Source organism: Apteryx mantelli, chromosome 18, assembly GCF_036417845.1.
Source record: "Apteryx mantelli isolate bAptMan1 chromosome 18, bAptMan1.hap1, whole genome shotgun sequence".
Taxonomy (NCBI): domain Eukaryota; kingdom Metazoa; phylum Chordata; class Aves; order Apterygiformes; family Apterygidae; genus Apteryx; species Apteryx mantelli.
Window position 1 is genome coordinate 1,011,686 of NC_089995.1, and position 140,383 is coordinate 1,152,068.

General features: G+C 50.3%; 2 protein-coding genes across 6 annotated transcripts; both read left to right on the top strand.

Moving 5' to 3' along the window:
• The first annotated feature begins 11,864 nt into the window (after positions 1-11,864).
• On the top strand, positions 11,865-106,421 carry EPB41L1 (erythrocyte membrane protein band 4.1 like 1). Of its 5 annotated transcripts, none has more exons than XM_067307919.1 (22): positions 11,888-11,944; positions 22,476-22,525; positions 67,876-68,083; positions 69,655-69,819; positions 73,317-73,421; positions 73,513-73,555; positions 74,937-75,012; positions 75,456-75,674; positions 75,808-75,895; positions 76,356-76,508; positions 77,306-77,403; positions 78,064-78,239; positions 78,905-79,053; positions 82,237-82,428; positions 94,209-94,607; positions 96,270-96,356; positions 96,896-96,976; positions 97,244-97,306; positions 98,681-98,776; positions 100,174-100,254; positions 101,340-101,456; positions 103,172-106,421. In XM_067307919.1, the coding sequence occupies exons 3-22, from the start codon at positions 67,895-67,897 to the stop codon at positions 103,178-103,180; spliced, it is 2,586 nt and encodes an 861-aa protein (XP_067164020.1). In that variant the 5' UTR covers positions 11,888-11,944; positions 22,476-22,525; positions 67,876-67,894; the 3' UTR covers positions 103,181-106,421. The 5 variants fall into 5 exon arrangements, with proteins under 5 accessions (XP_067164023.1, XP_067164020.1, XP_067164021.1 ...); XM_067307920.1 differs by having other exon boundaries at positions 67,881-68,083; XM_067307921.1 differs by having other exon boundaries at positions 11,930-11,993.
• A 1,172-nt stretch (positions 106,422-107,593) lies between these two features.
• Positions 107,594-115,365, top strand: AAR2 (AAR2 splicing factor). The gene is made up of 3 exons (XM_013961539.2): positions 107,594-108,469; positions 110,671-110,900; positions 113,984-115,365. Exons 1-3 carry the CDS (start codon positions 107,713-107,715, stop codon positions 114,149-114,151), a joined length of 1,155 nt encoding a protein of 384 aa, XP_013816993.1. The 5' UTR covers positions 107,594-107,712; the 3' UTR covers positions 114,152-115,365.
• Positions 115,366-140,383: the final 25,018 nt, after the last annotated feature.

The following is a 140,383-nucleotide window of genomic DNA, read 5'->3' on the forward strand; positions in this document are numbered from 1 at the left end:
TGATCCAGACAAGTGCTGAGTACCTGCATCTGTCCCTCAAACCAGCTAACTGGAGCATGCACCAAGTCCAGGGACGCCATGACTGCTGCTAGAACTGGCGGTTGCCAGCCCCTCACCAAGGGCATTTGGAGAAGGACCAGGGAGCAAGAAAGGCCTCTCCTGCACCTCCTTGCCCTGCCTGCACACACCTCTGCCTTCCCTCCCCCATGCCAAGGCTGAACGCAGTAGCATCAGCCCTTTTGCTCCTTCCAAAAGTGTGCTTTGGAAGGGGAGCCTCTGATGGTGTGAAGCCTCCTTGGCTCCAGTCCTTCCACAACACCTCTCTACCTTCCTTCCAGCCCTGGGAATTAGCTTTCCAAAGCACATCTCTGCCATCTGCTCTGATGTGCTGCTGGTGATGGGAATCCCCAGGCTGAGGCCAAGGGCTCCACTCAGGAAGCAGAGCTTTGCTCTAGCTCAGCAGGTGCAGCAAATGCTGAGGAGACTTGGCTGCAGTAGTCTTGGCTCTATGCACGGCAGGGATGTGAGGGGCTGAAAAAGATTGCAGCTGCTGCGGGATGCTCTGGCTTGGGATCCACAGTCCAGGCTACGCAGAGCTGGCACATGGAACAAGCTGCCCCCACGAGTCTGTTCCCTCCTCCCGACTTTTGATCCTGTTATCCAGCTTCAGTCAAAGTTGGCAGAGAGCTGGAGGTCTCAGTAGGATGAAATTCATAGAAATGTCCTGAAAAGAGGGTAGAGGAGAGAGTATGTGAGCGATCCCTCTGCAGGAAAGGTGGTGGCATGTGCTCAAGGCTTATTAGACACCAGTAAATCCACTTGGGAACAGCCCCGTACACCCAAATCCTGTGCTGATAGCATGTCCTCTGCCACTGCTGATGACTGACATGGGAAAACAGTGGGATGTGGGAGCTGCAGGTCCTGGGGACTGGGAGGAGAAACCATTCAAGAGTTGTGAGGGTACAGTGGGGAACCAAGCCTCAGCCCTGACCCTACGCATGAAAAAGTTCCTGTGTCCCTCACAGGCTCAGGAGAGCCAGGAAGCACAGGCCTGGGGTAGACAGACTTGCAATGAGCTTGTGACCAATGAAGTACCCTTCTAACAGGCTCGGAAAGTTCGTTGTTGTGGCTACAAGCATGGGACTTGATCTTGCGTGGCTGTGAGAGGCTCCTGCCGAGTGCTGAATGCCCTTGGCAGGGGTTGGCTGTGCACCGCCCTTTTTTTTCCCAAATATAATTGGTAACCTCATGCATAATGAGAAATAACAAGGTTGGGATCTTGTTTTGTGCAATGACACCTGGGCCAAGGAAATTGGCTGTGCCTTTGTGACTGTCTGTGACTGCCTTTGCAGTCCTTTTGTGGTGTGCACAGGGATGAGCCCTTGCAGCCCTGCAGCCCCACGGGGAGGCTGCCTGGTGCAAGCCTGTCCCATGCTTCCTGTGCCCTTGGTGGCCTGGCGGAGGGAAGCTCACACCAGGAGTTGCTGTGGCGGGTGATAAGAGTCCAGGGAGGCAGAAATGCAGGACAAAACAGGATTTGTTTCCTCAGACCTGGTTTCTCTCATTGCCTCAGCTGTGTGCAGGCTCTGGTCCAGTCCTCATGCCCTCCTGCACTCAGTGGCATTGATGGGTACAGCCACAAGCCTATCACTGGGGCTTTAGCTGCTAATCCTCCAGTGGAAGAGTCGACTGTAATCTAGCAATATTTTCTCAGGCTTTTCTTATTAATTTCTCCCAAATTGCCAGATGCTACTGACCAGCATGCCCAGTGGTGAGGGACTGTCCTCTCCATGTATTTCCCAGCCATTTGGTGTGGGGAGGTGGGGTGAAATGCACCACAGTGGGTAGCTTTCAGGCCAACTGGGTTATGCTGGGTCTCAGTTCAGAGAAGCCCCCCTGGCTGGCTCTTCCCTGGCAATCAGAGAGGTTGGACCATCGGGGAGCCTGCCCTGTGTGGCAGAAGAGGACGAGTATGAGACAGAAGCAGGGGCTTCCCTGTTTAGTGAGTCTGCAGAGGGCCCTGGCTTCTGACACTATGCCACCTCCTAAAATAGCATCAGTGGCCCAACTTTCTCCCTGAGTCTCCATGGAAATTCATGGTCTCCTTCCAATATGGGAAAGCAGAGCTGGGCTGTGAAAATCAGGAGAAGAAGGCCCCAGGAATAAGAAGACAGTATCTTTTTTAGGGGAGAGGAAGAGACAATTAGCTTGTTGGTAGGGAGTCCTGTTGCCTGGGCAGGACACTCACCCCTGTGGAATGGGCTGGGGCTTTCCTGCTGCCCATGGGCACCGGTGGCAGCCAGGACAGCAGGAAAGCTGGCTGTGGGGAGTGCTGCAAGGGTCCAGGCAGGTCTGCAGAGGGGGATGCAGGAGCCCTCCCTTGCTTTGGAGAATCTCTCTCCTGCACACCCACTCCTCTGGGTTTCCTCTGATTTGTGGTGGGCCAAACCAGACTGCAGTCTGTGCAGAGACTGCTTTTCTCACCCCGCCTGGGACAGAGGCATTGCACCTTCCTCGGCTGTGTTTGTGCCTGATTCCTCCTGTGCTGATCTTTTTCCAGCTGTCCATGGCCTCTTGTGTGCTCTCCACCTTTCAAGGCCTGCTCCAACACCCATGGACCACTTCTCTACCACTACTGTGCATCACCTGAGGTGCTTCTCCCCACCATCGGTATCAGAGATGGGCTAGTGCTCAGTGCCTTATGCTTTTTACTGTCATTGCTGACAGGCTTTTAGTGCTGCCAGCACAAACCCTCTGAGCTGCCTGTATCTGCCAAATGGAGAGCAGTGTGAAAGAAGGCCCCAGCTGCGGGGCAGAGAGAGCCGGGGCACTGGGCTTGCTGGCTGCTGGCCCCAACCAGAGAGCCAGGCAAGTGGGCTTGGTCAGCTGGCTTGGCCTGGGGCTGCCCAGAGCGTGAAGTGGCAGGGGGAGACACCCTAACTGATGGTCCTTCTTCCATAGCAAGGCATGAGCCCAGCCTGCTGAGCAGCCTGTCTGAGGGCAAGGGCAGGATCTGCCAGGCCACCCAGTACCAGCGAGCCAAGTGTCCTTGTCCAGGGAGAGTGGCCTGACCTCTAGGACCAACAGTCTAAACATACATCATCCGCATATATGACGATACATATATCCCATGTGTACAGCAGAAGGCACAGGGGGTCCAGGGCTCTGTGCAGGTGGTGCTGACCACACAGCTGCAGCAACAAGGTCTCTCTCTATCCTCTGGCCCTTTACTCAGTGTGAAACAAGCATATGGGCTCTGATTTTTGCCTCTTCAGGAGCATGTGTGTGCACGTGCAGAGTCACCCCCCTCCCCAAGGACAGTGATGTGTTGAGGAGAGACTGTCTGCTGCCAGTCCCACTGGAGAGAAGGCAAAACACAGTGACAGGCAGATCTTCCAGAGTCCCCAAAAGTCATCATGGAGGAGCTAGCATCACCTAAGGGGAAAGAACATATCTGGGCATCTTCTCTGTTCCCCATGCATGTTTGCTCCTGCCCATCTTCCTGCTGCCTGTGACCAGGACCTGGCAGCATCCGCCCTGCCCACCATATGCTCTGCACTCCAGGTCCAGGATGAGGAGTGGGTGGTACTTTGTGGAGATACTGCTGGAGCAGCCAGGATGGGAGTAGATTAATTTGAAATAAATACTCTCCTTTTCCCCAAAAGAAACTTGGGCTCTATCTAATCTAATCCTATCTATGTAATCTCACTCTGCTGTGGCAAACTTCACAGTACAAGGGCTGTAAGCAGCTTAGTGCCCCTCTTGGAAAACAGGATGAATCTTGAGTCTTCTCCTTGGGGATCGAGCAAGCAGAAAGCCCAGGAGCCCTGCTGAAGTGCTTGCTGGTGAGAGGTTTCCCTTGCCAACAGGCTTCTGGATGCTGATGCAGACTGCATCGCTGTTCTCCTCAAAGACCTCCACAGTGCTCTACACAGGGTTCCCCAGTGCCTACCACCCTGTTGATGACTAGCAGTGTGATTGTGGCTATTGGGAAAATGTGGGAAATCTGTCCCTCTTTATTCAGGGATGATTGGAGCCCTCCCACTACGCTTTGAGCATTGAGCTCAAACTTTTGAGTTGCCAATCAACGCAAAGTCTCTAGGTGAATTTATGGCCTGTACACTGGGATCTCTGGAGGCAGATGGGAACTATTCGAATCCTGCACCCAAGCCCATCAGCCAGCACCCAGACCTCAGCCCAGATTGTTTAGGACCAAATGTGGCTTCAGCAGAGGTTTTGAAAGCTGCTCAGCCCTTCCCATGTGATGATGTCAGGACTAGAGTCCTTCCTGACTGTCCCTGGCAAGTTTTTGCAGCATAGCTCTCACGATAATGCTGGTCAGCCTGGGTTGCTTAATGTCATTGCATCCAGGGAACAAGTTTTCATGAATTCCTTCATTCAGAGACATCAGAAGACATCCCAGGAAGATACTGTCCATAACCATGGGGTATGCTAATTGCCTTGAAGGTAGTGGAGGGAAGCCTCTGCTCCTTGTGACCCACATCCCTACAAAAACTTACCTGTTCCTCTGCAGCACCAGGGAAGCCCACCTGTTAGCTAACTTCAGCCCAAGTCTGGAGCAGACACTCATAGGCACCTTTGGTAAAGAAAGCGTCATTCTCTCTATGGCCATCCCCAAGCCATTCTGTATGAAACCTGAGTCCCAAATGTTTCTTAAAATCACAATAGTTTCTGACATTATATGTGAAGTTCAAAGAGGTTCAGAAGATGGCTGCAAGTCCAGTTAGGGGCAGAAAAACCTGTCCGGCAGTGGGAGATCAAAGAACTTCAGCCTGGCGGGTATCTCCAGGAGAAAGGCCAGGGTTGCTAGTGGGGGCTGTAGGAACTGGCATGGAGGGAGAGGCTTGTGCATAACAGAGCGGTTTTTAATCAGACACATGTGCAGCAAGATTGAGTGGCTGGAAGTGGAAGGTACTCAAATCATGGCTGAGATGCTGTTCAAACAGGTGAGGTCAGATAGCCAGGTAATTATAATAGTCCCATCTGACTTGGTGCCTTTTCTGTCTGTACAGGTCCATAGATCATTCTTGACTCTGTGAATTCTCTTGATTTGTTTCCCAACTTTTCAGACTTTAGGCTTCATATTTTCCATTTTTTTCTGTACCCAGAAATGTTAGAAGCTGAGATTTTCACATGATCACCTGGCTCTGAGAGTTGGGACTTTGGCAGCTATGACTGGTAATCTGAGATCCAGAAGAGATGGCTTTTTGTTTTTTGCTGTCCCCTTTATGTCTGTGATTCTTAATAGAAAAATTCATACAGTCTCAAAATGTTTGCAGATAAGTAATAGCTTGGGAAGCATGAGATATTAAGCAGCATGAAGTCAATTTCTTGAGCAGAAATAGCATTTTCTGCTGGTCCAATCGCCTGAGTCAGCACTCCTGCTGCAATACAGTAATTAATATTGCACCCTCCTCTGTCGCTCCCCAAAGCAGAGCAATTTAGGACAGAGTCAAATTCAGTGTTAAGGAGCATCCATCTAACTAGGGCAGCCAAGGAATATGGGAGCTATTTGAGAGCAACGAGATGCTTCTTTAGGATAGGTGTTGGTGGGGGGGGTGGTACTGTCACATTAATCTAATCTTTTCTACTTCAGGCTGTGAGATTTTAGCAGCATAGTGACTGGGTTAAGGGAGCAAACGCAAATATGTCCACTCCCCAGTTTATGCCTTGTTCTTCATCTTTGCCTGCTTTCTCTCTCTTTGGTGCCAAGTGTTTCTGCTAGGTGGGTCTCAGCTGTCCCTCTCTGTGGGGCAGGCTGGTGTCAGACTGATTTCATTCAATCCCTGCCACTCTCAAGCTGGCAGTTAATCGATCTGTCAGAGCCTTTCCTTTAATCAGAGCATGTCAGACCCATGCCAGGGCTCCCCTCATGAGAACTGATACTTTCCTGGCAGCCTCAGGGCAAAATGACTCAGGATATCCCATGCCCACCGTGCACTGAGTGGGGTCTAGGGCAGAGCCACAGACTTGCTAGGTTCCTAAACAGGACGAGACTGATGCTCTCCAGGGTCTCCAGGCTCAGGATCACATCCAGCTGCTCCATGCAAAAAGCCTAACTAATGAAGGAGAGAAACCTGCAGCTCTCTCACCTGCATAGGGCAGGACATGCACAGAGGGCAGGGGCTGCGGCTGAGAGCAGGACCTGCCTGGTCCTTCCTTGTTGCCCTCACAATTCATAGGAAAGAAGTAATAGGCATGGTTTGCTCTGGTTGCCAATGTTGTTGCTGTCTTTGCTGGTGGCTCCTGACCCCATCACTGACTCACTGGGGGACTTCATATCCCCCTGTGGTCTGCTGAGATGCCTGTAGAGCAAATGCTTTCCTTTGTAACTTTGTATTCCCTTTGAGCTCTGCTCCACGCTCATCCTGCTCTGCGTCTCAGTTTGCCTGCCTGTAAAGTGGGCAGATATTCCTTCCTCCCTGTGTCCCAGAGATACTGCAGTTCTTTCCAGTACTGCCCCTGCAAGGTGTCAAGGTGAGATGTGTTGTAACCATTATACAGATCATACATTTCTTCCAGTTAATTAAGAAGATGCATTTCCTGCCCCTTTTATTCTCCATGGTGGGCATAACCTAGTGACAAACTTTGCATCAAGATAGGCAGGCATAGACAGCATTTTGGTACTTAGTCCTGTTACATGGGAAGCAGAAGATGAAGACTGTGGGAAGCCTGCTCAGCTTCCCAAGACTTCAGGGCTCCAAAACACATAGGGACAATGAGGGCTTGATCAAGTGTCTCTGATGACACCTCAATCCCAGGGACATCTTTGAGCTTTGGGTCCCACTCAAACAGCCTGGAGGAAATGGCACAGTTTAGGGCAGTGCATGGGCACCAAGAGCTGGAAATGTTTTCTTGGGTGTAAACATTTGCCTGGAGCTCATGGAGGTGAAGCAGCTCCGAGCTGACCAATGTCTTCACATCACCCAAAAAGCATGAAATGCAGAAAGCACCCAGGAGCGCAACACAGGGAGCTGTGCCCCTCCTCATGCAGGGCTGACTATTTCTGCTAGCCCTTCTCAGCCCTGGGCCACCTGGCTCCAGGAGCCAACTGTCCTGTGCCTCACCAAGAATGCACTTTCACCAAGGATGAGGGAGATGAGTAGTGCCTCACTGCTCCCAACTGGCAGCTGGCCCCCAGAGCTGTACAAAAGGCCTTTTCATGCCCTGCATAAACAAGTGAGAGGCATGAAGGGTTGTTATCGCAGAGCATCAACACTAGCAGCAGCTCAGGCAGGGATTCCCAAAATAACCTCCTCCCCAAAACATACAGACACACAGTTTGGAAGGCTGGGCTCAGTTTCCCCAGCCCAGCTTGGGCCCAGATGAAGGGCTCTCTGCACACCTCTCTTTCTGCGCTGTTGAGTTTGATGGAATGAAGGCTTTGGGTGTACTTAGCTCCTTTGCTGGCCTATGAAACCTGGCAGCTGTCTCAAACACAAGGTTTTACCCCTGTCCCTTGCAGTGCCTCCTGACAGGAAGGGCAGCGCTCACAGTGCACAAACATGCATGCATGTGAGGGTGCGGGGGGGGGGGGGGGAGGTGGATGCACATGCGTGTGTGTTCACCTTGTGTTGAAAATCAGGAAGAACAAAAACACAGTTGAACTTTTGTGGCATCATTGTATTTGGCAGGTCTGATGAATATTTTGCAATAATTATTAATAACCAGCAATGTGCTTCCCTAACAGTGGTATTCTGAGGGCTAATTAATAAAGTTTGTTCTGTGCTTGGAAGGTGCTAAGTGCTAGCACTTATTTCTAACAAGGAAATTAGTGTGATAAGATGGGAGGTTAATAAAAGATGGTGCAGCTAGGGAAAGGACCTGTTATCTTCTATTTCTGCTAAACAAGGACTCAGATTCATGCTCAGGCACTCTATACACTTGATGAGAAAAGGGAAATGTCTGGTAAGGAATGTATCAGGAAAACAAGAACAGGATTGGGATGCACAATTTTACTCCCTACTGCATACTGGTAAAAAGTAGGGGTAATTCCACAGGACTGCATTTGCTTTGGGAAGGGGAAAATTAACCTGAGGGAATGAAGGGAAATGGGGAGGGTGGAAGAGCCAGAGCAGCTAGGGTGCTGTACTGAGGAGAAGCCATTCTCTGCAGCAGGCTCTTCCTTGGAGCAGGTTTCCGTGCAAAAGTAGAGTTGAGAGTTACTACTGAACAATGTGCTAACCCTCTTTGCTTTCTACTCCATAAGGTCAGACCAGACTCATTGCAAAGTTAAATTGTAAGGGGAAAACTTGCTAGAATACAAAGAACATGGAGGACCTCAAGGAGATCCGTTAAGAGCCCAGTGACCAAACCTGTCTCATCATTGAAACATCAAACATCTGCAAGCCCTTGCAATTTCTGCCAGTCCTTGTTTATTTGTATTCACATTTGTCTTTTCTGATGTTGTTCCAAGATGATTCTGCTCAAGTGGGAATTTGGCTAGGAGATCCTCACTTTGATTGCAAAAGCATAACCTGACTCCCAAGAGAGGGGTCTAGCAGGGTCTCTGATGGAGCTGCTGGCCAGCAGTGAACACAGCCTGCAGTCTCCTGGTGGCCAGCCCCAGCCCCAGCTGGCCACGCCGGCAAAGTCCTCCATTCACACCACCGTTGCAGGAGGCTTAAAGACTTCCCTTGTGCACAGCTGGGTAATAAAGGCCTCCAGTATCCCAAGTGCAGATGGAGAGGCAGTTCCATCTGGCTGCGTAATAGCCATTCAGTATTTAATAAAAACTCTGTTCTGATGAAAAGCTAACTCTTCTCAAAACGCATTTGATTTATCTGAAGAAATAACTTTTTAAGCAAAGGGATGAAAGCTGAAAACACAGAAAACTGAACAAATGTCAGTTGCTTTGAATTTCTGTTTTTTCAGTTAAGCCTCACCAAAACCTCATAAAGTTTTCATTTCCTCACTGTTTTCTGGGGGAATTAAAAGGTCTTACTTTCCTGTCCCACCACCCCATCTGTAATGTGTGGCCTGCCACACATGTACTGAGCAGGTCGGTTCCTAGCTATCTCCACCACTCCAACGATGTCAGCAGGAATCTGCCGTGACAGAGTGATCAATAGCTCATTAGAGATTATTTTGTAAATTAAGCTCTTTTCCTTGTTTCAGTGGAAAGAGAATTGCATGGCCATGTGTGTGTACAGAATTCATTTTCCATGTCTTCAGAATTGTTGAAGAGTTTCAATTTTTAGCTTCCTGATAAATGGAAGATGATCCAGGCTGGACCATTTGCACCAAAGCGAGAAGGGGAGTGAAGGAATCATCAGAGATATTTGTTCTACCCATTCCAACATTCTGGCTCTTTGGCTTGGCAGGAGGAATGCACACTGGGGTGCTTACTAGGGAACTATATAGAAGATATCCATGCTCATAACTAGGCTAATGGGGTCACCCACTGACTAATTTGACAACCCAAATTCACTTTTAACAGCTAGATTTCCTAAGTTTTCTGCTGAATAGATGAGGTTCCATTACTTTTCCATTGGACAATCTGAAAGATTAAAACAGACAGTAATAGTTCTCAGGACTATGCGTACACAGCTACAACAGAGCATGTTTTTAGCAACAATAAGGTGCAACTTCTTTCCTGTAAAAGTTCTCTATAAATTCAGCAAAGTGTGACATGTAAATGACTTCACTTGCTACCACACAGCAGCCATTCCTGGGGTGAGGTATAGCACCTATATAACAGCGCATAGTAACACTGCACAGCAGTGGAGGGCCAGAGGTGAAAACCATGTCTGCAAGGGGAATCTGAGAAGCCAGTTGAAATGTCTTTTATTTGTAAATGAATGCCCTCCCTCAAGCTTGGCTCTGATGCAAGGATTTTTTTTTTTTCCACAAGGTTTCTGCTATTTACCCAACTTTCCAGCTGGGCTTCACTGAGGCACAAAGAGGCAGGACTTGCCTGAGTTTGTACAGTGAATCAACAGTTCAGCAGGGGATTAGAGCCCACAATCCTTTCAGCACTGCTGCCTTGGCTCTGACCACTGGACCATGCAGCCTCATTTTGTTCCTGGTACTCTCTGCTGGTATGTGGTTTGTCAGGAAAAGCCTCGATGTGGCTAATAAAGGAGACATTTTCTAAAGCAGTAGAATAAGCCTGCTTCGTTCCAGCGTGCACTGGTGGCTGTAGTAGAGGGGTCAGAATTTTGAGCACGTGGCTCTTCCCTGCATTAGTTGAAACAATAGATTTCCAAAAGCTTGGCAGTGAAGAAGTGCTGCAGAGTGGTGTCATAGCTCCTATCCATTCAAAGGTAGCGTGCCCATGTGCAGACCTCCAGACAACCTGCTGCTGTTGGCCAAGGGACCACTCCAACACTTATGCTATGACTCTGGGGTGAAGGTAGCTACGCTGCTGTGGTGACCCACCATGACAAGCTATCGAGGCCTGAGGCCAGCCGTGATTTGCGGAGAAATGGACAGCAAAGGCAGTCATGTCAGGCCTTCCCTGTTCCCCTCTTTGCTATGAAGGATCCCAAGGCCTTTCCCCTCTGCTGCCCTGGCAGAGAAATGCTGCAGCTGGCCACCTTCTTCTTTGCCCTGAACGCCCACTGGCTGTACAGGCTCTGCCCCACTCCAGCTGTTTTGGTGACTTGCCCTTTCAGGCGTCCCTAGTAGACCTGCACTTTTTTATTTTAACTTCAAAGGATTAATACAGTGACTAGTGGCAGATACACAACTAGATAACAGAACAAAGCAAAAGCCATGTAAGGAAATCCGGGAGTCTAACGCTCTCTGCTTGAAGCCCTATGTAATCCAGCTAGAACTGAGTGCAGCAAGTGCGTATCAGCCTTTGATAACAAATCAGGACCAGCCACAGGCTCTGGGAACAAGGAAACCAGATCCAGTGGTAACATGTGCGTGACACATCACTTCTGTCCTTCTCTCCTTGGCATCTGCTTGGTAAAGAGAGCCGAGTCTGCAGTGTGCTTTTAATGTTGTGCTGTATTTTTCCTCCTGTTTGTGACTATCTCCCTGAGTTCCCCAAAAGGTTCGCTGATGGCCTATAGCATGCCGCAGATGGAAACTGGTGTCCTATGCATGCATGTGGCAGAGGCAACTGCCCCTCCCCCCCTTTTTATCTGCATCTCCTGGAGGGAGCTATCTATCCTGACACCCTCAAAATATAAAAGTCAAATTTCATGTACTGAGGTCACCTGGGACCTGGCTTACAGGCGCCCCGTGGCAGTTGCTGTACAAACACTGCACCAAAGTCGCTGCAAAACCTGGAAGACGTAGCGCATGGGGGGCCCACTCCAGCCAGGCAAGACCATGCAAGTTCTGGGAGAATTGTCCACATTACCTGGAAGTGACAAAATCTTCCCCAAACTTCCTCCCCAAATGAAGCTAAGTTGCTTTCTTGATGAAAAAAACCTCAGTCAGGGCCTGCAATTCTCTGCGGGGGACATGGCAGGAACAACAGGGTGCTCCAGAGAGGCTCAGAAGGGATGAGGGGCCTGCAGGAGGCTGGGCCGGGTGCAGCCGTACAGTCCGGGCAGGACGAAGGGGAGCACGCAGCCCCGCTGCGGGACCCTACCCGGGGCGCACCCTGGATCTCCCGGAAAACCGCCCCGCGACTCCCCGCCCTCCCGGGCCCGGGTGGAGGCTCTGTGCGGCGAGGCGGAGCCCCCGAGCCCGGGCGCGCCCGAGCGGGCGGCGCGGGGCCCAGCGCAGCGGAGGGGAGGGGAGGGGCCGGGGCCTGGGCCGCGGGCGGGGCGGGGCGGATGGGCGGCAACGCCGCGCCGCTCCCCCTCCGCAGCGCCACTCTGGCCCGCTCCGCCCTGCGCTGCGCTGCGCTCCCGCCGCGCGGCGGGCGGGCAGGCGGGCAGGCAGGCAGGCGGCAGGGCGGGCGGCGGCGGCGGCTGCTGCGGCGTGGCGCTGCGCCCGGGAGGACGCCGCGGAGCGGGCCGAGGTGAGCGCCCGCGCGGACCGGGGGGCGCGGACAGCCCCGGCCGCTCCAGGTAGGCTGCCGGCGGACCGGGGCCGGGAGCCGCCCGGGCGCGGCGTGGCGGAGCAGGTAGCGTAGCCTGCGGCTCATGGGGGCCGTTGGAGCCCCGCCTCGCCGGGAGACGGCGCAGCCCTGCGGAGCCGAGCCGTGCCGCGCCGCGGCCACTCCCCGCTCGCCGGGGCGGCTGCGGGCTTTTCCCTGCGCCTGCTTCCCGCCGCAGGGAAGGCGACTGCGGCTCTTGCAGCCCGGCCTCCCTTTCTCGGTTGCGGTGCGCCGAGGGCGTGTTGGAGGTCGGGGCGGGGAGCGGCGCAGACAGCGCAGCCCGCACCTTGTCTTGCCTCCCGGCCCGCCGGGAGCGGGGTCTGCGCGGAGAGGGGCGACGACCCGCTCCCCCCTAGCCCCTCTGCCCCGCCAGTGGTGCGGGATACCGAGCTCGGGCGCCACCCGTGGGGTGGGCACCCTGCGCTCCCCGCCCGAAGCGGAGCGAAAAGAGGGTGCGGGGAGACGTCGGCTCGTGTCAGATCCTGGCCTTGCAGCGGGACGAGCCAGCCCCGGGGATCCTTAGCCCGACACTGCTGGCTTGCTGTAATAGTGCTTAACCGTGGGGCCGTAATTTCAGGGAGACGATTTACATTAGAGGGAGAACGTGCAGGGAGCCAGGAACAACTTGGAATGAGTCCTTGCATATTTCTGTGGTTATTTTTGGAGTATCATCATATGGCAGGAGGTGGGCTCTGGAGGTATCCTTGAGCTCAGCATTTTCTACCCAGGCTGGTTACCCGGGAGATTGTAATAGGGGGCCTGCACGGCCCTTTTCTCTCTTCTCTCTCTGTGATTTCTGTAGAAAACATACTATTTCTATTGCTGTTTCCACTGTGGTATTGTTTCCCTCTTGCATACCCAGCCATTCTTTCAGTCTCTTACATTATGAACCCTTCTGTGGACAAACAATGGTCTGGGTATGTGCAGCAGAGTATTTGCGATGTGTTCCAGGAGCAGATGATGGAAAAGCTCTGTTTGCTTTGCCAATAGACGGTGTGAGGTGACTCCTGATCAGACCCCTCTTCTCTGCCAGACTGAAATGCTGTGAAAGGTGTGGCTTTTTCAGCATCCTTACAGAGATGGGTCCATGCATCAGCCTTGTTCCTGAACTTAAATGGTGCTTTCCCTCCAGCTTTCTCCTGCTAGACTTGCCCGAGGTGGTCTTTGCTTCCAAACTCCAAACTGCTTGAGATGGGGAAAACATGTTACCACGGTCTGCTCCTTAGGGCTGGCTTTCAGGCATCTGCCTCTGTTGCAACCCACTGTAGGACTCTGTACCTGTCAGATCCCATTGACTCCAACTGCCCAGGCTGCGGGTGTGACTTGTACTGTGGCTGGGCAGGCTGGGGAGCTGTTCTGGTGGCCTTCAGTAGCATGTCTGCCTTCAATCAAGTTTAGTAGCATAAGCTGAGGGAAGCTGGGTTTGGGCGATGAACCTGGCAAGAAGGGAATTTCTCTTTAATTGTATTTTTTGGCTTCAGTCTGGCTTGGCTAGAGTGGAGCCTGTTTGTGTAGTTCTCACAGGGTGCTCAGAGCCATGCTCTCCACGAGATCCGCAGGCTTTGCAGGCTCTGCTGAACACTGTGTTCAGCCCTGGCAGGAGACACAAGGCATGTTCTGCAAGCTCTGTGCCAGATCTTGATTATTGCAGCCTGTGACAGGTCTACAGCTATCGTTTCTGTCCTAAAGTGTTCTCTTCTCATGCAGGGGCATGTGGGACTCGCTCTGTGTTTGGTGTCAAAGGATCAGTGCATACCCTGGCTTTGATGCGAGCTGCCTGTGGGTGATGAATGCTGTCTCCCCTCCATGAGGCTGCTTATCTTTGTGTCTATCTTGTCTTATCTTATCTTACCTTTTTCTGCTTCCCTTTGCTGCTGGAGCCACTGATGGGAAGAGAGTACTTATGTCTTTTCACTTTATAATCATTGGGTTTTGTTTATTGCTTTAGCAGCAACCTCACATGGTAATGGGGTCGTTAAATCAGACATTGCTGTGAATAACAGAGCCCTGAGTGGGATCCTTAGTGCCAGGAGTGTCTCAGGAAGGTTGGATACTGGTCTGGGTTAGCTACAGAGTATGCGTGTTTGTGCTGACAGTAGGCTGTCTTTGGCTGAAGGTGATGTGCTTTTTCCGCATGGCTTTGGTTGCATGCTGATGTTGTAGCTAGAACTGGCTAGAATTTTAATTTTTATTGATTTTGAGAAATCGTCATTTTCCAAAACTCTCAAAAATTTTCTGTTTTGGACGAAGCTTCTAAGAAAGGTTTCCAAAGTCCAGTGTTGCATTTATGGTCAAAAAACTTGTGTGTGGGAGAGATGCTGTGTTTCCGGCATGTGAGAGGTGAAGGTTTCAGTACCTTTCCTGTCTAGGGCAGGAAAGGAGCTTGGTGGGTTCCCGTTTCCCAGGCTGCTGCTGTGATCACCGCCATTACAACAACCTTGTGAGGTGTCTCCTGGCATGTGATTGGTGGGCAGCCAAGTGGGGTGGAGGGATGAGCTGAAAAAGGCCTTGGTGTCATTGCAATGTAGAATGGGGAAATTTTTAAAAATCAGTATTCCTTTCCCAAGAGATTAAGTTCCATTTAAGCTTTGGGTGATGACCCTTGGTCCTGGTGAGGAAATAAAGCTCTTTTTTGATTTACAGAATAGCCTTTCATGCCTTCTGTTTAAAGGACTGATCAGCTAGTCCTCTGAATAACTGAAGTGCCACTCTTTGTATTGCCTGCACTCCACCTTGCTATAGCGTTGTTGAACAGTTTTGCATAATTAGAGGAGGTTGTCAGAAATGGACAGTCCAGTCAGGTGCCTGACTAATTTTCTCTCTCAAATTTTTCCCTCAGATAATGAACATTTCCAAATTAGGAAGTCATGGAGAATGGCCTGCTGGTAAAAGTGCAGGGAGTGGGGCTTGTCCTTTCCCAGATTTGCTCGTGTTTCCTGCCTTGTCTCACAGAGATCACTTGATTGTCCTTTGCCTTAATTTTATTTAAGTATAAAATGGTGGCATTTCCCTGCTGCCTTTGGCATACTGATATGCTGCCTGAATGACAGCTGGGATACTGATGGTGAAGCGTGTGAGGAGATGGGGTGAGGATGGGCTTAAGCTTTGTGGCAGATCAGTGTGGACATTTGTACGGCCTGTGTTTAGCTATATAGTAGACTTTCATGCAGTGCCTGTCACTTGGAGGTTTGAGCCTATTCTGAAGTCTGAAGCTTTGTTTTGAGCGTAGACGTAAAAGAAGAAACAGAAAACAACGGAGATTCTCGAGCCCTATTGCAGGAAGCTCCTGCGCAGGAAGACTTATGCAGTTATAAATACGTGACTCTAATACAACATTTAAAAATGTGCTTCCACTGAGGCTGTGATAGTGATGGTTGTGTGGCTTTTTGTTCTCATTAGAGCAGTCAGATGGCTCTGAGTCAGCAGGTTTTGATTCATCAGGGCTGTGGTGATAGCGTCGGGGAGATCTGTGAGATTCTGCAGGTAAAGGGAGAAATCTGACTGGAGTGCTGGGTGGGAAAGGCTGGGTGACTCATTCTGGCCTGGGTTCTGTGCTGTTCTTTTTGTATTGTCGTGTCGGGGTTCAAGCCTGGATTCCTGGCCCACGCTCACTGTTGGCTCATGCTCCAACTTGAGCCTGGAAGAAGTTGTATTTAGCTGTGTGAGCTGGAGGGTTGTCTCTCTTGGGAGCTCCCTTTCCAGCAGTATGGATTCACCTGCCTTGGGCCGGTTGGCTCTATAAAGTTGAGCCCAGCTCCTGACAACAGGGAGTTTGCCAAGTGGACCAGACTTTCTCATGCACATCACCTTGTCTGGATTACAGGAGATGGGAAAGATGATGGGTGCAGGCTGTCTTTGGTGGGGATGTGTTCCAGTATTCCTTTGTGGCCCATGATTCATCTCTCTTGTCAGCAGCCATGCCAAGAGCTTTTGGGCTGAGTTTTACACTTGGACTGGAAGCCAGAGTTGCTGTCCTTGTGCTAGAGAGGGAAATATGGGACCCTTTGTGGAAAGGGTCACTCATTCTAGAGCCTAGGGTGTGTGATTTGGTACAACTGCTTCATGGCTACTTGTCTCAGTAGTCAGCTGAGGGTCCTCTGAATTGCTAAGAATTAGCAATTATATAGCCTTGCATATAGTGAGTATGTGAGAGTGCACATGTGCATACACGTGCATATTCCCGGATTTGCTGCCTGGGGGTAGCAGACAGACCCTTAAAATCAGAAAGATAATGCTCTGGAAGATGAATTTGCTTTTGTCTTCTGCTGATGGTCTGTCTTTCCGCCTACAAAGGGCAGTACTGGCTACCCTGGGGGCTCAGCAGTGCCCTAGACTGGATCTGCATGGTGCAGGAGCCACTATCCCTGGGAGGAGCCAGGTCTGAGTGAATGGCAATTCAGGTCTCCTGTGGTCAGCCAGGGTGGAGAGCAGACTGTGGGGCACAGAGGAGACCAGGCTGACCCTATTGTGCTCAAAACAAGACAAATGAGGCTGAAGCTGCAGATCTGCGTTTCCCAGCAGGTCAGCAGTTTTACTCAAGTATTTGGTCTCTTTGTGGAGATGAAATGTGGTGTCAGTTTAATATCTGATCCGTTCCCCTTTCAGAAGCCAGGCTTCTGCCCACTGGCTGTAATCAGACCCTATGGTGATCTAGCTGGGCTTTGCTGTCCCATATGGCTCCTGTTTCCCAGTCTGGTCCCCAAGACTGATGCTCCTTTGCAAGGTATTGAAAATAAGGTCAAAATTGGGATCAGATGCTGAAGTAGTGTAAAATGAGTCCTGGATTAGAGCTGATACTGAATGAGGCTTTTACGAAACAACATTTTTGCCAGATTCCACCCACCCGACTCCTTTCTCTCTCTGTTCCTACTAACCCACTGCCTCAGCCCTGTTTGCTGACTAGCAGCAGAGCAGAGATGTGTGCTGGTATCCTTCACTGCGTATCAGATGGAGAGAAAAACACAGGGTGGAGTCATCTCTCTTGCTGCACAAAGAAAATGTTGAGGTATCTTTTCTGCCTTTGGTGGATTTTTAGGTGACTGGGAAGAGATTAAAGAGGATCTTAACACATTCACAGCCCCTTCCCACCTCATTTTGCTGTGAGTCTGTTGCTGTCATGGTATCTTTCAGAAGATATTTTTAGCTTGCTTTTTTTTTTAAGCTTTTTTTTTTTGGTATCAGGCTTTTGAAAGGAAACATGTTTCTATGGGAGAAGAGGATGAGCCATTTCACAAGATACTTTGTTATGGGCAGAAGGACCAGGAATCCAACTGTGCATGACACATCCCTTTTGTAATCACTGAGTCTTGTTTGGTGCAGTTCTTGCCAGCAGAAAGACTTCCTGGCTCTGCCAGGGGCAGCCAGGTATGCGCACCAGAAGGCTGCTGCTGGAAGGGAAATGTGGGAGTCAGGACAGGGAGGGCAGTAGGGTTGGGGAGGATGGACTGGCCAGTTGCATCCTCCTCTTGTCCAGCTACTTGAGGTCATGATCTGGGTGGACATGCATCAAGGGTTGCAGTGCTGAGAGAGGTCCTGCAGACTTTTCTCCCCTAATGGTCCAGTTGGGGAAGAAGTACCAGATGAATGATAGAAGCAATTAAACGTTCTAATTAGATGTGCTATTGATCTCGTGCAGTTTCTGCTGGCAGGAGTTTCTGCCAAGCACTGGATAGCATGGCACCTGACAAAGCTCTGGATCTCTTCTTTTCCTTGGAAGTGGAAACTTGCCGATGACCACAGAGAGATGGCAAAGGTCTTAAAGTGGGAGAGCAGTGTTATGTTAACGTTGAAAGGATGATCATACAGCTAGGTCTGCTGCTTGCTATGGAAGGGTGGAATTTTGAAAAAGAATACAAAAACCAACATTGAAACCGAACTTTGGGATGGGAAACTTCCAGCCTGCATTTTCAGTGGTGTTGTCTTCTAGGGCAGATTTTTTGAAAATCCTGATAAATGAAGTTCTGGCAAAGACGACTGGCCAGAACAACAGAAAACATTCTTTGAGCTCTGCTCTGGCTCGGGGTGTACTCATGCCTGCAGGTTCCCTCTGCAAATTCATTGAGGCTTTTATCCTGGACACCAAAATGAGCTTTCTGATAGTATGGCGTGAGTGCATCCCTGCTAGTGACCTTGGTGTTGTGTATAATATATCTGTTTCAGCTGTTTTCTGGGTGGTTTTTTAGGAAAATGCAGCTAGCTGTAGGATGACTATGTCTGCATTTCAGCTGGTTTGTGGCAGGCATAGTTGGAAAGACTAAAGGAATTACAAGTGGAGAAAATGCAGTTGCCCATGCTGTGTTTTTGTTGGGATGAGGCAACTTCCACCATAGCTCTTTTTGCACCGTTGCAAGAGCTTTGCACGTCAGTCCTACCTCCTGTATGCCTGTTGTTGGCTGCAGCAGCCCCGCATATGCAGACAGCTTCCCATGTTAACCTCAGGGGCTGGACTGCCTGTGATGTTGCGGTCCATGGTGATGTCCAGCGCTGTCTGGGCTGCTCCTTCTCACCTCACCAGAGCTGATGTGATCGCAGCATGGGGTGGAGCTGTGCACAGCTGGACGTCTCCCTAGCCTTGCTTAATGCTCGACCAAGCTGCCCTGGGGCTGCCACGCTGCTCTGTGCCGTTTGTGTTTCTGCTCTAGCGGACAGGCAAGGGGGACAGTGTGAATCCCTGTTTCCTTCCTTGCCCTTTGTTAAACTGATCAGCATCTTTGCAATGTGCTGGCCTAGATTTCAGCTAGCTGGGCTCAACATACAGCTTCCTCCTAAGCCCAGTGAATGGCTGAGCCTGCCAGTGTTGCTGACTAGGATCTGCCCATTTGTCTGGCTGCTTCAGTCTTCTGGCTGCAGTTGGGTATCCCAGCGACTGCTTTGACAGCCAACACACATGCTTGCCCTTTGCAGGGTTGGGCTGGCTGTTTGCTATGGGGTTGTGACAGTGTGGGTCACTGTAGGATATTTTCAAGCCCAGAGCAATCATCTCGGCTGAGATGGCGTGCACACCAACACAGTGCTAGGGAGAGATGTATGGCAGGAGATCTTGATGCAATCTAGCCCAGATTTTTGCTAGCAGGAGTGTTACAGGGAGCTGCTTGTTTGCAAAGGAAGCTTTCAGGCTTGGGGAAGGGTCTTGCTCCCAGGTGTCCATATTCTCAGAACACTTCATTGATATGATATTAATTGATGCAGTAGCTCAGATCTCAAAGGTCTCCCTGCTCAGAGACTGTTGAAATGCAGCCAGCCTTGGTAAAAACTGCTTCACACAGCAGCAGAAGACAGGAAGGAAGATCTGTGTCTAAAGGAGAGTGCAACGGCTTTGTTTGACAGCATGTAGATACCAGTGCTGTTAAATAGGCAAGCTGGGAGTGTTTGGTGCCACCACCCTGCCTTCAGTGACTACTGAAGTGCTTCTTCAAAGGCTGGACAGAACGCAGCCCTGGCAAGCCCTGGATCCTGGTGCTGCCAACACGATTCCCCTTTTCCTGGGTCTGAACAAAAGCCTGATGCTCCCACAGCTGGCTGTGCGTCTGCCTTCTATCTTTTTTGCAGGCGCCCACAAAAATCACTGAGCTTGGTAGAGCAGTAGCAGGGCCATGGAGGCTTGTCTCCATGCTGCGTGGATGGAGAGAGCAGCTGGGGAGAGAGTCCCACAGACCTCTGTAGGTTTGTGCGACCTTGTCTTGGTGAGAGCAGGAGTTGCTGGTGTTTGAGTCCGCTCCCAAAATCAGCTTGGCCTGTTGGGGCATCTGTGTGTCCTTCCTGCTGGGAAAAGGCTGAGCTGTTCTCCTCGTGGAGCCTTCTCTCAGGACTATAGTTTGGCTCGTTAGCCTCTGGGCAGCTGCATTTGTGTGAAAAGAAGAGGCAGATGAAGGGGAAAGAGAGGACCCCAGTGGGAGCTGGGATCAGTAATGCGTTGGCACGTATGTAACAACATGTGAGAGTAGCCTCATGCTCCTGACACCAGGTGCCTGTGCTGCCAGTCATGGTCTGCATGCATCCCTTGACTGCCGTGCACTCCCTGTGTTGGAGCAGGGAACACTTTCTGTGCTTAGCTGTGTGCTTATAGGAGTGTCGGAGGAAATACTGTTTTCAGATTTGAAAGAATAACTGGAGCCCTGGGTTTAAATCCCATTCAGGGCTCTAGTGCAAAGGCATTTAGGCTCCTGGGCTGGCCTCCATTGGCCTCGTGATGCCTGCTGTTAGTGGTGTGAACAGGTAGAGAACTGGAGTTGCAGGTACAGCCAGTGCTGTTGTCAGCTGGGCTGTTACTGTGCTAACAGTACTGTCTTTGGGAGTCCAGGTAAAACTGTGGTGTTTGACTTTGCACTGTGGACTGGCCACAAGTGTCTTGATCTTCAGGGTGGCTGAACACCAGAACAGACTGCCCAGAGAGGTTGTGGAGTCTCCATCCAAACCCAACTGGACACAGTCCTGGACAACCTGCTCCAGCTGAGCAAGGGAGGTTTGACCCAGATGATCTCCAGAGGTATCTTCCAACCTCATCTATTCTGTGATTCATTTGGACACAAAAAATTAAGAGGGAGGTGTGCTTGGGTTTTGGCATCTGAGCTGGGTGTTGCTCAACGCTCGGAGCGTACTGCAGCCGATTGTGCACTGTCAACTGTGGCATTCAGTGAGTGCTGTAGGGTGCCTGCTGGCTGGGACCGAGCCAAGCTCACTGAGATCCCTGACTACCCAGACTTGTTTGGATATTGGGTCTTGGCTTCAGGGATGCCTCATGTTGTGTCTCAGCCCTGCTCCAGAATACAGCTAGACAGCAAAGCAAGTAAAACTGGTCTACAAAGTGGCTACAAAAGAATCCATCCCCAGTGGATATGGATATACTGGAGCGTTTTCCAACTCCAGCATGTAATGAGGTTCTTGCAGAAGCTCTCTGACCATACTCAGATTGCACTTTTCATGGTGGGACAGTGGCAGACAGTTTGGGAAGGGGCACGGCACACCAGGGTGGGAGTGTATCTCCCTCCTCTTTCAGCTGTAGCTCTCATGCAGATCATTCAGGGGTGAAATTTCTCCCTACTCAAAGGTGAGTTTGTTTCCCTGCAGGTACTTCCCTCCTGACCTTAATGTATCAGGTTTTCTGCCAGACAGGAGAGCAGATGATCCTGTCCTCATTCAGAAGGGCAAGGTCCAGAGTCAAATGCAGTAGCTGGCCCAGTTGCTGGGCTGCTGGAGATCCACAGAAGTAAGGCTTGAGAAAATGACACAGGAAGATGCATAGTGTTGCTGTACTGTTTGGGGACTCTGTCCCAGTGGAAATGAGGCAGCTTTTGTGCACTGAGCAAGTTCTTGAGAAAGTTGCTGTGGATGTGTGTCATTCCTGAGGAGCCAAAGCCTGCTCTTAGCATTTCCATGTAGGGCAAGCTGTGTTGTACTAAGTACAGCTGATGAGAGAAATGATGGAGAGAAATGATTTCACTGAATCACTATGAAATGTGGAGTGAGTATGGTCTAGGACCTTGAGGCTGGGTGCTCTGAGGGACTTTCATTTAGCATCAGTGCTTTGCATAGGCAGATCATCCTGCCTGCTTTGCATTTGTGCTTAGCAGTGGAGGCAGCCACAGACTTTGCCTGTGGGCATGTTAAAGGTACATTTGAAAATTAACCCTTGTTGTTAAAGCAGGACCTATCCTAGCTGCTCTGTAGGACATTGCTTCTTCCTTCATTTAACTGTAATGAATATTGGGTTTCAGCTCTTCCTTGGGTCTGATAGACTCTCCTTTATTTTTTTTTGTCCGCCTATTTGATGTAGTTGTAATCTAAAAAGTTGGCTCTGAAACTGCTTTGGCAGAATTCAATTTGCTGGGCATTTCCTATTAAAACTGCTCATTTTACCAATGATATGCCAAACCTGCCAGTCTATTTTTGGCTGGGTAAGGCAGGCTGGTTCCTTGTGGCTCATGCATGCATCATTACCCAGCATAAAAATCCTGCAGACCAGATGTTGCCCTCGGCAACACTGGCCTGGGCTATCATTTTCGGAGAGGTCTTGCAGGTGAAGCGGAGGGACAGAAGACAATGGCATTGCACAGATGGTCCTGAAATTAGAACTTGGGTAGCAACTGGCTATGCAAGCCAAGAAAGTATCCGTTTCGCTTCTTGGAGGTGTGTTGGTTCTGCAGCGCTGCCTGTAGTAAATATTTGCTTTTATCACTCAAATTAGCAGAGCTAGCTCTAAACACATGCGGCGAGCAGACCTGCTGATTTAGAAGGTGCTGTTTTCACATCAGTCTCTTTGAGAGCAAAGCTGCATATAAAGTAATCTGTAGCTTAAATTCTCTAGTGAGCAGATTGGTATGGAATCTAAATGCAGTGTTCGAGCAGTTAGGGCACCATCTTGTGATGAAATGCTTGGCTAATGCCCTTCTGTGTGCCTGTAATCATTCCTAGGAGGATTTTTTTTTTTTTAACACATCTGATTTTTTCTTTGCAGGTTCTGAATTGTGCCTGAACAGAGTACTGAGAGCAGCCCCTGGAAGCAGCGTGAGTTTATCCTGAAAGCCTTTCCTCTCCTTTCCAGATCCATCGTGAGGCTGAATGATTTTTTTGTAGTGCACAAGGGCTGCACTGACTGGTGGCAGGAGATTGGAAGTAGTGTTGCAATATGAGAGAGACTTGTGCAGTGAACTGTTCTTTACCAGCAACCCCCTGTTAGGCCTGGAAATCTGGCCTGCTAACTGCTGAAGTGCAAGACTGCTGGGATTGGGCTTTTTATGTCGTGTGTGTGTGTGTTGAGGTTTTTCGTATTTAGTTAGGAGTTAAGCAACAGCCCCTTTGCCAACAGAAAGGCTCCTACCAGCTGTCTGTGTCTTTGTATGCTGACAAAGCTGTTCTTGGGACATTGCACTTAACGCGCTAACTTTCAGCTTTTTTTTTTTTTTTTTGTGCAAGGAATTTTGAGGAGGGCGGTATATTTGCAAACCAGCAAAATGTGACATTGTATTTTGTGAAATGGCAATTTGAGTTTAGGGTGTACGTTCCACAGCTTCAGAACGGGGCTGGGCAAGGTTGGCATAAGACTTACTGCAGAAAAGCTGATACCACCTGGCAGCTCAGAATAGAAGATAGGAAAGGAAAGCAATAGATTTGAGATGTAAAATTAAATTGTTGCAATGCCTGGAAGTATCTAGAGCCTCTTGGCCTGGGCCTTCACAAAGAAGTCTCTGAGTCCTTGGTGTACCCCACTGGCTGGGTGGCTTTACTCTGCTCCAGTACCTTGGTGCACAGTGAATTTGTACTGTGCAAAGACTCTCGTGCAGTCCTTGTGAACTCAGTTGTGAACTTTCTCCCATGCCTCCTGTGGGCGGTGTGGTGCAGGGATAGAGCATTACCTGGGAGGAAGAAATCTAGGTTCTGCTCTAGGTCTCTGACCTGCAAGCTGACCTTGGAAGGGGGGTCAGCAAAGCAGCAGGACTACCTCAGTTTCTAGCTCCAAAATGAGAATAAGGTACCATTGTCTGTAAAACAGGGACATCTGTTGCAAATTGAAAGCATTTTGCTGAAGACACGCTGGATATGGCTGCTGCTGCCGCCGTTTGCTGCTTTGCGATGATCTGCAACATCCCAAGTGATGTGTGGTGCCCGTATGGGGCTGAGCCTCCTAGAGTGTTCATTCCTAGCCTGTGGTGTTCCCTTATTCCTCTGTCTGCTCAGGGAACAGACATTAAATTCCAGCCTTTGGACAGTGTGTGCTGTGTCAGATGGTGGTTTGTGGCTCTCCCATGGCACCTCTGTTCTTTCTTATAGCTCTCTTGTGTGTCTTGCTGCGCCCCACTATCCTATTCTGGGCTCTCGCCTAGATGACAAAAGTGCATTGCTGCCTAGCATGCTGTGGTGGTGTGCACCAAGTGGGGCTTGCTGAATCTGCTGCTTCCTGCTCCTCAAGCCCGGGACTGAATTCTACCCTCGTGATGCAGTACTGTCAGCGAAGGCAGGCTGTGCTCCAAATGCAGGTGGAGGATCCGTGTCTTTGAAGAGAGCTGTAAATGGGCTGCTGCAGATGTGCTCCTCAGGGCTAGAGATATTTCTGACTCTGAATGGGGCAGCTTGTTAATTTTTATGAGCAGTTTCTCACCAGTACTTCCAAAACACCATCCCTTGAGGAAGGCTCTTTACAGGTCCAACAAAATGCCAGCCTGGTCTGCAGCTCTGCCACATCCAGGGATGTGTTCTGTCTGCAGCAGGTCTGAAAAAGGAGGAGGAGGGCTTGAGTGGAGATAATAAAGGAAAAGGCCAGTGTTTCTTTTCTGGTCCCTTTTCTGTATGCCAGCGAGAAGTTCGGATGCTGGGAGGGCAGTTTTGGAATTAGGGGGAGGCAGAGGTGTAGTCCCAGATCCAGTGCTGACTTGTGTGTGACCCTGCATCCCTGTGTGCTGCTGTGGGGTGCTCCATTGTGCTGTGTATGAGGGGTGTGTTTCTCCCCAGTGCAGTGTACAAGGGCTGCTGCGGTTACCTTGCAGAGCTGACTCCCCCTTCCTAGGTATGAGTATCTTTTTTCCTTCCTCCCTTTGGAGGCCAGTGTCCTTTCCCCTTCCCGAGCATCTTGCACCTGTTCTGCATGGGATCCTTTCTTTTCCTGTATATTTGTGGCTCTCCTTGACAAATCCCAGAGAGCCCTGCAGTCTCCTCTTCCCTGTCTCATTGCGTATCTGAGCAGGGCTGTGCTTTGGGAGGGCCAGGAGGAAGCTGTCCTAGGTGGAAGGATAGTAAAAATCAGATAGAAGGAGGTGAAGCTTTGATCATCTCTTTTGGCTGATGAAGAGAGAAGCTGAAAGATGCTCATCTGTAACCCTTTGGTACCCAGGAGATGGATGGATGTGATGGGGCTGCATTCCCCAGCTTATTGCCCTGCAGGAATGGAAGAGATTTCTTGCATCTCTGGTGGGAGCCCGGTCCTGCCCGTTAGGGGGTGAAGAAGGGTGGCTTTGCCAGTCCCCAGAGCACTCGCCAGCCACAGGCCGTCTCTGAAGGAGTGAAGCTGCTGCCAGGAGAGCAGCCCTTCCTTGCCTCTGCTGATCCCTATGGTATCCCTGGCTCTCTGCCAGCTCGGGAAGCTGCCTGCCATTCTGGAGGCAGCACGTGGGTCCCAGTAGTGACCCTCAGGGCTGGGGGAGCCTTATCCCAGCCAGGGCCTGGGATCTTGCCTCCTCCCTGCTCTGCAGGGCTGTATTAGCAAGGAGGGTTGCCCCCCATTGGGGCTGCTGAAGGGGGTCAAGTCCCATGGGTGAGGTCTGCTAGGGAGGTGAAGAGTAGGGCGGGGGGATGGATGAAGAGCACAAAAAAGCCACCTCTGCTTCTCCTCTGTGCTTGGTGCTGCACCTTAGTGATGTTAGTGAGCCTTGCAGTGACTGCGGAGCTGGTGGTCAGGCCTTGGTACCTGATGATCCTCTTGCTTTTGCGGATGACCTCAGTGTCCCCAAATGCAGCAGAAGATTGGTGGCCCAGGTCTGGGTGTGTTTGGTTTCTTGTTTCTCTTTTTTGCTAGTGTCTCAGTAACAAGACTTCCCTGCTCAAGGCACAGACACACAAGTGACTTGGAGAAAACACGTGCACATTAGAGCAGAACTAATTTGACACTGTCTGCTTGAGGCAACTCTGAGAAGACTTACCGAGCCATGTAGCATCAGCTGCTGGGGTAAGCACAGAGCCCAGGGGCATGAACAGAGCCCAAGGGCAGGTAGAGAGCCTTTCTGTCCCATGTCACCAGTGTAGGACAGGTAGCCTGGGCCAGCTGCGAATTTGTGCTGAGGGAAATATCCCAATGCTTCTGTAAGGACTGGTGATACTCCTATCTTGACATGTTTATCATCCTGTGGATGAGCCTCTTATCTCTCTGGTTCGTTCTGCAGCTCCCTCACAGCTGATATAGTATCCTATGTCATGAATGTCACATAGGGCTTGCTATTGAATATTGGCAGGCAGAGGTGAAGGAAAAGGGCTAAGTCTCCTTGGTAGAGTTTCCTCAGTGGAGATGGTCGTTCTCCTAGGAAGTGGTGCATAAGACATGATTTTAACCTTGGAAGAAATGGCACTTTTTATCCACTGCTTTGGACCCTGAACAGGATTATTTTGGGGCTGCAGATAAGCAGACTCTTGCTATACAGCATTTTCTGGCCAGCCTGCCCAAGAGCTTGGGACTTCCTTGAAAAGGAAAGAAAAGATGGCAGAAGGCCGGGTTGAACATGTGCCTGAGCTGGGCTCCCTTTATTGGCTCCTCTGGCTGTAGGTATTCTCTTCACCTATAGCTTGGTCACCTTTCCTCTTCCACCACTCTACTTATAGGTTGGACTTGTAGTTTCTAGGATGTCTTGTCCTATGTCCTTCTTGCACATAAGGCATCTGATCTCCACTGGCTGCTACATCCCAATGCAAGACAGCTAACCCCATGGTACATACTTTCCGTGCTTGCTTTTACATGTGAGCAATTCTGTAGTTGCCACAGAGGCAGCAGGTGACTTGGAAGTGGGGAGAGGAGCTGCTGTCTGCAGTCACCACCCAGAGGAAGAGCATTCCTTGATGATGCATGGTCCAGACAGTTTGCAACACTCCTTCCTGCTTCTGACGTGTGGCTGAGATGTCTTGCTTGTCTGGTGCTCCTCAATGAGTCAGCTACCCTCTCTACTGTCATGTTGCATATCTGCTGTGGGTTGAGTTAACAGTTTTTGCTTTTCCTTCTTAATGCACTAGTTCTGCTCTTAGAAAGTGGTCAGGAATACTGTAATAGGCTTTGTTTCAGTCGGCCTCCCTCTGCTAGAGCTAAGCTTTTAGCATCAGGAACCTTCTGTCTTGTTCATGTGACATCTACTGTGTATGTGTGCTGCTGTTAAGCAGCCCTGATCTCCACTCTAATGCCTTCCCTCTGTGACCTGTAGAGCAGGAGGGAAGTGGGAGCACCAAGGCCTGTGAGATGGGGCATGGGGGCCAGCCAGGCAAGGCCAGCTCTGCACCCAGGCTCTCAAGGACACAAGGGAGCTCCATCCCCAAAGCAGAGCTCCCAGCACTGCTAGAACCTGGCACTGAGAAAATTTAGCCCCAGTAACTCTGCTTGCAGCAGTTTCTAATGGCAGTGAAGCACCGATGAACAGAGTAGCTGCTGAGGTTACTCCCCAGCGCCTCAGGCAGGATTAGCTCCTTACCGTAAGAATTGGCCCAGAACATTGCACTAATCATCTCTTTCACACCCTCACTCTGTTTTACAGATCAGTTGAGAAGATGAAGCAGCTCTTGCCTCCCAGCTATTATTGCACTTCCTCATGCAGCAGTGGGAGCCTGGCTTGGAGCTGGCTGGCACAGGGAGCACTGCTGACCACCTTATCCTGGGATGGCCTGCAGGAAGCCCAGGGAGCAGCCCTGCTCCTTCTACGGGAGCTGGTGGCATCACAGATATTTGCTCAGAGATGGCAATCCTTCCTGGACCACTGGGTGTGGGCCTCAATGCTCTGCCTGCTCCTCACAGCCAGATGAGGGCCGCTGGTGCACTTCCCTCTTGTTTTGGGGCTCATGCTCACTGTGGTATGAGCCTTGGTCAATGAAGCTTGCTCTCTGCAATCTGAGCTGCTTTGGCCTCATCTGAGCAAATTGGTTTGTGGTGTGTGGCAATGCATGCCCTGACGGTTGATGAGAACTCTGCCAGCTCCCTCAGACTGAGCTTGGGAGAGGATGGCTTGTGGCCAAATGTCCTGCTTGCTTTGACTGATACTTCTAACCTCTTCTGTATCATGTTGGTTAGTGGCCAGACTTACCACATGTTATGTTATAGCTGGGATGCACATCTGTCTCTGGCCCTCTCTCCAGCTGGCTGTTTTAGGCTTAACTGCCTGAGATCAGTACTGGGGCTGTAATCTTGCCCTACCTTTGGGAGTGCTTTTGGTGCTGTCTGTTCAAGTGGCAGGAGTTGCTGCCTTCCTTTGAAGGTGACGCTCTGCTGCTCTGACGGCTGTGCGCTTACCTCTGAAGTGTTTGGCAGATCTTGGTGTAGCTGAGAGTAAGGCACCGTCTCAGCCACGGATTTTGGCCAAAGATGTGAAGGGCTGGGACAGGCTCCTGCCCTGCCCAACTGGTGATCCCACAGAGACTGAATTGAAAGGAAGACCTGTCCATCCTCAGGTCCCTCTGGAGCAGTGTCTGCCATCTGGGACTAGAGTTTCAGCAGCTCCCAAGGGATGGAAAGCTGTAGGCAATGTTTGAGCAGGTGTAGTCTGGGATGCAGATCTGCAGAACTTGCTCCCAGGAGCGGATGTTGAGCCTGAACCAAGTGCAAGAGACCACCCTGGCCTCACTAAGGGGATGCTCTGGGGCATGGTCTTACAACAGACCTTACAGTAGGCAAGTGCTGATGGTGGCAATTCTCTGGACTTCCTCCAGCCCAGCTCCTCCCACAGCCCTTGCTCCTCTCTCCTTTGTTCTGGGCCAGAGGCTTTTGATTTTCCTTTCTTGCCTTTTGTCCCTGTTGTCGAAGAGGTTAATGGTGTGTTTGGGCCATTTCCCATCTTTGGCAGATAAAAGAGCCAGCTGCTAAAAGCTCCTCAGCGCGAGGCCAACAGGCTCTGGGGGGACTGCTGTGCTCATTGCCATGTGCTGGACTTATCTGCATCCTGCTGACAAGCCAAGCTAGACAGTGCAGGCCGGGGACGGTGCCTTTTACCTGCCTCCTGCTATCTCTCCCCAGTGCCAGCCCATCGGATGCACCTCCTGCAACAGGTGAGTGCCTTTTCTGACTCTACGTATGGTTGCTTCCCAGCCTGCTGCGAGAGAGGGTCCTCAGCATAGCTGTTACTTTCTCTATTGCAGTGTTGCTTGGGGACCCCTAGAAAGGGCCAGTTCTCTGTTGAGCCATGTGCTGCCCTGGAACTCAGGACTTGGTTCATAACTTTGCTCACCTGCAAATAAGGCAGGACACTTGGGTATGACAATGGGGAAAAACCATCTGGCAGGGATCTGGAAGGAGCTCTGCGCTGTGATGAGGAGTAGTTGGAACAGGGAAGTGTCTTCACAGACAGGAAATGAGGTGGGAGCAGGAGGTCGGATCTCTTGCAAATGCTGTGTCATGTGAGGGACACTTGTCTTGCTCCCATGTGCCTGTAATGGCTCAAAGGCTGCTTTGAGGGAGCCGATGCTGCGCTCCTATGCGTCCGGGACAGCGTTCATAGCTCCACGTGCTTCTGCTTCATAGACCCCACCGTCCTCCTGCCAAATCCCAAACAGTGCCCGGGAAATCTCATCAGCCCTGGTTGACAGGGGTGAGTGTGAACGTTACATACTTCCCAGAGTGGAGATGTGACAAGTCTTTTTCCTCACTGCAGAATTATATTTGAATCATAAATTTCAGATGAAAAGGGCAGGAGGGCCAGGGAAGGGAAAAGGCTGCTGTAATCCTATTATGGATTCACCATGGCTGCTTCTGCACAAGACCACTTGGCTGCAAATAATAAAGTACCGTTATCGGTGTTGCCAAGGTAACGGGAGTGTTCAGCCCAGTAGGGAGATGTTGCTGGCATTGCAGCCCTGCTTTTTATGAATTTGAGTCCCACCCCTTTGCTGTTGCCAGTGTGACTGCCCAAATGGTTGTTTCTAGAGATCGCTTCCAGAGGACGAGTTGGGCTGTAGTGGTGTTCATGTCTAGAAACTTCCATCAGAACATCCCAAAGTGCCTGTGGCTGTGTTGGTGTTGGAAACCCTGTGAGGGTGGCTCTGCCTGTGTGGGCTGAGGCTTGGGCTTTTGGGGGCATGGCCACCTTGGTGCCTGGGATGGACACCCCAAACCTGGGGGGGTCTGGGGAGAGACACTCATGGCAGACCAAATGAATGTAAGTGCTTCAGGAAAGCTGATCCAGGAGCCCACACTCCAAAGCTGTCTCCAAACAATTTTCTTGTGTTGGCCTCAAGGGCATCTCTCCTGCCTGGAGAATTTGGCATTGGCAGGTGGTGAGAGGCTTGCTTTGGGTGACGTGTCGGAAGGGAGGTCTTTCTTCTGCTCCTCAGCTTTTTCATTTGGTAAATGAGACATGCAACACCCTTTTTCTGCGAAATGTAGGCTTGTGACTTCTCCTCTCCTGGAAGGCAACCATCACAGGGCTGCCTTCAGTTGAGGAGTGACTATGGAGCCAACCAGCTGTGACACGTGGTTTCATGGTCTCCGTATGTCTTTTCATGTAAACCAGGAGGGGGATATAGCTTGTTAATCTCCCCTCAGGGCACTGCCCATGCCTGTGTAGATGCATAGCTGTCACACATGTCCTACACCTCTTCTAGGCAAGACCATTGTGTCTCCCTGATGTGTACTGAGCTCTGGGTCAGTCTTCAGTAGAGGCTGCCTGTGCTTCTCCTCAGAGCACATCTGTCTCGTGCCTGAAAGAGATTGATGTCCTGTCTGATGTGGCTGAAGGTTCACTGGTGAGGAGTGGTACTCATCAGTGATGGCTGTCATTTATAAGAGGCATCTCTGGCTTGTTCCTCTTGTGCTGTGAGTCTTGTGCCTTAGAGAGACTGCTGGAGCACCTTGCTCGTGGTTGATGGAGCATGATAGATCTTCCTGTGTGCTGTGTGGGGGTGAAGGCTGGTGCTCTGCCATGTGCTCAGCCCCACTGCATGGGCTCAGGCTGCTCGGTAGCCCAGACAGTTGTCTGCAGGGCAAGGCTGGGTAGCATGGGACGGAGATGTTGGGCTGTGGTATACCTGGCAGAGGTTTCTTGATTAAGCGATTTACTCAGGTGAGTGAAAACTCATACAGGAGCATTTGCAGGGTTAACTTGTGTTGTCCTGGCTGAGGCTGGCCTCTGATTTAGCTGAGAGGGCAGGGACTGCACCAGTCTGTGCCTAAGTCCACTTGGCACAAACCACACTTCAGCTGCTTGGTGTAGTCTGAGAGAGGTGGTGCTCCTGCTAGAGGGAGGCTGTGCTTGGGTTGCAAGAACTGTCATCTGTGACTGGGCTGTCTGAGGGCCCCAGGGTGAGGATGAGAGCTGTCTTTGAGTTTTGCAGACCTTAACCACAGATCTTAAGCTGAGTTTAGAAAATGTTTTTCTGCCAAGTCAGAGAAACAACTCTTCCTGGCTCCTCTCTTGACTAGCAGCTTTTGCATAGTGTAAACTTTAGCCTTTTTGTTGATTGCTCCAGTGGTAAAACATGAAATTCTCCCTTTGTTTGTGCCTCGGGCTTCTGGGCTATACTCCCTGCTCTACAAGTGTCTCAACCATGACACCAGGCTCTGGCTTTGGTCATGAGCAGAGTTCCTAGTCCCTGAGTTCAGGTCACTCCACAAGAAAGTCCTGTGCTTGGATGTGGGATTTTTGTGCCCTGCTGCTTGGTCTGATGTGCCTGTGCTATTTCATGGGACTTCTCTGTGTCCCATCTAAGTCTGACAGGAGAGAATACTGATAATCCCTTCACAGAGGACTCTGCCCTCTTTGCGGTTTGGGTCTCTGCCCTTTGGTGTGGTGGGAAGGAGAGGTTTAATTCACTACTTTTTTTTTTTTTTTTTTTTTTTTTTTTTTTTTTTTTTAAGAATTCTCTAGCCCTTCCTTCTGTTGTCATTTAATTGTCCAAGTTCCCTGAATTCCTGTCACTTGCCCTGGGGGAGAATTTGAGACACACCAAAAGAGATTGCTAGATTAACTTCTGCAGGTACTAAGCATATGTCCTTTGGGAGCTGGAGGAATAAACAGTGAAGAAAAACAACCACTAAGGATTGTTGAAGAGGTAAAGTGGAAAAGTTGGATGAAAGTGAGGGAAACCTTAAAATATTTGCTTACCAGAAAAGATCTCCCTCATCCCTGGGAGGCCCACTGGCATGATGGGTGCCTGCAGGGAAAGGCTCTCTCCAGATTAAGACCTGCCTGGATGCTGTATGGGAGAAAGCAAGGCTGGAGTAGTTCTGCAGTGGGTTCTCAGGGCCTCTCCCCCATTTCGGTCTTGGCATGGGTTTCTAGATCTGTTTATCAGGATTGTATCTGTGCATAATATAAATGACTCTGCTTTCCATTCTCATTCCACCTCCCAGGGCGTTTCGACTCCTTGCTCTGAAAGATGAGTGCTCATCTATTTGAGTGTGAGCTTTCTGTCTGTGACTCTAATTCCCCTCCCTCTGCAATGGGGGAATAATCACTTTAGTCTGACTTGAAAAGGGTTGTTCCTGATGCCCATTTCTGAAAGTGTGGCTAGCATCTGTGTGTGTGGAAGATGGAGGAGAGGCATCAGGAATGAAGAGAATTAACTGGCTGGCTTCTTACTTAGGGGTCTACAAATGCATCCTGGGGATGAGTGTTCACCGGGTCTCAGCAGTGCAGGTGGAGGATCTGCACCCACCCAGCTGCAAGCCATTAGTGAAGCACTGGGTCCTGGGTTGAGTGTTGGCAAGAACTGACTGGCAACACTTGAAACCTGCCTGAGCATTGGCCTTCATTTAAAAATAAAATAAAATAATTTAAACTTTATGTTTGGGAATAATTCAAAGCAAGTGGAATGAAATCCAGGTGGTGGTGTTGGCTGAAGTCTTGAGACAACTTCAAACCAGCACTTGGAGAGGTGTCAGCGTTTCAGTCTCTAGCAGAAGCCGCCTGCTTTGCTTAATGGTTGCCTAGCTGCATGGGGGAGGCATGGTGTGGGCGACTCCAGCATTAGCTAATGAGCCTGCTGTGGCTCCTGATTGGTACCCAGGCCCCACTGGTGCCTTTGACCAGTCCTTTGTGCTTTTTATTAAACCTACATTCAAAGAAAAATGCTTTTTTTGAGCAGGCTACAGTAATTATTTTGTTGCACAAAGCATCTTCTTCCCACACCTTTAAAAAAAAAAAAAAAGCAACAACAACAGAACTGAGATATTCTACTCTGCTTCAGTGTGAAAGCTTTATTTTTTGATTAGCCCTGGTGAGCAAGCAGGATGTGGTAAGATGGGTTATGTGGATGGGTTCTCTTTCCAGAGACTTTCCTGCAGACCAGCTTGAGCTCCTTTAGCCCAAGGGGCCTTTGTCCCTTGTCCTGCAACATGCACTGCCTAGCTGCAATGTTGAGAATAAGATAGTATTGCAGGTTTAAAACCAGTGTTCTCTGAAGCTCCTAATACTGTTTAACAAGCCTCTAGGACAATGTATGTGCAATCTCACTGATATCTCACAGCACTGATGATTAATCAGATTTTTAGGTGCCAAGTCAATGAAAAAGCTTGCTTTGCTCTCAAACTTTGAGCACCCTGTTTCCATGACAGGCTGGGTCTCTGCTGTAGACACCAGTGTTGGTGATGGTTTAAGGAAACCCAGAAGGTTTAATTTCCAGCCTTTATTTTCCATGATTAACTTAGCAATTTGCTTCTCCTCTTTCCCACCAGCTAATCAGTCTTTGCTCAGAAATGGGCTGAACAGCAGCATAAATTGTAGGCACCACCAAAAAGATGTTTACAAGAGCAATTTTATTCCTTGAACTCCAGTTCTTGCCTGTTTAACTTATTGATTTGCTGCTTTTCTTACTGTGAACTTGCAGCATTTTCTTCCCCACAAAGGAATTTTGAGCCGTTTGGAGGAATTTCCCCAAGACATTGATCTGTATCAGTTAGGAAGTAACAGTGCTGAGATGTATGTTTTTCCTTGCAAGCAGAGCAGTCTTGTTCTCCTGCCCAAGAGGCTCAGACCCTTGGGGGATGGCATGCTTGGCTGAGAGTTGGGTGCGCAGAGGGAAGGGGAGGCAGGTGCTATCTAGGAGGCAGGCTCTTTCCCTTGGGTGGATGCTTCTGAATTTGTGAGGATTTGCTAATGCAAAAAGCCTGGCTGTCGGCCCAGTGATTTGTAGCTTGGGGACTTGGGAGAAGGGAGCTGAGTTGTAAAGGATAATCTTGGCCAGACTGCAGGAGTGAGCTCAGCCATGTCAGTGTCCCTGCAAAAGCAGGTTGTGCGGTGTTGAGGGAGATGCCAGTACCTGCTCTGCTAGGCTGGCTGCTTGAGATGGGTGGCCTCAGCTGGGGCAGTTTCGATTTGTCCCTTTCCTTTCCCCATCCAGCATTTATCAGCTTCTGGCAGCAGCTGGGCTTGGAGTGGGAGGTCTGTCTTGTCCAAATCCTTGCTCCCTTTCCAGTTGGTCTTGGGTGCCAAGGCAAGGCTTGGGGCTAGTAACGTGGGAGGCCAGCGTTCCCCTGTGGGTAAGACCCTGGTTGTGGGACACAGGGAGGCCAGGAGAGGAGGTGACAGCTGAAGTGCGTCTGTCTGCAAAGCTGGGTCCTCTTGGTGCCGGTACTACAGTGGAGAGAGGGGCAGTTGCGTGGAGGCGAGGAGCACAAGGCACTGAGGAGTGCAGGCTTCGGGCTTCACCTCCGCTGCTGAGCCGTGCTGGCGGAGCCTGTGTTCTGTATAGGGCCCTGCCATGAGGCCATGCCGGGGCTCAGGTGTCTCTTGTGGGATGCTGGTTGCTAAGCAACTGGCAAAGGTAGAGCTTGCTGGGCTGCCGAGATGCCCTGCACTGTGTCTGTCTGCGTAGAGATTCATCCATATCCTCCCAGCGTGGGGGCAGCGGGAGGTGCTGCTGCCCCACCGGCTGCCCCTGGTGGTCCATGCGGCAACCCTGGGCATCATTGACAAGGCATTTGGGGCTTTTCTGCCCAGAATCACTGATGCCCTCACCATGTGGAGGAAAGTTGTCTTGAGGCTCTGGCATCCCTTTTGTATGGGGCTTCCACCTCAGTGCCACTGCCCTACCTGGTTCTTCCTCCTGCGTCTCCCAGTGCTGGTGGCTCAGATGCAGCCCCTTGGCCAGGGTAGGGGCTGCGGCTGCAGGACAAACTGGCTGTGAAGTGTTGGGAGAGGGGTATGAGCTCTTTTTCCCTGTGTGAGACAGTGACAGGTTGTGCAAATGAAGTGTGGGAGCCTTTGGTCCCTCTTAGGTTGTCGCTACGTGGAAAGAGGGATGGGCAGGCCCTGGTGAAGATCCAAAGGTTTTGGATGACCTGAGAGCTTCAGTGGCAATGCTGATCAGGTGCTGGTACTCCTGGGTTCGCCTGCAGGGCAATTGCAAGCATACCTGGGGAAGTTATTGCTTTGTGTCCATTTTCTTCATAATCTGCTCCCAAACCCAGGTGTTTGTAAGGCACTTTGAGAGTCTTCTCTTAGAAGCAAAAAATACCTTGGATTAAATGATATCCTACAGTGAGGAAAACTGCTGTGTCTAGAGCTGTTCTGGGGCTGGATGAAGGGGAAGTTGCTCTGGATTGTGGCTTAAACTGTTCAGTGTGATGCATCTGCAGGGGTGCTTTGCCAGTGCGCCGTCATGACGAAGGATTTTTTTGTGCTCAATGTTAAGCAAACTGCTTTCTCCCCTTCCCTCTGCCGTAATATTCCTGAAGTTCCTGCCAGTGCTTCTTGCTGGGTTATGTGCATGGAGCTTTGGAAGCGTTGAAGGCCCTGGCTGCACCCTTGAACCATAAAACGCCTGTCTCCCTTCTCCTGCTGTCTTCTCTGAACTCTGCTGACAGTGAAAACATACTTTTTAAAAAGTATGTGTTTGCTTGGAAGAGGCACATTCCTGGCTTTACAGGGCTGCCTGACATGCCAGAGGAGGTGAACTGTGCAATGTTTCTCTTTGTGAGAAGTCTTAATAAACCTTCCCGCCCCACGTGCTTTTTCCTAGAGCAGAGGGCAGGATGCAGGCAACCAGCAGAGGAAAATCCTGTGGAAGGGTTGCTGATGGCTAAAGAACAGGCTTGTGGGGAGGAGAGCCCTGGTCCCCTTCCAGGCTGTGGTGTGGACAGGTCTCAGCCCCTCTGCATCAGCGCTGAATTTCCAGTGCTTCTCGGAGAGAGAAGGTAGGTATTGCCGCTAACATGGCTGCATGGTTTCTGGTGCATGGGCTGTCAGGTTTGCTGCTGGCTGTAGTCTCTGCAGGGCTCTGCTTTGCCAGGATCTGCCCATGCCGTGTCCTCCCCTCAGTCCCAAGTGGCTGGCCTTCAACGCAGTGTGGATGGACCAGGTTGGGGGTGAGCATCAGGGTCCCCATAAAGGACTTGACGTTGCTTGGTGTGGGGCTGCTGGGCTGCCCTAGGCCCTGTGGCATAGGCTGTTGTGCCCTTGCCCATCCTTGGAAATGGGTGCAGGATGTCGGGCAGGATGGGTGCTGCGTTGCAGCTGCTTTCTGACCTGGACTCCTAAAAGCAGTGTCTGTGCAGCATTAATGCCTGTCTGAACCAGTCTACATGTGTTGTACTGATGTGTTGGAGGGTACAGCTGCATATGGGGTCTCTGCATTCTAGCGTAGCTATACTGGCATGAAGGTGCTGCGCACTGTTGTGGCTGGCCCTGTGCAGGAGGGGGGACAGCAACGGAGAGCTGATTGCTGTGAGAGCTGCCCTCACTGGCAAGCGAGCCCTGGGCTGCTTTAATGCTGTTGGGATGGTGCAGCCTGGCTGCGAGTCTCTGCTGTTCTGGAGGCATTGACTCACCATGCGTGGAGACAGGGAGGCCACCTCCCTCAGCCTGCCCACATCAGCCTGCCGAGATGCTTCAATGCCTTGAGACACTTTGGCGTGGGAGGCCACCATGGCCAGCGAGAGCAGGGATGTCTCTCCTGGGAGTGGCAGCCAAGGGAGGAGGGTGCCTGTGCCTCTGCCTTGGAGCAGGGGATGTTTCTCAGCAGCCTGGTGACAGGTAGGCATTTTTGCTTGTGATGAGGAGCTGCTGTCATTGGGGGGAGGGGAATTGAAGCGTAAAGGATTCTGGTTGAAATTCAAGTGCTCTGGAATAGTAATCAGCCTTTTGGTGGAGGCAGTTTGGCACCTCTGAAGACCGTGGGACCGCCCAGCTGCTGCCCAGGCCTTACCTGGGACTTTGCGCTGGCAGGCTTCCGAGCGCTTTCCAAAGGGGATTGATTGACCTTTTTTTTGGATGGGGAAACAGGGTCAAAATCAAGGGATCCACAGATGTGGATGAAAACAGATAAATCCCAGGGGTAGTAAGCAGGCTTTCCTTGATCTTCAGAGAACATAATGTTCTGAGGTTTGGGCTGCATCACTGCTCAGTGATTTCACAGGGTGCTGAGCATCTCATGCTCAGGCTTTCTGGTCCCAGCCTGGCACAGACTGCACCCCTTTGCCAAGAGGTCAGCAGCTCTGTAAAATTCATGGGCTTTGGTACAATTACAGTTTATCAAACCAAGTAGCACAACCAGGTAGAGGCTGACTACCGCACTTGGTAGATATGGGGCACAGGGAGAGGGCTCTCTGTGCACCCATGATGCCGTGCAATCTGTGATTGGGGAATGCAGTTGCATTCAGTGCTCTGGCCACCCTTTGTTGGAAGGAAGCCTTTTATTTTCCAAAGCTGCATGAAAAACATGAAAGCAAAGGGAGTTTCGCAGTGACAGAAAGCCAGCTGGAGCAGTGTATCGAGCAACAGGGTGGACAAAAAGACGCAGGAGCTTGCTTTGCCCTCTGCCTTTGAGATGCTTTAGTTAATAGGCCTGGGGGAGACAGTCCTGTCCTGGGAAGTCCCCAATGTGGACCACCAAGAGCAGAGAGAGAAGCACACTGAGATGAAATATGGCTAAGGCATCACAGGTTGAAATCTGTGCCTGCTTTTTTCTCTCTCTGTTAGATGTCTTGGCTGCTCTTTAACCTGGAGAACTGTGTGGTGTTTTTGCGCAGTTGAATCATGCTCTCTCCTGACCTACCAGTTGAGGGATCTTCATTTACATGCTAATGAAGTTGTGTGGAAGGGTATTTCTTGACTTCCCTAGCTGTCCACCAGGAAGGGTCACAGCAATTTATTCCTGAACTTATTTATTCAGCTGGGAGGTGTCACCTCAAAGGGTAGGAGGCGGGTGGCTAAAGCCCTGTTTAAAATGTCCCTAAATGCCCAGGTCTTGAACAATGACTGTTTGCTGTCATGTCTGGTGAGAGCTGGACAGTGGGGAGGAGAAAATGCCGCTTTGGTATACTGACAAGCTTGAAAGAGGAGCAGGCTGTAATCCAGTCCTAATAGCTGGGACATGAAAATGCGGGTCCACAGTGCCTCCTTATTGAGACATCCAAATTAGTGGCTGAGCCTTTCCATAGCGCTGAGCACATGACAGAGGTCACATTCCTCTTTCCTGTTTTCTGTGGTGTCAAAAGGGCTGCTTGTTTTTCAAAGCAAGACAGAATTTGACAAACAATGTAGGAGAAGCCACAGAACTGGCTAGGTGAGTGCTGTCAAATGCACAAAGGGAGCAAACTGAAAGATGTTTTTTAGTCTCTTTTGTTTGGCTCTTTCACCTGACTGCTCCAAGGTCAGCTCCAGTAGCCAAACCAGAGCAGAGTGTTTTCAAACTGAAAGAGTATTTGAGTTGCCATTGGTCCTTAAACTTAAGGCTGGCTTGTGGGATATTCCTACCCTCTCTGCATGAACCCAGTGACTTCTTAACTTTGCATTTTTTGCCCTAGCTTTCTCATGAGCAATTTTTGACCTATGTCCTGCGTGGCATGATGCCACCGACTTTGGAGCCACAGGGGAGCTGAGACAGGCTTTTTGATTTGAACGTGACAAAATAAATATGGAGTGTTTTAATAATACTGGGGCTGTGGGCTGTCATTATGGGAGGGAGTTCTCTGCCCATCTCAACAGAGATGCCACAGGAAGAATAGTACAGTTTGTGGGGAGAAGGCACTTTTCTGTCTGTCAGACATGTTGCAAAAGCACAGCTTCATGCTCCAGAGTCAGACATCTACAAACTGCCTGGCTCACATGTGATGAGTAAGCAGATGTCCAGCCTCTTGGCAACTGCTGACATAATATAAATACATAATTGCCCAAACGCAAATGCAACATGTGTCAATTAAGTCTGATCTCATTTCATCAAAGCGGCCTTGCCAACTCCATTCAGAAAGGTTAGAAAGCCTCTGGTTCTGGAGCAGGCTGGCCTCTTCCAGTGCTGGGCTGCGTGAAGGGTACTGTGGGCAGCTTAAACAAAGTGGATCTCGAAGCTTGTGGTCTCTGTAGTGGCTGTGCCCTACCTTGATTTAAGACCCACTAGGAGAGCAGCAACTTGCTTGTGGCTGTCCTCGGGAAGGAACCATTCCAGACAGCTTTGGTGGGGCTGTTCTGTCCTCCATCACTAACCAGTCTTTGGGATAGACCTGTATCATCTCTCCTGGATGGATGCGAGCTGACATGTCCCTGCAGTTTCACTGGGAGCATCCTCTTGTGCTTAGTTGGTAATGGTCTCCTCCCTGGCCAAGCTCATTCCTCAGTGCTCCTCCCTACCTGAAGGCAGGAGCTGTGGCAGGGCCAGTCCTGTTGATGCTTTGCTCCTGTGTGATGGGCCAACCTTGGTTTGATTAACACAGAAAAAGGCAGCAGAGTTCAGTCTGGGCAGTGCAAGGTTTGCTCACAGGCTGGTGGAAAAGATGGCTGAGGTGAAGAGGGAATACACATACTATCCTTCATGTTTCTAGGGTGATCTGCTCTTGTTCAGGTCATCTTGTTGGATGACAGGATGATCAGGTCTGATATCTCCTTTCCAAATGTGCCTAGCAAGTGGGTGGGAGGAAGCAGGCTTGGAGGTGATGGGGAAAGAGTGGGTTACAGGCAATGTGGCTGTGACAATGAATGTGTGTGCAGTGACATGGATGGATGTGTGGTGCAAGGCCTATGGGTGGTGGATGGGGGGATGATGACTCTGAGCATTTCATGGTTCTAGTGAAGCCTGGATAAGGTGGATTGTAGTGGCAGGGGGTGAATGACTGATAAATCTGCTCCCAGATCCCCAGTGCCCTGCTTCTTCTGTGGTAACTGACTTCTGCTTGTGCAGGGTGGTTATAGGGTGTGGTAGCTGTGGTCTCAGATTCTAGTCCTGTTCTGCCTATTTGTGCACATTTAAGTGGCTGCCAGGCAGAGGAATAAGGTCATTAGGAATTGGAGAACACCAGAGTGTAAGGCAAAGGGGGAGCTGCTTTACTGTAAATGGAGAACATCTGGAGAGATTGTGGTTGTCTGGAGAAAGACTCAGGTGCCAACACATACATTTGTGTGACTGTTCCAAGGAACAGGCAGAAGATAGCAGGAGGTGAGGAGAGGGCATAAATATGCAGAGGACTTGAGGCAAGTGTGCATGCGTGAGTGGTCTTAGATACCAACTAGTATTGCTGCGCTACAGCTCTAGTTACGCATCAGAAGGTAAATTTCGGTGCTGCAATAGCAAAGCCTTGCTAGTCAGTGATGACAGGTGAACCCCCAGGGATCCATCCAGCTAATGGCAGCAGTGCACGTGGACTAGACCTTCACTGCATGGACAAGTCCCTGATGACAGGAGGAGCAACCTAATGCTGCCCGGTGTGGAGACAGCAGCATTCTATGCCTAACTGCCCACAGCTATGTTCAGCTGTTTTCTGTTCCTTCAGCATTGAGCAGAGAGGAGCATCTCCCAGCATTGGTTCTGGAGCCCTGGTTGGACCACAGTGTCTTCCTGAATAGCTGTCTTTGTTGTGGGGCTAGGTTTAGTGGCCCTGTAGACCTGCCTTGTCTTTTAGGGTCTCCAGATCACCTTTGGAAGCATCACAAGCTGGAACAGTGATGGGACCTGAGCAGGCACGTTCCTTTTGGGGTGGACACAGATCCTGCAGGTTGAACAGTGTCTGCAGGGAGTTACTGCCATGGGGCTGAGTGAGGTACTGGGGATGTTGCCTTCCATGTCTGCATAGAGCTGTATGTCCATCAGCTCTGCCTTTGGCACTAGGGCACTGCTCTGTGGGCCTGCTCCCAGAAGAGAGATTACTGTGGCCTGGAAAAGGTGGGGAGTTGTGAAAAGGAGGGAAAAACTCTTCCCTGGCTTCCAGGGAACAGGACAAGCAGTCACAGCCTTAAACTGCAGAGGAGGAGATTTGAGTGAGACACTGGGGAATACCTCTCTAATGTTAAGAGGATGAAATCCTGGAGCAGGCTGCTGTGTGAAGGAGAAGAATTTCCACTGTAGGAGTGAAGGAACCTATTAAGGGCTTGTCAGGTCTGCATAGATGGAGCTAGTCCTTGTGTTGGGCCAGGTGGGATTAAATGACTTCTTGAAGCATCTCTGTGCTGCAGTGTTTGAGTTGCTGGTGAATGGATGCAGTGACCTCCTTGGGGCTTGCAGAGGGAGGCAGTGAGGGGTAAAGGGACAAAATGAGGGCTATCAAGAGCCAAGTGTGCAGGAGGAATTGGGAACGATGGCTTTCACATCAGTGGCATTTGTAGCCTCACCTCTGTGAGTCAGCATTTTGGATGCTGGTGATTCACAGCAAGAATGCAAGACAGCCAAGGGCTGGTTCAGGACTGAAATTAATGGTCTGGAATGAGGGCAGCTCAAGAGGAGAGGGACAAGCTGTTTTCTCTCATCTTATCAGCATTTTCCAAGCATGGCTGTGAGGTGTGCGAGCACCAAGCTGGAGTGAAGGGAGCTTGGAAGAGATGTGCTCTGCCTGCAAAGTGAGCTCCAACACTCAGCCTCCCCCTCCTGATTATGCAGCTGGAATGAGTAGGAGCAATTAGTGCTGCTGGGTGCAGGCTTTGGTACCATGGCACCTTGGTGAAGTGGCAGCTGCTCTGAAGTTCAGCCATTGCTGTCCTAACTTGGGACCTGAAAAAAGCCTGGGGTTTGGTTGCTTGCTCAGCCAGACCTCCTGATGCTTTGCTTCAGGCTCATGCACCTCTTGCCCTTCCTGTTCCCCAGCAGTGAGAATGAGATAATTTCCCTCCTTTGTGGGTTTCTGTGATGAGAGACTTATCTGTGATCCCTAAAAACCATGGTGTTCAGCTCCTTGCTGAGTAAATGCGTTTCTGGAATTCAAGTTAAAAGTGGAGATTCAGCAGCAGCAGTTGTTTGCTGGGAGCTGTGGCTATATAGTTGCTGCCCCCATTTTCAGGTAGTGAGAATGGTTGTAATGGCCAAGAAGAGTTTGGAGGCTGAATGGAGATGAGGCTGGAGATGAGGTTTTTTTTTTTTATGATTTTTACTTGCCACTTGCTCAAATGGGGTGAAGAAGAAGGACATCGATCCCTATTTTTAGGCAACAACTTTTACAAGAAACAATTTCTTGTGGTAGGAATTTCTCAGGCTTGTCTGCAGCATGAAGGTGAACTTTGAGCATATCTGGAAACTGCTGTAAATCCATTGAGCTATTCTGAACTTACTAAAGTATGAGGGACAAGTGTGATTTTTATGCTTCAGGAAAATTATTCAGGCATTTCTTCTGCATCCTTTCTGGACTCAGCCTCAAACTGAGTTTGAATTTGTCAGAATTGCCATAGATGTAATTCTCTCGGAGGCTTGGATGCTTGCCCTGTCCTCCAAACAGACAGTAGCTCAGTTTGGCTACTGATGTTTCCAAGTGATAGATATGCAGCAGCCTCTGTCCTGGTGACATGGTGGGAGCCAAACTAGGGCACTGCAAAATTTGTTCTGAGAGTGCCCATGTTGAAGAGCAAACATTTCTTGGCTGGTGCCGAGATGTGCACCCTCGGCAAAGCAGACGCCAAGACCTGTGACGCTGGTGGGGGGCACTGGACAAGTGTGGCTTGTGAGTCATGTGCTTGGGAGCATATGAGCTACTCAGGCAACTGAAGCGTGGACAGGAGGGTGACGTGGAGTGCTGAGCAGAGGCATATCGGGGTCTGGCAGCATCTGCTGTGCGGTGGGCTGCAGGCATGTGACCATGTTTGAGGCTGGAAGTAATGTGTCCTCAAAGCATGCTTGCCCCGGTTGGTGATTTCCAACTTTGATTTTCTTTTTGGACACCTGAAAGATTTTTCCAGATAAAGTATAGATGCCCTGAAGCAAACTGAAGCCTGATAACAGGGTTTTTTTCGGTTACATTTCACAAGTTGCTCAGGGGTTTTTCACTTGTTCCCAGATTTGTGTTTCCGTGGTGTCTGGGCACTCTTAGAAGTCAATGGACAGATTCTGCTCTGTGGCAGATGGTTCCCTCTTGGCTGGTGAGACAAGTGCTGTTGCTTGCAAATATGTATTTAAGTGAGACTAGTGAAGTATTTTGTTAGCACAGTAGACTTGGAACAACCCACGAAGGGTTGTTCAAGGCTCTGAGCCTCTTGCCTTCCATGTCCACTGAAGCAACTGGTTGAATTTTGTCTTCATGCAGCTGCAGTGCAGCCTGATGGGGAAGCATACGGCTGCCTTTCTGGCTGCATACGCCCTGCTCCTTCCCAGTACTTGCAGCCCAGGCTTCCGGCTGCTATTTCTGGCTCCTGCTCACTCTTGTGACTCGTTCAAGTTGCCTTGCCACCTTGTTGGTCCTACTTTCTCATATCTGTTAAATGCTTCAGAGCATGGAAATTTCTGAGTTACAGTTTTTCCCACAGCAGTTGTAATTCATCCATGCAGCACATATATATTAGGACTCCAGTATACCAGCAGGCACTGCAGTGCCAGCCACTGCAGACACGTAGAGAGGCCAGTGTTACGGTGGCTTTGGGAATCATATCTTTTGAATTCCTCCCGTTCAATGCATTTGACTGTGTGGTTACAGTGCTGCATTAATGTGGCTTTGTTTTTTGTCCTAAATATAAAACAGGCACAGAAAGCAGCACAGGCAGTACTAATTGCTTCTAAAAGACAAATGGGGGATGGATTGAGGGGATGGGAGGAAATCAGAGTAAACCTACTGCTGAAAATCAGTTCTCCTGTCTATGAGCCCTTCTTGGATGGGGGTAGCTGTGTGACACAAGCGAAGCCATCCTAGCGCAGACTGGCTCAGTGGGCAATGCTACTGTAGGAAACTCGCTCTCCCGAGGGAAGCCAGCCCTACTGCTGAGGACAGCTGACTGGAAACCAGCACCGACGCTAGGAGCTTCTGCCACTGCGGATGATCAGAGATCTGTCCCCTTCTGTCCTACCCTCACACCCCTGGTGGCATATCTGTTTTCCTCTTGCTTGGTTTTACACCAACTGTGTGATGAAGGAAGCACACCTGCTCGTGTAGATGTTGAGGGGGAGATGTACCTCTCCAGAGGTACCAGCACACTTGTAATCTGGCTTGGGAGCAGGCTAGTGAAGTGGAGCCAGGGCAGAGGTGCAGTGAGGAAGAAGCCCCTCCAGGCTTGATCCTTCTTTGCACTCCTCTGATGTTGTTGCAGCCTGGCTTTACAGCCTAGGCCAAGTGCACCATTGGTGAAACTCCTTGGGTTTGTTCGACTAGCTTGCTGAGTGGGTTGTGGCTGGGTGAGAGGTCTGCTTGGGGTAGTGGGATGGGCCAGCTGAGGTATCATGCCAGGTAGCAATGCCATTTCTCCTGGAAGCAGCAAGGACAGCAGGAGCAGAAAGCAATTTAGCTGAAGCCTGTTCCTCTGCTGGGTCCTACGAAGCAGCCCTGCACTGGGGAGCCAAGGGTAAGTGCCCATTCCCAAAGATTCAAACACTGTCCCAGCTCTTGCCAGAGCTGAGAAAGGGGACCTGGCTTGGTCCTATGCACCTGAAAAAGCCTTGGAAAAGGAAGGCCCTAAGTCCAAGTCCTTCTGCATGTTCATGAGGCTTTCTTCTGTGCTGCAGGGCAGTCAGATGCAGTCCTTGCTGTGGTCCCCAGCCACTCAGCAGCAGGTCGCAGGCCAGCTGTGTCCCACCTTAGGGTGCTGCCAAGGCAGGTCCTTACTGGGCATCAGGGGAGCATCCTCAGGGAGCCTGCTGTTTTGCTGCTCTCCAGTAGCTCCTGCTGTACAAGAATGGGATGGGTTACTGTCTGCTTGGGTTTCTTCACCTCCTCAGGTCCCGGTCAAGCAGGTGAGTCTGCTGTCAGAAGTACAGCATAGAACAGCTGAAAGACAAATACCTCTCTTGGGGTGGGGGGAGAAAGCATTCCTGGCGCTCCCAAGATGTGCAGAGCTGCCTGAAGAAAGCAAGCAGCATCCCAGCTCCTTGGGGATATGATTCAGTAGGGAGCAGATGTGTGAGGAGATGGGGGCCAAGATGGGGGAGCTGGTGGTGACCCTGCAGGTCCTTGCCTTCGAGGCATCCCCTGCTGAAATGAGCCGAGCCCCGATCCGGTTAGATGGGGCCGTGGCTCTGGGGCGCTCCTCCCTGACAAACGTTTGCTTGAGAATCCATCCAGCAAATCTCTTGTCCTCTCCAGTCAGCTCTGCATCAGGCTTGTTAGGGCCCAGCAGGGTCTTTAGGGACCCCAAGCATTGGGAAACTATCCAAGACAAACTGGAAAAAGTGAGGAATGCAAGAGTTGGCCCAGCCTTCACTAGAAGCCCAGGGAGGTTTCCCATGCAGGCGAGGGGTGGACAGCATGATTTGTCAGAGCAGAGGCTGCAGTCCCTGCAGAGGGACTAACAGCTGTATGTTAGGTGATACCTGGCCCTTAGCTGTTGACCATAAGGTCCTGTGTAGGGTGCTGGGATACAGAGCTGGTGTTTGCTTGCTGTGTGCTCTGCAAAAGCTGCCTCCTGCTGCTTCTTCCCCAGCATGGGCTCGGAGCTGGGGGCTGGGCTGCAGGATGCTCTGGAGGAATCTGTTCAGCGCTTGCCTCCTTGAGCCATTACAGTGAGCTTGGTGTCAGTCTCAGCTAGAGAGCTGCAGGGTTGCCAGGCCTGGAGTGCACAATGTGAGATGCTGCCCTGGTGTAAATACCCTCTGCTGTTTGCAGGGTTGATTGAGAGAAGTTGGAGGGTGAAGCTCACCCCTTCTAGCTCTGGGCTGGCATCAGTGCTGCCATCAGTGATGCCAGTGCTGGCATCAGCCTTGCAGCTGGCACAGAGCATAGGCTTAACACAGGGTGAATTGTGTGCTATATTGGGTCAGCCAAAAATGCAGCCACCCGCTCATCATTCAATTTGGGCTGCTCGGTGACCTGATTGTGCGTGGATCCAGCAGTAATGATCTCAGCGCAGTGGCCTGAGCACCCCACCAACCCAGAGGGCACAGCGTATTCTGCCATCTTGAGTGGCAAGAGGTGGGCAGGACCTCAGTGCCTGCTGTTGATGCAGGCTGCTGGCAGCACTAGCTGGGATAAGTTGGGATGCACCAAGTGGCCAGGGTCTCTTAGATGCAGTATCCCTGTCAGGCACATCAGGGTAGTTGCAGTGCTGCAGCAAGACCAAAGCACGTTCTCCTCTGTTCCAGCTGATGAGCTGGACCTCTTTGTTTTTCTCATTAGCCCCGGATCTGCCCACATGCCCTGAGTCCCTGCTGTTTCCCACTGGCTGTGGTGTCCCCTGTGGAGAAGGTTACAGCTGATGAGCTGCAGGAAGCACGTATGTTGTTCCCCCACCCCACAGTGACGCTGAGCTAACTTTCCTTTTCTTCTCCTCACACTCTGTTATTCTTTCTTCCTTGTGTTCTGTCCTTTAAAACATTTGTCTCTTATCTTTGATAATTGCCTGCAAGGTTTGAACTTCTCTGAAGCCTCAGAGCTGTCCTTACTTTGAAAAGAGGCTGACTCTCCTGTTAAAACCTCTTTTCTTCTGTGTCTGGGAGCATTCAGAGGGTGTGTGGCCCCTTCTCTGTGGCAGCCCAAGAAGCCATTTCCGTGGAGGGTGGGCTCTGACAGCCCCACGGGGACTTGGGAGGTTGTTTCTGTGCTCTGCACAAGACTGTTCTTCTCCTCTTTTGTGAGTCTACTTCCCCATTCAAGCTGTGGGTCTTCATCTGCGGATAGACTGCTCTCTGGATTGCTCCCGCTCTTTCTGCTTAACCCCTCGTTGTCAGTTGCTCATCCTCATCCAGCTGCACTGTCCTTGTCTGGTAGGTTGGTGCCTCGGATTGGATTTGTTGTTAGTGGAATGCTGAGTGCAGAGATAAGCAGGGTGGGCTTCTTCCTTCACATGCTTCTCTCCTGCTATTTAGTCTTATTCGGTGATGCTCTGGGATTTCTTAGGGTTCTAACCCCCTTTTGACCCATTGTCACAAGTAAGGACGTGGTTCATGATCTCTTTCAAGAGAGTTGGAGCAAAAAGTATGTTTCTATAAATCTCTGCCAGTGTATCTCTCCTCTTCCCCCTCTCTGCCAGCAGTGCAATGCTGAAGTGGTCCTGGTAAATTAGCACAGCTCCCCTTGCAGCAGTGCTGTGTGAATAACCCTAGGGGCTCTGGACTAGGCTGTGAGCCCCTGATTAGAAGCAGAAGAGATGGCCAGGAGCAGGCAGGAGCCCACATTGCTTCTGGCAACTGCATTGGAGTCGGGGCCATGGGAACTGCCACGCTACAGTGCAGAGCTTGTGGGAGGCCATGGGGGGGGAGGCTGGCTCTTCCACAGAGGTGCAATTGTTCCCATTTTCCAAACACAAGTTCCTCGCAGCTGGAAGAGTATCAGATGAGAAGAAACAAGAATCCTGAGCTGCCCCAGTACTGATGCCTTTAGGTGTTCAGAAAGCATGAACCAGGCTTCCCGGAAACAGGGGAAATGGTTTAAAAACAACAAATATAGTAACAAAGAACAGGCAAGCCCCTGTGAAACCCTGTTGGCTTTGGTGCTTGCTTTACTTTGTGTGAACCTTTGAGGTAGGTACTGAGCTTTCTTTGCTACAGTGAGGACAGACCTGAACTGTTGTTAAAGTAATGAATGGCTCAAGTTGGATGTTGCAGGAAAATAAAATTTTAGGCTAGAATAGGGAACGCTGTTCTCAGCAGCCCTGGAGTCCCCCCTGCAGGTGTACATCTGTCTGCCCTCTTTTCTTGCATTAGGATGGTTTCTTTGGAAGCTGAAATGTGAAGTGAAACACAAACCACCACAGCCTGGCAACATCATTTGGGCCAAAGTTGATGGTAACCAGCCCATCTAGAGGGGAATGGATTGACAAAGGCAGAAGCTGATTTGGAAATATTAGTAAAACACATGCATCCTGGCCCCGTGACAGGCATGCTTGTTTGGAAGAGGGTCCCAGCCATGCAGCTGGGTGAGCAGGGCTCAGACAGTGTCCGTGGCCCAGCCCTTAGACCCCTTTAAGAGCACTGCCTTCTCTCCATTCTCCAGCTCTTGCAGGGCTTGGGCAAATCCAGCCTGTGTTTGGGCTGCTGGTATATGCTGCACTTGGTATCAGCAAGCACAAGCAGGGTTACTGGGGCCTGGGCGGACCCTACTCTGTGACCTGATGCACACAGTGCATGATGTTCATACGGATGCGCCTTGCCTATTGAGAAACTCAAAATGTTTGCATTGGGATGTCTTTATCCCAGTGGTGTGTACAGAGAAGGGAGAGCTGTTGGGTGTGCCTGCGCTAGGTAGTGTGCGTGGTGGTCATCCTTGGGGACGATATATGAGACAGCGGGTGTGGGTCTTGCTGTTGGGTGATGTGCATTTAGGTATCCCCTTGTGCACAGTGAACATCCTTGAGGTATGTGTATGAGGCACTGTTTTGGGGTGTTGCTGTGGGGCAAGGTGCATGTAGATGGCCCTATATGAGCACCAACAGCATGTGCCTGTGTCCACATGGCAGTTTGTGTGTGTAGCAGGCAGTGGGGGCACAGGTCCCTGTGGGCTCTCTCTGTGTGCGCAATGATTGCGGCATCTGGTTTGTTCTCCATGCAGTAGGATCAGAAAGCCCTGCCTGTTTGCTCCCAGCAGCCCAAATTGGGAGAATGCTGGGAGAAAAGTCTAGTTTAAAAAAAAAAAAAAAAAGTATCAGCTGCTGTGCTTGTAGATTTGAGCTGGCCCACAGCCGGGTATGAGACAGGCAAAGGGCTTTTGGATTTTGTTGCTGGTGGGACAGGATTTTGGTCCCAGGCTCCTTTTCTCCTTGTCCCTGAACATTCCCCCCTGCAGATGGGGTAGCTTTGAACTGGGGATGATTATAGAGGGAGGCAAGAGTGAGATGATCCCTGACTCTTCACCCTGTGTAGCCCCAAACAGCAGCTCATTTACTTGCCCTGACTTTTGAACCATCTCTAAGTCAAGCTTGGTTTTCCTTCTAGAAAAGCTGCAGAGCTGCCTCAACTCAGGCAGAGGTAACCCTTCTAGGGTCCTGGGCGGCCTGCCCTAGGAGAGCCTGCTTGAGCAGGGGAGTTGGACAAGATGATCTCTAAATGTCCCTTCCAACCTCAACTGTTGTGTGATTCTGTTGTGTTATGAGCAAGAGACAGGAGCTGATGGCTGAAGTGGTAAGACTTGAGGGTGTCTTTTGGCCTGCAAGTGTCACGTGGTGTGAGCAGCAATCACTAGGAGTTACAAATGACAACTAGCCCTCATTTGTCTTTTAAAGTACTTTGAGGATTAATGTCTTATTTTCTCCTGTGCATACACCTCTATGCCTGTCTGTGTGGTGGTGGCAGTCCCAGTTCAACAGCTGGATGCAGGCTCTGGGCAGGAGGAGGGCTGTGGGGTGAGTCCTGTCTTGCAGGCCTGTATTGCCCTTCCAGGACAGGAGGTAGGGAGGTGGGGAGCACTGTCCTGCCACTGGCAATGTTTCTGCAGGGACATGGATAGTTTTGCAGCTGGGTGTGAGGTGCAGCAGTAGCCCTGGGGACATCAAGTGGGCTGGGCTGCACCCCAGCTCTCTTCTCTAGCAAGGAAGCCACAGCCCTATACGGAGCCATGGATCTTCTGGGAAATGTGGAAGGTCATCCTCTGTAAGCCTTCCTTACATAAAGAATGTGACTATTGTTAGTTTTCATCAAAATGTACTTATTTTGTAAAATGCAAGATTGTATTAAGTTTTTCAATTGATTCGTCGGCATTTCCCGGGGAATGGTCATCTTTACCACCCCTTGTCCTTCCCTTTCTTCACACACCCAGAAGATTAATTTCTACCAGATGAATCAGAAATATTTCGATGCTCAAAAGTTTTATTTGGGATTGAAGGATACCTTGAATCAGGCTTGTAGATAAAATCGCCCCATGCAGCACAGACCTTCATACGTACATACATACAGACCTCCTCCTGGTCTGTAAATGCCTCCAAACTGATGGTCTCCAGCAAGTTCTGTAAGGCTTATGTAGGGTTGCAGAGAGAGCAAAGACTGGTGCCCATCTGCCTCCCACCAGTGATCTTTGAGCCTCCATGAAGAACAATGTGCTGCTGCTACCCAGACTTCTCTGGCTGAAGATGTTCCTGTTGGGATCTAAGGACTCAGTATGTTGATGAACTAGAACCTAACCCCAAATTTAGCCATGACCCCTTCTAAGAATTGAGATGCTTCCTACACTGGTCAGAGGGAGCTGGCTCTGTTTCAGAGTGTCTGAGTCACTGAGCAGCACTTCTGGTTGCGACAGAGAATACCAATGATCGCGTCCTGTGTTGGTTATGATTGCAAGGACGTGAGAAAATTGGGCTGCAGTTCAATGGGATCAGCAGAGCCAGCGAAAGCAAGGGCAGACTGGCCAGCAAGCCAGCTCAAAACTGATGTGGCACAGGGCAGTGCTTGCTCTGAGCAGGACCATTGCACCCCTGGAGGCTGGTTGGGTCTCCAGGTTGTTCCCTTCCTGCTGGGAGGCCTGTGAGAGATTTCGGTGTTTTGGTGGTTGAGGAGGTGCTGTCTTGGGCCCAGCCTATGGGTTACATCTCCATGAGAAGGCCCATGGTTAGCTGAGTTCTCAATGAGCCTGGTGAGATGTTGTGGCACCCGGACAGAGTTAGGAATACTCCAGTTGTGGGATGTTACGCTTGCTGCTGTCTTTCTGCTGGCCCAAACTCTGCACTTAGAGGTCTCTGAAACTCTGCCAGCAGTTTAGCATTCCTCCTTTCTTTAAAGGGAAAAATGTGCCACACTGGTCAGGCCTATGACACCCCACAGGACCAACTGCCTCTCCTGAGAGTTAAAAGCTGGAGAGCTTGTCCATGGGGCGGCTTCCCTGTGCTCCAGGCAGCATGTGCTCTCTTCCACCACCATCGTGACTTTGTTGCCCTCCCGAGGAAGTGTTCCTGCACCATTTGGCAACTGACCCCTTCTGAGCAGTCTTCTTTTCCTGCACTGCCCCAAGCTGAGATTGTCTCTGTGTGAGCAGTGAGCTTCTCGAGCATTGCTGAAGGGCAGGGACTGCCCCATATCCTGGCACTACAGGGATGAATGCCCTTTCAACTGCGTTTGGGTTAGGTGCTGTCACTCACGAGCAACGTAATAATCTATCAGGGCTCTTTTTGCCTCTTCTAACCACTGAGTACATCCTTTGTGCTGATCCTGCAACATGTCCCTCACCCAGCACCTCTGAATGTGATGCTTATGGCTATGTTGCTTATGTTTCTTTTTTTGGGATGGTTAAACAGATGGTTTTGCAACAACAAAAAAAGCCCAAGCCAAAAACATGCTAATAATCCTGGAGGCTGGCGTGTAGTGACTGGCAGGACTGGTTCAATAGCAGTCCTGAAGTGCCATAATGTGTCGCTGTGGTGAGTATGGCAGTGTTCCCACATGCTGCTGTACCTGTTCTGGTAGGGGCAGCTCTCAGGAACAGGCCCTGTGCATTGGCCTGGGGCAACTCCTTCCTCCCGCTGCCCCTGCCTCTTCCAGCACCAATCCTGGGGGTCAACGGTGGTAAGACTCTTTGGAGCTATCCGAGCCTTGTGGTCTCTATGGCTTGGGGAGTGCAGCAGGGATGCTGTGGTCTGGGATTAAGGCCTTTGAGCCTCCTTCAGTAGGTGTGTCCTGTTTGGATAGAAAAAAACCTGCCAGGTGGGTTTTTTCTTTTCTTTTTAATATTCGGAAAAAGTCACACTCCCTGTTCCTCTTGTGAATAGCAGCTGAGAAGTTGGGCAGTCCTGCCCTTGGAAAAGGCTCAGCCTGTGTCAGATCCCAGTCCACATGTGATGGGTCTAGCAGGCTGTCAAGGCAGTGGAGGCAGTTGGAGTCGGGCTCCCTTTCTGCCCCTCTGCTGATGCTCAGCACAGCCTCCATTCCCCAGTCACTTTGCCACCGCAGGGGCCTATCCTCCAGCTGCCCTGTGGTCCGGATCTGGTTTTTTTGGTGTTCCATTTCTACCCCAGATCTCTGCTCTCTCTCTCCCTTTTGGGACTTCGATGCAGATGTTTAGATTTTTGACGCTGCAAGGTGTTAAAATCCCAGTCTTATCCATTTACTGGCCCAGCAGCTTGTACAGTAGGAGGCATGTTTCTGACTCTGTCTTGTGCTTTGCTTGGATTCACCCTCACAGAGCTTCTGATGTCCTGCCCACAAGGGCAAATAGCAAGCTGTCAGTCATTCTTTCCTTCAGGGAGCTTGATGCCAACCCTAGGAGAGGATGAGCTTTCCCCTTGTGGGCTATGCTGGCCGTATGCACATGCCTTGGGAGTATAGCTCCCCTTTGCTGCATCCCCAAACATGACTTGGAGCAGGGGTACAGAGGATCCCCTGGAGACAGCTACCTCCTGCTCCTCTTCAAGGGCTTGTGCTGTACAGCTCCGCCTCTGAATGGGTGACCTAAACTTGTGTGGTGCTGTCTGTCCTTGAACATCGATGGGCATGTTGCACTAGCTGAGATGCAGGTGTGACAGGGCTCCTTGCAAAGGCCTCTGGTGAAACTGGCAGTTTGGAAGCCCACCACTTTGTAGTTGTGCCTGAAACTCCTTGATTTGTGAGCAACATAGGCAATGGTGCCAAGGGGACCAGTGGGATCCAGTTCAAACCCAATGCTCTTGAAGTCTCTTGTACGCCTTGTACATCCTCTCAGGTCTAAGTAGTTACAGTTTTTGGAGCCAGGGAAGAGGAGTCCCCTGAAGGCAGGCTAGCAAGGGCTTTGCCTTCTGCGTAGCATAGGGCTAGGACTGGTCCTTTCCCCTAGTCCACTCCTCACCATTGTAGGGCATTTAAGGAGTTCTGTCTCTCTGTAAGGTCCAGGTTTTTGAGTGTCTTACTGCTGGTCTTGAGTGTCCAGTTGGATACAGTAATCTGGCCCCTATGTTTAAGGCAGAGAGAGGCAGCAGCTGTTTGGTGCTTGCTCCTGGCTTGTGCCTCTATCTCTATTAGTGTTCTGGGCCGCTGGATTGTGGGCCCAGCTGGTCCCTTCCAGGCTGACACCCTGAGAATTCTGTCGTTCCCCCCCCCCCGTGTTGGATTCATTGCTTCTTGCCAGGCACTGAAGTAAGATCCTTTCTGTTAATATTTTTTCCAGGCTGCCCCAGAGAGCTAGCAGAGGGATGTTTCATGTGATTAAGGGATGATCAGATGGTATGTCCAATGGCTATGGACTGACTTGCTTGCCTGCCCCAGGCCTATTTGATTCTTCTGAGGGTGCAAAGGCATGGGGCAGTAGGCATGGGGCAGTGGGCATGGTGTTGGGTGGAAGTAGCAACTGCCGCCTCCTTTATTCTCTGCACAGCAGTCCTGATGTGTGGGTGAGTTTGGCTGAACCATGGCATGGGGGTTGTGCACAACATGATAAATTAAGTCTTTACCATCACGTGTCACATCCAATTTGAGCTGGGGTTGTAGATTCAGGACCTTTGTCTGCCCTCCATTTTCTCCTCCTTTTCATGGCTGTGTTTTGTCTCCTCTCTCAGCCCTTGTCTGATTCTCTTTCCTCTGCTTTCTACATCTTCTCCCTGGAAAGGTGATGGAGCAGCTCATCCTGGAGGCCATCTCCAAGCATGTGAAGGACAAGAAGGTGATCAGCAGTAGTCAGCATGGCTTCACCAAGAGGAAATCATGCTTAACCAATCTGATTGCCTTCTATGATGGAATGACTGGCTGGGTAGATGAGGGGAGAGCAGTGGATGTTGTCTGCCTTGACTTCAGCAAGGCTTTTGACACCGTCTCCCATAACATCCTCATAGACAAGCTCAGGATTGGTACTTGGACTGTGCTCTGTCCCTCTGTGTCTTGCTGGTTTTGGGGAGAAGACTTGGTGGACTGTGTTTCCTGCCAAGCCCTTCTCCAGTTTATAGCTGGCTGTAACCATTCTCTTTCCACTTTCAGGTCACTAAAATCCCAGAGTTTTTTTGCTGGAATTTTAGCCCTGGCCTGTGGTACTCCGTCTGGTGTACACACTTCTAGAGCCCTTTCTGTGGCTTCATTAGGAGATGTCCTAACTGTGCATGGCAAGGGTGGTCCTCCCCCCTTCCCAGGTTTCTGCATCTCAGTCAGCCAGGATCCCTCTGTGCTCATGGCTGGATCCCCTGGGCTGCGTGACATGCTCTGGGTGGAAAGTCACTATTGTCCTTGCTGTCCCATGCTGATGGCAGCGTGCAGGAATCCCTGTGTGGGGCTGAAATCGTTGCCTGTCAGCACTGCGCACGCCAGCCTGGGCTGAATGGTACCTCAATTCAGCACAATGCTCGCCAGCCAGGGATAATAGGAGCCGGGCATTTGCTGATGGGATGTGAAATGGCACTTGCTGTGCTGCTGAGCTGCTGCGCTCCCAGCTGCGCCGGAAATCCTGATGACTAAGCAGGGCTCTGAGGGGTGTTTGCCCTGTGCTCACTCTACAGGTGAGCAGGGCCCAGCCTGAGAGCCAGAGATTATGAAAATCTCAACAGGAAATGCTGGGTAATTGCTGCAGGCTGGAGAGCCGCATTGCTCTCCTGATAAGAAAACACAGAGGCAAACTCTATCATAGGGAGGATTCACAGTGGAAATTAGCTCCTTTCTTGCTGACCCTTTCTGGAGGACAGGTAAAAGGCCCATGTATTGCATGCTCTGTGTAACACAGAGATCCACATCTGTGCACCATGGAGTTATGTTTGTCTTGGTATCCGTATAGGACTGTGCTGGCTCAGAGTAGGGGGTTCACTGTAGACTGGCAATGTTGTCCATGCCTTTTCAGCACTCCAAAGCATTTAGTGCTTTCCTTTTCCCTTCAAAAGGCTACAAACAACTGCCCGTGGTGGTGGTAGAAATCTTTACCATCATACTTCTCTCTGATATGCTGGTCAGCCTCTGCCTGGCTCAGGGGCTCTTGGGCCTGTCCCCCTCCCTCTTTGCTTCCCTAGGGCTGAAGTTTGCAGGGAGTGGAGCACATGGTCCTCATGCCTGGTGAGTTGTGAGCATTGGACACAGAGCAGTGAGGAGCATTTGGGGAGCTCAAACTGGTGAGCAACCAGGCAGTTCAGGGCTGAGTGGGGTTTTCTCTCTCTGCGTACTGCTCGGTCATGCTTTGCTTGGGTGGAATATGTCGATGGGTGCCAGCACCCTGAGAGCAGGGAGTCTGCTGGCAGCACATCTACAGGCTGCTTTCTGTTTGGCTTGTTTTTTATGGGATTTCTGATGGCTTGAAGTGGTCTGAAGCTTTCATCAGCTAACTGGCGGGTGCTGTTCAAGCACTGCTCTTCCCTGCAGGCTATGTGGCTGGCTCCAGGCTACCCATCCACCACATCTATCCTGCCAAACCATGGGCAGCCCCAGGACTAGAAGGGCATAGGAGCAAAAAGGCGACGCTTGGAGGAGCTGTGACTGAGAGGTGACTGCCTTTGGAGTGGGACCTGGCTGGTCATCTTGGAGCAGCCTGTTGCCCCTGGAGAGGGGTGAGCGCTGTAGGCTGAGCTGTGAGGCTGGTGCATCCTCAGCTGCTGCTCCATGCTGCCCGCCCACCTGGCGGCTGCTCAGCAGGGAGATGCTGGGCTAGCACCTCTCCTGTTCTGCAGCAGCACTGTCCATGCTCTGGATTTTCCCACTGCTCACTGCAGGCAGTATCCATCCCTCCTCCCTGGCAGTGTTAGAGTGCTGTGTTTTGCCCTTGGCATTTAGTGCTGTGTGTTACGGATGCTCTCTTGGATACTTCGTGCTGCTGTGTTATAGGGGTATCACTTACTCTGTACCTATTTGGTGACTTGTGAAGTAACCAGCCCTGGTGTTTACTCTGAGTTGTTGTTCATCCCACACGCCAAGGGGGCATAAGGAGTTGTGTATCCTGTAAGCAGAGGTGTGCTGGGTGTCATGCTGCACTCAGAGAGGACAACACTTCAGCATGGATAGTGGTAATAAAAGAGTTTGTATTCAGCTCTCACTGTCGATACATCTCAACACTAACTGAGTGTTGAACTAGTACAAGTGGGATATTGGGACAGCATGTTTCAGAGTCAGCACAGTGTTTTCTGCCCTAGGACCTGTTTAATGGATCTAGGTTATGCAGAGAGGTGTCAGATTAACTTGGGATGGAACTGGATAATGGGTTCAGCTCCTTGCTGAAAAGCCAGTGCTGAGGCTGGGGAGCAAAGCTGCTTTCCTGCTGGTGTATGCAGCAAGGAAGGATCCCGGAAAGATCACAGGCTGCGCCTGTTCTCTGCTACATGACCTGGGATGAGTCAGACTTTGCAGGCGAGAGAGACTGAGCACTGAGAGGGAGGCGAAGTGGGCTGAAATGATCTTCCACATGAGGGGATCTCTTCCATGCAGAGAGGATGCAGTATGGGTGCAGTGCTCCCTGCTAGGTGGGAGCTGGCTTGTGCTGTGGGAGCTTTTGCAAGAGGGGGTGCTGGCTGGAGGGGGCTGTGCAGGGAGGCCAGCCCAGTGGAGTGGGAAGGGAGCCCAGTTCCTGGCTCCGCTGCGGCTGCAGTATGCATCAATCAATGTGCGGGGGTGTTCAAGTTAAAGAAGAGGCTGCTCTGCAGAAAGCAGTGCCTTGTACACACAGCAGCAGCCTGGCGGAGGGGAGCCGTGCTGTAGATATGTGGCCTGGGAGCTCTTGCCAAGGTAGGAACTGCCTGGCTGTGGAGAAAGCAAATACATGGGATGCTTTCTGGCAGAGCAGGCTGCCTGGAGGGGATGAGGGAGGGGTCAGCTGGTCCTGTCTGCCTCCCTACAGACAGCTGCAGCATCTGGCTCAGCAGAGTGGAGTACTAACCTGGATGTGATGCAGGTCCTAGAGCTTAGGTTGCGGGAGAGATGGTGGGCAGTTTTCCTGCTGAGCACCAGTTTGGGTTAGTGTAGGTCTCTGCTTCCTGCCAGCCCTGCACAAGGAGGAGCTATATTCAGTCTCTTGGAGCTGGGGACACCCTACATTTCTGCCTGCCTCCCACCAGTGGGGCAGTTTGTATGATTTTTTTTTTTTTTCTTTTTGGCCTTGCTGCAAGGCCCCCAGCAGAGCTGTGTGCTGAGAGAGGGCTTGCTCCCTGCAGACACAACTCTTTCAGCGGCCTACTGTGGTGCAGAAAGCTGGACTTGTGTCAAATGAGGTTTGTTGTGGCATTTGCAAGTCTCCCACTCCCCCCAGTGCCAGGGAATGGGAGTTGTGAGAGAGTTTGGTGCCCAGGCCGGGGGCTTGGAGACCTCTTTCCTCATTCTCCTTTTATATGTCTCTGGAGGATGTCCTGGACTCCCGACTGGGGTGATTGGGCATATTTTTGCTCAGTGCTCCTCAGTGGTGTTTCTAGGATAGCTGCAAGGCAATGCTGCATGCTGCCTCCACTCCTTGCCCTGCCTGTCCTCTCCCAGCTCAGCCCCTGCCCCAAGGCTGTGGCCTGTCTGCAGATCCACATAGCAGTGCTGAGTGCTGGTGGCCTTGCAAACTCATCGGTGCTGCTTGGAGGTCTGGCCCCTGGCTCTGGGAAGCTGCAGATTGTTTCTGAGAGATCTGGAAAGCGCATGGTCTCTGCAAGACATGCAGCTGCTGTCCATCCGCATGTTCACCTGAAGGGCACTCTGCCAAGTCTGCTCGGGGTTGTTGTAGCTGTGTCGTGCTTGGGACATGTCCTGATCACAGCCATAGTGGTCTGTCCCTCAGTGTGGCTGGTAGGCTTTGCCAGCAGGAGCAACTGGGGATCTTGGCAGCTGCCACACGTGATGGCAAGGGAAAAAGGGCACCATTTGGTTTTTGCACAGCTCTAAGCACCACTGTCACACTACAGCTTGTGGAAGCTTGCAGGGTTTGAGGAGAAAATAATCCACCTTTTCCCAGGCTTTGGGCTGGCAAGTTAGGTAAGATGCATGTTCAGATTTTCAGTAGACTTTCCCAGCTTTGCAGGGAGAGGCTGTGTGTGTGTGTGTGCGTGTGTGCGCACGCACACATGTATGAGTGTGTGTGTGTTTGTGGTGCTTCAGAAATAGGGGGAAAGCCTCCTGCCCCAACTAGGGAATGGGCAGGCATCTTCAGAGGACAGTGAGGGGAAGAAAGGAGAGCCTAAGAGCAAAGGGGGAAGCTCAGTAAAGTGAAGAATCACCCTTAAAAACAAACCCAATGAGGACTGAGTGAAGGTAGAAACAGCAAGCAAGCAAGCAGGCTCAGCAAGCAGGTAAAATGCTGTTTTGAGGAGGCAGGAAAGGAAAGGCTTTGGGAGGGAAACAGCTACATTGATGCAGAGCTGTGAATCTGCTGGGGGAAGTGTGGGGGCAGAGTGTCTGGGAAACCTGTAAATCTTGACACCAGTTTGAAGGGGGTGAAGAGGAAAACACCATGGAAAAGAAAAGCAGTGAGGAAGATACAGGAAGAAATTATAGGTATTGCAAGCAGGTCTGCCTATAGTCTTTTTTAAGGCTTTCTTTATAGTTGCTGTTCTGACATGTCTGTTTTCAGTGGCTTAGAGCTCTGACCAGCTCTAGCCATTTGACCTGAAATTTGCCTGGCTGATTTTTTTGTCAAGTTTCAGGGGAAGTGAGCCAGCCATTTCTGAGAGTAAGGTTTGGGGAAATAGCTGTTTTGTCTCCTTTAAGGGGGCGGAGTCCTCTGTGGGATAGTGGTGAGAACAGTTCTCTGTGTTGTGAAGTGGGGACATTCATCTGGGATCTTGAATTGGTCAAGAATTGTAATTGGTCAAGTTGTGTAAGCTTTGAGAAATCTGAAATCATGTTCAGGTGGGCTTGCTGGAGGCCAGAATCCATTTGTTCTTGGCATGCTGCATCCTGGGCCCGCATGTGCTGAGGAATCCTTCAGCAAGCACCTCTGTGACTGCTGCAAGCTGTTGTGGCCTTGAGCAGAGATCAGATCAGGAACACGATCCCCATATCCTCCAGGTTTTGCCAGCTGATGCCCAGGTTGCTACTTGCCTCAGCACAAGAGCTTGAAAGCAGAGGAGATCAGGCTAGGAGAGGTGGGGACTGCTGATGGCCAGAGAGAACCTGGAGCAAAGTATGGGAGAGTAGAGACTGGAACCAGCTAAGACGGTGCTGGGAGGGACCTTGCAAATAAACAGCAGCTGGACCTTGGAGAGAAAGACTGGTCGAGGAGTCGGAGAGAGGTGTTGGTTTGAGAGAACTGGAAGAGGTCAGAGGCAGAAGGTTTAGGACCCAGAATGGCATATTTCTGTCTTGAAGGAGGATCTGTGGTCTCAGAGGTGCTCGGCAGTGGAACCTGTTGGCAAAGCCTATGAGTCATCCCTGTTGTGTCACTGCTGAGTGCTGGCCCGCAGAGATGGTGGCAACCTGCTTCCTGTCATCAGTGACACTTTGACCTTGGAGCAATGGACCCGAGAGATCCAGCCCTACTCATGATTGGTGTCGGGGCAGGAGCATGCTGCGTGGGGGATGGCTGGGGGTCAAGGTTTTGCTTCTCAGAAGAACCGAGAGGAAATACTGGAGTTAACCTTGTCTGTGCAAACTGGCTTTCATCTCCTTTTGAAATGGAAATCGTGAGCCAGCCTTCGGATGGTCAGACAGGACTTGCTCATTCTGGCCATACTCCTGCCTCATGTAGTCTCCAGGCTACATTAGCTCTGGGATGGGTCAGGCCCAGCTACTGGAGGGGCCACTCTGGCCACCAGCTTCACTCGAGAGGGGAATATGTAATGAGTAAGGCTGGGAACCAGGGAGAGAAATGGGACAGTCACATGGTAGGACTGTCAAGCCCTGAAGAATTGGATCCACTCCTTGCTCTTGCTGTAGATAATATTTAGAAACAAATAAAATGATTTGGGACAGCATTTCCGCTGGCCTCAATTGGTTTAGTTGAAGTTGTGGCCTAAACTACTTCTAGCAGTTTGTGATGTCAAAAGCGTCACTTAAGCTGTTCCCTTTGCAGCTTGCTGACATCTGTATCCTTTCTTGCTCCTGTTGCTCCCTGTATCGGGCGTCTACTGTGCAGAGGTCCTGAGCTCTCCCGCAAGATAAAATGGCAGGAGCTGAGTTTTGCATCTGAAAAGTGCTGTGTAATGCTAAGTGCTCTACACAGCCAGGTTCTTGCTATCTTAAAGTGGGTTTTTCCATCTTTAAAATGGGGATAATTCCTGCTTAAGTCACAAAGAGCTCTGGTAGTAAACACCTTCTGTTTTAAAACTCCTGGATGCCGCAGAAAAGTCCCTGCGGAAATGAACCAGTCAAGCTTCTTGGGAGGGGAGGAAGGGGGCTGGCATCACTTGTTACCAATAAGCCTGAAGCATGAGTGCTGTTCATCTGTGCGGAGCGAGGCAGGAAGGCTGGGGAAGGTAGACCAGTGATGGTGTAGTGGGAATCCATGTCATAACATGGCAGCAGGAAGGGGCTGAAGGCAGGTTGCACAGGCTGCCTCAATTCAGGCAATCCTCAGATCTGTAGCTGTGAATTTTGAAGGTGCCCCAGCACACTGAGCAACCCTTGCTGTGGGTTGAAGCCCCACGCCCAGGGTGGACCCTGGGTCCTGTGGCATCCCTGTGCTCTGCCTTCAGCCCAGCTTGATGGAGGGAGTGGTCTGTGCAGTGGCATTAACACCGCCTCGAAGGTAGGTCTTCCATGGGTGAGCCTCAGATGGCCAGGGGCTGAGCTTGTGCAGAGGGGTGCTCCTCTCAGTTGGGTCAGAGTGCAAATAAATCACCTTCCAGGTGAGCAGGAGCTGCTGCAAGTGGTCCCGTCTCTGCCCTCGTGGCCACCTCTGCTCAGCTCAGCTGTGGGCAGAAGGAGGAGGATGGAAAGCCCTTGGGCTCTCTGTGGTGCTGCTGCCTAGTGGATGTGGCACAAACACTACACTGGGTGCTGAATGCAGCCCTTGTGGCTGTGCCAGTGCGGGGCCCTCACCGTGCTTGCCACTGCTCGTGCTGTCTGCGTCAGCAGCAGGGCCAGTGTGTATCTGCAGGGCTCAGCTGGGGGTGAGCACCATGCCACCTGCGCTGCAGGCTGCCAGCTCCATCCCTGCCCCCCTTGCAGGCTAAGCAAGCGTCTCGCCTTCCCCTTCTCACCAATGCTGATTTCCAGCTCCGCTAGCCTGCTACAGCTGGGGCTGGTGCCTTCCCTTTCCAGCACTGCTCCACCAGCTGAGGTGTGGTAGAGAGGAAGGTCTGGAGGAGGAAACCTTCATCTAGAGGGACAGGGAGGCTTCCCTACCATTCCTGCCTTTTTGTGCCTGTGCCTGTTCAGTTCCGGCTCTCCCAGGCACACTGTACCCAGGCTCTGTACCAGTACTCTGCTGGGGCACGGCAGGGGTGATCCCAGGCAGGTCTGGGGTGATCCCAGGCACGGCAAGGGCTGTCCCGGGGCCCAGCTGTTCTGCAGAACAGCAGCCTGGAGGCTGCTCTGATTCAGGCTGGTGAAAGTCAGCACAGCCCCGCATGCAGAGGGAACAATGAATCTCTGTGAATCTCCAGATGCTGCTGCTGGAGTTGCCTTAGAAAAGCTTAGGAAATCCTTAGAGATTTCTGAATTGATATACTAGCTGTGACACTTTTCCAGTGATATCTCTTTCTCCCAACCTGCCACAGTCTTGCTGTCTTCCTAGCAGATGAGCCGCAGCTTGTGCAAGGAGACCACAGCTTCTGCAGAGTTTGTAGCCAGATGTGACTTCCTACGTGGGAGCGCAGAAAGGCTCAGCCCTCTTCCTGGATGCTCTGCACTGACATGGCAAGAGCAGATGCCATGGGGAGCAGAGGGCTTGATGGGCCATTGCTGTGACCCTGCTGGGACAGGGCCCATCAGTGCTCGTGTTTCTGCTGTGCCTGCACTGGGTCTTGTCTCCCATGCCTCGGCACTGGGACACAGGTGCTGGTGATGCCCGAGGAGTGCATTAGCACCAAAGTCCAACAAGGCAGGAGGCAGAGCGCTCAGCGGAAATGTAGAGTCTATTGGGGGTCAGGCAAAAGTGGGGCAGGGACAGGGCTGGCAAAGGTGGTCAGCAGGAGAAGCTGGGCTGTGATCCAAGCAGAGAGATGGTCTCAGGGAGCTTGCCAAGCCCCTTTGCCAGTGCTCTGCCCCCACACTGGCAGCATAGCCTATGGGTTCAGCTACCCCTCAGCACTCCTGTGTTGGGCTCTCATCTGCTTAGGCGGCTACTGCCTCTTTTGAAGCAGAAACGCTACAGTCCCTGGAGCCTGTCCTGAAGATGGACACCTAACACACTGACTTGGGGCTCGGATCATGGCAGGGTGGCTTTGGCTCAGGCCTGTGCCCCTTTCTGCTGTCATGTAGCCCCAAACCCTCTCCCTGACTTCGGTATGGCTCTGAGCAAGCGGTGCTGCTGCCGCTGCGAGGGTTGATGTACAGAGAGCAGAGGTGATCCTGCAGTGTGGTGTGCAGCTGTGCCTCTGCTTCTCCTCTACTGGTTCCTGTGCAGGAGAACATCATCTCATTTTAGGTCCCATTTGGGAGGCTGGATGTCCATCAGCCCCCACTGGTGCTCACTGCAGGAATGCCAGCCTCTCTGTGTTCCGCAGGCATGGGAGATGGTGGTCGGTAGTGCAGTGGAGGTGGTGGGCAAGGGGGTGGGGAATCCCAGGTTCACTGGGGGTCTGGACACAGCCACAGCTGCCCTGTGCCTCTGTTCTCCCCATTTGCCTCTCTTGCCCCTTCATTGCAAGGGGTATCTCTGATTGCAGCTGTGTGTGCAGAGCCCAGTGTAGAGGGGCTGTGCTGGCAGCCAGGGGCACTAATGCAGGTGAGAAGGAGAGTTGCAAGAGAAGCACATCTTCTTTCCCCTGTAAGCCATCCTTCCTTTCCCCCAGTCTGAACTCAGCTCACTGTGTTGGGCCAGAGCTCCCAAACTGGGGTTTTCCCTTGCAAGCCAGGCTCTGCCACCTGTGTTGCAGAGCTGCTGAGGGGCTGAGCTGGGCCTGGAGGAAGCTGATAAAAGTCAGACGGTCATGATTTATGAATGATGACGAGAGAGGCAGCAGGAAGGAGAAAGGGGGGGAGAGAGGGCTGGGATTCCAAAGGCTGTGTGGGAGCCTAGGCATGGTGGTGGGGTTCACAGGGAGTAGTACAGAAAAGGAGGCTCCTGTCTGTGGCGGTGGGGGGATTAGGGAAGGGGGAGTTTCTTCCCTTGTGCCGGAGGTGAGCGTCATCCCATCCTGCAGGCGCTAGCAGCTTCCTGTGATGAGGGAGCCAGCCTCCAGGCTTGGATCCAGACAAGGGGATGAGGCCTAAGAGTATGTTGGAAGGGGGCTGGGAGCAGAGGGACCTGCCAAAGATTCCTCTTCCTGCAAGTATTTCTATCTTTCCTCTGACTTTTCCTGCTGGGGCTCCCCCCTGCACATGCTCCTGGGCAGGGGGAGGTAGGAGAGGGCTAGCAATGAGATTCCGTAGTCTGTCTCTACGGCTCCTTGTCCGTGGCCTCCTTTTCCAGTTGCACTGCTTCAGGCTGCCTTTGTCTGTGGGTGGCTGGGGAGGGCTGGCTGGTGCAGGGGGACGCAGGGCTCTGTGCAGGGATGGGGGGAAGCGCTGCATGTCTTTGGAGATGTGCGTGCAAGGATGCGCCACCAGGCTTGGGACGGTTGCTCCTGCAGCTTTTGCACCTTGCAAGCTTCCCGCTGCATGGGAGAGGCCCCAGCTGGGAGTGCCATTGAAATCTTCCTTGGCCTGGTACCCCAGCATGCGAGTCTGGAACAAATTCTTTTCCCATCACCGGAGGATTTGAATCAGAGCTTAATCTGCTAAAGTAGGGCTAGCTGGAAGAGTTGCAATGAAGTCCTCGTCTCCCATCTTTGAAAAAACACACATCCAGTCACACCTGTAAGGTCTCCTAGGGAATCGGTATTCTGTTTTGCAGGGAAAGGGGCTTGGAAGAAAGTTTTGAAACTTCGAGTGAAAAATTCAGTGTGTTTTTGGTTCAAAGTGATTATTTGCATTTAGAGATTTCATGTTAATTAGAAAATGCACACACTGAGATCAAAACTGAAGTTCTTTGAAATGATACACACACAGATTTGAATGAGGAAAGTGTAACTGTTTCAGTTTAAAGCTGAAAAATAGCAACCCTCCATCCTGTTTCCTCAGTGGAAAAAATACTGATGACGTTCAGAATCTTCTCGTGACCCTCGCCAAGCATGTGGATCTGCTATAAGAGAGATTGAGTTGATGTTCCTCAGAAGATAGTGGCAGGTCATCCTGCCTGTCCTGGGAGTGGGCACCCGGACCACTGGGGGAGAGCTTGTCCTTTGCTGCCCTGGAGGGTGATGCCAGAGGGCGGCCACACCAAGCATTCAAAGCAGGAGGGGGATGAAAAACCATGTCTTCTTTTTTGAACAAAATCCTTCTGCCGTGACCTCAGCAATCTTCTCCATATCCCTGTGTGTCTGCATTTGAAAGGCTGTTCTCTCAGGAGCCAGACTGGTTATTGCACCTATCTGTGTTTGACATTGGGTGCAGGGACATCTGGAGAGGAGAATAAGGACAGGCTTCTGAGCTAAAACAGGCATGGTACATGGGGGTGGCTGGAGAGGCAGAGGAGGGATGGGAGAGCATGGATGGCCTCTTCAGGTAGTGCATTTCTGCATGTGCATGATGCGGGAAGGTGCTGTCGTGGAGGAGATGCAGTTGCTGAGGTCTTGCGAAGCTTTACTTGACAGAAAATGAGGTGTTTGAGCTGCTGTGTGGTTCCAAGGAGATGAGCACTGAGAGTCGTTTTCCTTGAATTTGCTTCCATTTGAAGAGAGGATCATGAACCAAATCTTACAGTTTTTCTGGGTATGACTTCAGATCTTACCTTTGTGCTGGGGACACCTGAAGGCGGAGGTGGGACACGAGGTGCGGGACATTCTGCTCTTGCTGGTGCTCCTCAGGCCTGACATGCAGACATGCTCCTGGGGCCTCCCTGGGGGTCCTATCCTGCCTGGCTCTGTCTGTGCCCTTTCTCCCTGTCTGCAGCCTGCCCGTGTCTCCCTAAAGCTCAGGTCCTTGCTGAGCCCCTTTCCTCCTCACTCCCTGGCCCTGTTGTTGCAACAACTCCACCTGAAGCATGCATACTCCCATCCCTGCTCTGCTCTGCTCTTCTAGACCAGATCGTTTCTGAATTCAGGCTGCTGGGTGCTGCATCATTGCACGTGGGCGTGGTTCAGAGCAAGCAAGCTCAGAAGCAGCCTTGGACCACACCAGGCATTTCCTTGCACCTCCGCTGCTGAAGAGCCTGCACACGGGTTGAGTCAGATTGTAGAGTCAGTAGTTATGGCTTGAAGCTGGCAGAGAAATCTTTGTAAAGAAAAAGGAGTCTATTTCTGACTGACTTAGGAGCAGAGGCACAGTTCTGACCGGGCTCTTCCTCTCTCCCACCTGCTGAACAAAACTTGGGAGTTGTGGGGATGCTGCTGATGGGGGGATATAATGTCATCATGTGATTTGTCCAACCCCAGGGCAGGCAGCTCCTTGGAGGCTTGGCCCTGTGTTGATGCTGAGCTGTCCTGCAAACCTCACTCCCTTCTACATTAGTGTGGGGAAGTGCTACTGGTGGCTGGGGTAAAAACCTAGAGTAGTTTGACCAACAGTCCTTGTTCCCTGGCAAGTGAACCTGCGAGGAGGTGAATCCTGGGAGAAGCAGGCTTCCGACCTACACAGCCAGGGGATGTGGGTTGTGATTTCAGACATGAAGATCAGAAGTATCCCATGTGAGGTTTGATGCTCCAAGTTGCAGGTTTTCCCCCAATTTGCTGTTATAAACACTTGCTCAACGCTGTTCATGTGGCTGTGATGTGGGACGGGTAGGTGACGTGACTGTTGGCAGCATGCTGTCAACTGAGCCAGCTCTCCCATCTTCCAGAAGCAGTGATAGCCCTGCAAGTGCTCCCTGTCCCTGGCTGGTCACTGAGAGCCTGGGAATCCTTCCTGCCCATTGCTCAGTGCAAATGCACTTTGCAGCTATTGCCTGCTGATGCCTCAAGGCTGGCACATGGCCCAAAGAGCCCAGCAGCAGGGAGCTGGGGGTGTGTGACCAGCCCTGTGTGACCAACGGGTGACAAGTGCAGAGGGTGCTCGATGTCTCGTGTATGCAGTGGCTCATTTCCAGGGAGGCCCTGCCAGTCCCACTGCTTTTGCAGATCAGCAGGGCTGGACGGGTCAAGAGCCAGTGGTGTCGTGTGGGCTGTGCAGCTTCATGATTGCCACGGGAGAGTGCACGCTGTGTCCATCTTTAATGCAGCCTTGAGCCATGCACTCAGATCATTTGTGCATGAGATGAGCAGAGGGGCTGTCTCACTTGCCACCGTCTTGTTTTGCTGTCAGCAGTGCTGGCCACTTCCCTGGTTAAGGATCATTGGTGGCACTGGCAGGAACAAAGAACAGGGCTCTGTGCCTCAGTTTCTCCGCTTCCTACTCCTTACAGTAAGGCCTGGCTAGAGGCGTCCGCACCAGCAGATTTGTTCTCTTAATTTGCTCTCGGCTGCATTCAGTAAAGCTGCTGAGTGCTTTTGCTTGGGTAGATGATACTGTAATGCAGATGGCAGAATGTGTGTACAGGACAAGAAGAGCATAAAGGATTCAAAAATATGTTTTTTACTGAGCACCTGAAGCCAGGATCAGTAAGCTCTGAAATTGTATCTCCCTTCCCTACTCTTGGCTGGTGGTTTTGTGTTGGCATCTTGTGCAGGAGAGATGGTGAGACTGCTCTAGCAGAGGCAGTGGCAGTAGAGGCAGGTTTTTGCTGTCCCTGCCTGCCACACAAGATCTGGGCTGCGAGGCTGTGGGAACCCAGCTCGTTTGCTCTGGTGGGAATTCCAGAGGGGAAAAAACAACCATCCCGGATGCAATATACAGAGTTGTCAATGTTTGCAAATTCCTATGATAATGCAGCCCTTTTACCTGATTCACAGCCTGATCTTTCATCCCAGAAAAATCCCCTCCATTTGTAAAAATTCTTCTAAAGGTACCAAAGATCCCAGTGATGGGGAACAGGCTGGGCATGGCCAAGCCTTCTCTTCTGCCCAGCACTGGGGGTGAGCCCTACTCTCTGCTCTCATTGCTGTGCCCAGCTCCCCTCCGTAGCGGTGTTTATTCAGTGGCACTTTTGTGCATCCTTCCTGTCCCAGGGACCTTCAAGTCATCAGAGCCTCTGAATTAAATATAATTCTATTCAAAAGGCAGTGGCCCTGTATGAGGTGTGGGCTGCCCCAAAAGGGCTCTTGCATGCAGGGTTTTGATAGCTCAGTGTTTGAAACTGGAGAGTTCCTGCTCCTTCGTTGCACCGAGTACAGAGGATTAGCCTCAGCTAGTGCAGGCAGCGTGCACCCTTGTGTGTCATGGTGGGGGCAGCTCGGTGCCCCAGTGCTGAGGGGTTCAGTGTGTGCTGGCACAGGGCAGGGATAGTTTTCCATCCTGGCTGTGGGTGAGGTGGAGCCCTCTGTGTGGGCTCTGGGAGCAGGAGGGGTCCTGCTGTCTTTGTGCTCTAACCCGCTAATCCCCTTCTTTGGGTGCAGCCATGGTCACCACCTTGCTGGGCCCCTGTGGCACCAGATGGGGACATGCTGGGCCTGCCAGCTGTAAGCTGGCCTCAGCGGGCAGGGAGCATACACTTTCAAACTTGGTGTTTGTATGGGCTCTACTTCTCTGGCTCAACTGAGCGTGAAATTCTGGCATCCCACATTGCTTGTCAGCCTGGATCAGAGGCTTCCAGCATTTCATTCGGAGTGTCCTTCCCACATCTCTCTGGGGAGACCTGTCCCTTGTCCCTGAGACTCAGAGTCCCAGAGACTGCTGGCCCTTTGCACAGCAGCAGTCTGCCACAGGCAAGAAGCAGCATGAGCCAGGTGGCCAGCAGTGCTGTTCGGTGGGGATCAGCCAGGGACACACCGTAGGTTCGTGCATGCAGCAAAGGGCTCCAGGGCCTCCGTCTTCCCAGCTTGCATTTTTCATCCCTGTGTGCTCCAGTCCCTCAAGCTTGGAGGTTGGGATGAAGGCTGGACTGACTGTTCATTTTCTCTGTCTCTCTCTCATACCTGTGCCAGGGCAGACTGAGTAGCAGTCATGACGATGGAGACGGGCCCCGATTCGGATGTGAAGAATGTGCAGGAGGAGACCCCACAGCAGCAGCTGGAGGCAGCCACCCCTGGCCCCACTGCCATGGCTGCCAGCCCCGGACCCATGGCCAACAGCCGGGAGGCTGAGGCCAACGAGAAGCCTGCGGCCCAGCCTGACTCCCAAAATGCAGAGCTGGTGAGTAGGCGACAGCCAGGAGGTGTGGGCCAGAGGAGGGAAAGATTGTGGATCTGGATGACCATCATGAGGAGAATCCCTCTGGTCTGCAGGGGACAGTGTCCACTGCCCAGAAGCCTTTGGTAGCCAGTCCCAACAGCACTAGGGAGCAGAGCTGGTGGCAGGTCCTTCCCCACACTAGCCCAATCTTCACAGAGCAGAGCAGAGGAGCCTGGGCAGAGTGGCAAGGGAGAGTCTGGCACTGGCTCCCCAAGTGTTGTTGTCCCAAACCTGGCAGTCACCTGGTTCCAGCACTAAATTCGTCCACAAAAAACTGCTGCCTGCAGAGAGATAAGGTGGGCATGCTGGGTCTGGGTGGGCCCCAGACCACTATGTGCCAGGCCCTGCGCGTGAAGATGTAGCTTTCTTCAGAGCCATCCTCCATGTCTTGGCTCTGCAGCCTCTTGTCCTTCCTTGGGAATGACATGTGCCGTCCCCTCCTAGGGAGTGGGGTGCAGGGCTGTCCAGCCATGGGGCCTGCAAGCAGAGTATGGGGAGCTGCACGGTCCCTTTCCCCAAAATTTGCCTGCTGCGATTCCTGTGCCGAGCTGTGAGTCCATACATATAGCCCGTGCATGCGTGCAAGAGGCCTACAGGGCACAGCAGATGGAGGTGATGTGCCATGGCTCTGTGCACCAGTGCTCCCCCTTGCTGCATCCTTGCTCCTGTGCAGTTGTTGCAGGGAGTCCTGTGCTGTCCCATGCTTTAGGCCTACAACAACCCCCAGGAGCACTTTCAGGAGATTAGCCCCATAAGACCACTGCTGCAGATAAACTCTGCTGGCTGTTCCTTCAGCCTGGCTACCACCCAGCTCACTGTGCAAGTCTTTACAAAGTGGTGGCACTTTGTGAATAGGAGGACAGGTAAAAGAAAGAGTACTGGAGCCCAAAGACTAATGCCCTAATTATACTAGAAATGGCACTGCCATGGTATCCAAACCAAGAGAGGGAGAAGGAAGCAGGTAGCCTAATGTCTCAGAAACCAACTGTCCCTGGCAGAACTGGGAGCAGCTGCTTTACCCTAAGATTGACACTGCCAGGCTGGACCAACCAGCAAAGCAGAGGAGACTTAGCTCCATCCTGCTAAGGGAATGCAATGATGTCTTGTCCCTGCTTGCTGAACAAGACAGTTTAGCATGGTGGTCTCAGGTGCTGAATTGACATTAAGCTCATGAGTGTCATTTTTTCAGAAGTCCCCTCCTGCCTTGGCATGTGGCAGTGATGCTGAGCGCTCACAAACCAGGCATGCCACCACAGCTCCTTGGTCTCCTGCATTCTTGGCTTCAAGCAACCAAGGAGAGGGCTATGCTTGCATGGCCTATGTGGTAGAGCCCGGAAAGCTGGACCTGTGGCCCTTCTCCCTTTCCCATGTCCCTGAGGGGCAGAAGGAGAGGGTTGTCTTCTTCTGTCAACTGTTGGGAGCTCATGCCCCTGCTTGGCTGCCCTTGTCTCCCTGCCTGTCCTCAGGGCTTTCCCCCAGCTGCCATCCTGGCAGTGGGTGCAGGGTAACACTATGTGCCTCTTGCCCTCCAGGGCACAGAAATGGAGGAGAAGGATTACAGCGAAACAGATGGGCTCTCTGATAAAACAACACCCAGCAAGACCCAGAAATCACCCCAGAAAATCACCAAGAAAGTCAAGAGTGCCCTCTGCAGAGTGACCCTGCTCGATGCCTCCGAGTATGAGTGCGAAGTGGAGGTAAGTCCCAGGTTAGGGCCCTCAGAGGTGCTCAGCCTTTTCTCTCCCAGGTGGCCAAGGGCTGCTGTCCCCTTTGGCATCCTTCATCATCAGGGTATCACTGGGGAGGGTCGGTGCTTTGGGCCAAAGAAGAGACTTTGGCAGGCTCATCTGAAGGATGCAGAGTCCCTAGGCTCCTCAGTGTGACAGTCTGGTTGCGGCTGCAGCAGCCCTGCTGGGTTCCCTGTTAGGGCACATAGTTCCTGCTCTGCTCAGGCATGAATGCGGTCTGGGAGGCACTGGGGAGAACTCCCCTGCCATGCCGTGTGCCGCCTTGCTCCAGCTGCAAGTTTGTGGCACTGTGGAGGAGCAGGCTCACAGGAGAAGGGTGCCATAGGTGCACTTGCCCACCTGCATGCATACATTCAGATTGCTCTGTACAGAAGCTTCAGGATATGTTGGAGCCAAGTCTCGGCCCGGGAACCCTTCCAAGCCTAGGGCAAGAGGAGTTATGCTGGCTTCCAGCAAGTACCCAGATGTCAGGGCTCCTCCAAGGAAAGTTTTTTATATAGAAAATAATTCTAATCTAATGTAGAGAAAATGATTCTCCATTTGCAAGCTTCATCCACAGAAATGGCCATTTAAGTTGAACTTTTCAAAAAAAAAAAAAAAAAAAAAAACCTGGAAAGACAGACCCTAGCAGGGAATTTCAGCCTAGCCACTAGCTATAGGAAAAACATTTAAAAAGTGGGAGCTTAATAGGTGGAGGATAGAGCTCTGCCTAAAAATATGTGCATGACACATGTCTATATATGCCAGTGTATCTGTTGACACCCCAAGAGCACAGCATGTTTGCTGTCCTGTGTGCCAAGGCAAAAGATGTGTGTGCATGTGTCTGTGCGAAGAGACCAACATGCACAGACCGACTCAGCTCATGCAGCCAGGGACAGGCACAGACATGTTTATGTGCATACACACACAGATCCACATGCATTTTGGCAGTGTTACAAACTGCACCTCACTCCATCCTCTCTGTTTTCATCTTGCAGTCCTGGCTGTCCCTCCCCATAAAACTGGCTAGCCAGGGACCATTTGGTGAGGTGTATCAGCATCTGGAAGCAGCGTGCTCGTGTGTGTGTGTATTTGTGTGTAAACAAGGATGCATCCCTATGTGCGCATGTGGTTTAGTGGGCCCAGAAAGATGGTCTGACACATGGCGCTCTGTGCATACGCTGCCTGCTGTTTGTGTAGCGTTGTGAGTCTAGTGGGAGTGTGCACAAGCAAGTGTGGAGTGGGGGTGTGCGTGAGCGAGCCGATTTCCCCGGCATCGCAGGGCAGGGAGCAAGGAGGCTGGCTGGCTGTGTGACACTGCCGTGACATTGCAGAGCAGCTCTGGCACCTGCCTGGGAATGGCACTTGCCAGTGGCCTTGTTCACACTAGGAGCTTGCTGCAGTGCTTGTTCAACTGCTGTCTGTATGGTGACCACTCTTTCAGCTCATTGTCCCTCATAGAACAGGTCTGGGGAAAGCAAGGATTAATTCAAGGCTAGATTTTGGGCTAGTTTCTGCTGAAAGCGGATGGAGGGATGGCTCTGTGACCCAGGTAAGGTGAGAGCCAACTAGGATGAGAGGGGTGTTTGCTGGAATGCCCATTTCTGCCCCAGCACTTGTCGCTGTCTCCTGCCTGCAGACTCAGGAAGACAGCACTTCTTTGACCTATGTCATGTTGTTAGTGGGAGGGACATCTTTTCTGTTAGGAGGACTAGGAACTTTGCTTTAAAAAAGCAAAAGCTGAGACTCTTCATAAATAGAAATCCTTGTGCCTTTGTCAGGGAGACCTTTGCAATTGCCACTGGTGAATGGATTTTTGTTCCCCAATGGGAGTAGCAGTGGCTCAGGAGCTGCCTGGGTACAGCAGACCTGGATCTGTATGCAGGTCCTGGCTCTTGGAGGTCTCGACTGCATAGGATTAATGAACATAAGAAACGTGGCTGTATGCTTTCCATGGTTGCATGGGAATAGTGAGTGCCTCAAGGCAGCTGGCAGTCGGGGGGTCTGGCCCCTGGATTGCCATACTGGAAGCAGGTCCTTTGATCTCAGTGCTCCTGCAGCCCTAACTGTCACTTTAACAGTGAAATTTGTCACAAAGAGCTTTAGTGACTGTGGAAAGATTGTAAAAAAGTCATTTGGGGTGTAGAGGAGAGAAAGAATTGTTTTGCAAAGAAAGGCTTCTGCTGAAGTTCTTTCTTTCCCTTGGGCCTGATTGAAAGAATTTTTGCCTTACCTGCATAAAAGGGATGTTAATGCTTAATTCTGTAAAAAAAAAACAACAACAAAAAAAACAGCCAAAAAGGAAAGTGAAACCATTCAATATGAGACCCTACATGCATCACATGGTGTGTAGAACCCCTGTCTTCAAATCTTGGTTCAGCAGGAAAGAGAAGAAGATCCAGAAATGGTGACTGAAACTGCTGATTTCCAGATGAGGAACAGCTTAGAAGTGAGGTCTCTGAGGCAGTGAGTGCTGAAGTCATACAGATTTCTGTGGGAGAATGATGCCCTGGACCTCAGTGTGCAGGGTGCTTGGTAAAGGTACTTGTGAAACAGGATACTTCTGAGACGGGAGATCGGGAGCTCCCAGTCTGAAAATACATGGACTAGGAGGCTGTAAATATGGGAGAAACAAATGGGCATGTCAAAGAAGTAATTCTTCCATCTCCATAAGCAATAGCTGGGACTCACTGCCACAAGTAATGAATGGAAGATGTACAGGAGAATTTTAAGGACCAGATAATGAGGACATCCTCCATCACGGTGCATGGCTCAGGCTCTTTTTGCCTCTCCTCCATCCTGTCATGGTTCAGGAGCCAGCCAGCCCCTGCCAGAGGGCATCAGGAAGGAGCTTGTCCTACAGGTAGTGTCATCTACCATGAGCTCTGTGGCATGTTTGTCTCAGCTATCCAAAGATACCTGGGTACCTTGACCCTGCTCTGGTTTGGTATCACCATTTCCTGAGGTGACATGGGGCCTGCAGCCTGCCATGTGCAGGTCTGTGCTATGGTGATGCTGCTTGCAGTCTGTGGGCAAGAGATGGCCTGAGTGTGTGTGGCTGAATAGGGTTCCTGTGACTCTGGGAGTGTGGGGTGTTGGGGAGCTAGCATTCAGGATGGCAATTCCAGGAGCCAGCCATGGTGGAGAAGGGGCCCAGGCTGAGCTCTTTCTGAGGAAAAAGAGCTGTTCTTGAAGGCAATTCTGCAGTTTTCCAGTAGTGACCTGGAGAGATGATGCTGCCCTTAGCCAGGAGGGCCACAGTGGCTGCTCTCCCCCTGCAGTGCTTTCTACCTCCTGGCATGGTCCGGAAACATGGATGGGGCACTTGGAGGCAGGTGAGGGTGGAGGTTTCCTGGGCCCAGCAGCTGCTGCCTTGATCTGCCAGGTCTGAAGAAGCACAGATAAAGCCTGCTTGTGGCCTGCCCCTGCTTCTCTCTTGCTCCCCTGCCTATCTGTGTCTCCTGCAGAAGCATGCCCGAGGCCAAGTCCTCTTTGACATGGTGTGTGAGCACCTCAACCTCCTGGAGAAGGATTACTTTGGCCTTACCTTCTGCGACTCGGACAGCCAGAAGGTGAGTGTGAGAGGGTCTCACTCTGCAGGTTGCTCCCTCCCCAGCACTTGGCCCTTCACCCCCTCCCTAATGTGACCTCTCCTTGTTTCAGAACTGGCTGGACCCCTCCAAAGAGATCAAGAAGCAGATCCGCAGTAAGTGGCCGGGGAGGGTTGTTCCTCTCTGGGTTTGGGGCTCCCCACTGCCCGCTGGGCTCCCAGTCAGCTTGGTCCCAGCCATGGCTTGCAGCTTGGCTGAGCCCTCACTGCCATTTGCCGTGGTAACTCTGTGCCCTTGGTAGGTTTCAGATCCCTGGCTGATGTAAAGAAACAAGGAGCAGAGATACAGCCTGGGAGCCTGGCACTCTGAGGGAGCTGAGTATAGGATGCCTGGGAGATCATGGCTGCAAACTGGGCCAACATGATGACTTAGCTGCTGTGACAGGAAGTCTTCCCTCTTTGCTCCTTCCCCTTCCTGTCCCTCGCCCCATCCCTGTTGTGCAGTCCTCCCCAGTCACACTGCTCTGACTTCACTGGATTCTTCCACAAGCTGATTTAAATTATCAATATGGCAGAAGATCAGCTTGTGGGAGACTCTGATGAGCTCCAGTGCTGAGGTGACATCAGCGCCAGGAGCAGAGAGTGAAGCGAGGCTGGTGGCAAGAGCAGGCCTCCCCTTTCCGCTGCAGAGCCTGCTCTGAGAGTATGGGCTGAGATGAGCCACCAGCACCTCTGATCCCAGTCTGCCAGCATCACTGGCTGTTGGAGAAAGGCCCCTCTGACATGTCCCCTCCCCACCTGCTCTGGAGGGGACCTGTGGCAACTGCCCTGGGCACAGGGGTGTCATTGCCCATTCAGCTGTCCATTAGCACCTGGATGGTCCTGTCTGCCTTCGCTCTTGCTCTTCTGACAGCCACAAGGAGTCAGGCTCTGGGGCAAAGGACCGTGTCTGCACCGTCAGAGAGCCGAGAGTGGAGGGGCTGATACCTGGTCCCTCTGCAGGTGCCATCCCCATGTGCCCTGGCCAAGGAGGATGAGGGTGGTGGAACAGGTTGGGGCGGGCTTGCTGGGTCAAGTACTGGTGTGCAGGAGGGCCTTTGCTTGCGATGTCTCGTGGACCATGCACTGGGGTGGCAGGAGGACCATTGCCCACAGTGTCACCTTACTGGAACATGTGAGACTTTTGCTGTGGCAGTGGGATTTTCTTCATGAAGGGAGTTGAGCCAAAGCTCCCAGACTTGTGATGCTTTTCTCTCCCGAGCTGTTTGGGGAGTATTAACCGAATCATGCTAGTGTCTGGCTCATTGAGTGTCCAGAGCATCTGGAAGCTGCGCAGTCTCCCAGGGGTTAATCTTCCTTCTCCAAACAGCTTTTGGAGTCCCCTTGTCCTGCCCTGTGTTGGCCTGGGGTGAACAAGGCCTACCCTTGAGACCCTTAGGATATTCCTGTATGTCCATGAGCAGGAGTGAAAGAGATGTCTGATGTGTGCTTGCACCCAGCAGGGGCACTGCCCTTACCTCTCTCTTCCCCTTGCTAGGTGGACCCTGGAACTTTGCCTTCACAGTTAAATTTTACCCTCCTGACCCTGCCCAGCTCACGGAGGACATCACGAGGTGAGGACAGTTCTCAGGGGCTCATCACACACTGCACAGGACCCACGTATGCCTGTTGGGAAGGCTCACTGGGCAACTTCCTGAAGGGTCGTGTGGGAGCATGTGTTGGATGTGTGGAAGGGCAGTGCTAAGCAAAGATGTTGGTGTGGGCAGCCAGGGAAGATGGCCTGGGGGAGGATTTGTTGTCTACCCTGTGTGCAGAGGGTGGGATGGGGGTGTGTAAATCACATGCAGAGCAGTGGGTGAGTAGGTCTCATAAGGGACCGAGAAGGCCGCGGTGGGAGGTGAGAGGGGGCAATCCCTGCGGGGAGCAGTGCAAGGTGGGGGTGCCTTCTTTGTAACATCCCTCACCAGAGAGGTCCAGCCTGCACAGCATGTCTGCATGGCTCTCTGGAAAGCGCATGCCTTCACCCGCTCTTACCCTCTGACTCCTCCTCTTGCAGATACTACCTGTGCCTGCAGCTCCGTGCAGACATTATCACGGGGCGCCTGCCCTGCTCCTTCGTCACGCATGCCTTGCTGGGCTCCTACGCCGTGCAAGCTGAGCTGGGGGACTATGATGCTGAGGAGCACGTGGGCAACTATGTGAGTGAGCTCCGCTTTGCCCCTAACCAGACTCGAGAGCTGGAGGAGCGCATCATGGAGCTGCACAAGACCTACCGGTGAGCCACAGGAAGGAATGGGGCTGGCTGGGGGCAGCTCTTGGCAGCTGGCAGTGAGGGAAGGCACCAGAGTGCTGACCTACATCCCTTGGGGCTCCTGGTCACATTTTCCTCTCTGTCTGTCTCTCCGCAGGGGCATGACCCCAGGCGAAGCAGAGATCCACTTCCTGGAAAATGCAAAGAAGCTCTCCATGTATGGAGTGGACCTGCACCATGCCAAGGTACTGGTGCTGTGAAGCTGGGGGAGGGCCGTGGCCAGGGGCTGGGCTCTGTCCTGCCCTGTCCTGGCACACTCCTCCCTGCGCAGCCCCTTCCTCCCACAGTCACACTTCTCTTCTGCTTCCTCCTCCTTCTTCACTCCCATCCCACAGCTTGCTGGGGCTCCTCAATGTCCTGATGCCTGGGAGTACTGTAGTGTCTGTAGCTCCCACGCTGTTTTTATACTGTCAGTGCAGTAATGTGGAGAAGAGTTTAAATGTGAAGCCCTTTTGTGCAGGTGGGGTGCCCCATAAGCATAAGCACAAAAGCTAAGTGGTGTCATTCCTCTCTGCCAGCCAGTCCCATGTATCAGAGCAGCTAATGGGAGGGAATATGACACCATAATGTAAGGTGGACTCCAGACTGGACTGGTCCTTACTGGGTGGCTGAGCAGTCTCCACCTGTCTCTCTCTCCCCCTCCAGGATTCGGAAGGCATTGACATCATGCTGGGCGTCTGTGCCAACGGCCTCCTCATCTACAGGGACAGGCTAAGGATCAACCGCTTTGCCTGGCCCAAGATCCTCAAAATTTCCTACAAGAGGAGCAATTTCTACATCAAGATCCGCCCTGGTGAGGTGGGTGCCATGGACTCCACGTGGTCCAAGAGTGGGGCAGGATACCTACTTTTCCTGTAACAGGGTTGTGCCTGATGGGGAGGTCTTGACCTTGCTCCAGTCTCTGCCCCAGCAGTTCCCAAGTTAATGGCCATGGCTAGCCAAGAAAGCACAGCTCCTTTGGCAAATGGGGGTTGTCAGCAAGTGTTTTCTTGTTGGGTCTCTTATTTTCTCACTGAAAAAGTGACTTTGGCCGGAGCACTTCAGCAGGTCTGATGGCACCCTGTACAGCTCTCCCCAGGTTCCCTGGGTGCTGTGACCCCTTTGGCATTTGGATATTGCCCAGGAAGGGGGTTTCAGAACAATTTTTGATATTTTTTTCTTTAATTTTCTATAAACATTTTCCCTCTTAAATTTTACTCTTTTTACTTTTATATGCACTGATGGGAGAACACATTTCTCCTCACTTGTTTAGCAGAGGAGAGGAAAGCAAGGAAAGTACATCTAAAGTGGAGAGAGTAAATCTGTCTCACCAAAACAAACTAAAATTTTTTTATTTCTTGAGGAAATGTCTCTTGAACTGAAAAGCCATTTACAGTTGCAGAAAGTGCTTAGGCTGGAAGTGTAGGTGGAAGAATGGATCCCCTCATCCAGCAGTGCTGGTCGTGGACCTTCTCAGTGCTGGTTTGAAGAATATATTATTGCATGGCCATGGCTCCTGCTAGGGGAACCTGAGGGCCTTGGTGAGGCAGGTCCCCTCCCATTGTGTCCTTTAGAGCAGGATCTGCCCGTAATGGCATGTCTCTGTCTCCTTCAAGTATGAACAGTTTGAGAGCACCATTGGCTTCAAGCTGCCCAACCACCGTTCTGCCAAGCGTCTATGGAAGGTCTGCATAGAGCATCACACCTTCTTCAGGTGAGGAGACCTTCTCCATGCCTCAGAGGGAGACGTGCTGCTGCCTGTGGCTCATCTCAGCCTGTTCATGTGGGGAAACAGGAGACTCTCCAGTGCTTTCCTCGGGCTTCCTCTGCCCTGCCCTGGGAGGAGCTGGCTGTCCTCCTCTCACCCTTAGCCTGTGTAGGAGCAGCCCTCTCTGCCCTTGCATGCCCAGGGCTGTCCCCTGCGTCATATCCCTGTGGGAATGGCTACTCTGCCTTTTTTGGGCCGAGAGGAGCAGGCTCTACCCATCTCTCATCCACAGACCTTTTCTGCCCCGTGGAGTGGGAGGCTCTAGGTTGTCCTTCCCATGTCCAGAGCCATGTCTGCTCCATAAGGCAGAGGCTGTCTGCCCCACTCTGCCACTGCCTGGGAAAACCTTGCCATTTTGGTTCTTATCTCATCAGGACCTTAAATTCCCCCTTCATCCCTCCTTCCCCATTGGCACCTTGCTGAGGCAAACTCCTCTTCCTCATCACACCTCTCGTCTCTGCTTTGGATCTTGAAGTTGTCAGGGAGGAGGGATTGGAACTTTGCCCCACACTACTGCAGTCTGTATGCATGCATGGGACAGGGCTGTGGAGGCCAACTCAGTGCCATGTGGACTTGTTAACTGTGTGTTGCCTAACTCATCCCCAGGCTGGTGTCCCCGGAGCCACCCCCAAAGGGCTTCTTGGTGATGGGCTCCAAGTTCCGCTACAGCGGGCGGACACAGGCACAGACACGGCAGGCCAGTGCCCTCATTGACCGCCCAGCCCCCTTCTTTGAACGCTCCTCCAGCAAACGGTACACCATGTCTCGCAGCCTTGATGGAGGTATGCCCCAAATTGGGGAGGGGGAGGGAGATTGATCTGCTAGCGGGAACGAGGAGGCTGCTGTTAGGCAAGGGCTGTATGGGTGAGGGGCAGCTGGGCTCAGTGTGGTGGGCTCACAGTTTGTTGTCCTGCTGTGGCTCATTTCTGCAGGGAAAGGACTGGCTGGATCTGTCAGGGTTGCTGCAGTCCATTGGATGACTCTTGTAGGCTGCCCCTGACTGGATCCCCATGGCAGAGGGCCTGTCCCCATCTCAAGTGATGGCCCAGACTTGTGTGTCTGTGCAGTAGCAGCAGGGATGCAGACATGGCTGGCTCAGCTAAGCCAGGACTGGGACCCGGGTCAGTCTGGGGAGATGGGGCTCTCTTCAGCTCTGTTGGGGATAATAGTGTTAGCTCAGCCTGGGTGTGCAAGGACATGGGGAAGGGTGTAAAGGCCAGGCTGGTGACAAGTGTAAATTTCAAAGGAAGGGAGAAGAGGCCTGAACTTTGGGGCTGTGGCAGTGTCAGCAAGCCCTAGAACCTGTCTTCCCTGCTGCAGATCCTTTCAGGGCTTTTTAGCCAACTGCTCCGAGCCATTGTGCCAGGGCGGAAGGCTTGGGGAGGTGGGGTGAACAGGGACTGATGACTTGCATGTCTGTGATCTGGGTTCTCTTCTGCATGTGCAGAGTTCTCGCGCCCAGCATCTGTCAGCGAGAATCACGATGCTGGGGCAGAAGCTGAGAAGCGGGATGAGGATGGTGAGTTTGGCAGCAGGAGACGGTCTGAGGCAGAAGATGAGGAAGTGACTACCCCAACAAAAATCAAAGAGCTGAAGGTACAGACCTCATGGGCATAGGACCTTGGAGTCTAAGGGGTGGGCTGTCTTGCAGGGCAGCTTCTGACATGGACTTGCCTGGACCCCTCTGGGCTGCCCCGAGAGAGAGGACAGGTGAGAGGCCAGCGCACAGACATCAGGGGTCTGTATCCCAACTCCAGGCTGGGCTGCAGTTAGGAAGGATCACCTCTGGGCCTGGTTTTCTAGAGCCAGCGCTCCACCACAAGGCTTGGTGTGGCCCATTCTCTTGCCCTTACCAATGGGAACAGGGCTGTCACAGTGGCTCAGTTCTGCTTTCTGTTGCCTCCTGCCCTGAAGCAACTCTTGATTCCCACAGGACCCTCCAAACTGTCTTCCAGCTTGACCCCAGGCAGAGGTGGCCAGGCTGGGTCTTGGAGTAGCCCCCAATCTGTTGTGTGGGAAGGGGAAGGACCAAGTGTGCCAGTGGTCACCGCTGTTCAGGCAAAGAGCTCCCGGCCACAGCGAATGCTGCCTGGGTCTCTGTCCATCCCTCTGATCTCCCTGCATCCTTGCAGAGGCATATCCGCATGCAACCCTTCCCCCAGGCACACCAGACACATGTACCCATGAGCAGGCTCACACCCTGGTGGGCATGCAGCCGTGACCTGTCCATGTACTGCCTTGGCCACCTGGGCTGGCTCAGAGGGTACCCCAGCCCATTTCAGCCCCTAGCCCTTCCCTCCATGCTGAGCAGGGAGCGTGGTTTCCAGTCCTTCTGTGCTTATTTATGCTGATACCAGTGGGGCCCTGCTATGAGTCCTGGCTGGGGGCAGTGGGGCCCAGCCAGGCCCCGTGTAGGCATCCAAATTCAACTTGACTGTGATGTTTGTGACAAGTTCTCTGGACTGACCCTACTGGTTGCTTTTAATCCTTTCTTTGCTGCCAGTCGGAGCAGGAAACAACCCCCAGGCACAAGCAGGAGGTATTCTTTCTCTGGAGTATCTTAGTCCTTATTGGTGCATCATATTGTCCATCCTCCTCAAAGCAACACTGCGTGTCACCCTATTTACTGGAATACAAGATGCATGAAGGTGGGGGGTTGATCTGCTAGACAAACCCAATGGGCAAACATCTGGGGGTCTAGCAACAGAGCACATGCAGCAGCATCTTCTATCCCACTAAGTAAGGCAGTCTTCATTGTGTGTGTGAGCAAGAGCCTTCCCAAGGCACAATGGACGGGCCACCATGCCGAGTCCTTGGCCCACTGGGAAGACCTGGCTTCTGCTCATGTTACTGACTCCTCCATGTCCTCTCCTTGTGTCTTTTTGTCCAACCCTGTGACTCTAACTGTCCCATTGAGGAGGCAGCACAGGCACTGAATGACCCTATTGCTCCTACTTCACATCGAGACTTCACGCCCTGGCTTGGTTTCAGCTTTTGGGTTTCCTGGTTTGGGGTCTACATCACATGCCCTGCATATGGGCTCTGTTTTCAAGAAATCCCTTGCTCCAGCAGCAGTTTGCATGTCTTGTCTCCTTAGAGAGCTGGGGTCAAACAGCAGAGGAGGAATGGCAGGGATCTGATCTCAGCTCTATCACTGCCTTTCTGCCCTGCCTTGAGCAAATAAGTCACAGAGATCCCTTCACCGTCTGCTTCATCCACCTGTCAAAGGCAGGCAGTCATAATTATCCACTGTGCAGTGGAGGGTCACTTGGACTGAGCTTGACTAGTATTGCTAGAGAGGGATGTTGCAGAGCAGAGAAGAGAGAGTCTGCACTCTCACCAGGTCTTTGCAAAGGCTGCCAGACCCTCTAACAAATTACCTGTGTATGTGGTAGCCCCTCCATCAGAAACAGCTGACAGAGACCCTCTGGCCCTGGTCTGCCGATCCATTCCAGCCTAAAATTCACAACTGCTATGAGAGAGGTTTCTTCTTTGCTTACAACGGGGTTTAAATCGTTGCTTGAGCTATTGACGGAGACAGATGTAGCCCTAGCGGTGTGCTTGCAGTGCACAGGCCCTTGCCATCCCCACTCAGCACAGCAAGGAAACCCAGCCAGTGTGGTGGGTGCCACGGTGTCCCAGCAGGCTGGCTTCTCATCCACTATGGAGCCAGGCACCTGGTTGTGTTCCCTCCACTGTCTGCCTCATTGCTTATTCCCGCTGCATGTACATGTGCTGTTTCCTATAGTCCTGTGCTCCCCGACACTCCCACGAGCCTAGAGGTGGGCAAGCTGTGGGGCGCATGCTTCAGATGTGCAGATGGACTGGGAGAATCTTTTCACAAATTCTACTGAGTCTTCAGAATCTGAAAAACTTGGCTGGGCTTTTCATGAGATTCCTTTGGGTCTCTGGTCTGTTGCTGTGGCACCCAGGAGAAATAATGGGAAGGAATGATATTTTAGTTGACTCCTTTCGAACCTCAAAACAGGTTTGAGCTTGAGGCAGAAGTCAGGGTGGGTTCTTGTTCTGAGCTGCTTTGCCCACCCCTATGGCAGAACAAGGGAGATATCGTAGTGCCTGTAACATCACAAAAGGATGTTCTAAAGCCCACATCTCACCTTGCACTTGAGCTCTCTGAGCTGTTTTCTCTATAGCAAGCCAGACCCAACCCCACTCCTGGACTGTTTTTGGGCCTAAGTTGGTCCGTACTGATTCAGGTTTGGATCCATGTCAGACATCTTTGACTTTGGATTTACAGGAATCCACTTCTAGGGAGCCCTATTATAAATACCAATGAGAGAGTCCCAAAAATTCTTCCTGGGAGGACTGGCTGCTCTCCTGCCCTGCTGAGTTAGAGGCTCTTGGTTCCTTCATGCCTTGCAGAGCAGCACAGACTGGAGGGAGCCAACAGAGATGAGGCTGCTGGTATTTCCAGTGGGGCCCAGCCCCTTGCTGATCTCAAGGAACCTCCAGCTCTCTTCCCCCGCCTGATTTAGCTTGTCTTCAACAAGCCAGGCTCAAGATGCCAAAGGGGCATGTTTTCCCCTTCACGGAGGGAAACCAGGTGTGTCCATTCTGCCACTCACTGCCCTTTTCCTGCTCCCTGTAATGACCCTAGTGAGACTCACAGACCAGGGTTCTCGGACACACAGTTCAGTTGGGTCTTGAGACCCTAAATTCAAACCCAGTGTGAAGCAAACCCTCCTTAGTGCCCCTGCTCTTCCCCTTTGCCTTAATCAGTGCTTTAATCATAGCTGCCTTCCTCTCTCCTTCCCCAAGTTTTTAGACAAGCCAGAAGATGTTTTGCTAAAGCATCAGGCCAGCATCAATGAGCTGAAACGGACCTTGAAGGAGCCCAACAGCAAGCTGGTTCACAGGGATCGGGACAGGAGGCTGCCTTCCTCACCAGCCTCTTCCTCACCCAAGCATGAAGATGAAACACCAAAGGGAACCCCGGAGAAGGCCAGAGAGGTTTGTTCTGCTACTTGTTTTATGGAGGGGAGCAGGTTGTTCATCAGGAGGTGTTCATAGTTTGCTGGGTTCCAGCTCTCTGTCTGCCATGGTGTCCAGTGGGAGCATGGTGGGATGTGACCATGGGAATTATGTGATGGTGACACTGGGTGGAGGGAGAGGACCTCTGACTGGGGCTGTTGCCAAAGTTTTGTCATAAGCTAACCAGCTGCATGCTACTGGTGCTGATCGCCCCTCATGTCCAGGCACTGCATGGGGTCAAACTTCTCATTCGTCTCCTGGGGTCTGCGTTTTGGGAGTTCCTGGGAGTTGGGCTGCATGTGACTACGCTGGCCTATGAGATTGGGGCCTTTCTCACCCTGATACTACCAGGGGTCCTGCTTGGGAGTGCCCAGCGCAGGTGTTCTCCTACAGGCAACCACAGGGAGTGTGGGAGCAGGTGCCTGCACAGAGGGTGCCCCATGGCACCCTCATGGGCCAGGCACCTGTGTGGTGTGAGCAGCAAGAGGGACAGGCACAACAGGCCAAGAGGACCAGTGAGGTGAGCAGTGCTGCACTGGGATCCTGCACATCCATCCTTCTCTCCTGGCATTTTATCTGCCGTGGGGTTGGGTTTGCAATGAGATATCCCGCACTGAGAGCGTGAAGGGAAGTTGCCTGTGGGGCTGGAGCTGGGGACACTCCTCCACCAGGAGGGAGGAAGGGGATGAGCTGTGTAGAGCCCCCCACATCACTGTTGGAGGAGAGCTGGATGCGGTGTGGTGTGGATACTGTGCAGGGGTGGGCTCTTGGGTGGCTCAGGCCATGCGGTGTGGCAAGGATGTCTCCCTACCATCCTGGCTGACAAGAGCGCAAGACCCTCTCTGCTTGCTCTCCCCACCTCGGCGAACTCTCCACTGCAAGGGCTGTGGAGCTAGCCCTGTGCCAGCACTGGTTGGCACGGCTTCAGAACTGGATGGACACCACACACAGAGCGTGTTATGGCCTGGCTCTGTCCTGGGAAGGTCTCTCTGAGCAAGAGAGGAAGCAGGGATACACTGCTAGGAGTGGTGCAGGGCTCTGGGAGGGAGGCTGGGCCAGGGGGTCTCTGCAGGTGATTTGTGATATGCACATGTGCTTGCTGATTTCCAGCACTGATGGGAGATACAGAGCTGGCTGGTCTGGGCTCCCCCTGGCCAGAGCTGTGGAGTGTGGGAGCAGAGGTGAGCTGAGGGAGCTCACAACCCCTCATCAAAGCACAGAGTTTGAGAACAGGAAGAGACGCTTCACCCCACATCTGTTTTACAAGCCACCATGTAAAGTTCAAATACCTAAGTGGAGGATCTAGAGCTGGAATATCTGTGACCTCTCTTCATCCATCCATCCATCCATCCATCTATCCATTTGTTCCTTCATTTCTTCTCATGTGTTCTTTCTCTCTCTTTCTGTGTCTTTCTGTCTTTCTGTCTCTCTCTCTTTCCCTATGGGTGCTGGGGTTTTCCTGCTGACACAGAGGATGGAAGAAGATACCCTAGAGGATTTTTCATCTGAGCATGGAGCTTCCCTAAGCATGGAGTCTTTCACGCAGAAAAGCCTTGTCTCCTCTCCTGAGGTTGTCACCATCCCCTTTCTTTCCCCACCCCTCTCTCTCACTGTTTTGGACCATGCCTAATGCCTCTCAGGCAAACAGGGGTGGTCCCTGCCCTGCAAGCAGAGACCAAGCCATTCGCTGGCACCCTGAGCAGGTCCTCTCCCGTGATGGGCAGGATCCCTCATCAGGGTAGGGCTATCCGTGAATGCTGCTCCCGTGGCCGTTTCTTCCAGGCTGTGAGATGGGTGTTCCTGGGAGAGACCTTCCAACAAAGCACCACTTTGCAGTTGTGGTGGGGTAAGCTGCCCAGGGCTGGCTGCACTCCCAGCAAGGGAGCAGACCTGGTGGCTGATGCTGGGGTTCCCAGGAGGCAGTGCTGAGGCCCAGGGCGCAGGGCGCTATGCACGTGTCTGTCTCGTCTAGGTGCAAGGAGGCACCCAGCTACAGGCTGTCTTTAGCAATTCCTTATGCTTTCCTTTGACTTCAGCTGGAGTTACTGTTGCTCGGGCCCAAGGACCCAGTCTCTGGATGTATTTGAAATGTTTGACTTTCACCTGATTGAAGCAGGGTTCCCCTGCCTTTACTGTCCTTTTGTGCTGCCTGCCTTTGAGGGATGTGGGCTCTCAGTACTGCTTGCATTCAGAGTTTTATAGCTCTTACATGATGGCAGTTGTTTCCTAGGGCAGCCAAGAGAAGATATTATTGAGTGGAAGAAAGCTGGGCTTTGAGAGCTAGTTCTGATATGGTTGGACCTAGGCACATTGAAAGGTGGTGCACAGCAGTGCTGGCATGCATATCCTGTCTAAGTACGCCCAGAAAAGACAGCACAGCAAAGTCAGTGTTGGTCCAGGACTGGTGGCAAGGCAGGGGCTGTAGGGACAGAGGAAGGGTTGGCTCTGCTCTACTGCTCCCCATGATGCTAGCTTGAGTGGGCAGCCGTGCACTGGGCAGGATGGCCAGGAGCCCTCTGTGCAAGCTGGGGGCTGTGTTTGTTCTGGGGGGGGGGACAAGCTGGAGGGAGTGTGGGCAGGCCTGGCTTGTTGACCCCTCTGGGTCCTGTCCTGTTGTGCTCAGGGAGGGCTGAGATCAGGGCTCCAGGTGGTGGCCAGCCCGTGTCTTGCGCCTGTTCTGACAGCTAAAAGGAGTACTTGGCCCAGCGCAAAAGTGCCTGGTGTTGGCAGGCTGTGCCCTGCCAAGCTGTCTGGATCTTGAACCTGGGCTACAGTACATGTCTGCAGAGAGGCAGCATGGGTGCAAGTCAGGACTTGAGGATGGCCTTGGGCTTTAACAGGAAGGACAGATGCTCCTTTGGTGAGACTCAGGTTCCGCAGCAGCATCTCCTCGTCTATGTTGTGACCCTCTGTCTGCCAGTATTTGGGAGTTGATGCAAAATTCTTCCAGATGCCAGCTCTGTGCACATCTGTAACAACAGAGAATCTCTGCCAGAGCTGAGCCCCACAGCCCCTGGCCAGAAACAGCAGAAGCAAGGTGAGAATGCATGTGTTTAACTCAGGGAGTCCTCCCCTCTGCCTGCTGGAGGCACCCAGAGTGTCAGGGCTTAGTTGGGGTGCCCAGGCACTGAGCTGGGCTTGCCTTTGATTTCTCACCACGTGTTGGTGACTGAGAGTCAGCAGTTGATGTAGAGCCACTGTGATTTTTGTCCTTATGTGACCTGTGTCTTCACAAGGAATTTGCGTCCCTGGTGAGAGCTGCTCAGGCCATGTGTGACCAGTACCAGGGAGTTTCTGTGCTCATTGCATGGTCTGGCCTTCCCTAGATGGACTGTACTGGCAGCACTGGGGTTTTCCTCTGCCCAGAGGAAAAGAGTGCTGGGTTTTGAGGTGATTGGAATCTCTTTAACTTTGGGTGACAAAGCAATGCAGTGTGTTGTCTTAAGAAGTAGGAGTAATTCATTCTTCCCTCCTTTCTGTGAGTCTAATGCTTTCCTCTCGGGTAAGTTGGGTCTCCGCAAGGAGCAAAGGAAAATGGCAGATATAGTGGAGGATGACAAAGGGAGGAACCTCCTGCCTGCCCCTGGGTTCCTCCAAGGTGTGTAAGCCTTTCCTGCAGCCATCAGATGCATTTGGCTGTCTCTACTTCAAGTCATTTCTTTACTTTCTGCCTCTTTGCTATCTCTTGTGACATGTGTAGGCCACAGCTGATATGTCTTTCCAGCCACTCCTGATCCTTGGAGCAAATCTGTTAGGAAAGATGTAAAGAAAAGGCTTGAAAGTAAAATATCGCTTGGGAAGTCAAGGCTGCTCTACAGTCAGACCCTTTCCAGTGTCGTCAGTTCTTAGACTCAGCTATTGTCTTGGCACACACTCTGCCCTGCCAGCCTACTGATTGTCGTTCTGAGGTTTTCTTTCCTCTGGCATGCTCTCTTCCGAAGCTCTAGAAGTTTTCTGCTTTCCTGGAGGACATATCCAAGTATCCAGATATCTGCAGGAAACATCCCCAGGAATCCTCAAGCTCCGAAGATACATAGGCTGCCAAGAGCTGTGGAACCAGAGCTGGCTTTGAGCTGTCTGGAGCAGAGAATGCAGAGCACTCCATAGAGTAGTTGGCTGTTTCCCTGGAGTGGGCTGTGCTCATACCAACAAAGTTTTTCTCAGCTCTGAGGAGAAGGAAGGTGATTTGGAGATAAATCTGGAACTTTTGATCTTTTCCTTCCTGGTTAAGAGGTGCTGCCATGGATAAACATACTGTACCTGGCTTCAGAAGGCTTGTCTTAAGGCTATCAGATCTACAGCATTTTTATGGAGCCATAACTCTGAGCAGGCGCCTGACCAGGCTCATCTTCTTTGCCCAGGGAAGTACTCCTCCAAAGGACCCTGGTTTCCAGCCAGAGAAAGGGGAGGAAGGGGTTTTGCTCAAGGAACTTGTGCTTCTGCCTATGATCTATGTGTCCTTGCCTCTACTGGTACAAGAATTCAGCAATGAGGCCACAGTGCAGGAGCAGAGTAGAAGCTGCTGTACGCTCAGGGAAGTAGGCAGTCCTCTGGTTGAATGGACCATGTGCATCCCTAGTAAACTGGGAGGCTGGTGTTCAGGGATCAGAGACCTAAGCAGGCTTCCTGGCAGGCCTAGGAGGGCCAGGAAGTTGGTGGTAATGCTGCTTTCATGGGTCAAACTTGTCTATGAAAGACATAGCCATAACCCAGTGCTCCTGAAAGTCACTGACTGCCTCTGCTGTGATTTCTATGGACCAGGGAGAAATGAAACCTGCATGAGGAGCTGGTGGTGGAGGCAGGTGTGAAGGAAGGGACCTGAGGAGCAGTCAGCGCTTGGGAACATGGGGTAGGGTGAGAAGCAATATTGAGGAGGCTTGTGCAAGTGATGCAATAGGGAGCTGGTGCAGCATGGGTCTTCTGGAGGACAGGGCTCCTCAGCACCAGTGCACAGGGCTACCTGGCTGTGGCGGACTGTGGAATGTCAGATACCACGGCAGAACCTCTGCTCAGCCTGCCCAGTCTCATACACTGTCCTGGAGAAGGATCCTGCTTGCATTTGCACAGGAAGGGTGCTCTTCTTACTGCTTTGTACTCCCTGGTTTGGGTCTGGAGAGAGCAGAGAACCAGCACTGGCCATCACTGACATAAGCAGGCAAGGCCTGAGCGACTGTTGTGTCCTTGTGTGCTTACCAGCTCTGCAAGCTCTGACCAGAGCCCGGGTGAGGAAGGAGCTGGCATGAAGTCTGCTTCTTGCCCAAGTGGGACCAGACTCATGGCTTTGGATGTTCTGTGTGTCAGGAACCCCAGGCCTTTCTTTCCTGGGCACCTGGGTGAAAAAGGTGGGAACCGGGGAATGACATTTTTCTGTTGGGTACTTTCATTGATTTCTGATCTCCCTTCTTTAACTACATGTGGAGGCATTTTCTTCAGCAATTGCTTTTCCTCCTTTCTCTTTCTCTCTGTCCCCTAATCTCCTTTTCTTTTTCCTTCTCTCTCTGCTTCCTTCTGCCCTCAGTTTCCTCTTATTCAGTATTCAGTTATTAGGTTTCCGTTCTGAGTGTAACTGGAGTATTAGCTGCAAACACATTAACTTGACACCCCTGTCCTGGGCCTTGCAAGTCCAGCTCTCCTTTGCACTGATTTCTTTTCCTAGTTTGTGCAGGGAGAGTGCAGCTGACCTCTGTCTGTGGCTGAAGTGCACGCTTGTGCCATAGAAGGTCAGTCTAACTCATGCTGCAGAACACTGTCTTTCAGCTGAGATGCGGGATCTGAATCTCAGTTGTGCATCCACATCGTGGGTAGACCCAGCGCAGGGTGGCCAGCCTGTGCCTGCCTTGGTGTCTTCCCGTGGATGCCCAGTGTTGAGCTCTGAATGACCGTGCCTGAGGCCTCGTTCTCCACACAGGCGATGTGTATCCCAGGGATGAGTGGGGAGGCTGCAGAGCATTCTTGTCAGTGAAAATGCCCATTGATGTTTTCCTGCTGTTGTATTGTTGTGAGTTATTTTTTACCTTCTGTTCCAGAAGTGGCTGAATTTTAGCAGTGCTTTGTGCTTGGAGCTTGTAAAGTCTTTAGGTGTCTTGCAGGGCAAACACATGAATGTACAAAGTGTACGTTTTTAATTATAGTAATAATAATCTAGGATCTTCCTCTGCACAGCAGCATGGATACGTTGTGTGGTATATTACATACTCCCTGTGTCCTTGCTGCAGGATGCTTTACTGCCTTCACTTGGTCCTTGCTGCAGTATCTGTAGTTGTCTCAGCTGCCAAGCCCATGGTCTTTTATATTTTAGAGGCGACCTTTTACAATTACATTTTCTGAACTGCGTGGTTTCAGCATTGCTAGAAACCTCAGCTAAATAGTTGCTTTTGATGAGATTTCCAGGGAAAGCTAGGAAGGAAGGACTGACTTTGGAGTGAATCTGAGCTGCAGGATTTGATAAGGACAAGAAGGGCCCTTTCTAATGTCTAAAGGTGGTTTCTCTTCTTGTCAGTTTGGCATAGCATTAGGGTACGTGGATGAAGCTGAGAGCCTAGTCAAAACACAGGCCATTGCTTACAACAGAATCTCACCCTTTGGGGACTGCAAGAGCCAGCTAAGAGCATGGTTGTAATGTGGAGTCCCAGTTTGGTTTAACCAGCCGTGCTCCACTGCCTCTTGGGAAGTGCTGTGATGGCTTCTGTTAATGTGTGTGATAGGAATATTGCCCCCACTTCTTTATGTCCATCAAACTGGCAAGTATTGCAGCTATGTAAGCCATCACCCAGAGCAAATGATCCCAGGCCATGGAGAGTTTGGGGGGGCTCAGTCACCTTTGCAGCATCAGTCCCATTCTTTTCAGTCCCTTCTGCCCATCCACCAGTTGCTAGGCTCTTAGTGTAGACCCTGCCTCAATTCTTGCATGAATAATAATAATAATTTAGTCAACCCTGTCTGAGGCAGATTATCCTTCTGTTACTTATCAAATCAGTTATCGGCTGTTAGGTAAAGTATGTTTGACGCTAACTCTTCTTGCTCCAATTGCAATGCAGGGCTCGGAGCATTGGGTATTTATAGAGAGAGAAACTTCTAGGCTGGAAGAGGTAGCTCTAAAGAAAGCTCTGGGAGTCAAGAAAGAAGAAGCACGTACAGGTACGTCAGAGTTGAAAATGAATGTGAGCATATCAAAAGCGGAGATGGCAGTAGGGAAAGCCAAGGAAGCTGCAGGCCTGGAAGAGCCAGCAGATACAGCCCTGGATACCTGGCGAAGAGCAAAAATGATTGCTAGTCCAGAGGATTTTGAGTCTGTCTGGGAGGATGAGATCTGTGAGAAAGCATCCAGAGGGGAGCCCAGCATGGAAGCAGAGCACTTGCCAGCTGAGAGTGGACAGGAAGAGCCCAAAGAGAGGAGAGAGGAAGTGATTATCAGAGAGCCAGGTCTGTCCAGGCCATGTCAGAAATCTGAAGAGGGGCAAAGGTCTGAGATTTCAGAGCCAGACTCTCACCAGGGAGAAAGCAAGGTGGGCTTAGAGGAGCGTGTTTCTGCAGCCTTCAGGAAGCAGGAGGCCAGAATGCCAACCACAGCCACAGAGGTCATTAAAATTAAAGTGAAGTCTAGTGATGACAAGACTGAGACTTCCTCTACACAGAGGATCATCTACTTAGGAGATATAGAGGGAGATGAGAAGGAGAATAAAACACATCTGCTCTCAGAGGCCAGAGAAAGGCTTGGCTTGGAGGAGGGGCTAGAAACTATGGTAAATGAACCAGGGCAGGGCTCAGGGCCCACAGCACCTGCAGAACAAGGGTCCCAGTCCACTTCCTCAGTGGGTGAGCAAAAGAAACCAGTATCAGAAAAACCTGCCGTACAGCCAGACCACTGTGAGACAGGCTGTGATGAGACAAGCCCTTTGGGACATCCTCACTCAGAGAAGGAGGAAGTTTTGTCAGTACAGCAGGAACGAGCATCTGCTGGGCTGACAGGTCATGAAACACGAGAGGGAGATGAAGCCATATCATGTTCCCAAGAAGTGGAATTGGAGAAAAAGGATCTGCAAAGACCAGCAAGAGAATTTAAGCTCTGTGCCCTGGCAGGTGAAGGCAGAGGAGCTAAGGACATGCAGCAGCAGGGCAAGGTGGAGAACCCAGCACTGAGACTGGCTACGGGAGACCAGCGGGGCACAGACAGTTCCACAGCAGAGTGGGAGGTCTCAGAAAGCATCATTGCAGAGGGAGAAGAGGAAGAAAGCTCCAGAGTGGTTCTTCAGATGGAAGAGATAGAGACTAAACCACCCCCTTCAGCTGTTCCTCAGCAGGGCCATCCTGGTGCCACAGAAGGGTCAGAGGAGGATAAACTGAATGCTTCCACCCCTGGGCCCTTACCTCAGCAATCAGACCCTGTCTCTGCAGAGCTAGCCCAGGATGCGGGGCCAGCCCAAGACTCACAGCCCAAGGACAAAGGGCTGGCCCAAGGCACCAGCCCTTTAACAGATGTGGAAATAATTGAGAATGTGAACCCCATAACAGAGGTGACACTCAAGGATGCAAGCCCCATAGCAGGTAAAGAAGCACTCAAGGACATGACCCCTGTAACAGAGGTGGAAGTACCCAAGGACATGAGCCCTGAATCTGAAGAACAACTCCAAGACATGGGCTTTGCTGCAGGAGAAGCACACCAAGATGCAAGTCCTGTCATAGGACAACCACCCCAAAACACAGGTGGTGCTGCAGTGGAGCTCTCCCAGGTCAGAGATCCAGTCTTAGGGGAAGTGGTTCAAGACACAGACCTTGCCACAGGGAAGGCAGCCCATAGCAAAGTCCCTGCCACAGAAGAGCCACTCCAGGAGGAAAAGCCCGTGATAAAAGAGCTGTCCAAAGAAATAGAGTCCATGTCAGGGGAGCTGCACCGAGATAAAGGCAATGAGATGGGAGAATTATCTCATGACAAAACTCCTAGCCTAGAAGAGCTTCTTCCCAAGGCAAAAGAAATGGAACTACAAACTGGAGCCATAATAGGAGACCTGCCCCGAAAGGGTGCTGAGGTTGGAGGGCCACTCCACACTGCAGCCCCCAAGGCACGAGAGCCGCACTGGGACTTGGAGTTTAATGTGGGACAGGCTCTGCAGGATAGGAGCTCTATGGTACAAGAAACCACCAAGGACAAGAGCCCTGTTCCAGAGCAGCCACTGCAGGAAAAGTCTCCTTCTGAAGAAAATGATCATGTCCTGCATTCCCACTCCCCTGTAACAGGATCATGTCAAGGAAGCAAGTTGTACCAACCTTCTACCTTTAGATATGAAGGCAGGGTAAAACTGCAAGCTAGCAGTGGGATACAGAAAACAGAGTCTGGGCCACTGATGTCCATTGCTGGGAGGATAGAAGCTACGTCCCAAGAGCATGGAGATATCACTGTGACACTGGTTTCAGCCCCACTCCCAGGGGTCTGGCAGGATGGCAAGATGTATGAGAAGACCTCAGTGGCTTCTAAGATTAAGATGTTTGAGCAAGGCAAAGCTGAGCATAGGACAGCGCAGGAGGGACAAGAGCGCATGCCTGAAATTGAGACAGCAGTGAAAAAAAGGGAGAAGATGGATCTGGCACAGGACACACTTTTGGACACAGACCTCCTCTCATCTTCCGTGGTGTCAGCCATTCCTGTGGGATCCATGTCCAGTGTGGGCTCCTTAGCCCTCAGACAAGGGGTTGGTTCAGGAGACTCATCCCAGCCTCTGTCTCTAAAAGAAGATGTTTCTGTTGATTTGGAGCATGAAGGAGAAGATATTGCTGATCTTGCTTCCCCTGACTCCGGCTGCGAACTCACACTGGCAGAAGCCGTGGTAACTCTTCCAATGAACTGTCCGGATGGAAAGTTCATACGCATGTTGTGTGGCTCTTTATTATCATATTCAATGGCACCTCACACATCCATTGACTGAGACCCGTCGCTTTGCATCCCCTGTCCTTTTATGTATGTGTGTGTAGTCGGGCTTACTTGCTGAATGCAGATCCGCTGGCCAGTTGGTCCATCAGCTTTTGTTTTGTGAACCCCGACAGTTTGGCTACCTGGAGAATGCCAGCCGCTAACCTGAAAATGGGCACCCAAGCTTCGTGTCCAGGAGCAAGAAAGGGATACGGGGTGGGGGGTGGCTTAAAGAGCTGTGAATCTGTCACAGACACATACACACACCTAGCAGCAGCGTGCCCACGCTTCCAGCTTCACCCTTGCATTTCTTACATTGATATCCCTTCTTGCTTGGCTCTCCAGCCTCACCCATCCTCCCCTGTCTTTGGCAAGCTGGTGGCTGGATGATGAAATAGCTTTCTTCTGCTCTTGTAAGCACTAGATCAACTCCTGTAGAGTTCACTTCTTTAAAACTAATCCTTTTCTCTAATCCAGAGCAAATCTCAGGAACCAAGTGGGGAAGAAAAGGATTTATCTGACCCATCAGTAAAATCCAGCCTGAAAGAGGACAATTTAAAGACTGCTATTCCAGTAGTCTTCCAGGTCTCAGTGCTGTTTTACTAACTACTTCTTACCATAGTATGAAAGCTCACCTTAACCATCTGAGGACTGTATGCTTCCAACTCCTCTCCCATTTGCAGAGCTGTTATGTATATATTTATATATATACACACACATATGTGTATATGGGTGTGTTCCTGTGGAGTTTGTTTGACACCCTGTTTCTCATACCTCTCAACCTCCCAGTAGTGCAAACAGAGGGCACCTGTGCTGGCAGAGCCTGGCCAATTGGAGGGCTGGCTCTGGCTGCAAATGCTTGGCCCGGAGTCCAAGAGAGGGGTTTCCTATGGCATCAGTGGGCTTAGAGCAAATCCTAAGGGAGAAATGCGTAGAGTGAGATGCAAAATAAAAAAGAAGCATGGATACAGATTTCCCATTGCTTCATGGCAAAGAGTGGGAAGAGGAAGTTTACCCTCTGATGGCAGAGTTGAGAGGTATGTCCATGTTTGGAGAGGAGCTAATGGAGAGAGGCTGTCCCTTGACTCTGATCGTGTTGTCAATTACACTGATTAAACATAAAATCGGTCAATTCTTTGGTGTCATCCCTAGTTGTGAGGCCTCTGGAGGTGGAGTGTTTTGTCAGTGCTGCTGATTTAGCCCCACTGCCATTTTGCAGGCAGCTGCCATGGTGTGCTCGCGGTTGGCTGCGGGTGAGTGCCGGGCCCTCCCTCCCTCCCACATGAAGGCTGGGGCGATGCTCTGCCAGGGCACAAGGCAGATACTCCTTTTGGGGCAAGCTCAGTGGAATTGGCAAGCTCCTTTGCTTCTCCCTGAACATATGTGGCTGACGGGGCCCTTTTCTTTTGTTCAAACTCTTCTCTCTTTCTTTCCCTTTGTTTCTTTTGGTGCCCAACTTTACTGACACGTGATAGCATTGGCGTCTGAACTGTTTCTGAATGTCTCTTAAAAGACCTGTTGTTTTGCACACATCTGCTTTCACCAGGTGCACTGTGATGTGCCTCCAGGCTGGCCAAGCATTTCTGTGGGACTGACCCTTTTTCTCATATGATTAATTACCAATAGACTTTTGGCAAAATCAGATTGGGTAACTCCCCCCCCTCCCTGCAAAGTTGCTGCTGTCAAAAAGGTTTCAGTTTCCATGCTTGAGTTGTGTTTGACTTTACTCTGTGATGTTTGCTGCAGCCTTCTTTTTCCTCCTCCTCCCCTTCTTCCCCCCATTGGCATAGGCAGCTCTGTTATGCCACTTGATGCTCACAGTCTCAGTCTCTCTCCGCCTTTGTATCTTATTCAGAGAGCGGGCTTGAGGGAGGGTGCCGAGGAGAAAGCTAAGCCACCTCGGCACAGGGCTCCCGAGAGTGACACCGGGGATGAGGAGCAGGACCAGGAGAAGGACTCAGTCTTTCTGAAGGACAACCACCTGGCCATCGAGCGCAAGTGCTCCAGCATCACGGTTAGTTCAACATCCAGCCTGGAAGCAGAAGTGGATTTCACGGTGATTGGTGACTTTCATGGGACAGCCTTCGAGGACATATCCCGGAGTCTGCCTGAGCTGGATAAAGACAAGAGTGAGACAGAAGATGAAGGCCTGGCTTCCTCCCAGGATACTGAAAAAGTAGCTCCTGGACTTGAAGAGGATGTCAAAGGAGGGGAGAAGGTCTCCCAGCCTAGCCCAGAAGTATCCCAGCTAGAGGTACAAAAAGAGAAGCCACCCACCAAGACTGTCTCAGTACCATCATCTCTCGGTGTTCTTTGTCATGGTGCCCGCTGTTGCTGCATTGGCCTGTAGTCCCACGTCTGTTTGGAAGAGCATGCTAGCTTTCAAACAACTCCGTGTTCCTGTCCGGTTTAACTGTTTTACCCTAACACAAGCTGTCATCTTTGTTGCATGGTTATTTCAATTTAGGCAGGTGCATGTCTGTCGTGTGTGTTCTGTGCATCTGCTAACCAGAAGTCACCTTCTTCTCTTAATCCACTGTGTTTGGCCTCCTACTGTGTCCCTTGCACCATGATAGCATGCTGGCAGCTGGGAAACGCATGTTTCTCTAATCAGTGACTGTCCCTGTGTTTTGCATGAAGTCAATGAATAGCTTCCATAGTAAAGAGAAATGCCAACTGCCAACTAACCTCTCTCTGATTGTGCAGGGGGTGGGAGACGTTTATGGAACAGCTGGTAGGAACAGCCTCGAAGGTCTGGGAGGGTCTCTGTTAGGGGAATGCTTATAATTGGGCTAAGGAAACTGCATGTGGCATGTCTATATAAGTGGAAGTTGAGTGTATACCACTGAGAAATGACAGGAGAGCCAGACTCATCTCACATGGAATGTAACATTGCCTCTGTGCTGGGCCAGGGCTGTGGTATCCCCTGTGCGAGCACCCAGCCCCTAGACTAGCATCCGAATTGGAGATCTCCTCCCTCTGCCTGGCCACGTGCTCCAGGCAGCTGCTCTGCAGTGCAGACCGTGAGCCCTTACTGGCAGGTAAGTCCCCACTCTGCTCCCTAATGAGCTGGTGGCAGGATGAGTCCAGACCCAGAGCAAGGAAAAAACAAAAGAATAAAAGGTATTTTCTCCAAATCAGCCTGTGTGGTGTTTGATCTGAAACTCTTGCGTGGATCGTGTCCTGTGACATAGGCTGCTATGCCAGGGATAGTGAGGTACTGCGGGTCCATGGCCATGCACTGGGCAGGGGTGGTCGTTGGCTCAGAAAAGTGGGGGACTCACTGGGGGCTGAATCAGGCCTGAATAACCATCCCCTGACAGGACTTCTAGGCTGCTCCAGGTCCTCATAGCTGGGAAGTGCTGAAAACCTGTCTCCATTCCTACGATTTAGTCTCCATCTGTCACCAAGGGTGTGATCACAACTGTCTGGAACTAAGGCAGACTCATAAACCTGTGTCAGGTCAGTCACAACTGAAATGAGTTTAGTGGATCTCACCCAACATTAGAAGACCAGTTTGCCCTAACCCATGGTGTATATAAATCTATGGGGGGAAAAAAAAAATCTGGTGATGGCATCCGGTTCAATTTGGGGTATGTCAGTCATTTGGAGCGGTTTGCATGGTAGCTGTCTGCCCTCTGGTAACAGCCTGGCCTCTGCTGTATGTTCTTGAGGGTAGAGCTCTACAGTTTCTCCAGACACTGCCTGTGTCCTCATGGATCCCTTCTGGCTGCCTTGTGCCCACAGGGCTATGAGCTAGATATGGCATTTGCAAGAGAATAGGGAGGCACTAGTTGGGTGTGGTCTAGCGCAAGAGGAGGAATTAGACATGTCCCATGGGGCAGTGATGTTTCTAATTGAGCCCTGGGAATAAACAGTCTAATGCAGTTGCTGACTTGCTGTGTTTCTTCTGCAGTCGGCAGTGCTGAAAACAGATGCCACAACTGTTGGCCTGGTGTCAGGCATGAAGAAGCCTGAAGCAGAAGCCTCTCCTCCCCACAGGGTATGTGCCGCAGAAGCAACCCAGGTGATGTGGCACCTTGTCCTGCATGAGGCTGGCTCCAGGGCCAGGGAGCAGAGCTGGGTTCGTTCTCTCATTGCCCTGTTCCCTGGTGGCTCTGCAGAGCCTCAGTCCATCAAAAACTGCCCCCAAACAGCAACACTGTGAGGGCAGATGGCTGAGCAAGGCCACTGGGTTTCTCTGCTTGTCCTGGTCTTGCTGTAAGCCCCAAGACATCAAATCAAAGCCCACATGCATTCTGTGTTTACTTTTCCATGTGAGTACCCCTTGAACCCCTCCCCTACACATGCTTCCCTCACCTCATCTCCCATGCTGCTGGGCGGCACTGGTGTGCAGGGATGTCTCTGGAGGGTGACACTCACTGTATGTGCTGCACAGTGCTGCTGGGCATGTGTCTGTGGCCATCCCACAGCTTCCCAAGCCATGTGCCTTGGCAGCGAGGGAAATAAAGCACTGTTTCTGCTAGTGTAGCTCCCTCAAAGGTACCTCCAAACTCACCAGCTTTCTTTTGCCTTTGGCAGGTGGAAGGAGGCACCCCAGGCAGCAAAGACGCAATAGCCACTTCCCACACTGTCACCACAGAGACCATATCAACAACCTCAGTAAGCAGGGCTGACTCCTCAGGGTGTGAGAAGGTGCTAGTGTCCCATTCAGTTCCTCTGCTGTGGTTGTGTCCTCAGGGCTGGGTGAGGGGGACTGAGAGCAGGCTGTGAGGCTGGGGGAGATGGGAAAAAGAAGACCTCAGTCCTGTTGTTAAAGGCTCCAGAGGCTGAGGGAGATCCACTGTATTTCAGTGCTGCCCTCCCAGAGCAAGCTCCCTTTGCCCTCACGTTGGTCCATGCCAACGCTCCCATGTGCTCTTCTTTCAGGACCACGGCACCAAGCCTGGGAAGGGGACAGGACCCATGACAGACCTTCGTTCTGTGTCACCGGTGAGTGGAGGGCATGGCGCCACTGCCTGAGGCTCAATGCAGGGAGGAGGCCCGGAGGAAGGCGGCCTGGCTTCTGAACACTAGAGCTGGGAACTGGCAGCCTGTGCTGGGTTTAGGCTGCCTTGGCCAGTCACTGTTGGCTACCCAGGAGGCATGCTCATCCTACATTTCCAGCACCAGCACCCTTGGCTGATGTGGTGGTACTGGGCAAGAGTGGATGGATGCATTGGTGCCTGAGGAGGAGAAGTTTGGGGAGCAAGAAGGCCATGAACCCCATGCCTGTGGCCTCTTTCCTGTGCCAGACTCGCACTTTGAGCATCAGCTGGAGGAGGAAAGATTCTGAAAAATAGACAGTCCCTGGTGAGGTCTTAAGCAGGCTGAGTTTTCCTTAGCCCTGGGGTTCCTACCTGGCTGCCTCAAGTTCTGAATTTGTGTACCCAGGGCAATGCTCAATGTCTCCTATCTTGCAGTAGTAGTAGTAGTAGTAGTAGTAGTCACAAACTCTTAACTTCTTCAGAGGAGATAATAGTCATCAACAATCTTGCCCAGTGCTCAGCACTGTGTAGGACAAGGCCCTCAGAGCAGGCCTTCCTTTATAAAGTGCTTTTCTGCTTAACTACCTCTTCTAGGTGCAGTCAAACCTGGCTAAATGCCTTATCTTGCCCCAGGCTGGTCACTTAGTGAAGCTGGAGCCCCAGGGAGGCAATGCTTGGCAGTGGATGTGGCTGGGGAACCAGCAAAGGTTTCCCAGCCATCTCCACACAAAGCAAGACAGACAAAAGTGCTGCATTTGGGGGTGGAGTTAACCTGAGAGCTCTGCACATAGCGTGGCCTTGAGGGTGGAAGCAGAGGAATCAAATGCAGCAATGAAATAATCTCCGTGCTGGAGATGGCCTTTTCTGCAGCTCTCTGGGCTTGAGCTAATGTCTCCAGTTGGAACAGTGCAGCATGTCTTTTCTCTTGCCATGGTCTACCCTCTGCAAGCCAGGCATATGCTTGGCTAAATGGCTTTGTCTTGGTGGGAGGTGCAGGAATAGCCCTCGTGTAGCATGTCCCTTTTGTGCTTTTATTCCTTCGCTAGGCCTGGCTCTCAGTCTCCTGTAAAAAGGGAGAATCAAGTCCCCACTGATGTTCTGCTCCCATGAAGGGTGTCTGAGGAGGACAGAGGCTGCAGTAGGTGAATGAACCAAGCTCTTATTCAGCTCTTATTCATGGCTCCATCAGGTAGAAGGAATAAGATGGGGGGAGATGCTCATATCAGCAACAGGTGTTGAAAACTTGATGTCCCAAATCTTTGAAAGTCACCCCTGGAGCCAGCACTAATGTCTTCCCCTGCAGAGGTCCCTGCTGACACAGGTGCTCTCTGTCCTGTAGATCACCGGCAGCTCCACTGGGAAGGAGGTGCTCACCAGCATATTCAGTGCCACTGCAGAAACCCTCTCCACTTCCACCACTACCCATGTTACCAAGGTAAGAACATCTGCAAACATGGAAGCCCTATGGGTTTCTGATGAAAGATGCCATTGGCATTTGGAGAAGATAGGAGAAAATGCTACTGTTCTCCTTATGAGCTGAAAAAGTGTGTGCTGTCCTGTAGGGGATCATCAGCCAGCGCCATTCCCCGCGCTGCTGTCCAAAAGACCCAGCCCAATTCACCCCTGTTGTACAGCAGGTCCAGTTCAGCCAGGTATGACCTAGGGGGACTTCGGGCATGGACAACCTGTGTTTGACAGACATTGGGTGTTTGTCACCATTACCCACGTGGACTGTGACTGCCAGCCACGTCCAGTTGTAGGTGCTGGTAAATCAGGAGGAAAGGGAGTCATTGGGTCAAGGCGGAAGAACAGATTTCAGCACTGCTGACCTCTCTGCTCCCTGAAGCCACTTGCAAGGATGGAAGTGACTCTGCTTTAGGCTGCCACAAGTGCATATGAAAGTCCCTGTCCATGCAACTGGTGTGTGTATCCAGTTTAGAGCCAGACCCCAGATCCCCCTTTCCCGGAGCACTCCACTTCCTGTCTGCTATGGTGTTTGTTTTTGGTGTATTGGATTTATTAGAACTGGATTACTGCAGACAGGGGGAACAGATGTCAGGAAATTAAGTAGGGGGAGCTGCACCAGAGAACCTCACCATTGGCCGTCTTGTTCCCAAATTAAATGCACATAAATGAAAGCTGAAGCTCAGTGAGAGACCTGGGTGAGCAAGAGTGGTGCTCAATACCTGCAGCCTGGCCCTTTTGTCACTCTTCTCTCATGCACTGTTACTCCCATCCATGCTCTCTCACACTCATGATTAGCTGTGTCCTCTGTTGCTGTAGGCTGACTTTAATCATACATTGAATCAAGGTTAATGGGAGGCGTGCTAAATTATTGTGGGAGTTTCTGAGGTGATGCTGGGATTGTCCTTCCTCTGGTGGCTAGAGTTCCTTCTGTTTTTTTGGGTGCTAATAAATCCCCCTTACACACAAGTAGAGGCAGTACATCATTGACTCTTGGATTTGGAATCTTTTTATTATCCATCTTGTGACCACGTGGCCACAAGCTATTATCCCCCAGTCCTAAAGCTTGTACTACAGCCGTCCTCAGCCTTCTGGTTTGCTTCTTGATGTGCATCCAATCTGCATTCGTGTGGCTAATGTCACCGTAGACAAGGCTTTGAGAGAGGGCAGGGATCGTGTTTAATGCAGCATATTTAGGACATGAACCATATAGGGTTTTAAGACTCTGCATTAGTTGTTTGCCCCAGAAGCCTGCAGCCTGTAGGGCTGGTGTGATGCCCCAGCCGTGCCATGGTAAGTGGCAGGATGCTGCTGCCAGCAAGGAGGGGTGCAGGCTGGAAATGAATTATGTTCCTTTTTGTATTGCAGACTGTGAAAGGAGGGTTTTCAGAGACCAGGATAGAGAAGCGCATCATTATCACAGGAGATGAAGATGTGGACCAAGACCAGGTAGGAGCAGAATGCTGTGGCTTTGTTTAGTTGTAGCTGCCCCTTGATTGCATCATCGAGTGTTCCTGGTTCTTTGCTCCTTCACTCTGAAAACCGATCCCTCACATCCCCAAGCCTACTGGCTTTGTCCAGACTGCGGAAGAGCGTGGTAGTTCATTTCTCCTAGGGGTACAGTGGTACTCACAGCAAACCCTGTCTCCGTCTTGGAAGAAGTGACAGGAATCATCACTCATTTGCCCTGTGAAAGAGCTGGATCATTTGATTTATACTGAGCAAGAACTTCCAGCTCAGCTCCCACCAGTGCCTGTTGAAGGAATGAGTCAGCAGTAAGGATTATGTTCCAGCACAGAGTCCAATTTTGGGATTGCCTTTTTCTTTTCTTACGTTAGTTTCCATTTGCCATTTCTTTGTTGAAATACTCTGGAGTGACCGAGAATTCTCCTTTTCTTTCCTGCAGAGTCTCACTACAGGTTGATGCAGTCCAAATAGCTGTGTTTTACATTTACCACCTTAAGAAAAGGAACAAAAGGTGACAACCTTTTATGATGAAATAACAGAGACTGACACAAATCTCTGGGGCTGCAGGCTCATTTTCTTGTGACTTCATCCTCTGAGATTTTTTTGCTTTGCAATTTTTTTAAAGGTCCAAAGTATTTAAAAAATTGTCCCGAGCAGGATTTAAAATAATTTTTAGACTTTTTAGGATCATTCAGAATAATGAATTTAATTACAATAATATTTTAGATTTTTTTTTAGAGTTTTTTGGCAGAGAGAATTGATGTTGCTTTGCTTGGGATTCATTAGCGAGCCTGGAACATTGTGCATCTCTGCATGCAAACAAGCAAGCAAGTGAAGAGCAATACACAAGGCATCCCAATGCTTTTCTACAAACCCCCAGTCAGTAGTAGGTTGCAGACTTTTCTTTCAGGCCATTATGCATAAGTTCAGTTTTGCACCTCTGCATTCACATTCTTCTGGAATCGCATTCAGGTCCAGATATTTTTTATACACTAACTCATTCTGGCAATGTTCATATCAGATTTCAGGAAAGTGATGATAAACGCTTTCATCATTCCGGTTTCTAGGCACTGGCTTTAGCAATCAAAGAGGCAAAACTACAGCATCCTGACATGCTGGTAACCAAAGCTGTGGTATACAGAGAAACAGAACCTTCTCCAGAGGAAAGGGACAAGAAACCTCAGGTAGGTAGAGAAGTTACCAGGTATGATTTATACATGCTGTATAAGAGATATATGTAACTGTACAAGTATCTCTGTGTATCCCTTATGCCCTGTGTTGTGAAACTGCACAGTAGAGTTCTTTGCAGAAGTTCTTTCAAGACAGCAGCACAGTCTTCAATATGACAGTTAGATGATTGCCCAGACAGAGCATCCCTTATGTCCTAGCCACAGCAGACTTCAGCATAGCATCCCACTACAGTAGCATGAGGGATGTGCCTGCTGGCAGGCCCTGAAGGACAGGTACCTGGGGTTAGGCAAAGCAGTTCTGTGAGCACTGTTTCTGCCTCTTCCCATGCTACACTGCATGACCCAATTTTTACTCCCTGTGTTTCTGTACTGGCTTTCTTTTCCTCCCAAATAACTTCAGATTTCCTCCCAGGGAACTCTCTGTGGAGTAAAAAGAAAGAAATTATGTGCTCAGTGCATGGGATTTATTCACCTCCCTGCTTTAACAGGCTAAGGCACATTTCTGCAATTGGCCACAATTAATGTTGGGGTCTAACTCCATCAGCTGCTGATAGGAAGAGCTGCTCCAAGGCACTAGGAGTGGCATCTCTTGGACCAGCAATTCCAGTCCAGCCCAATGTGATGGTGACCTCAGGTGTGGCCGCCTGATTGTGATTAGAAAGCTGGTGGCCATGTCAGCAAAAGCAGTGCTCCAGTGGTCCCCTTATTGTCTTGGTCAGTAGAGGAGTCAGAATCATTTGCATGTAAAGGAGGAAGGACCTTCTCATCCCTCCGGGGCAGGGAATGGCAGAGGTGATGCCTGTTTTGTGGATAGGCTGAGAAACTTGGTTATTGGTTCTGCAAGGCCAATCCCAAATATTAGACCAATATTTGCAAAAAAAAGGTTTTAATGGCCATTCAGGTTCCCCAGGTTGTCCCTTTATAAACATGCAAGCGTGGGTACGAGCACACAAGGTTTGCATCTCCCAGCAGATGCCCCAAAGCAGACACAGTTCCACACACATTTTTCTCCAGGTTAAAGCTGGCTTGAGGAGGCCTGCACCTACTCTTAACCACTTATTCTTACTCCATGCTGCACTTCACTCCCCTCTCAGCTGGGTTGGTGCAGCTCTTTCATAGCACTGGTTTTATCCAGACTTTTGTATCAGAGCAACTGAGCGGCAGAGAAGCATGGCAGGAGAAGGGGAGCTTTTGAAGCCAGCTTCACTACTAAAAAATTGTACAAGGAGCTATGTCCCCAGGCAGACTCCAGATGCCTCTTGGAAACATGATTTTGTTTCTTGATCCTATGAAGATTTTGATATGCAGCTTTTAAGCTTGGAAAAGATGACCACCTCTGTTGTAGACTGGAAGGTCAGAAGAGACTGTTGCATCTGTCTAATCTCACCTCCTTCATAACACAGTACAAACAACCAAGCCCAGTCATTTCTGCATCTTTTAGGGAGCCAACCAGTTTTGATTTAATGGCTTAACGTAAGGGAGACTTCAGCAGTGATTCACTGATAGCTTTCCCATACACCAGCACCAGCTCAGCAAATTCAGAGGTTTTTGTAATTACCAGAGGTCCTGGTAATCAAGGGCAAACTGTGGCCCCAAACTGTTTGCAGTTTTATTGTCCAGTGCCCTCAGACAAACAGGAGCCCTTTTAGAGACCAATAAGTAAGAAAGAGAGCACTCCATGACCAGTCCTTTCCATCTGCCTTGTACAGGAATCTTGACCACCATGTTCACAGAAGTTGGCATCTGTATTCAAGCCTGGAGAATAGTGAAGAAGGATTCTTCATGCTGGATTTGTCAGCAAGACATAGACATCCTGGCTGCAATGTTCATGGCGAGAGACAAAAATTAAAAAAAAAGGAATAGCAAATATATTATATATATATATACATACATACATACATATATATATATATATATATATATAAACAGGAAACAAAATGCATCCTTGCACTGATGCTCTATGCTGGAAATGAATTACAAACAACAACATCAACAACAAACAAAACCAACCATCTTTGCAGATAAGTTGAAGAATTTACTGGATTGGTGGTAAAATAAAATTAAAAAATCATGATAATAACAATAACATTGTTAAAAGTACAATAAGCCACCGTCTTGCATGTTACATAAAAGGATACACAATCTTGAGTTCATTTGTTGCACACTGAATGGAAAGGAAAACTGCTTTGCAACAAAGCAAGAAATAAGCAAAACGAAATAAAAACCACAAGCAGAAGCAAAACCATTTCCCACCTCTGGAAAGAAGAGAGAAACCATTGAGTTTATTACTTTAGAGTTATTTTCCGATTTGGAATGTGTGGTTACACCCTTTTCTTCATTCCATGCTGGTTCTTTTGCATTTTTGGGGGTTCTGTTAATTCTGCCCCTTCTGTTCCTTATCTTCTTCTCTGTGCATTTGTCCAAGCTCTTGTTCTCTGAAGGTATTTAGGGATGGATTTCATTTCACACAAAGCAAATTATATGGATATGGTTTCTCATTTATAAAAATGCAGCCTGTAGGGGTTTCATATGGATGTGCATTTAAGTTATGAATATTATTATATATAACAAGGGGGGAGGGGGGAACAATATTAAAATAATTCAACAGTGCTGGTAAATATGATGATGACATTTTTAAATTATTAACTATTTGATTGACTGTGGTTGGTGTATTTTGAGACTCTTAGATCATGCTTGGGACTCTTAGCCCTGCAAGAAGAGAATGGGGACGGTTTCAGCCACTTCTGTTTTGGGGGGGCAGGGCAGAGGGAGAAAGACAAGACACGTCCTGCTGGCTGATCCATGTGGAAGCAGGAGAGCTGGGTTTGGTGTCGCAGTATACCGTGTTTGGGATTGGTTGGTCAGTGGCAAGTTGGAGGGGCAAGGAAGAAGGTTCAGGCTGCTGTTTTTGCAGCCCAGATGCTAGGCAGGAATGTTGCCTGGCCCCAATCCAAAGACCTTAGAGTCAGCTGGGAACAAGCTGGCAGCGTGGTCTTAGCTCCTCTCCAGCCCACTGAGCCGTGATGATCGTTGAGGTTGTTTTGGTTTGTTTCTGGACCCCAGTAATGAAGTTACTCAAGCTTTGTAGTAGGAAGGATTGGAGACAAAGAGGAGTCATTTCTGCCTTGCTTCCCCCACAGCCCAGGTGCGATGGCAAGGGCTGCCCAGGGCATTGTGGGCTACATGATGGCAATGGCAGGGGTGATGCCAGTCCTTTCCCCATCCTTGTCTCTGGGTGCTGCTGATGGACAGGCAGTGGAGAGCCCACGTTGTCTCCATCACTGCGGAGTGCCCTGAGTGTACAAGGCTGGATGGCAGAGTCCAGGCCCTCCACATAAGAAGGTCCGTGTTGAGGAGATGTCAGTGAAGCTGCCTTTCCCACAACTCATCGCAACTTGGCCTTTAGCAACAGGCTTCCTCTATGGCTGCCTTTGGAAGGGGATTATGGGCCAAGGCTGGAGCCTTGTACACTGTGAAGCAGGCAGTTAGGGTGGACATGGAACCAAAATCAGAAAGGAAAAGAAATGAATGGGTTTCCTTTTTGGAATTATCTCTGTCTCCTGCAGAAACAGAAGGGCCCACAATTCTGCACTATTTGCCTTTAGTCCTCCACCCCTCACGCAGACTGTGCCCAGAGTAGGTGCATTTTACCAGTTCCAGCAATGGATCTGAGGATGATCCTGAACAGGGAGAACTTGAGCCGTTAGGATATTGTGGGAGCATACTTTGCTCACTGAGTTTCCTTGAGAGAGAGCTTGTTCTCTGGCAGCCTTGGTCCACCAGTCACTTGCTATTATGTCCCCATGAAGTCTGTTCTCCTTCAGGCATATAAGATTCTTCTACAAGCATTAAAGACAGGCTTCTTGAGAAGTGAATAGACTTGCTGGCTAATGCCAATAAAGATCATTTCAGGTTTCTGATGAATTCAGTCATGTAGTCTCCCCCCAGATTCTGTCTGAGTGCTTTCAGTTGCTTGTAACTTACTGCTTTTAGAGACCAGACCTCAAACCAAAAAGAGTTAAGGCAATTGCAGAGGCTTCTTTTCTCTCTTATATTTTTAAATACACCCAAAACAACTGCAAAAAGCAGTCACACTTTCTGAAAGAGACAGCAATCGAGATAGGACCTGTTCGCAGTGCCTGTACAGGGCATTCAGCCCATCTTGCCTATTAGCAATGGTCCGCACATCACGTTGGTTGTTCTTCAGCACACTTTGTATTTCAAATCCAAAGGAGGCCCCATGTGGATTTAGTAGTCATACAACTGAACTACAGGCCACTTTGAAACTGAATAGCTGGTTTTGAAATCACACATACAGTTATAAAGTCAAAGGTCACTGTTAAAATTAGTAGCCTTACACAGTTATAGAATTGATGTGAAATTGGACTCAAACTATTTACGTTTAGAGTTAAAAAAACCTCAGTGAGTGGATCCAGTTTCCTGCCTTTCACAGCTTGTTTAATGGGTGACAATATTTAAAAATAAAAAAGAAAGAAAAAAGTTTGCTTCTTGTTCACCTGGCAAGGTGTGGGATTCTGCTATTTAGTAATGACTAACATTCATTATGGCCCTGGCTCTCTCCTAGCCTGCCCATCACATTACTGCCATTTCAGAGAGCTAATCACCATTTGTTTTCTTCCAAGGGCCTTTCTGTTGAAAGGGGTGGGAGACATGAGTGCCTGTTTTTACCTGATCCCACAAATTCATTCCAAACCTGGTCTGCAATTGCATGAGTAATAATGACAATAACAATAATAATATTTATTTTTATTTGAAAAGCACCTTACCAACCAACTGCAATGCTCTGTTGTTCCTTCACTAATTCCCCTTTTCTCTTCCCTTGTTCTTCTTCTCCTTCCTGCCTTCAGTCATATTCCTTTTCAGTGCTTGGTGGTGTATGCGTGTGTGCTCACTGTTCTTGTATTCAATAAAAGTGAAATAAATGTGTTTGATGCTGAACCAGCTTGTGGCATGAAATGGACTCTTTCCCACAAAGAGAATGGGCAGATTAATGGAGGAGCCTTGGGACCAGGGTCTCTGCATATTAAAATACTGGACTCTTCCCTGTATTGTCCTAGAAGATGAAGCAGATGCCAGTTCTGGGCATTGCAGACTGCTGGGGGAAAGGGTGGAAGAAAGTCGCGTATTCTTCACACTGTATCCACTAACCATCATCTGTTTGCCTGAGGTAGCAAACTCAGGATTGCCAGTAGGTAGATTATGAAGACGTTCAAAATACACAGAGAACAGGGCTGCATTTGTCCTTGAGGGTCCTGACTGTCTTTGAATCCTGGTGGGATTCTCGGCCTCGCAGTCCAGGCGAGAGGAAGGCGGTGGTGGCTCCTGCTGCTGGGTGCCTGTGACACTCAAGTGAGAGATGCCCTCTTGTTACTGTGCTGCCACGTGACATTTCTGCATGTGTGGGGTGAAAGACAATCTCTTCATCTAACAGAAGCTCAGATTTTGCAGGGACAAAAGCTAAGATTTTTCAGAGATGCTGCCAAGCTGCATCGCCACCACCTGGGGCTCGACCTGAGCCCCCACAGGCTGAGCACAAAGGACAGACAGGATTAGGCTGGGGGCTGAGGGGAGGGACTGCCAGCCGTGGGGTGTTGGGGGGGCTGAAGGGGGGGACGCCAGCTGTGGGGTCTGTGGGGCCAAAGGGGAGGGACTGCCAGCTGTGGGGTGTTGGGGGGCCGAAGGGGGGACGCCAGCTGTGGGGCGCCCAGCGGGGGGAACCAAGGGGAGCAGCTTCCAGCGGCGGGGGGAGCTGTGGGGCAGGGGGCAGGGACGGGCTCCCAGGACATCCCTCGGCTGGCCAGAACGGGGCCCCGCGCCGGCAGTGGCTGCCCCGGGGCCCCGGCTGGGCGGCTCCCGCTCCGGCTCCCGCTCCCGCTGGGCGGGAAGCGGCCGCCGCGCCCGGAACGGGAGTGCCGCGGTGGTGGGGCAGCCCGGGCGCTTTTCGGCGAAGGCGCGGTGGGCGGTGCGGCGCGGCGGTGGGTGCAGCCGCTCTGGGGACGGGGGGAGGCGCGGCGCGGTGGGAGCGGGGCTCGGGGAGGCCGGGGAGCGGCGGGCGGGCAGCGCACTCGGGCCTGGCGGCGGTTTTCCCCCGCGCCGCCCGGCTGCGGCGATCGCGGCCTGCGGGCCGGGGGGGGGCCGGGGCAGGCCGGGCCGGGCGGTTCCCTGGCGGCCCGGGGACGCGTGTGTCTGCGTTGGACTTCCGCTTGGCTCCCGCCGGCGGCCGGGCTCCATGGCGGCACTGCAGCTGGACCCCGAGCTGGCCAAGAGGCTCTTCTTTGAGGGCGCCACTGTCGTCATCCTGAACGTGCCGGAGGGCACCGAGTTCGGCATTGACTACAACACCTGGGACGTGGGCCCCCGCTTCCGCGGAGTCAAAATGATCCCTCCGGGCGTCCATTTCCTCCACTACAGTTCTGTCAGGGGAGCCAGTAGCCGGGAAACGGGGCCGCGCACAGGATTCTTTCTAAGCCTGCAGCAGCGAGACTTGCGGGTGCTGCGCTGGAACCCCACCAACGAGGAAGTGGATCTTACACCAGCAGCCCAGGAGGAGACTGAAGCCATGAGAGTGAATCTGCAGGAGATGGACAAGTTTCTTGGGCCCTATCCATATGAGACCCTGAAAAAATGGATTTCCCTCACCAACTTCATCAATGAATCAGTGATGAAGAAGCTGCAACCAGAGAGTGGGCAGATCTGTGCCTTTTCAGAAGTTCTCCCTGTGCTGGCTGGGAAGCACACCAAGGACCGTGCTGAACAGAACTTGCCCCCATATGACACAGAATGCAAGAGCTATGCTGAAGGTATGGCACGGCTACCCAAGATGAAACTGAAAGCTGGCACTGAGATCAGATTCACAGAGCTGCCAAAGCAAATGTATCCCGATGGTGCTACTCCAGAGGAGATAACAAGGCATAGCATGGACCTTAGCTATGCTCTAGAAAAAGTGATTAATAAGCGGTACTCCAGCCAACCTCACGATTTGCTTGGTGAGTACATAGTATCCCACTAGTAGAATACTTATTCACTTTGGAAGAATTAAGTTGTTTTGTGGTAAAGCAAGAGTCCCCAGGTGAAACCTGCAGTTCTGTGGACCTTAAAGCCTCAGGGCTCAAGTGTGCTCTTATAATTGTGACTAGACAAAACAGTTTATACAAGCTACAAAGTTAGAGTAGCTATAGGGTATATTCCAGTTGCACTGATATGAGAATCTGGATGCTGTTGTGCTCGATGTCTAGAGTGACCAGGCTGCCCCACTAGCCACTTTTGTTCCTGGATGCTGCAGTAACATGTTTGGAACCCAGATTGCCTCAGATTAATTCAGAAGCATAAATCCTAGTTGGGTATGAGCTGAGGTGTGGTTGCGAATTCTCCCTTGTGCATGGAAGGCACATCACATTGCATCTAATGCAAATAAATTTTGTTCTGTGGTGCCAGCCTGATGATTTGTCTATCAAGCGATCTTCTAAGGACAGAGCTTAGGGAGTCCTGAGACCGCTGAATGGATCAGGACATCTTAATCTTTAGATTCTTGTTCCCTTTTTCCCAGCAGCTCAACCTTTGGTTTTTTGGACAAGTTGCTTTGCTTTGTAGGCCTCCAATTCCCTTTGTATAAATTAGGGATAATGATGCTTCCATGCCATGTGGATTTTTATGTTTTAGGCTTGATGTTTTCAATGAAGGTCTCAAAGGTTTGTGAAGTAACTTAGAGCAGGTGAAGAATGAACTGTGCACTAGGGAGGCAGCTCTCCTTCTTACATGACTCTGGTTGTCCCTTTTGCCCTCTGTATTCTTTTCAGTACAGTCTGTTTCCTTCAAAACCTTCTCCTCTCCCACCTTGTAATTTGGTCCTAGCCCTCTCTTGTCCCAACTGATGGCTTTTCGGTAAACAGTAAACAAAAATAATCCTTTTACTAAATGCTGCTTTGACTGTTGGTGAATACAACTGTCGTGGAAAAGTTGAGCTTTGTGAGGAGGTCATAGCTTGTGCAGATAGCACTGAAAGTACTAACCATAGCTAGAACAGAATGGATAATTCTAAACAAAAGCTGTTGATGAAGTGTACAGATGACAGTCAGTTAAGTGAGTTTTAGTAATCTGGTATTACATTTCCCAGTAGTCAGTTCCAAACACGGTTAACTAATCAGCAGGGTGGGCCTTTCCTTCTGCTCTGTTAGAGCAGGAGGAAGATGGGAGGTCTCTGCTGTGGGCTGCTGGCGACCCTCTGTGGCAGCATTTGGGATTTGTGAGCTCTACTGCAAGAGGGTAAGACATCCAGTGTTCACGGGCACGCTGCGAACTGCATCTCTCAGTTACTGGGTCTTGATTACTTGCCAGCCTTTTCTGACAGCTTGTTATACAAATTAGTGACAACTCTGTGAAGATCGTTGAGTGTGTTTTTCCTGAGCAGAATGGAATGAGGACTTGGGAACCTAGCTGAACTAGAGCCTCAAGGTTACTGAGGTTTGGAATAAGCCTTTATTTTCCCCTTTTTTCTTTATTAACCTTATAAAATTTATTCTTTATCAAAATTATTCTAGGACATACAAAGACTAATTACCTCAAGGGTATGTAAGGTTCCCTAGTGCTTTGGGGAATGGTGAGGCTGTCATTCTGGCAAAACAGCTGATGCTAAACATCAAGTGAGACTGAACCCTGATTCTTAATTCAGTGAAGGAAAAACAACCATTATGTATTGCTCACATCTTCCTGTATTCCACACCCCTGTGTTCCACACCTCCACTACCTCAGGGCAGTAGGATTTGCTATCCTGTATGATTTTGAAAATTCAGGCATAGAAGGAGCAGAATGCTTGCAGAATAACAGCAATCTCTGTTTTCTCATTTGGACACCATGGAAGATTTTGAGAATGCAGGCAAGTCCTGAGGTAGCAGTATACTCTGATTGCCAGTAGATTCTCCAAAGTTGACCATTATAGTTATAAGGGATCCTGCCTGATCATGCTATGCTTGTGCTCCAGCTGAATAGCAGAGCATTAGGAAATAGTTGGTGCTTGGAGTATTGATTGCTGTTTTCAGAGTCACTGGGAGAATAGGGTGCTGTTCATGAGTAAAAGGCAATCCCCGTGTTTATACAGTCATTTTCAGAGCTTTCAAGAGGATGTGTACCTTGGATATGTTTCTAGTTTTATGAATATTTTGTTTTGTTTTCCTTTCCTGAATATGTGCAGCTGAGTTGCAGTTTGCTTTCATCTGCTTCCTGATTGGGAATGTGTATGATGCATTTGAGCACTGGAAAAGACTCTTAAATATCCTGTGTCGATCTGAAGATGCCATAGGGAAGTATCAGGACCTTTACACAAACCTCATTTCTGTGCTGTATCACCAGCTCAATGAAATCCCAGCTGATTTCTTTGTGGACATTGTCTCCCAGGACAACTTTTTAACCAGCACCTTACAGGTATGTTTGTGGCTGTCTCTGCGAGTGACTTAAAAAATGGGAGTGGGAGAAGAGGACATACAGGACATCAGAACAAATTTGGGGAGGATTTTCAAGAGGAAGTAAGCTACTATTGATCTGCATAGGAGACAGTGAGTCTGTGTGCTCTAAGCATGCTCATATTCTCTTTTATTTTTTCCCTGCATTCTTTACACAGAAATGCCACTTGCTTGTCTTCTCTGAGTTTTGTCTGCTAAAGTTATGCCCAGAAGAGTCTAATGCAGCATAAATTTAAGTTAGTCTCTATAGAAAGGCCAGCAAAGTGAGGCAATGAGAGGAAAGACTAATGAGAATATAAGTAGCTGCAATACAGAATGGAAGCCGTGTCTTTTGCCAAGAAACTATACTAAAAAAATAATGCTGAAGGTAGCCTGTTACATTGACATGGCATTCATCTATTTCAGAGTTTTGGAGCAGTGTATGTAATGCAAGTGAATTGCACCAGCATACCTTTTCTAAAAATGACTAAGGTCTTAGGCTACATTAAGCTAAACAGCTATGAGAGAGGCTGAGCAAGTGCAGGGCAAGGTCTTTTTATGTGTTTTTTCCAAATGCCATTCATTCTAAATATATATATAAAATGTGTCATAAAAGACTGATGATATTGACTTTGGTCAGCGTGAATGGTATGATGTTTTGTATGCAGAGAAGTTTCAGTGAAACCTTTTTGAGCTTAGGGCACTGATAGCATATTAAAAGCTTTTCCATGCCTGTTAGAATCACATTCATTTCCTAGAATCACATTCTTATCTAGAAGGAATTTACAGGTAGTCCAGAATGCAGAAAATACTCTGCTTATGCTGAGACAGGTATGACAAATCTTTATAATTCAGTACTAGTAAGACCAGTTACTCCCACTCACTGAAATTATACTAACAGCTCAGCAAATAGACAAGTTTTATATCTAGGCAAAATTCAGTTAAAAATAAAACCAGATATACACATATAACTCAGCAATGGAAATTTAATCCTAGCATGAACTGTAGTAAGTTATGTTGCAGTGCTTGGTGTAAATTGTGTATTACCTTCTCCTTTCTCAAAGACAGTGATTGCATTTCTGTACCTGTAATTCCAAGTTGCTGCTTTAGACCTTTTTTTGTTTATTTTTGTTTTAACTCACTGGGTAAAATGAAGTGGGAAGCATTGCTTAATCAAGAGAATGACTTCACTTGACCCCCCTCTGGGCTTTTTCAAATTTGATTCACAAAAATCTTGATTTTTGATTTTTTGGGGGGTTGTTTTTTTTCCTATCCCATTTCAGAACTGGAAAATCCAGCTCTATTTTTAGCACACTGGCAGAGCAACACTTTGCCCTATCAGATTACAACAGTACAAAAGAATGTGTCAACCAGCCACTCTTTCCATCTGATGGAAATTTTGGAAGCACATCTGTCTCTCTGATTTTCTTTCCTTTTTGGGCACCTAAGTCTTGTATGCCCTTGGAGTTCATGATTCTGTCTTTTACTTACACAATAGGAGCTGATGCCTTTAGTGTGGCAGTGTTGGTTTCAGTGATCATTGCTAACCCCAGCGGGGATCACTGCATTCCCAGCAACACAGAAGAAATTAATGGTTTAACTCAGCCTCTCCTTGTTAAAAGTTCTCCAGTTCTCTGCACTGGTGGGATTTCCCTGATTGTTTTGAAATAGTGCCAAAGAACCTCTGATACTTGGATTACCAAGCCACTTTATTTATGCAGCTGGCAGAGTTATAGATATAGGCAGGTAGATTGGAAGAGGTGCAAAATGGAGGTGGGGAAAGTGTATTTGAATGCAACAGCTTTATTTTTGGAGTTTGATTTCAGGCAGAAAGAGTTTAGCAAAACCACCACTGAATATGCAGTCTGCACAATGTTTAAAGAAAAAAAAGGTTTATGAAATAAGTAATTTATTGTGAAATTCATTGAAGAGAAATGTAAAGTATAACCTTATAATCTTTTACTCTTTAATGTGAGTCTTGCTGTGTAAAGGAGTTCTGTTGGCCTTTCTGTACGAAGAGGTATTTTAAAGAGGCAGCTTCACAGCAGAATGAACAGGGGAAAGGCAAATGATCACACACAAAGCAACAAACTTTGCTTTTCCTTTTCAGTGTTTTCTCCAGCTGTCAGTTGACCTCTTCCAAACAGGAGCTTGCTTTGTCCCAAAGGGGTTTCCCTTCACTTCAACCCTGCAATGCATGTTTCTTTGGGTTTGAAACATAAGTTTCTTTCTTTGGAAATGAATTTTGGGTCACAAGTTCAGTACACTAGTAGAAGCAGGCAGGTGAAAGATGGGCTCTGAGGCTAAATGCCCTGTTTAATCAGACATGGATGCTTTAACTCTCCAAAATGCTAACAGAAAGCTATGAATTTGTGAAAAGTTAATGGATTTGTGTATGTTTGGATGGTGGTAGTGGCGGGGGAACCACCCTTCCTTAAAAGTTATTCCGGACTGCAGCACCCTGTGCTCAAGGATCTTCAGGGAGTGGCTGTGCTTGGGATAACTGAACTTTTTCTAGGGAGCTCCCATTCCTTTCTTACCTCTAAGATTATTTTGTTAAAAATGTCCTCTGTCTTTCCTAAGCTGTTGGTGATACCACATTACAAGAATACTTTGGAGGATCTCCTGGTCCATCCAGCTGAGAAAAAGATGGGTATTATTCCCTTTTGGCCTTGTTGACTCGTGCTGTAAGATGTGCTGCAAGTTCTCATCTGTCAGTTAGATTTTTTTCTGTTCAGCCAGTTAAGCATATTTTGGAATCCCATAATACAGATTGTTACATGTATGCTCATGCCTGAAACAGAACTGACCTTATTTAGTACAAATATTTCTAATGATGACTCAGTGGAATGAAGACAGGATATCTGTCTTAGTTGTGGGTTGAAAGGGGAAGTGTAGGCTCTGTTTAGATAACCCATAGTTAGAATGGTTTCCAGGATGGCCGATTCCTTCCAGGTGGGGTTAACCTGAAATTTTAACTGGCGCACCCTATTGATGAAAGCCTTGCAAGAAACAGACACAGCTTGTGCCACTGAGTTCTTACTGACATCTACTCTGTTTTTTTAGGTGTTCTTTTCCTACACATGCAGTGCTGCCACTGACAGGACACTAAGGAAGAAGGCTGAAAAATTCAAGGCTCATCTAACAAAGAAATTTAAATGGGACTTTGAGGCAGAGCCTGATGACTGTGCTCCTGTAGTGGTGGAACTTCCTGAAGGAGTGCAGGTGGACTAAGCTAAGTGCTCACTTAAAAACAAACAGCTGTTTTAAGTAACTTTTTCTCCACAACCTCCCTAACCTTACCAGCTTCCTAGAGCCTGCTTCTCCAGCTGATTCCTCTTCCTGATACAGAAGCAGATGTGAAAACCACAGAGGCATTCCTTGCTTTGTGAGGAGACCAGAATTATTGGACCTTTTCAAATGTTGCCATGTGGCGTCAGTGGTTACTTTGGACACCTCATTTTTTTCTAGCTCTTCTGCAGCAACTCCTCATTCTGTAGTCAGCCAGACTACTAGATCCCTGGTCTCTTCCATCTTCCCTGGGCTAGAGGTGACACCCTGTTCTGAGAATATTTGTGTTTTAGACATGGAGCATTTGCTGCTCTGGTTTGATGCCTCCAGAGTGAGGAGTGTAAGCCTACATGACTGATCATCACAGCTTTCTGCAGCCTGACCCCAAGCTGTGAACCATGAAGTTCTGCTCTTTCTAGGCTTGCATTACAGGGATATAATCAAAACTGTTTCAGAACTGTTGGATACTTATGGTGCTTAATGTGATTTGTTGGAATGGCATGTTGTAGAGGAGAACTGAAAGCCACAGCAGAATTCCTTCCATTCTATACCCCTAATATTGAGGTATCTTATTCCTCCAATTCTGTTAAAAGCCTTTTATATTTACTGCTGACACTGTCTAGCCTGATGTAAAAGAGTATTAACAGTCTGGTAACAAGAAATACAATCGTTGGACAGTAGCCATCCATGTTTCAAAACAGAAAACAGTCAGAGTGAGATAAAAGGTCAGACTTTCTCATGAACCAGGCCCTTCTGTCTTGTTATGATCGAAAATCTTAAGTGTTTTCACTGGTGCCAGTTTCTCCTTTCTCTCCATTCCCCTAGGTAGGCTGTACGAGAACTGGGTGCTCATTCAGAGTTTTGGAAACATTGTAGAATGACTTTAGTGTATTAGCAGCATCCCTGTTGTGTTATCTCATAACATGTACTCTGAAGTGTATAATCACTAAGCTTTTTAGTTTTTGTTTTTTTTCCTCCCTCCTCCAAATGAGAATCCCTGCTGTGTAGGGATCTGGTCCTTCAGCTTGCTTGTTATTTTCTACGTTATTAGACTCCTTCAGGAATTTGTCTGTATGCATGTATAACAAAATACGCTGTTTGTTAGTCTTTTATAATTCAAAATAAATCTCTTCTCATAGGCTTTCCTACAGAAAACATCTGTACAAATTGTTTGTTAGTTATTTAGCCAAAGCTTATAGCACTGCGGTACTGCCCTGTCTCTCATTAGGATGTCCAGTGACTCCAGAAGTAACATGGGAATGATATCCATGACATCCAAGAACAGCTCATAGTTAAATGGTACATGGTGTTGCCTGGTGCAAAATACAGCATATTCTGGAAGGAGCTATGTGGTGATGTATTCCCAAATAATGAGGTGCTTGTCACAGGAATCAATTGTCAGAAGCCATAGTCTACTGCCTTATTGCTATCTGCTCCCCTTCCTCAAGGTTTCTGTATGCTTCGTTACTCCAGTGTCTTGGTTTGTCTGTTTTAAATATTGACCACAGGCCCTTAGGGGACATTACCCCAATTTGGCTGGTGTTGCTGCTGACAGGGTGTTTTGCACTTAAATCTTTGCACAATTTCTTGTCCTGAACACCCCTGAAGTTTTTTATATCGTAGTTTCACTATGTTCTTCACTTGTTTATGTCCATAGGGAGTGCTGTCTTTGCAGTCGGTATTTGGACAAGTAGTTTGTAATCAGTGTTCCCAGCTTTAATGAAAGATTCCTTTTTGGCTTGCTGGCTTTTTGCACCATTCTGATGACTGGTTTTGTTGCTTTGGAGCAGAACACCAATTACTGATATAAGTAGTAAAGGTAACAAGGAGCCTAAGGGCCTTCCTGTCTGGAAGGGAGACAGGAAGAATAGCGCTCTGTGGGAGAGCCTTTCCTGGCCGCAGACCAGGCCGGCTAGGCAAAGTCAGTGTTTTACAGGCTGTTCTGGTAGTGCTCTCATGTCAGACTTCAACTCATTTATGGGAATCGGTTGGACACTTTGAGAGAAAAGGGAAGTCGGCACATGTGAGGCAACACAAGGGATATGTGAGTAAAGGGGGAGGTCATAAATTTGGGAGGAGAAAGAGAGGAGGGCTGTTTTTCCTGTTGAAGTCAGCAGGAAGGAGGGTATAAGGAAAGCTTAACATGTAATGGAAGGAATATTTTCTTGCCTTAGGCCACCATGACTATGGTAACGCTACTCTTCCTTTCCAGCTAAGGCAGATAAAAGCTAATGAAGTGATGTGTTAGGTGATGTAATGTAGTGATGTAATAGGTGATGTGTTTGCAACATTGATTCAGCAAGGAATTAGGGTCAGGCCCAGCAGCTTTTGGTTTGTTGTGAAGTGCCACTGAAACGTGAGGTATGTTGGCTTCCTGCTTGTGTGGAGAGTTGTCCTGCTGCCAGAGTTGCGCGAGTGAGGCACATTGGTGTCATTCCTGGCCCATGACATACTTTCACTGCAAACTGTGTTGGAGCATGGACCCTGCTCAGTCTTGAGTGAGGCAGGTCTCTTATGGATTGACAATGGGATGAGCTAACCACTCAATACCCCAAAGATGCACTGCGCACCACATTTACAATGCAAAACCCAATGTGATTATGTTCAGTCCTGAGAGCTGCTATTCTATTTTTCACTTTACTCTTAGATTCAGTAATGTTAGCCAGACCAGAGTTCTGAGATGCAATGATATTTACCTTGTGTGGTTGCCTGTGTGTTCTCCGTCACCACACTGAAGAGAGAGTTGCTGCCTGTTTCATCGAACCTGCAAGCCCAAAGGTGTAGAATGTGCTAACTCAGGTTAGGAAGGTCATCCCTTCCTTCCCATGGATGTAGTACACCATTATTTTATTGGGAATCAAGGAGTGTTTAATTTTTCTTCTGCTTGATACTCTCCTTGTCAGCCTTTTTCTATCATCATGCCTTTCTAGAGAGAAATGGCACATCTTACCCTGTAAGTTCATGTAGCTTCCTTTGTGATTTCCACCTCCTCCTCCCCAGCTGTTAAAAAAGCAGACCAATTCCATCTGTTTTCAGGTGGATTGCTGATGATGACTTCATTGTGTTGTGGCTGAACATGTACCATGAAGTCTTGGAGCTCAAATTGTTTTTACATGGCAGCTATTTCAGCAATTCTTGAACTCCTACGACAGCAATGCTTGCAGACTTTGAACAGCACCAAGGTCGTATAGTATTAGATGCTGCACAAACATGTAGAGATGTTCTTGTCCCACAACTCTTATCTTCTAAGTGCAAGCTATAAAGACAAAAGGGAGTAGGTGGAGATACTGCAGAAAGCAATCAGAGTGACACTGCATAGATTGTTAGTGCTGTGATTTTAATAATCTTAAGTGAACTCAGGGTTAATTATTATTGGAAACAGCAATTATTTTCATTCCTCAGTGTTTTCACTGTACTGCTGTATGTTAAATTTAACTTTTGATTATTTGCTCAATAGTTGCTTATGGTAACCCTACCCTTTGTGTGCAGTGTGTGTCTTGTTTCAGTTCAAGTCTATTTTTGTTAACAGCCTTTTTTTATTGTTTACATTGTTATTTTTGGATTAATAAAGTAAGGGTACAAATGATAGATACCCAACTAGCATTCGTGCCTCTGAAAAATCTCTCACTCCTATTATTGTTAGAATCTTGTAGATATACACCACCTTTCTTTGGAGCGATTTCTTTTATTTCTGCTACTGCTTAGGTATGCTATTGACAGCTGGATGCCAGCTGTTATGGATGGAGTGGCTGGCACTGAGTTTTTGAAATATGGAAAAGAATGGACTGGAACATCTTTATCCCTTTCTCTGAAAAAGGAAATAAAATCTTCCCCTGATGTTGCTGTTCATTGTCCAGCAAAGCTGTGACAGTGGTTTATTCTACATCCCTGTTGCTATAAAAGGGATGTGCTACAAATCGTCATTCCTTCATGATGTGATCAGCTGGCATTTCATAGCTATTTTTGCTCCTCCTCAATAAATGTGCACTTTTTGTCCTCATTGCAGGCTGTGTAACTGCAGTCTGCCTAGCAGACCCAGGCTAGGATTTGACCTGTCCCATTGAGGCATGTGTTGTACAAACCACACCATGGAATTGGAGCATGGGTGGGAGGATGCACCATACAGAACAGTTGTGCTGGAGCCTGTAGTTAATGCACAAGAGGCATCAACTGTGCATGGGCCTTGCAGAGGGAGACTGTCACCTCAGGGATCGCATTAAGAGAGAGTAAATGAGCTGCAAGGCAGCCTTACTACAAATAAATAAACAAACTCCAAATGAGTTAATCAATAGGAGGAAAAATCCATAAACACAGACTGTCAAAGCTACTGATTTGAATTTGTTGGTCTAACTTGCTGCATTGCCTGCCTCAGTGGGTGTGTTATAGCTTGCTCTGAGAGCTTTGCATTTTCATGAGGAAGAAGCTGCTGTCAAAGCTCAGCAGTTGTTACAAAAATAGGTCATGCAGCTGCGGCTTTGCTGGTGAGGTACCAGGCCTGTGCCTTGCTTTCTTCCAGCAGAGCTTATCTCGTATTTCCAGCAGCACTTGTCAGCCTCAGCTTGAGGTGCTTTGTGGTCCTCCAGGGATTTGAAACAAAAAGGCTGCGCTCGCATTTGTCGCAGCATGTTTGCAAGCCAAGGCAGCCCCTGACAGGTCTCCAATTTGGGTAGGCAGGAAGTGATAGAGAGCACAAAACAGCTCAACTGAAGGGTTAATTCTTCATCTTAGGCCCCTTGCTGCGATCATGACAGCTGTTTCAGTGGCCTGGTAATTCCTGTGCCCTGCACCTCCTGAGCCAAAAGGGACATTTATCTCAAGTGCCAAAAAGCTTCCTGGATTTCAAATCTCCAAAGCCATAATGCTTAGGGACACCCCCCCCCTCCACCTCCACCTCTTCCTGGCTCGTGAAGGCCTGGAAGTTTGTAGTTCAGTCAAGAACTTTTATGTGCCATGCAACCCTGGCCTCATAAGAGAAAGGTACCAGTATGGCAACCAGTATGTGCTCTTCCCTGGTGCTGCTGTGTCCCCTTTGCATGTGTACTTACTATCTCCTTGCCAGGTTTCCTAGAAATTCTGTGAAAATTACACCTCTCCCCACCATAGTCATTAAATAATTCAGTAAATCAACTGAGATGTGTAAAGTAAGAATGGTGAAAAAATCAGGCATTTAGCGGCAAGTAAGTAAATGAAAGGCAGGAGTGCTCTGGGACTTATCTGGAGTAGAAGGAAGAGTAGCTCTCTGCTGCCTTGGCCTGCTGGAGCCCCTGGAAGCCTCTTTGCTGGGTTGGAGACTGGGGACCAGTGTCTGCCTGGGACACATGCGGGACTCGCCAGAACAGGAGGGAGTTTTATCCTGTGCTGCAGGCTTCATCACTTTTTTCAAAGTCAGATTTAGCCATGTTTGGTTTATGTAGAAAGCTGAAGTTGATTTTAAAAGCAAAAGTTGCTTCTCCTCCCCTGCCATGATCACTGTGCCTGAATTCATTAGGACAAGACTGGCAGGAGAGTTCAGTATAAAGGTAATTGCCATGATTTTTATGCAGCACAGTAATTTAAACTCTAATATAGATGACAAGTTTCAAATTTAAAGTTGTTTTGTAAAAAAATACATTTTTTTCTTAAAGAAAACAGGTTGTTTTGTTCTAGTTTCCAAGATCTGATTTCTCTCTACTTGGAGAGCAACTGGAAGCATAAGGAATAGCAGGTGGAGACCAGGAGGGCTTAATTCAGAAGTAGATGTGGTTTCATAGGAGGCTGTTGAGGGTTTTGAAATGAGAGTCATTGAGGATGTTATTATTGAAAAATTAGGTGCGAAAAAAACATTCCCTCTTAATGTTGAAGTTGGAACTGTTTTGACCTTGCTTTGGAGGTGTCAGATGTTGTATGAAATCCTGTGATACAAGAACAGTTTTTTCTGACTGGAAGCAGAATTTAGGATTCTTAAAGAATTATTGAGTAAGTGCTTTTGAGCAAGCAAAGAGATGACTATGTCTGGTTGGAAAGGTTCTTCAAGGACATGGATTTCCTTGAGAATCTGGTCGATTTAATCCTGGTTTTTGTTCTTTCTGAAACTATCTTTGTTTGGACAGTGGGATTTTCTGGTAGTTGTTTTTTAGGAACCTGTGTTGGGTATCCCAAGCTAATTCTGTAGCTGGAAGGTTAGCGGTGAAAAAGGTTGTCTGTGGGACTATTCCACTACTGTGAAAATTGTGAAAATTACTTTTAACTTTACAGTTAATGTGCCAGGAGCAGTCCTGGCAATCACAGAATCACAGAATGGTTGAGGTTGGAAGGGACCTCTGGAGATCATCTACTCCAAAACCCCTGCACAAGCACACTCACCTAGAGCACATTGTACAGGATTGCATCCAGGTGGGTTTTGAATATCTCCAGAGAAGGAGACTCCACAACCTCTCTGGGCAACCTGTTCCAGTGCTCTCTCACCCTCACAGTGGAGAAGTTTTTCCTCATGTTCAGATGGAAGTGTCTGTGTTTCAGTTTGTGCCCGTTGCCTCTCGTCCTGTCGCTGGGCACCACTGAAAAGAGTCTGGACCCATCCTCTTGACAGATACTCCCTTCAGATACTTAGACACATTGATAAGATCCCCCCTGAGTCTTCTCTTCTCCAGGCTGAAGAATCCCAGCCCTCTCAGCCTTTCCTCATAGAAGAGAGGCTCCAGTCCCCTGATCATCTTCGTAGCCCTATGCTGGACTTGCTCCAGTAGTGCCACATCCCTCTTGTACTGGGGAGCCCAGAACTGGACACAGGACTCCAGATGGGGCCTCACCAGGGCTGAGTAGAGGAGGAGGATCACCTCCCTCCACTGGCAACACTCTTCCTGATGCACCTCAGGATGCCATTGGCCTTCTTGGCCACAAGGGCACATTGCTGCCTCATGGTCAACTTGGTGTCCACCAGCACTCCCAGGTCCTTCTCGGCAGAGCTGCTGTCCAGTGGGTCAACCCACAGCATGCACTGGTGCATGGGGTTATTCCTCCGCAGGTGCAGGACCCTGCACTTCCCCTTGTTGAACTTCATGAGGTTCCTCTCCGCCCACCTCTCCAGCCTGTCCACGTCTCTCTGAATGGCAGCAGAGCCCTCTGGTGTATCAGCCACTCCTCCCAGTTTGGTATCATCAGCAAACTTGCTGAGGAGGCACTCTGTCCCTTCATCCAGGTCACTGATGAAGAAGTTGAAGAAGACTGGACCCAGTCCTGACCCCTTGGGGACACCGCTAGCTACAGGCCTCCAACTAGACTCTGCACCACTGATCGCAACCCTCTGAGCTCTGCCATTCAGCCAGTTCTCAATCCACCTCCCTGTCCACTCATCTAAACCACACTTCCTGAGCCTGTCTATGAGGATGTAATGGGAGACAGTGTCAAAAGCCTTGCTGAAGTCAAGGCAGACAACATCCACTGCTCTCCCCTCATCTACCCAGCCAGTCATTCCATCGTAGAAGGCTCTCAGGTTGGTTAAGCCTGATTTCCCCTTGGTGAAGCCATGCTGACTGCTGCTGATCACCTTCTTGTCCTTCACATGCTTGGAAATGGCAACCAGGGTGAGCTGCTCCATCACCTTTCCAGGGACGGAGGTGAGGCTGACTGGCCTGTGGTTTCCTGGGTCCTTCTTCTTGCCCTTTTTGAAGACTGGGGTGACATTGGCTTTCTTCCAGTCTTCAGGCACTTCTCCTGTTCTCCATGACCTTTCAGAGATAATGGAGAGTGGCTTAGCAATAACATCCACCAGCTCCCTCAGCACTCGTGGGTGCATCCCATAAGGGCCCATGGATTTGTGGGTATCAGGTTTGCCTAAGTGATCTCTAACCCGATCCTCCTCGACCAAGGGAAAGTCTTCCTTTCTCCAACTTTCTCTCTTGCCTCCAGGGTCTGGGGTTCCTGAGGGCTGGCCTGAGCAGTAAAGACTGAAGCAAAGAAGGCATTCAGTAACTCTGCCTTCTCTGCATCCTTTGTCACCAGGGCACCCACCCCATTCAGCAAAGGGCCCACATTTTCCCTAGTCTTCCTCTTGCTACTGATGTATTTGAAGAAGCCCTTCTTGTTGTCCTTGACATCTCTTGCCAGATTTAATTCCAAACGGGCCTTAGCCTTCCTCATCGCATACTCTGACAATGTTCCTATATTCCTCCCAAGTGGCCTGTCCCCCTTTCCACATTCTGTATACTTCTGTTTGAGTTTTGCCAGGAGCTCCTTGCTCATCCATGCAGGTCTCCTACCTCCTTTGCTTGACTTCTTACTCATAGGGATGCACCGATCTTGAGCTTGGAGGAAGTGATGCTTGAATATTAACCAGCTCTCTTGAACGCCCCTTCCTTCTAGGGCCCTAACCCATGGGATTCCTCCAAGTAGGTCCCTGAAGAGGCCAAAGTTTGCTCTCCTGAAGTCCAGGGTTGCGATCCTGTTTATTGCCCTGCCTTCTCCTCGCAGGATCCTGAACTCCACCATCTCATGGTCACTGCAGCCAAGGCTGCCCCCGACCTTCACATCTTCAACCAGTCCTTCTTTGTTTGCTAGTACGAGGTCCAGCAGCACACACCCCTCTTTGTTGGCTCCTCCACCACCTGTGTCAAGAAGTTATCACCAATGCTCTGCAGGAACCTCCTGGACTGTTTGTGGCTAGCTGTGTTGTCTCTCCAGCAGATATCAGGGTGGTTGAAGTCCCCCATGAGAACCAGGGCCTGGGATTGTGAGGCTACTTCCAGCTGTCTGCAGAAGGCCTCATCAACTTCCTCTTCCTGATCAGGTGGTCTGTAGTAAACACCCACAACAGTGTCAGCCATGCTAGCCTGCCCTTAATGATTTGAATTTTTGCAGCTTCTCCAAAAAACAATCTGTACTTGTATTCTCTTTACTTGTATTGCTCTTTTTATTCTGCAAAGATTATTATGGAGACAATATCACTGGCTGGAGCACAAGGTTCATCTTGTGCTTTAAAGAAAACTTCAACTGTTGAAACTTGTTTAGGTCAAGAAAGCTGCTCAGTAGCAGAGAAATGGTTTTCAATGAAGGAGAAGGACCTTTGGATGCTTGGTCCTTAGTACATTTTAAGCCCACAGCAGCTCTGAACATTTATGCTTGGTTAATGCAACTAGGTAGAGACTGTCTTACTCCATTTAGTCTAAGGAATTGCTTAAACCCGGTAGCTATCCCTGAGAGCGCTGCCTTGTCTCTGAATGCTGGAGAGATGTATTCTGAGCCTGAACTGGGCTTCCCAGCTGGAAAGGTGATGGAAAAGCTGTAAAGGCTTCACACAAAGGTTTGTAATACATATTGGCCTGGAAAGGGACTGACTGCTTGAGCATCCAGTGTTGGCTACTCCACAGAGCAACAGAACAAGCTTTGAATCATGTAGTTTTGCAATAATCTGCATTTCGGGAACAGTTGTTCTCTCCAAGCAGAGGTCAACTCTTTCCAATAGCAGGAAGATGAACTGTTTCTTTAAATAAGGTTTGTTTGAGAATTTTATTTATTTACATTAATAAATATTCACTCAGTGCTGCTTGCTGTTCCTTCTGTATGTTAATTATTGTGTCCTTCAGACTGTAGTGAGCTGGTGGTCTCACTGTGGGCTGGGATTGTCCCAAGGCTATGGTGTACTGCTAGGCAAAGGATTTCATGTAGTCAGGATTATGGGGTTCCTTTGTTCTACTGTCAAGGGGCAGGGTGTTGAACAGGGAAACGGGGACAGGATGTAACAGTCCCAAGCGTTGTTTCTCAGGTGAGCAGATGAATTGGAATACCTCTGGCTTATTGCTTTTGGGCTGCATGTTTGTAGAGTGATTCCAGATAACATGATTACTTTCTGAGCAATTGCCTCTTCTTAAAGTGAATCATTTCGCAAACAAGTTAAATCTGTGTGAGTTTGGATACATAATGTGGTTCCTGCCTGGTAATGAAGAGGCCCTGCCCAGTGCTTAACAGAAGTGCATATCAGTGAAGGCACAGGGCCTCATTCTGAGGCCTTGCTGTTACAGTAAAGGCAGTGATTGCCTAAAGAAGTGAAGTACTGTATGGGGAGTTTGTGATCCACAAGTGACCATGAACAAGCATGCATGGGGGTGTGTGAGGACAAATGGAGCCAGGGGAGGATGCTGCTGTGTCCTACCAATGAGGCACTCTGCCCATTGACCTGTGCTAGGCCTTGATCCAGGTCTGGAGCTAGGGTGGTGATACAAGGTGCTGCATGGCTTTCTGCTACAGAATGGTCTATTTTGTACCATACAAACTTGATCACATTTGTGAGATTCACAAATCTTGCTGAAGTGAGTTCCTTGGTCTCTGAGTAGGATGTGATGGGGCAGAGGTGGACTGCCAGACATCACAGCAAGAGGAGAAGGTGTTTCAAGCACGAGAATTGCTGAGTAGCCCCACTGGCCGAATTCTTCCACTTGTGCACTAAGCAAAGTCTCTTATCTGGTGGTGTTTTTGTTTTGTTTTCAAACAGCCACTATAGAATTTATAAGCATCACTTGAGATTCTGTTGACTGTCACTGTGAGCTTTACAAACTTCTGAAATACCTTCCATTTGCAATTCAGCAGGGACCTGTTAAACACATCACCCAGCTGTGGTGTGTGCTCACTCAGGGCCTCTAATGTTTTATTTCATTAGCAGGAGTTCACTGGGGAGGGCTGTGCATGTACATCATTGCTGGAAGTTCACACTGCCTAAGTGTGTTCACTTAATGGACTTATTTTCTTAACAAGACCAATAACCAATGTGATCTAATGTTCCTTCTGGGGCTCTCACTCTATTCTCTAGCAGAAGCAGGCAGGTCAAGAGCTCTCCTGCATTTGCAAAAAGATGTTCTGCCTTCCTGATTATCCACAGTTCTCTGCAAAGATTCTTTTAAACTCACAAAGAAAATGTTATCTTTGATTTACGTTTCTCTCCCTCTTTCTTTGCTTTTTCAATGACAAAACACTCATTCCTGCTTCAAAAGACTGGCCAGCTTCTCTTGTTGTTTCAGGGGTCCTTGTCCAATTCTAATGTGACTAATTTCACTGCCTCCCTTATGCTTCAGTATTGGAAGGAAACAGTGTTTTTGTCTTGGGCCAGCAATAAATCAATGGGTTTTTATTTTATTTTTTCATGTTTCTCTCAGGTCACTTGCTCAGTAAAAAGCATCTTTTGCTTGGCTCTTCAAGCCAGGAACTCTGTGCCATCAGATCCTCATCCTTCGGTGATAACTGGCCACCTTTTTGTGCAGAGTAGGATCATAGATGTGTCCTTGTTCTGTGGGTGCATGCAAAGAGAAACTACCAGGATTCGTGTCACCTACATCATGAGGCAGGAGGCTGGAAACATGCTGCCAAGCAGCCTGGTGGTTTGAGACCCTCAAGTAATGACTCTGCTTCTTCTCCTAGTTACTGCAGCTGATCCTCAAAACTTTCTCTCTACCTCTTGTGTGGAGCATGACAGGAGGGCTCTGAAATCTGTGTTTTTTCTGCTTTTAGTGCAGTGCAGAACTAACTAGTGCAGGAATTATCCCACTCCCTCCCAATTCTGGAGCACACTGTACTGTACCAGCGGTTCTGATGAGTCCAGGAAAATACATGGTGGGATCTTCACTAGAGCCCAGGGTTTGTTGAACCCCTGCAGATTTAGGGTGGAGTGCAGTATAAGGCTGGTTTGTTCTGAAGACCTTCCCCTCTGTGAATGGCTGCCTGTGTGTCAGTAGGAGATGAGTCTGTAGTGGGTTTTGGGAGATGCAAATGTGAATGTTTGCTTGGATTTGTCAAGGAGACACTAGGAACACAGCTTTGCGAGATGTTTGAATGAGATGGGGGGTGTTGAGGGTGGGATAGGTAGCTGACTGCACTGTCTAGGGGAGGTGAGACAGGCTGTGTCTGGTATGATATGGAAGGAGAGCAAATCTGACCTGGCTAGGGGGTTGGGGAGATGGGACAAGAGGAAGACCTCTGCCTCCTCCCTCCACCTCTCTCACTGGGAGCTCTGCTGTCCCCTGCCTTGGGTCCCCTGTGGCTCATGTCCAGGACACTGCCAGCTTCTCCATCTAGCCTCCATGGCACAGGCAGGCTGCGTGGGTTCCTCTATGCTAAGCCTATTTGTGGCTGTGCAGGCAGGCTGAGGTCCCTGCTCACTGCAGAGAAGTGCAGGCAGATGGCAGCACACCACTCCAAGTGGCACTGTCCCCAGGAGTTGGGCCCTGCCCTCAGGCTGGCATCCTGTGCCTTGGAACTCCCCTGGCAGAATCCTGACAGCAGGACTTCCCAGGTGACCCTTAGCAGGGGCCAGACCAAGGGGATGGTCTCTGCAACTCAGAGCAAGGATTGGAGACGTGGGTGTCCCTGTCAGGTCCCATGTCCACAATGAGTGACCCTACCAGCATCTGGCAGTTTTACACTTGAAATAGGTTGGAAATGCACTGGTGGGAAAATGACTTCTCTTAGGAGGAGCTTCCCCAGAAGAAGAGCAACAGGAAGAAGAGGGATGGCTGGTAGGCTGTGCTGCTCTATGTGACAGCCCGGCCCAGAGCTGGGGTGGAGAGCTGCAGTGCCATCCCTTCCCCAGCCTCTGCAGCTTGATGTGCTCGTGACCTACCTGGCTGGAGACTAACAGTGTGAGTAAAGAGTGACCTGTCCCAGGTGGTGGGACCAAGCAGCTTGGTGTTCTTCTAGCAGGTTGAAGTCAATCAGTCTGACTGTTGGACCACTCCTGGGTTATACTGGGGAGGAGATGGATGCAAAGACAAGAAAACCCCATCCATCTCACAGGCTGATTGCTGTACTGGGTTTGAGGTGTGCAGTCTTCCACAGGGCTGGGCACCTCCTGTTAGCCTGTGGGGACAGTGATACTCCCCTGTGTCCTTCTGTCAGTCAAGCCTTCCCTTTGGTGGGTAGCAACCCCCCTCCTTGGGGTACTGCGTGAGAGTCTCCTGGTGCAGGCAGTGCTGTTCCCCTGAGCCTGTATTTTGCATGGCAGTTCCCCACATAGTTGATGTGCACTAGCATATGGGTAATGAAGGCTTCAGGAAATAATATTTCTCCCTATGTCCCTGCAAGCAAGGAGAGCTAATGTGGAGGAGAACAGGAGGAGGTTTTCCGTAAGGTGACCTTTGGTGGAATGGTTCTGCTTTCCTTCTTATACTTCTTGGACAACATCTGCCAGGCTTTATGTTCCCCCTTGCAGCAGAGACAGGGCCTGAAGATGCACACCAGAAGGGAGCCGCACCCAACTGTCATGACACTGATCAAAGCCAGCTCTAATATTTTAGCAGAGCATAGGCCACTGTGTGAGTTGGATGCTGTGCTCAGTCTGGTCCCCTCCCCAAAGGACAACATAGCTTGTGAACAGTGCCAATTCTCCAAGTCCTCTCAATGAAGTGAAGCAAGTGTCTTACTCCTGCCTTGGAAGGAAAGATGCTAAAATAACATGAAAAATAAATTTGTTCTTTTGTCAGTCTGAATGCTAGTGCCAGGCAAAGCAGCATCCAGCACACTGAAGCTTGGCAGTGCTGGGGAAGGTGACAGTAGCCCCCTCTGTGTGGATAGGGCTGAAGTCCTGCAGAAGTACTTAGCAGGAGGGAGTGTGGTGGGGACTGCTCCTCCTAACAAGCCAGAAGTAGATCTGATGAGCTGTCACCAGCTGCTGTGTGTGCTGTTGGGTGGACGCCGCATCCATGTTCACAGCTACACCTGGAAAGCATTTTGGAGTAGTTCAAGCACTAAAACTAGCATTTCTTGTCTGTAGCTGGCCAAGAATTAGGCTCGCATTTCAGCTGGGGAAACTGCAAAGATGAAGTGATCTCAAGATTGTGCAGTGAGAGTGTGGCAGAGCCAGGAAGAGTCCCTAGGATTCTTCAAATATGTTCTCTATTGAGCTATCCCTCTTTGCAGAGAAGGTGGCGGGAAGTACAGAGAGTTGTCTGCTGTCAGTGATTTTGGATGAGATGATATGAAGGTTCTTTCTCCCTCTTAGGTCTGGGAAACAGGGCCTAGGTCATATGTGCCATGCTGGGAGCAGATGTAGAACATGCAGAAGTGCCCCTGGGTATCCTGTGCAGCTTGGTAACGGGGAGCATGCTTCACTGTCACCAAGAGATGTGCTTCCCTCCAGCCTCTGAGTCTTGTTAGATCATTGTGGTGTCAGCTCCTCCAGCACTGCAGTATAGTGGTGTGGCTTCCTGGGAGCACACGGCATGCAGGGGTTCAACAGTAGCTGCAGCATCCAGCCTGAAGGAAAGTAACTGGGGTCAGACTAATCCACTGTAGTTTATGAGGCAGGAGAGCAGCCCCGATCTTTGTCCAAATTGCTTTGACCTCAGAGTGTGGGCCTGTCCTGGTCCCTTCCCTGGACAGGCCCCAGTGACCCCCAGCTTGTTTCTTCCCTTTCCATGTTCCCTCTCCTAGATTTTTCTCTCTGGGCAGATTTCTTCTTCCAGGCAAGTAGATAGCAAGTGACAAGCTGCTTGCAGGAAGGTCAAGCTCGAGAAAGTGCATCTCATTAGTGGTGGTGGCAGAGCACAACTGCCCAGTGTACGTATATGCCTGTGATTTACCCCTCTGCCCTCCTCTGGATCAGTGTTGCTCCTTGGAGCGCTGCTCTCCACTCCTGAGGGATGGGGAGGAGAGGATCCAGATAGTCCGTCATTTTTTTGAACCAGACCTGTTGAGCTTTGCTTTTGAGGACCTGCTAGAAGTCTCACACCCTAGCTGCTGCTGGACACCATGGCCATTCCTGTGTAACCTCCTTTCATTTGACATGGAGCCAGTGTCTCTTTTAGTGGGAAGAAAACTGGCTATGTTTTATGTTTTTTTTCTCTGGTATCTGACCAGTACGTTTTGCTCAGGTTACAGATATCTCTGGACTTTGCCATCCCAGACCAGAGCCTTGCTGTGCTAGGTGCTCTACATATGCAGAATGTGTTATGCTGCTGCCTGGGGCTGGGGGGCCCATGGCTCAGGAGAGGACTTTGGCACCATATGCAAGGCAAATCAGGCTCTAATTACAGTCTTGCTAGATCTCTAGACCTCAACACCAGCCAAACAGTCCTAAATTGAAGCAACCAGCCAGAGATGAAAATGCTATTGACCATCTTCACGCTGACAAATCCGCTAGCTTCTCCCCTTAATAAGATTCAAGATTCTTAGTGTTCTGATGAACCTGGAAGAGGCAGTTGAGGCAGGTTTGTGCATGGTTTTATTTTGTGTGTCCCACAGAAAGAGTCTTGGCATTGGCCAGCCACAGGCAGCCTGCTGTGGATGGTGCTGGCAGCCTGCCATCCCCCCAGGCTGGCTGCTCATAGGAAACTCAGGAGGACCAGGGGCAGACATTTCATTTCCTGTCTGAGCTCCACCACCGTCTGCCATGATGTGTCTTTTGGTTCGTGGCTGCTGGGCTAAGGTGCCTCATCTGGACATGGCAGAGCAACTGCAGGATCTGGTGACTTGGTGGGGCCAAGGGGATACTGAGCCCTTCTTTGGGTTGGGAAGCATGTCCCTGTGCACAGTTGTACCCACGTTCTGCAGGAACTGCCAGAGGGTCAGATGCTCTTTGTTGCCAGAGGAAGAGAGAAAAGCCTCTGCACATCTTGGTTTCATGGCAGCTAAGACAGGGGTAAAAGACATTCGCTCCATGTCTCTAAGGAGCTCTGATTAAGTTTAGAGTAGAGCAATCCTTCCTGGTCAAATGTCTCATAGGTCTTTTTGCCTGTGAAGTTCTGAGCTCCCCTGCAATTGCTTACGGCAATTCACAAGCCAGGCAGGGAGCTATTTGCTGTGGCTTTGCACATGCTGTGCTGTCAGGTACCGCAAGGGGATCCTGTGCTTGGGGCTTGGCAGAGAAGCAAAGAGGGGCAATGATTTCCGTCTGTTGTGGTTTTAGGTTACAGATGGCTTCGTAGTGCAAATGAGTTTTGCTGCTGGGCGTTGTGCTGGCCCTGCACTTCCCTTTACAGATCCCCAGCCCTTTGAGCAAGAAGTGGAGGGGAAAAAGGGCTGTTTGCCCTTTACAGATGAGGTAAACTAAGGCATGAAGTGGAGTGAGAACTGGACAGAGCAGCAGAGTAGTACTGTTTTTCCTGACTCCAATGCAGTTGTTGACAGGGCTGAGGTATGCAGCATGGTGAGGGCACCCAAGTGCACTCGCCACGCTCAGCACCATGATGGCATTCAAGGTGCAGATGAGAGTGGCCTGTGGCTGGGGGCTGAGGCTAGGTGGTCAAGCCCTGACTTCTGCCTCACTGCATGATCCAGGCAGGCTTCTGCCTTGAGGCACCTCACCAGGGTTTGGATGTGGTGAGGCCCTGGCTCATTGGCACCATGCCAGTCACAGGAGGGGAACTCTGGGCTCGGGCTCTGTGTTGTGTTGGCATCCATGCTTGCCTGTGTGTCTCAGTGGGGGGAACACTGAGTGTCACTTTCCCATGTGTAGCAGCCCCAGGTGTGGAGGAGCAGCTAATTGCAGTGCTCTGTAAAAAGAAAGAAAGAAGATAAAAGTGACTTCTGTAAAGAACATAATCTCCTGTGGAAGAAATTGCTGCACTGTTCCACCCACACCATGAACAAATGGCCTATGTGCACTGACTAATCCCCTTCTTTCCAGTAATCGCTGAAGAGGACTGTCTGAGCCTGCTGCTGGGGGCAACCCCCTGGCATTTCCACTGCTGGGCAGGCCAAGGGCTGTCCTGCCCATCTGATCCCTGTGTCAGGCTGCCAGGGCACAACAGCCATCCTAAAGGAGCCAAGGGAGACTTCAAGGGGCCTCAAGGTTTGGAGGATTTTAGCTCTTGGTAACTGTGGCCCTTAACTGCATCCAGGAACCCTTGTGCCAGCTGGTCATGCATGGGCCCAGCACCACTCACAGCCCCATTGATGCTTCCCCCTCTGTCTGCCCCCCACTGAGCCAGCATGTCCTTGCAGTCCAGTGAGCTGCAGCTACAGAGCCCTCCCGGGTCGTCTGCAAAGGGGAGGGTGTCATTGTTCATGCACCCGCACTGCAGTGACAGGCTTCTGAGCGTCTGTGTGCAGTGATGGGGCAATATTCTGTGACGGTGGGGAGGTACCTGTCTCAGGTACTGTGTTAAGCGGTAGCTGACTTATTTGAGAAACTGGAAAAGTGTGGAGGAGAACTGGAATATGGGACAGCTTCTGTAGAAGGAGAGGTTAAACAGAGCTTCAAGGAAGTGTCTGATGACCTTTAAAGCTTTTGTCCAGCCAGCACACAATTTATATGTGGAACAGTTTGTCCCAAGGTGTTGTAAAGACCAGAAATATGAAAAGAGATTTAAAAGAGAATTTGGCAAATACAATGATATATCTGCCACCTTTGGCTCAGGAAACTCTCAAAATCTGGCTGGCTGTCCAGGGAGAATATAACATCCAGCTAATTCCCATGCTGTGGGCCCAGGTGGAGAGGAGTCTCTGGCATCTGCAGGCTGCAGGTCAGTGATCCATCACTACTAGCTGTGCTTGTGGGAGCTGATGGAAAAGGAGGGCTGGTTCTTGAAGCTAGCTTGTCACTTGACATCCACTGTGGACTAAGCCTCTTCTAGGTGTGTCACTCCCACACTACTGTCTCTCTTTCCTGTCTGCATCTCTTGCTTCTTAATCATCTCTTGATATCCTTCACCCCAGCCTGCTTCTCCTGTGTAAAGCATCTGGAAATGTGGTGCTGAGATCAGGAACTGACTCTTGGTGAAAGGACTTATGCCTGAAATGTGGGACCCAGCACTGACTTGCTGGAGGAGAGTAAGGGTAGTAGATGGTTTCCCATCTGGAAAGATGGAGCTGCTTGGTTGAGCTTCAGAAAGCAACAGACAGCTGCCCTGTCCCTGTGAACATGTGCTGGGGGGTCAGCTCACGCTGCCCATGCTCCTTGCCCTGGGCCCTGCAGCAATCATAGCGATGGTGGGAAGGGGACAGAGATGTGTTCCTTTTTCTGCCCTTTGCTGCTTGGCAAGCTCAGCAGCACAGCCTTGGATAACTTGGGCTGAGCTTCAGCTCTTCACCTCGCTCTGTGGCAGTGCATTCATCACAGGCATGTGGGCCCAGGTAGGTCACACAACAAAGGGGCAGCCCCCAGCAGGGTTCCTTGAGCTCCTTGCCTCAGTAGATCCATTTTTGTGGCTTGAGAATGAGCACTCAGTGTGGACAGTCCTGAAGCCCAACCACACATGTATATGGTGGTGTGCATGGTGTTTGAAAGCACATGGCAGATGACAGATAAGAGTTAGTGTTGCTCTGCTCATTGCAACACAATTTGTCTGCCTTGTACCAAATGAAGCACTAAGTTGCAAGGAGTTGCTTCTTGATGAGGACACAGTGTACCAGAAAATAAGGTGCATGACTTGGTAATGATATGATGATAGAGTTTTGGCTCATACAAGCAGTAATAAGAGACAGAAGCAGGATTCAAGGAGCCAAATGTTACATGAGAGAACTGGAGAGAGAGAAAGATGTGAGAAGAAGATAGGGAAGATTAGATCTAGGCTATGACAGGATAGTTGCCTAGGATAGGTTAGATTTAGTGATCTGTCCATCCTTGGGGGAGGATGGGTGGGCTGAAGATGGCCATTTCCTCTACCTTCTGCCAGGTAGAGGGATCCTGCCTTTGGCTACTCTGTCACCCTTGCTGGAAGGTGACAGTGTTTATTCGCCCCTCTTACCTGAAGTCTGCTCTCCATTAGCAAGAGGGGATCAGCTCCCACCCGTGCCAAGCTGTTTTCATCTTTGCACTGGGTTTTTTTTTCTTAATAGGATAAAGCATTTTGACATGCAGCCACTGACTGTGTGAGCAGGCTGCTGAAGAGAACGGCATGCGCGGGGAGAAGCAGGCTAACAATACAGGGAGCTGCACTCTCCGTTACTGGGGGATGCTGCATGCAAATGCATAATATGCATAATTTACTGAGTCATTAATATTAATGATCAACCTAGTCTAACCCCTTGTAGAAATAATTAGCAACAAAACTGCTCCTGCAGCCTCATAGATGTCTCGTTTTCCAAAGACAGCAGCGGGGCTTTCTTCCTGCTTCTGTCTTGCTGCTGTAGCACTGATTCCTAGCTCTTCCCCTAGGAAGAGGAATTAGAAAGAGCAAAGCAGTCTTTAAAAGCTTCTTGCTGCTCTCCAGGGCCCTATAGGATCTTGTCCCATACTTCTGAAGATCAGCACAGCCTCAGGACTCCTTGGCTTGCCTTTCCTCCCTGAAATGGGGTAGCTGCTCACATAAATGGCTTTGTGGTTGTCTAGGATTCCACCCTACCCCCGCCCCCATCTTGGTCCAACTCATCTTGATATCTCTTTCCCACCCTGCCATGTGGCAGCTGTGTATATTCTTATAGTCACTGGTGAAATTGTCTTGGCTGGCACTATACAGGGCATGAATCAATGCAGTGTCACTGTGAGTAGATTGACTTCTCACATATGAACCTCCATTCCCATGTTCAGCTCCATTCAGGCCCTCAATTCATGGGTTTCTGCCATGAATCCACCCCAAAGGAGCTGGCTGCAAGGAAGTGGAGCCCAGGTCTGTCTCCAGGAGCTCGTGGCTGTGCCATTGAGGGGAGTAGGCTGTTTTGGAAATTGCTTCAAATTGTGGCTGTTTCTGCAGGCAAAAGCTACTGAGAACTTCTCTGAGAGCATCTGTAGGGAGTCTGGTCCACAAAATGACCATAGCCTGCTGGGCTGACTTCCCTACTTCCTTCGCTTGCCAAGCAGCACCCTTGTGTTTTGTGAAAATTCCTCCAGTTCTGTTTTTTGTGGGTGCTACCTGGCAGCTCCCCCATCCCCAATGCTGTGGGCTGCTGGCAGCCTGGAAGATTTAGGCTGTGACACTGCCAAAGTTTAGGAGAGATGGGCAGTGTGGAAGATGGGTTTGAGGGAAACTGCCGGCAAGGACAATGCGCCAAACTTCTTTTTTGCTTGGTACTCCTTCATTCACCTTCAATGTCCTTTCCTCTCTGCAAACCACTGGGAGGCAGATGCAGCTTGGTATCTTTCTTCAGAAACTCTCGAATTTCATAATCTTGAGCAAGCCTTCTAGTTTTGGGGTTGGGGTGCAGAAAATGCCTTCTTTAATGACTGCACTTAAGCAATCTCTCTTCCCAGAAAACGGGAGGCTGGATGAAGAGCATCAACCCATAATGCAGCCTTTCTTTCTTCTGCTAATGCTTGCTCACTATCAAGGAGGGAAACATAGGCTCTCAGTTCCTGCCAAGTGATGTGCTGTCATTAAAGCTCCAAAGCAGGCAAATGCTTAAGAATGTCTTTGAAGTGCTTTCCAGAGCCTGGAGTGAAGACTCACAGCTGCAGTGCAAGGCTGAGCATGGCCAGATGGCTTGGAGGAGATCTCCCTCCCTAAGTTCTGAGCCAGCAGCTGAGACAGCCTGGACGGCTCCTCTCCAGGCCCTTTATGGCCATGGCCAAAAGTCAGCCCATTCCCCAAGGCTTTCACTGCTCACAGAGATCGGAGAAATTCCAAGAGGGCTCTTGGGAAATGAGCAGGGAGGTAACTCTGTATTTCAATCTGGCTTATGCTTCCCTTGCTAAGATAACCATTCATTTGGGGTTTCTCCATTTGCCTCTTGACTTTTTGAATGATAATAGGGGCACATTTGGACTGTGATGGTCTGCCTTTGTGTTCTCGCAAAGAAACTTTACTTTTCTTTGAAAAATGAGGGCTACCACATGCCCCCAGGAACAGGGCGTCTATGAGACATGCTGTAGTCCCAGTTCAGATCCCTGGTACCTGGTGGTGTTTGCAACTCCCTCAGTATCTGAGACACTGTGCGAGGCTGGCAGAGTTATACAGGACCTCATGGGGAGCTGTGGCCACTGGAGACCTGGCAAGGTATGCTGAAGTGTCAGATAGCTGAGACCAGCCTTTGCTGAGGCTAATCAAGGGCCCTGTTTCAGAGCCGTGGGGCTGGCATTCAAATGCTCTTGATTTTCTCTGCCCAATTCTGCCCCTTTCAGCACAGCCTTGCTGCCTTTCTCCCTGCCCCTCCAAGCTCCTGTTCCTCACAAATGCCCTCACTGCGACAGAGCAGGTCAGGAGAGGAGGGAGAGCAGCGACAGGGGTGGCACAGGGAGACTGCTGCTGAGCTTTGGGGCATTGCCTTGCTGCCTAACGGCTGTGTTGCATTGCTCATCTCTCCTCCTCCCTGCTGCTGCCCTCATTTGGCTGCTTTTTGTAGATGAAAAGTGGCCTTTGAAATATAGGACAAGGTCACCCTTCCGTCTCTACACATAAGCTGCAGCACATGAGGCTGTGCTGTGGTGCGTGGTAACAACAGCTTTGCAGAGGCACCCCCTGCAGGTGCTGAGGGCTACCCCATGGGGAGGCAGTGCCAGCAGTAACATGTGCTCCTCAGATGGATCTGGGCAGGGGCGAGGGTGTGAGTTGGTGCTGCTGGAGTGCCCTGCTCCAAAAGCCATCCTAGTACCCAGGCAGGAAGGCACAGGGCAGAGGATGTCTGGGCTGGTGGCCAGGGCTGGCATCCAGCTGTGCCACCAATGCCCTGGAGCAGGCCACTTTGTGTTGCATCTCTTATACCCTCTCTCCTCTCCTTCCACCGTACTGCTGGCTCTCTCTTCATGCCCTGCCAAAGCCCTGATGTCCACTTTGTGGTGGAAATGCCCAGTCCCACCTGGGTGTCTCCAGGGCAATGGGACTTGGGTGGCTCGGTTTGCAGTCACTCATAGCCCAGCATGAGCCACTACAGGGTAAAGTCTGTTTCCACATGAGCAGGAAATGGTGCTCTTGCTTACCACCAGACCCTGGCTGGCCTGTTCCTTCTGGCACCGCCAGTGCTAGTAACAACTTTATTCCTGCCTCCACCATGTGAGTTGGTGAGGGAACAGGCATGCCAAGAATCCAGCAGGTGACTGCAGAGCTAATGTCTTGCAGACACTGAGATGTGACCAGTATCAGGTGGGCACTTTTGCAAGTGTTCTTGAAAGTGCCAGAGTGGGACTCAAGGGTGCTGTCTTGAAGGTCCCATCAGTTTCAGGCTGGTCTGTGTCCACTTTATGGCATCTTTCTGCTCCTTTCATTGCTACTAGATGTTGTCTTCTGAGCGCCCAAGCCCTCTGTAGGCTGGATTGTCAGCACTTCAGCCTGCTTGAGCCAAGGCAATGTGTGCAAATGTGGGAAAAGTCCAAGTCTGAATGTCATCTTCCCTCCCTCCAAGCATAAAGGTATTGAATATAAACAGACTTGTCATCTGAAGGGGAAACAAGGGTCCCAGAAACAAATGCTGAGCAGTGGCAATCCTTTTTGATGAGAAGTTTCCTTATGACTGTCCCTTATGGTTTTCCAGGTGGATGCCAGCACTCCCATAGTGGTTTTGGTTAATGGAGAAAGATAATCCTGATGTCCTGGCTAATGTTGTCTTTCTGTGCAGTGCCCAGGGCTGTCCAAACTGCTGATGACTGTTCTGTTTCTCTCTGCTGCTGTGTGCTGCCAGGATCTAGCTTTCTGACTAGAGTGCCTGGATGCCCTCTGGAGAGAGCAAAGTACTGCCTCAAACCTGGGGACTACCCTGTTCTCAGCAGTGCTGCAGCATGCAGGTGGGGCTGGTTGAGCCAGAGGTGGAGGAACAGCTGGCCAAAAGGCAGCACTGGCCTAGGTGTTGAGCACACTTGTCCAAGAAACTTTTGACTGCATGCTTTCTACCTGCAGGCCTTCCAGTGCAGTCTCGTGGCAAAAAGATGCTATTACTGAAGAGAGGCAGCAGGTAGTCAGCCCAAAACAACAAGATGGTGCTGTGCCTCTGAATGTAGGACAGGGTGGACCTGTAGCTCCCACTGGTCTTGAATTGTGTAGTGTCTAAAGGCCTCTTTTCAGCTTTCAGAATAGAAGTGCAAGGCTCAGACTGATGCTGCCAGCTCCTACTCCTGGAGAGGACCGGCTCAGTGGATCCACTGGATCACAAAAGCTGAGTGGGTCCACAGTCAAACCTGTGGTGGGAGTGCTGGGTGCATGATGGAGCTGCCAAAGGGATGAGCTTGGCCCCCCTGGAGTCAAAGGACTATTCTTGTCACAGAGGCATGGAATACTATGGTTTTCCTGTCTTGGTATTTCCAACCTGATTTCCAAGAGATGGAATTGCCAGTGCAGCAGACCCAGTGCCATCCTGCTTTCACATCCCAGAGCTACTCCAGGGAAAAGGGAAGGTGGGATTAAGCACTGCTGGCTCTGATGAGTACTGTCTGTGTTGATAGCAGTGTATACCTCCTGTGTGGGCAGACTCTTCTCTGCACATGCAGTTCAGATCTGCCATAACAAAAGTACTGGCTCTACACATACAACATGGATGTCCGTATTATGGACCTGGTCCTCTGAGTCTTACCAGGTGAAGCATCCAAATGGCTGATCTTTCTTCAGCTGGGTCCTTCTATTTCTGTTTCTGGCTGGAAGTGGGAGATGCGCCCTCAGAGAAAGGTCTACTCCTTTTGGACAACAGGATGTCTAGGTATTCCTTTGCCTTGTGCATTTCTTAAGGATGCCTTTTGGTCCTGCAGCCCAGAGGCACTTACTATGCTTGTCTTTCAAAGTCCAGGCCCACCTTTCTTCTTTTCTGGCTGCCTGAAGAGGCCCAAAGTTCTGTGACTCCTTCATCCCACCATCACCTCCTGCTCTCCAAGGCCTCTATGATTACTGCTGTGGGGGGGGGGGGGGGAGGGGCTGGCATTTGCCAGGATAAGGCTGGTCTGGAGCCCCATGGTAGTTCTGTGATGCTAGTACCCCCCCACCACTTGCACAATGCTTTTTTGGCCTTATCTTCTAGCAGACCTTTGATTTGCTGAGCTCTGTCCCAGGACTCTGGGGTTATAGAAGAGGTGGGAGAGAGACACTTGGAGAAGAGAAACCTTTTGGGTGTGCTGTTAATCCCCAAGCAGCCAGTGGCAAATGGCCCAAGTGGCAGGCAGTACAGACATGGACCGTCTCCCCAGGAAGGTGTTTTGCTTTTTCAGTACTCCTCCAGAGGCTGCTTTGCACTTGCACTGCTAAACCCCAACAAAGAAGAGCTAGCGCAGCTAGGGACAATGTCTGTGCTGTCAACACATTCCCAATTGAACTGGAGAGCTTTGGGAAGTTCCCAGGAGTGGGTGCCAACTCAAGTATAAGTTTTGCCAAGTGGCAGACATGGAAGATGAGTTGCAACCCAGCAAGAATTAATGTAGCACTTATTTCAATGACTGCCAATAAGCAAACAACTCAGGACTTGTGTGTCATGGCAACCCTGCAGCTGATCCTTGACTCCACATTTCAAGAGAGAAGGTGAGGAGAGGGAGCCCTAGCTTCCACCCCTTCTTCCAAGGAGGCACTGGGTCATACTCTCCTGTAATAGGCAGGAGTTATATAAAGGATCCCTCCTGCAAATCTCACTCCCCCTGCAATGAAAAGATAGCAGCACATGACCAGGCTTCTCTGCAATCCAGCTCTTCAGATGCCAGGAAAAATTGGTTCCACATTGTAGGGTAGTTGCAGTTATGGTAGGCAGTCCAGTGCCAATCTCTCCAAGGACATCTGCCCTCTGGACCCTATGAACTTTCAGTGACCCTTTCCCATAGCCTGTCTCTGGCCTTGACACTCTTTTAAGTCTCCTGCCTTGCTGGTCTGCTCCACTGCTGAGGGCACTGGGCAAAAATCCTGGGCTATAAAACAAATGTTTTCCCCTGGAGTGTCTCTGAGAGTGGTTTAGCATTTCAAGTGCAGAGATAAGCTCTCCTTCTGGGCATACAAAATGAAGAGTGAGACCCACTGAGCACAGTGCGATAACCATTGCCCAAGGCCTGAGACAGGAGCCTCGAAGCTGGGAGAAATGGCAAAGAGCCTGGACAAATGGGGAGGAGCGTCTCTTGCAGCTGGTTGCTCCTTTTGTGCCCTCCAATCTCTGTCTCTCTCTCCCTGCTTGTAGAAAGCTCCTGAAAAGGCATAATTACCATCTTTTTGTTTTCCCAACCTGCACTTTAAGTAAAGAACAGCTAAATAAATATTTTTGGTGCAGCAGCAGTTTTCAGCAAGGCAGCAATGTGAATCTCTAGGAATTGCCATGGGGTGGAGCAGGGATGTGTGGAGGGCAAGAAGGCATCCTGGAGCCCTCACAGGATGTTTGTGTGTGGGTTAGTATTTCTAATCAGCACAGATTGCCAGCCTTGACACCAAAACTGGGCATGCAAACCTAGGCATGCTTAAGGCATCAGCTTGTGAGTACAGAGCTGTGGGTCCCTGTGCTTTTGGAAACTTGGTCAACTCTGTTGAAACTGGGGAGGGGAACAGGGTTTGTATTTATTAGTGATCCTGGGTGTTGCTTTGTGTGAAATCACCCAATTCCCACTGAGGTTTGTGTGTGCATGGCTGTTTGCTTGCATAGGATGCTAGTGCAGTGAGTGTGATAGCTCTGCACACCTACCAGAGCCTGCTGCTGTGTCTTGATCTCAGGAACTGAACAAAACCTCTTATGGCAGAATAAGGCTGATCTGCTTGTCCGAGCTTGTTGCTGTCCAGTTTAGACCACTGTTTCTTCTAAGCCTACAACTGGCCATTGCAGTAAACTGTCATTTGCACAACTGAGACCTTGAGATGCTTTGTATGATCCATCCTACAGCAATTCTTCAGCTCCTGCAAACTTGTTCCTCTCTTAGTTGCACTGATGTGATGGATGGGATTGTCTCAGGGTGGTTGGTGGAGTTCCCCTGTGATAACCTGTTGTTGGACACGTTAGCTCTGACTGACTTCAAAACTCTAGATCTGGTTCACTGGATGAGAGGGAACTAGCTTTGTACAAAGCTCCTTCTGCATGCCCTCTGCACACCCCTGCTGTAGCCATTCCTCGGAAGCAAATCCTTCAGTGCGTATCTGCAGCCTGCTAACATACCTTCCTGCAACCTGGCCCAGCACACCAATGACCAGGCGCAATACTGCAAAATACTCCCATGCCTGCAGTTCCTAGGGCAGCACCATGGAGAGCAGCAAGGATCTGAGCTGGCACTGGCATTGGACTACATATTTTAGGCCCAGCTGTCCACCTTGGCCCCACAGATGTATCACATCTGCATGTCACTGACGGATGCTTTAAGCTAGGAGATGAGCAGGCAAGGGGCTGCACTCTCCCACCTCTCCCCCTTTGCATCACTTGCTGCAAGGATCAGGTTCGAAGGAGAGGCTGTGCAGCCCTTTCTGACTG

What these genes read in the sequence shown, in the direction of transcription:
- EPB41L1 (XM_067307922.1), top strand. Translation starts at nt 67,895, where the DNA reads ATGACGATGGAGACGGGCCCCGATTCGGATGTGAAGAATGTGCAGGAG. An exon ending in CAGAAGTATCCCAGCTAGAG is followed by an intron (nt 94,608 to 96,269) that starts GTACAAAAAGAG and finishes TTTCTTCTGCAG; the next exon opens with TCGGCAGTGCTGAAAACAGA. An exon ending in ACCTTCGTTCTGTGTCACCG is followed by an intron (nt 97,307 to 98,680) that starts GTGAGTGGAGGG and finishes TCTGTCCTGTAG; the next exon opens with ATCACCGGCAGCTCCACTGG.
- AAR2 (XM_013961539.2), top strand. Translation starts at nt 107,713, where the DNA reads ATGGCGGCACTGCAGCTGGACCCCGAGCTGGCCAAGAGGCTCTTCTTT. An exon ending in CCAACCTCACGATTTGCTTG is followed by an intron (nt 108,470 to 110,670) that starts GTGAGTACATAG and finishes GAATATGTGCAG; the next exon opens with CTGAGTTGCAGTTTGCTTTC. An exon ending in TTTTAACCAGCACCTTACAG is followed by an intron (nt 110,901 to 113,983) that starts GTATGTTTGTGG and finishes CTGTTTTTTTAG; the next exon opens with GTGTTCTTTTCCTACACATG.